Genomic DNA, 144,179 nt, shown 5'->3' with positions numbered 1-144,179 from the left:
TATGGCTATCCTGGAGTTTCCCGGCCTCTGTGTCATTCGATGACCGTAGTTCATATGCTCTTACCATTTGATGATTATTTGATAGTGATGTTAATAAGCCTATGTTGTTTGCGTAATAATTTTCTGCTTTAGTTAAGCAGAGTGGTTCCAGTGGACTATTGCGTCCCCCTTCAAGCTGGTTTGTGGACTGGACCATTATCCTGCCCACAACCCAGCCTACATGTGGGTTTACCCCCCACAGCTGGTTGTTATGTCAGAGCCAATCTTATTGTGTTCACATGTATATTACTTGTATACGAGATGGTTTTATGTCTTTTTTTTCTTTTCCTGGTCTCTCGTCTTGGGTATTTTTTGTTCTTACCAAATATTTTTCAGGGTTCACGGGGATCGTGATGGAGGCTATCTTCTTTTTCGGTTGCCATGTCACTGAATTGGTTATCCCTAAATGTACAGGGAATGAACTCCCCCCAAAAGAGGGTGAAGATATTCAAGTTCCTCCGGACTCGCCCTGTGGATATTGCTTGCCTGCAAGAAACTCATTTTTCTGCCACCTCCAGCCCGAAGTATTTCGATGCTCGCTATCCTCAGGTTTTTCAGGCTACTGGCCATACTAAACAAAGGGGAGTTCTAATTGCTTTCCATAAAAAAAATAAAAAATTTGTTTGTGTGAAGCGTATTGCTGATACAAATTGTAGGTATGTTTTATTACAGGGTACGATTCAGGATGTAGACGTTACACTTTTGACCTACTATACTCCCAATGTTAATCCTGGATCCTTCTTATTGCATTTCTGCTCCCTTCTGCCTACTCATCACCGGGGCACTCTTCTGGTGGCAGGGGATTTGAATCTAGTTCTGAATCCTACCCTTGATAAGTATCCCCCAGAGAATTGCAATCCTTCCGCTGCAGCCAAATCTTTCGCCCAAACTCTATGGACTCATGACTTGTGGCGTGAGCTCCACCCTGGGGCGAAAAACTACACTAATTATTCTTATCCCTCTCACTCCAGAATTGACCACGCTTGTGTGTTGCGTAAACATCTCCCCCTTGTGCGCTCCATTTCTATTTTCATTGTACCGTGGTCTGATCATGACCTCATTTTGGTGGTTTGCCGATCTCTCCTCTGTAAGCCCTCCTACTCCTTTGGATTATGAATGACTCCCTGCTCTTGCTGAAAGAGGTGCAGGTGGATCTTTTGCGTAAATCTCAAGAATATTTCCAGCCTAACTCAGGTTCTCTCTCTTCTGTGACATTGTGGGACGCTTACAAGGCTGTCCTCCAGGGCTATATTATTCAGGTCGCTTCAAGGCGTAGAAGGGAGAGGCAACATAAACAGCGTCAGGTTATATCACAGCTAGCTTCTGCGTCGTCTCAATTTAAGCAATCACAACTCCCTACAACCGTATGTTGTTGGATCAGGCCCGTCTGGAATTTGACCTCTTAACAGATGACAGAGTGCTTTTTGCGGTGGACGCGTTAGAAGTGGTACAGTAAAGCAAATAAACCAGACTCCATGTAAGCGCGTTGGATGCATTCCTATACACACAATCCTAAACCGATCTCCCTACGCACTCATCCTAATGATCCAACTAGTAATCCCACAGCGGTGTTGGAGGAGTTTTGGTATCGCCTTGCTAAACTTTACACACACCCCACTAAGGCTGAACCCCATGCAATCTCAGATTTTATTTTTTTTTTTTGTCCCGACTGCCTTTGCCTACTTTGACTCAGGCCCATAGAGACTTGATGGACCATGATATTAAAATATCAGAAGTTTTGCATTGTATTGCTTATTTGAAGATGAGCAAACGCCCAGATGGGTATACAGCTTTGTACAAGAAATTGGCTGATGTTCTTGCCCCTCACCTCACAACCATGTTCAATGCAGTGAAGGGAGGTTCAGCTTTTCACCCGACTTGCTGACCACTAATGTGGTTATGATCACTTCTTGGGCAAATTATAGGCCAATTTTCTCATATCAATATGAAAATTCTTACTAAAATTGTACCTACTCGTTTTAATTCTGATCAAAAAAAAAATTAGGTGGGCCAGGAGGAAAGTGGAGAGCAGGAGCTGTGAATACTGAGGTGGGGGGGGGGGGGGGGGGAGAGCACAGAGCAGCAACCATAAACTGAAACCATGGAATTGGGGAGCACAGAGCAGGAGACATGAATGCAGACCATGGAGGTGGTGAAATTCTGGCTGAATAGTAGCCATAATGCACACTGAAGAGGGGGAGAAGAGAAAAGGGGCACATGCCTGGAGCAGGAGGTGAGATCTTCTACACAAAATGAGTGGATGGAGGGGGTTTGATCATAATAGCTTTGTTATTCCATAACTGTACATAATGCTATTATAATCTCACCTGCTATATTCAACATAATCTAGCTGCACAATCCCACCAATCAGCGGTCTGCATTCAATTGCTACCATACACAGGATCTGGCCACATTCAGTCACGTACTCCTCTCTGTACTCCTAGCACCAGCCTTGGAGGTCACAGGAGCTGTGACTACAGAGGAGATACCAGGTATAAATACACACTCAGAGTACTTGCTATCAGTGCACATTGAATAAACATTGGCATATTGTGTATTTCTGCATAGGAAAAACGCAAATTGTTGTCTTTATGTCCTTGCAGAGACCTATGTTAGAAAATGCATGTCTCTACCTATGGTAGGAACAAGCCCAAAGTATACATTGCAGGTCAAGTCTGCACAGTTTTTTTTTCCCCATCAATTCTAATGCCTTTATTGGGAAGAAGGCCCAACTGTTGCCCCAGTCTGCTACCTTATTTGTGAAATTTGTTCAAATTCTGCAAGACATTGTTCACCACATAGGAGCATAAATATCGTTGAAAAATGTGCAGATTTGACCTGCATAGAATATTGCTTGTTCACATTCTGAGCCAGAGGCATGCATTTTTCTCATTAGTTCTCTACAAGGACTAAGAAAACTATTTTTATGTGAGTTTGTCACACCAAAATGTTGGTGTGGAGTTTTTTTCCTCTGGGCATTACAAAAAAAAACAAAAAAAACAAAAAAAAAAAAAACGCAAGTTCAATTTTCACTTTAAAGGAGATACTTTTTTTAAAATACTTATTTTATTATTTTAAAGGCTACTTCTACAATCATGGTTATATTTACAGCTTGCTGATCGGATCCAATGTTTTGCAAGATGTAGATCTGAACATTTTTTCAGAGATCTCAAACTTTTTGCCAGGGGTTCCTCCAAGGTATAAAAAGGTTGAGAAACACCAACTTTGTGCCCCTACTATATGGCAGACCAAAACAGAGGAATAACAAGTGGAACCACCGGTCACATAGCCTTCTGTATAAATTAATTCACAGCTGAAACTTTGTTGCTCTGGGTAACACTTCCTTCCGTTAATGTGGTACATAAAACAAAAAACGCCCATCTAATACTTAATGGCCCTTCAATCTGTTTTAAATGTTTGCTTAAAAAAATAAATGGTATGTGAAAACTAGATGTTTTTAAAACCTAGCGCTTAGTCACTTTAAGACCCAACATGATTCTCTCAACCCCCCCATTGTTCCATTGGAGTGACTTGTCTGCACAGTGAGCAGGCCTTCCATCTTAGATGTTTCTCACCAAGACGTGTGCCTAAGTAAGAGTTCCTTTGTCTCCTTTTTCTGTAACTAAAATTATGGATTACTTTACACATTTCTGTACTAGAGGCAATGTAACCAGGACAAAAGAGGGTGAATCCCCCCAGAAAAGAGAAAGAATTAAAAAACCATTTAGATTTTAACATTTGCACACTATCCAACACCAAAAATGTTTCGCTTGCCATACATTTTGAAGCGAATTCTTGCCCAAACATTTAGGTTTTAATTAGCATGGAGAATGGTTACAACCTCTGTCAGGTTCCTAAGGTGGTCTATTCTCAAACATAACACCTCCTGTGCATGAGTGTGATAGTACACATTGAACACAGTTTTTAGCCAACAAGATTTCTTGTCAGGATCATTTTTTTTGCACTTCTACCAAAACACTTTTAAAAATGGTACATTTAAAAACTGGCAGAAAAAAAAAAAAAAAAAAAAAAAAAAAAAAAAAACACACACCAGGACAAACAGAGGCTGCTATTGCTTACAATGGAAATTGCTGCTTGCCTGGAACATCTTGCTAAACCTCTAATATTTTGAAGTCAGCGACTCGGTAAAAGCATGCAGTTAAGAATTATGATTTGCAACTTTCCAGCTCCGCATAAGTGTTTAGAATCTGTTACTCAGTATTAATGCAATAGGGTCAGCATATTAAAAAAAAAAAAAAAAGTTAGGACAGCAAAACCAGTATTTTTCATTTACAAGTTTTCTGTAAAAGAGTCAAAATATTAACAGACCAGTTTGAGATCAAGTGAATGTAATGAGGTAAAAGCTTTGCTTTCTGAAACTCTTTATACACCCTTCTAGAAGTCCAGCTACCCCAGAAGAGTTTGAGGGTTAGCGACCACCCACATGAGCAAATCAAGAGGATAGTGTACATAGCAATAGCCTCACTCCTGCACAAGTCTCAGAACAAAAGTGTAATATAGCAATATCTACCACACGGATTAGACCTTTAACTACAAAATAATTTATTGAGTAGACATTACTTGTTTGACCTTTTATCTGTAACCAATATGTACAACACACAGCACTCCAACTTTCCAGTCTCAAGAGCTTTTTGCTCGTTTGCCTTTGGCCTTGCGGACCTCTTCTATTAGGTCTTTTAAATACTGGATTTCTTTTGCTAGAGAATCTGCTCTCTCTTTCAGTGAATCATTTTTCTGTTCCAGTTCTCGGCACTCAAGAGATATAATCTCTTGTTCTGCTCTCTTCTTCTGCCGGTAGCGAGTGGCTGCTGTTTTGTTCTGCTCCATTTTCTTCTGCTTCTTGTCTACTCTGGGCTGCCCTACAGTTTTCACCTTTGCCAAGACTTTATCCTGCGAGGGAAGATCATAAGGTTTGGGTCTCTCAGAAATGGGGGAGGCAGGAGAGGACTGGACACTACTAGGGTACTCTATAGTAGATGTAGGACTTTGCTGGGGAGACCACAGATATGATGGGCTCATATAAATCCCACTGTCATTATCTGAGGAATCCTTCTCAGACTTTATAAGTGGGCTCACACAGATACTGCTGTCATTATCTGAGGAGTCTTCCTTCTCATTTTTTTGAGTTTCAGGCATGTAGATTTTCTTATCTACCTCAGCAACATCTACCTCACTTCCTACATCCAAGATAAAGGAATAGTCAGAGCTACAGATATTGGACTCTGCTAAACTGGGACCCACTGGAGCCACTTGATCTGCCTCCAATGGACCTTCTAGGATAGGGGCAGGTGATGGCACATACTGGCCAAACACAGAGGGAACAGGTGGGTCCTCCAGATCACAAGAGTCATCCAACGTGGCTATGAGCTCATCTGGTGAGATAGTGGATTCTAGATCTTCCATCCCCAGCAGGGAATCAAAATCAAACTTCTTCAAGTCCATATTTTCCACCATCCAATCCATGCCAGAGAAGGCGTCCCCTGTTAAGAAATCATACATTTAGAATTACAAATTAAAACCTATATTTCAAAGTTCACTATTCAAAAGGCATCTTAAGTCAAAACACTGGTTTTTCAACAAGATGCTAATAAAAACATGAAAATGTACTCTCAGGTTGAAACTATTCGAAATTACAAATTCTTATGTGTTGGGGGGAGTGATTCGATGCTTGCTCTGTCTCTCCCACTTTGTGACAGTTTGCATCAATCCTGAAAGCACTTTATTCAGCCATCCCTTGGTAAAGATTTACCTGAATCTATAATTGTTTAATTATAAAAAAGGACAAGTTGAATAAAGCCAGTGTCATGGGAAACTGGAAAATTACCAGCTCCATGATATAGTTGTCAATGGACTTTTCTCCTTACCAGCACTTTCAAAAGAGCCAGATACCCTGATGTCAATATTTCTCAAACTTCTCAACTTATCCTATGCAATGCTATATACTCAATTTCAGAGTTGCAGTCAAAAGGAGAAACTTTAATTTCTTAAAGCAGCAGCATTTATCAATGGCACCTAAACGTGGTGCGATTTTGCCTCAATTGTCATGCGGCACACTGCAATGCAAAACTAGCCACCCCAAAAGAGCAGATTTGGATGACAAGTTTTGCGCATTGCGATTCAAAACCATGCTTCAAAATTAACGGCACCTGAACATGCATGGTGCGTTTTATTATTGCAGTGCAATTTGCGATTGTGAGCAGAAATGCAGCAATTCTGCCTGGGATCACAAAATGCTAGATGCGAATAGGGTCTTGTAAATATACCTTGGCATGCAAGGTGTTAGGGACCATGTTAAAGCATAACATTCCAGATGCTCTTCTTACAGGATCGGTCGGTCCACTGCCTGAAGAAACCTTGGGAGGCAGACCATGCTTGCCGACAGGACTTTTAGAGACGCTTATTTCAAAATTATACCTGCAAGCCCCTGCCATTGGGTAACAGGCAGTCAAGCCACATGGTGTTCTCCAGTGTTATCCTGCATTGACTAAACTGGGGAAAAAAAAAAACCCCTTGGTGCTTACAGACCTGCGATCATTGAAATCCACAGAAGAAAAAACTAAAAGGTAATGACATTATGGAAAACTCATGGGACATGTGTCCATATAAAATTAGTCTGACGTGGATGTTTTGGTCTAGCTCCAGGAAGGGGAGAGGAGATGACAGATGAGCAAATTGGATGAGGCAAGAAAAAACTGAGATGGTGAACTCTGCAGCTCCTCAGTGAAGGTAGATCAGGGAGAGTTCCAGAGTGACATGCAGGAGAAATAAAGTAACCAAGGGCACAGGAGGTATTAAGTAAATTTTATTGAAACAATTACCCACACTTGCATGTAAACAGAACTGCAGTTTGGACATGGAGGGAAAGATCAAACTGTGCAGATTAGATGTTAGAGCCACTTCGAGCATGGAAAGCCAGTCCTACCAGATGGCCCACCCACTGTAACCCTCACTGCTTGCACTGGATGTACAGGATGGCCATGAATGCCGCTGTTTGAGCCATCATCCGGCAGGAAAGGCTATCCATGCTCGCCCACGCACAGTGGTTTTATCATTTAACCTGTGCAGTGTGATCTTTCCTGCCATGTCCAAGCTGTACTTTTGTTTATATGCAATTGAGGATATTTGTTTTATTAAAATGTTACCATTTACCTAATAACCCCTGTGCCCTTAGCTACTTTGTTTCTCCGGCTTGTCCCCAAGTAATTTTCTCCTGCAACCACTCAAAATAGATCTTAATGACAGATGTGTTCCTACTTGGCACTCAATTTTTGTAGTATACAAATTAGCGAGATGGTATTCTAACCTAAACCCAGTGTAGTACCTAACCTAAATGCATCAAATAAGTGCAGTGCAAGTATTTATACATAGCCCAAGACCATCTGTAGAAGCACTCTTACCCTGAAAACTGCCAAAGGGTTCAGCCAAAGGCAGCAGGTTAAAGACGCCATTCTTAGCCTTTTCGCTGGAGAACCCATGCGATGGGAGGTACCCGGACACCTCGATGCAGTCATCCAAGAGACCCAAACCTTCCTCAGCCGTCAAAGACGAATTGTTGAAGGGGGAAAAAAAGTCCCCCAACAGCAGCTTGTCGCTCAACAGGTTCATCTTTTACAAATATTAGGGCTTTCACGTAGAAGCTGTTTTCGAAGCTTTCTTCCTCGTATACAGCAAAGCTGCTGCGGGATGCCTTGAGGAGCCTGGGAGAGAAAAAAAAAACATTCCCAATTATTTAAAGTGTAAGAATTAGTGGTCTAGTGTATTTAGGGCCAATTATTATTATACAGTGTATATATAGCACCAAAATGTTTGCTCAGCGCTGTACATTAGTGCACACTAGGTACGGTGACAGGTGTTTTAACTGCACGGCAGAATGCAAGTCCCCACTAGGACACACAGAAAACAATTCTATTCAGTGTCGTATTTACATTAGAACACAGCCTGCAGCTGCACTGCAGAGATATGCAATAAAATGCATACATCCTGCATTTTACTGAATTGCACTGTACAGCAGCACATCGTGCTGCTTTTCTGTACTTATAATAAAGTTTGGGGTTTTTGTTCAAAAAGGGGAAGCTGTGTGATGTGCTGAATTGCGCACCACACCATTCCTACCACAGCTGGCATGGACAACTGCAGGACAGGTAAACAGCTTTGATTTACTGTCCGTTAAATGTGAATGGGCCCTTAAAGAATTCTTTATTGGTTTTGTGAGTATTTGCAAGCCCTCCACCAGCTTACCTAGACAACCATTGTACTTTATACAGTTATTCACTAACATTTTCATTGCAGAGACAGACTCTAGGGGGAAATTCGATCAAAGAATCAGGAGCAGCTGTGCAATCAGCTGCTAGCCCCATCTTTTTCAATTAAGCATTGAAAACATTCGCTAGAAGCCAATTGGCTGCCAAGCACAACTCCTGTAGACTGACTGCTCCAATAATTCCTGTCTTTTCTACAGCAAAAACCTGCACCTTTTCACGTTTGTTTTCGAAAGGGTAAGGTTCCACTTTGGCTGAACAGCAGCCTTTAATCTCAGCATCCACTGAATTAGGCCTGGTACACACGGGCCGAATACCAGACAATTCAACAGAAACCAGTCGACATTCAGCTCACGCGTACAGCATACAAGGTGGTCACTGCCCCGGTCTATAACTGGCTTTTGCCGCAAGGAACATGGACAGGAATCACATCAAGCAGCCTAACTTCTACAGCTGTCAACAGCAGCCTGTCTAATTTCTGTCAAATGGGCATGCTGAAAAAACAGCATCTGCTCAGCACTTGCAGCCAATGGCTGCGAGTGCTGACTGCTGTGTTCTAGTGGGAGGGTTTAAGAGCATGTTTGTTGCCGCAACACAACCCTGCTGTAGCAGAGGGTGATATTTATGCATCAACCTGTGACCTTATCAGTCAGCATCACATTCGGGACATTTGAGGTGCACACCTAGGCTAAGAATACATGAGCGATTCTTTATCAACGTACTCTGGGCAGTGATTTGGAAATGGTTTAAAATGCATTCAGTGTCCGAGAGGTGTTCTAAATACATTATGCTCAGAAAAAGCCATTACATAAACGGCACTCAAATGCTTCTTTATCCACTTTCAAACGAGATGCTAATTAACTGCCTGGCAACAGATTCCATCGTTTACAGAGGCATTTGTTGTGATTGTTATATATTGTATAGCGAGCGCTACCTAGATGTACCGTATTCAAATAAAATGCAAAAGCCGCTAGAACACCAAAAAGGTAACCAACAGACCTTTCCAAAAGACTAGAGATAAAAAGGTGCAGCACTAAAGATTATGGTGCAAAAAACCACTGAATGGCCATTTTTGAATATAAATAGCCCCAAACAGATGTCCTGCTGTAAGCCTTACACCCTATAAAGACGTGCTTAGCACGAAACGCGTCAGGGGGCTACAGCATCTGGACATCTAGCCACCACTGATGGCCATCCTAAAATCTTTTTGGTCAGTATTGTTTGTTTTATATCACTTTGAATTAAAGTTCACCAAAGCAATATTACACTATGTGGCGTCCCTTATTGGGAGCGCCACCTTCCGCAGTGCCTGCTTTAAAGGGGGACCCCGGAAGTCTGTGATTGCTTGATGAATCTTGGAATCCCATCATTACGAGGAAGCAGAGGACGATGTGGAGACGATGTGGAGTGCGGCCTGACCAGAATACTGATGACCTAGGGGTCTGATAAGAAAGAAAACTTCTTTCATGCGTATTTAATACGCATTTCTGGTGAGTGTGCATTCTATTTATCTAACAGTCTTCACCTCTGGATCGTATACTATCACCACAGACAGGATTCTGCAAGATTCATACAACATATACCTTGTGACCTGGACGTTTCCTTTATTGTGATTATCAATTGATTTGCACTTTGTGCCTTTGATAACAGTTTGGGATATTGCTCATAACATTTCAGTGGTTTTTTGCACCATAATCTTTAGCGCTGCACCATTTTATCTCTCTATTTGTTGTGATTGGAAGCGGTGAAGTAGCCGACAGCCAAACACTTTAGCAAGCTTCCTCATGATTGCTTCTCATTTTCTTGCATGCATGCTGCCCCGTTGCATTTCTGAAAGGAGCATAACCATTGACTTCAGTAAGCACCGGTCAGGAGCATGTGTTCTATTGGTGTTTCTTTTCAGCGGCAGAGGAGAGATGAACGATCAGCTTGTGATCTTACACTGTCTTGTATGGCTTCAATGTTACAAAATTCAAGCCATGGGGTGGCCCAGATTGAAAAAATTATATTCGAAAAGATGCAGCTGCCATTGCTTCTTGAATACAATTGCTGCCAATGGAGATCCCTCCATTCACAATAGATAGCATGGTTGAAGGAATCTATTAGATTTTACTTTATCAGTCCACAGCCTGTCTTACAGATCTGACCAGCATGGAATACCAACAAGTGTGTTCTGCCGAATCTGCTTGAGCAATGCTGTGGATTCCAGCATCCTGTAGAGTCATGCACCTTCCTCATGACCACTTCCCCTCACTTCCACAGCACTTAGTCAAGAGCAGCTACAAAACATTTCACAATCTCACTGTCTGGTTTGCTCCCCGCCCTAAACATCTTCACCATTTTATCAGACCGGTTAACATTCTATCTCACAAATTATCAGTTTAAAACCCTCCATCCAATGTGTTAGCTACCCCAACATTTCGTACCAAAGAACTTAATGAATTGTTACTAGATTGGTTCGAATCCCAACCCTGGCACCACCTGCCTGGAGTTTGCATGTTCTTCCTGTGCCTGCGTGGGTTTCCTCTGGGTACTCCCGTTTCCTCCACACTCCAACAACATGCTGGTAGGTTAACTGGATCCTGTCAAAAATCGGCCCTAGTATGTGTATGTATGAATGGAAGTTAGGGACCTTAGATTGTATGCCCCTTGAGGATTAGGGACTGATGTGAATGTAAAATATAATATATATATATATATATATATGCACTGTGTAAATTGATGGCGCTATACAAGTACCTGAAATAAAATACTAACTTGAGACGCTCAGGAGCATTGAAAAGCCGACAGCTGTTACAGTAGAGCCAATAGACAGCTACAGCGTCCACAATGCTACGTCCAGGCATGCCAGACTGCTGTTTTAAGGGCCCCAGACAGCCACCTTCCTTCTCTCCAGCCTCTAGGCCCCATCCACAGGCCATACTGCCAACTTGTGATGCGGAGGATTGTTTCATCAGAAGTGCCTGACCTGCAGGTTAGCACATGATCAGGAAGGGATGTGTTGTCTCCAGTACACCTGGACGAAAGGCACTTCCTGCTTTACTGGGCCACAGCCACATCTATCAGATGTGATAGAAGCACAGCCCTACTCCCTTCTATGTGGCATCATCAGCCCTATGACATTTGCCACTTTGCTGCAACAATGTTTAAGGGGTCACCAGGCCGCCACTGCTGGCATTTTGAGAGGCAGCTGAGACATGTTACAAACGGCACTTCAATCTGGACTTGCTGCACAATGCCAATGTGAAAGAGGCCTTAGAGTCCACTCACCTTGTTACCCAGTCCCAATGTTACCCTATATATCGACAAGCCAACCTTTCCCAGAAACACAAGGACCATGTCCCTACTGTTTCACATGCTGTGTTTATTTGCACTTTGAGAAAAAAAAAAAAAAAAGGCCATTTTGCATTATTGCACAGCATGTCGTGCCACACTACATCACAACACAGCTTTACACACTTTGTGGCACATTAAATGGCTATGTTTGGGGTGCCATGAACCAGCTCCCGTCGGAGGTATGCGGCCTGTTAGCAGGTGGGCTTTAAGGCTGGGCGGTCCCTATGGACCATTTTCCTGCACTGAGAGAGTGCGCCCAGCATGGTTACTAGGTACCAGAATGCTCCCGATGCATACTTGTGATTGGGAGCTTTCTGATCATGTGAGTGCCAATCACAGCTGTCACATAATCAGAACACCTGCCTCCCGGAATTTGGAGCCTCTTAAATGGCTGCAGAAAGAAGTTGATACCTCAGACGCAACTTGTGTTCTCAAAACGCACAGATGTAAATGCAGCGTTAGGCTGGCCATACACTATACAAAATTCCTGCCCAAATTCCTTTAGATTTACCTTCAACTTTGTAGTGCAAGAGCCCGCCCTAACTGGATACAATTGAAAGTGTTAGGTTTGACCTCATCTGGTTTTTGGTAAATCTGAACCAAAAATCTCAAGAAAATTGTATAGTGTATGGCCAGCCTAAGGCTGCATCCACACCTTTGCCTTCTGGAAGCGTGCGCAGAAACATGCATTTCCACCCACATTCCCAGAAACACAAGGACCAAAATGCGCATCACGCTTGGGGTGGTATTAGAAAATAATGGCACCGCAGACCTGTGTTGTCACTCCAAAAACACACATTACCAAAAAGGCACGATGCTCACTGCTGAAGAGGTGCAGGAGCTACATTGGTACGTTTGTGGCACACAAGGCAGCCCATTCCAATGAATGTCCTATGATATACACGTTATTATAGGTACTTATATAGTGCTGTCAATTTACACAGCGCTTTATATATATTGTACATTCACATCAGTCCCTAACCCTCAAGGGGTGTACAATCTAAGGTCCCTAACTCACATTCATACACATACTAGGGACAATGTAGACAGGAGCCAATTCACCTACCAGCATGTCATTGGAGTGTGGGAGGAAACTGGAGTACCTGGAGAAAATCCACACAGGCACAGGGAGAACATGCAAACTCCAGGCAGGTGGTGCCGTGGTTGGGATTCGAATGACCCTAATACTACCAGGTGGAAGTGCTAACCATTTAGCCACTGTGCTGCCCCATATAGATGGAAAAAAAATACATACCACACACATCACTGCGATGCATCATATGGGTGCAAGTTGGGCCTAAGGCCACATTCACACCTACACAACATTTTTTGCGCATTTGTCAGACACCAGCATAAGGCTGCTCACTGACTAGAATGGCCTGCAACTTCTTTTGGCAGCGAGCCTCACATCTTGATACAAGACTGCTAGCCACATTTGGGGGTGCAATCAGGAAATACAGGCCGGTTCACACTAGTGCCGCGATCGGAGATCTAAAGCAGACCAAAAAAAAAAAAAAAGAAAAAAAAAAAATCGCAGATCAACGCAATGACACCTAAAAACCAATTGCTTGCTGGGCATCCTGTCCACATTATAGAGCTGCATCTCGTCTAAATCCATTTTAAACAGCACAGGTGTATTACATGGAAAACGGAGCACCGGATGGAAACGTCCATCTATCCTCCCTGCATCTTATCACAAGTCGGTGTGAATTCAGCCTTATGGGACACAAGCAGGAGACCGACACATTGTCCGGCATTTCTGCCCGCCTTCCCGGTAGATGTGACTGGGGCCTCAGCCCTTTTATGAGGCCCAGTGGGACACACCCCTATGGTCCCTCCAGCCAGAACCCTGACAGGAGAGCCCCCCACCATACTCACGCCATGTCTGTGCCGATGTCCGGGGCTGCCAGCATTGCTGGGCGTTGCTGCCTCGCACTGGGAAGAGGTCGCCGCCGCTGCTATACAGCCATGGTGGCCGCGTGGATGTTCGCTGTTGGATTCGATCACCCGGTACTCGGACCAATAACAACGAAACTGATAAACTTCTCTATAACGTGCCGCTACTGCTAGTCACTCCACGTTATCGCTCATTCCACCTGCAGACTGACGTGGCGGGAGGACGGGTCTTCGTGTATATATAGGGCGGAGTACTGAAGGTCGTATCCCTCCGCTCTTTTTATCCCTGCTGTATTCTTCCGCCTCACATTCTGTACATGTGTAGTGTGTCTGGGTCGGGGTTCCTGGTCAGAAATGTCAGTTACTAGATTGGTCATTGCAGATTCTTCTTTTATCATTGTTCAACCAGGAGGAGTTCGGGTTTGGGGGCTCTGAGGAGACCACATGGTTATCGTCGGCATGGGAGAGGGGAATGTTTGGAATATACCATGTGGTGCTTAGAAAAAAGGGGAGTTATGATAGACGGCTGACTTGTTATAATGTTCAGTTTATTCTTCCATGTTATGTATACAAAGTCACTGGGCGGCCTTACTGTGTACGGTTAACCCTTTCCTGGGCACATTAATGCTTTCATTACTAGTAATTCCATGATCAGTGGATCTGTTTAACGGGGAATCATTACATTATAATATACACACACAATGCTGCCAGAAGTATTGGTCGGCCTGCCTTTACACACACATGAATTTTAATGGCATCCCAGTCTTAGTCCGTAGGGTTCAATATTGAGTTGGCCCACCCTTTGCTATAACAGCTTCAACTCTTCTGGGAAGGCTGTCCACAAGGTTTAGGAGTGTCTGGGAATGTTTGACCATTCTTCCAGAGGAGCATTTGTGAGGTCAGGCACTGATGTCGGGGGAGGAGGCCTGGCTCATAGTCTCCACTCTAATTCATCCCAAAGGTGTTCCATCAGGTTGAGGTCAGGACTCTGTGCAGGACAGTCAAGTTCCTCCACCCCAAACTCGCTCATCCATGTCTTTATGGACCTTGCTTTGTGCACTGGTGCGCAGGCATGTTGGAACAGGAAGGGGCCATCCCCAAACTGTCCCCACAAAGTTGGGAGCATGAAATTGTCCAAAATATCTTGGTATGTTGACACCTAAAGTGTTCCCTTCACTGGAACTAAGGGGCCAAGCCCAACCCCTGAAAAACAACCCCACACTATAATCCCTCTCCACCAAACTTTACACTTGGCACAATGCAGTCAGACAAGTACCGTTCTCCTGGCAACCATCAAACCCAGACATGTCCATCGTATTGCCAGACAGAGAAGCATGATTCATCACTCCAGAAAACACATCTCCACTACTCTAGAGTCCAGTGGCAGCGTGCTTTACACCACTGCATCCGACGCTTTGCATTGCCCTTGGTGATGTAAGGCTTGGATGCAGCTGCTCAGCCATGGAGACCCATTCCATGAAGCTCTCTATACACTGTTGATGTGCTAATCTGAAGGCCACACCAAGCTTGGAGGTCTTTAGCTATTAACTCTGCAGACAGTTGTCATCTTCTGTGCACTGTGCGCTTCATCATGCACTGACCCCACTCTGTCATTTTACGTGGCCTACCACTTCGTGGCTGAGTTGCAGTTGTTCCCAGTTCCTACCACTTTGTTATAATACCACTAACAGTTGGCCGTGGAATATTTAGCAGCAATGGACTTATTGCACAGGTAGCAACCTATCACGGTACCACGCTTGAATTCTCTTGAGCTCCTGAGAGTGACCCATTCTTTCACAAATGTTTGTAGAAGCAGTCTGCATGCCTAGGTGGTTGATTTTATACACCTGTGGCCATGGAGGTGATTGGAACACCTAAATCCAATGATTTGGAGGGGTGTCCCTATATGTTTGGCAATATAGCATATATACAGTATCTCCCAGAAGTGAGTACACCCCTCACATTCTTGCAAATATTTTATTATATCTTTTCATGTGACAACACTGCAGAAATGACACTTTGCTACAATGTAAAGCAGTGAGTGTACAGCTTGTATAACAGTGTAAATTTGATGTCCCCTCAAAATAACAACACACAGCCATTAATGTCTAAACCGCTTCCAACTCGCTACTTTTACATTGTAGCAAAGTGTCATTTCTTCAGTGTTGTCACATGAAAAGATAGAATAAAATACGGGCGATTCACCCTCTCTATTTATCCTGTTTATCATTATCATTGAAAATCCCAAATTGTGGGTTGTTCCCAGAAAAGTAATAGAGTGAAAATCTTCCTAAGGAGACACTAGTTCTGGTGACCTGGGGGTCCCCAAGGAATTCCAATAATTTGCAGGAATTTTCTTTCATTTCCTGTTTGGCTATGGGACAGGAAGTGAAGGGAAATCTCCGCAATGGGACACAGATAGTGAAAAAAAAAAAATCTGACGGGGATTATAACTCTCCTTTGCTCTATCCAAAATGGAAAAAAAAAAAGGTTTTGCCTATAGTTCTACTTTAACCCCTAAAAGCCCACACCACAATGTGTATCACACACAGATGCAGGGCGGTTGAACCATTGCTCCTAGGCATCCATGTCAAACAGCTGTCTTTGGGAGCAGAAAAAATGCAGCTCAACCACATATTTTTACTGCCCCATAACAAAAACGTTAAACCAAGGCTGGCCATATACGGATCATTTTTTTTTCTTTTTTTGTGGCCAGTGGGCTGATCGAAAAAACTGAATGAGTTCCTCCATCCAAACAAGCGAGGTGGGCAAAGAAATTCCCCCATTGTGTTATTGTATTCTGGCAGCGAGGACTCTTTTGCTGAAAAACCGGCAAACCGGCATTTTTTTTAGCTGTCAAAACGCTCTAATGCTGAAAAACGCAGGAAACGACGCTAAACGGTAATGTAAAAACGCTAAAAAAAGCCAAACAAACCTCACGTTTTTAACGTGACTTTACACAGCTAACATTACCAGCATTATCAAAACGTCCTGTGTGCATGAGGGCTAACAGCTGTCAAACGGTCGCTTTTCCCTCATTTTGGAATGATCCTCCTCTTTATGTCTCCAGAACAGAAAGTGAGAGGAAAGCTTCCCAATAAAACCAAGAAAGCTGTAAAAACCAGAGGGAGGTTCTTAACCTTCCCTATGCTTTTTAACAAGTTAATGTAATTAAAAAAAAAGTTATTTTTAATATTTTTAAACCTGAAACTTTAATTAAAGAAATACTTGGGGGGACCCATATTTCTTTAATCTTGTTCATGTGTGTTGTCACCTTAACGTGATTCTATGTCTTACCATCTTGAACATCTGTGTGCTGAAATGTAAAAAATCTCATGAAAAGCTGTTCTTTTAATAAAGCACAAATTACTTATGGAAAGAAAAAACTGGTGATCTTGTCATGAAGGTCTGTGTTGTCACCCATCCTAGGTTGTCATCATCATGAAACCTGCCCTGGGAAACGCCATCCAGCCTTTGCCAGAGTGCATGATTATAGACATGAAGTGGCTGTAAAGAGACAGCAGGAGATCAGCAACACTCAGATACAACAAAGGGTGAAAAGGGGTGAGATTTAGTATTTTATTTGCAAGAGTGTGACAGTAGTATATGATACACAGCGCATTAACAAACTAAAAGTCATTTAATCATGGTTTACTTCAAGCTTCATTTGAGAATTGTCATGCTTCTTAAGATGGTTCTTGCTATCAGAATAGATTTAGAGCAGGCTCGGTAATCTCACCTTGACCACACTGTACTTTCCTTTAATGCTATGTGGCCACGCCATGTACCTTCTTCGTGATGTGCAGTCATGCCTCGCTTGTTCTTAGTGCTATGTGGCCACACCATACTTCCTTTTAGTGATATGCTGCTACTCAAATCCTGATCATGATGCTTGACAAGGAAATAAACTGGTGAGGGATACTTAAAGAGCGGTATTAAACCCAAAACCAAAAATGTAATTATATAAAACAGAAAATAATAAGTGAGCGCTTTAAATGTACAAGCAGCTAAGGCACACAGGATAACCAAAATAATCCTCACATAAAAATAAAAGTGCAGCGCTAAAAGAATATATAGATGTGACACAATAGATAAAAGTGATCAAAGAAAGTCCCAACAACGGTGACCTAGGGTAACAATGCACACTAACCAGAAGTGCACATTACAAGTGCAATGTAGAAAAGATGGAGTTCATAGAGTAGTCATCAGCATGGAAAGGATAGATGCATTCCCTTGGTCAGTGAGGATCCTCACGATGGTACAGAGCTGGGCAGAAGAAATCCACTAGATCAGGGGTGGCCAACCTGCGGCTCTCCAGCTTCTGCAGGACCATAAGTTCCATCATGCCTCTGCAAGTCAGTAACTTCCCATCTTTGCAATACCTCATGGGAAATGTAGTTCCACAACAGCTGGAGAGCCACAGGTTAGCCACCCCTGCACTAGATGGTGGAAAACGATCGCTGTTCCACCAAAAGAGCACTGCTCCTCCACTGTGCAAAAACGATATCTCTGCTTGGCTTGGGCTCCAAGACCACTGGCTATTCAGGCTCTCAGCCCAGGTGACAGCTCCTTGCTGTTCAGGTCCCACATGGCCTCTTGTACCTCAGCTTGCTTCCTCCAGAGACTTACAATCTCCCCTCATGCCCCTTGGACTCACTGGCCTCTGCAGCTTCCTCAGCCTCCCAGACTCTCGTAGCTGGCCAGACTTCCCCAGTCCTTGGGCCCAGAATCCCCCTCACAAGGGTTGTAGTCTCAACCAGGCACTTCCAGCTCTCGGTCTTCAAGCCTGCAGCAATAGAAACTACTATCTTTTCTACATTGCACTTGTAATGTGAACTTCTGGTTAGTGTGCATTGTTACCCTAGGTCACTGTTGTTGGGACTTTCTTTGATCACTTCTATCTATTGTGTCACATCTATATATTCTTTTAGCGCTGCACTTTTATTTTTATTTTATAAAAATGTAATTATGTATATTGCCATTTACAAATTCTTAGATGTGGTGGCTGCATCTGTTTTCTTTTCTTTGTCCTTTCCCCCTCTGTTTTCACCTGCTGATCTGACCATTAACACACCTCCTGTATGAGTGAGACACCGTTGTGGAGGAATGAGCACAGGACACAGCAGACAGCAGCATTGTCAGCCTGGTGGTGATGGGAGTGTTAAATATTTAACAGATTTGAATGCAATAACAAACTGAAGCCAAACTCACAGCCAGCTCATACTTTATAATCAGTTACAGCAAAAAATGTTTTCCTTTTGGAATAAAGGTTTTACAAAAAAAAAAAAGTGGAAGTGCCAGTGGTAAATGGTTTGTCTCATCCATGTCATCTGATACATTCTGCTGGAGAGCTTGAACTTCTGAAACACAGCAGACTTTCTGGCTGAATCACCAGATGAAAATAAAAGAAAGAAAGCTTAAAGGAAACTAATGTAGCCATCACATCTAAGAATTTGTAAGCTGCAATATAATAAGTGTTTGCTTTTGGGTTTAATACTGCTTTAAATCAGTACTACACCCTCCCCCGCAGGTTTTTTGTTTTGTTTTTTACCACGTACCTATAATGCTGTAGTACTCTTCAAACCACATACTCATCTGCATAGTGAATTCAGCATTGTCCCACTTCAGTCTGCTGTTTGGGTGCCACACAGCAGGTCCCACACCACCATCATGGTCCTCTTCAGCTAGCCTCTTCTGGATGTAGGCAGCCAACAATGACTAGCGAAAACCACTCTCCTGCTGCTCTATGTGCCAATCCTTCAGCCTCCTGGGAGATGGAATGTAAGTATCCCAGGAGTCTGCAGGACCAGGGGTCGGGTAGTGTTGAAACAGAAATAACTAAGTTTTGGGAGTTTAGTTCCCCTTTAACCTCTTCACATGGGAGCATACGCAAATATGCAGCCTCTGGGCGGCTGGGCCTTGACGCTGAGCAGCCGCATATTTATGTACCATTTGTAAACAAACGTGCTGAGAGCGCGCTCCCAGCATATGTGTCGGTGCCCCACAGCCAATCACAGTGGTCACATGACTAAAACCCCCGCTCCTGGCGTCAGAAACCCCTTAAAGGGCCGGGAGGCGCCGGCGTGAAGGGGATAATGACAGCTTGATATTTATTCCCACAGAAATTACAGTGATCACCGTGAACATTCAGGCTGCTTATACTTTGCTCTGTTGATGCATATGCATTTTTGTCACTTTTTTGCTGAGCTTTCTGCACTCCTGACTTCAAACATGCACCTGTGACTCAAAAATGCACCAAAATGTTTGATGTGTTTTTGGTGCATTTTCTATAGAATACCACGGGATATGATTTTTTGGTGTGCTTTTGAAAAGCGTACGAAAGATGCAACACACAGGACTTTTAAAAATGCATAAAAGTCCGCAGTGCACTGGTGTAAAGCTTTCCAAATGATTTAAAGGGATATATACACTGTGTGCACAATTATTAGGCAAGTGAGTATTTTGAACAAATCCTCGTTTTTATGCATATTGTCCAACTCCAAGCTGTATAAACCTGAATGCGTATTAGATTTAACCCCTTGGCGCCGGCACCTCCCGGCCCTTTAAGGGTTTCAGAAGCCGGGAGGCGGGGTGGGATTTTAGAGTCATGTGACCGCAGTAATTCGCTGTCATGGCGGTCACATGATTGGGAAAGGTCCCGAATGAAAGAGAACGGGACCTTTGCGTGAGTACCAGCCATGTGTGCTGGGAGCGCGGAGGGCGCGCGCTCTCAGCACATATGTTTTTTCTTAATTGCACGCAAATGTGCGGCCGCTCAGCGTCGAGGCCCAGACACCAGGAGGCCGCACATTTGCATGCGGCAGACTCGAAGAGGTTAAGAATATCAGGTGATGTGTATTTGTGTAATGAGGAAGGGTGTGGCCTAAGGAGATCAACACCCTATATCAAGGTGTGCATAATTATTAGGCAGCTTCTTTTCCTCAGGCAAAGTGGACCAAAAAAGAGATGCAACGGACTCTGAAAAGTCAAAAATTGTAAAAAGTCTCTCAGGGGGATGCAGCACTCTTGAAATTGCTAAGATATTGGGGTGTGATCATAGAATCATCAAACGTTTTGTTGCAAATAGTCAACAGGGTTGCAAGGAACTTGTTGAGAAAAAAAAGACGCAAATGAATTGCCAAAGATTTGCGAAGAATCAAACTTGAAGCTATCAGAAATGCATTATCCTCCATTGCTGTCATATTCCAGAACTGCAACCTACCTGGAGTGGCCAGAAGGACAAGGTGTTCAAAGACATGGCCAAGGTAAGGAAAGCTGAAACCCGACCATCACTGAACAAGACACATACATTGAAACAACAAGATTGGGCCAAGAAATATCTGAAGACAGATTTTTCAAAGGTTTTGTGGACTGATGAGATGAGAGTGACTCTTGATGGACCAGATGGATGGGCTGTTGGCTGGATCAGTAAAGGACACAGAGCTCCACTTCGACTCAGATACCAGCAAGGTGGATTTGGGGTTCTGCTATGGGCTGGTATTATTACAGTAATAATACACATCATCTGATGTGCTTAACTCCAATCAGCATTCAAGTTTATACAGCTTGGAGTTGGACAATATGCATAAAAACGAGGATTTGGGCACAGTGTATTTTGTTTGTATTTTTCTTCCACTTTTCCTACCCCAAAAATGGAGCAGCGTGAAAGGGTCCCCACTCAGCTTTCTTCATAGAGAGGTGCCCATCTGGATAGATAGAGAATTCTGCATCTCTCTCTTCATGGGTTCGGGCAGTTTAGTTATGCTACTGTTTCCGGTTCCAACGGCTCCCAGGTGGTCTGAATGGCCCCTTCAGTATATTCACAAGGCCCTGGACCCAGTGGTGTATTTGGGTTTTGTCCTGCCCTAGGCAACATGAAAATTGTGAACCCCCCCAATGAGAGAGTTAAATGAATGTGTGTGTATACAATATAGTAAATACCCCCCCCCCCAAATGCCCATTACACTTGTGGAGAGGAAAAAGCTAGGAGGAGGTGAGCTTTGTTGTGTTCTCCTGGCTCTCCCTCCTGTCGTCCATGGAGCACATGAGACAGGATCACTGATAGGATCGTATGGAACCACACACACACACTCTATGATTACCACCCCCTACCCACTTTTCCTGCTGCCCGGAGATGAGCAGCCTTTGCTGGAGGTAGGGGGTGGTAATCATACTGTGTGTGTGTGTGTACAGTCCCATAAATCTATCAGTGATCCTATCTCATGAGCTGCATGGACGACAGCAGGCAGAGCCCAGAGAACACAACACAGCTCACCTCCTCCTGGCTCTTTCCTCTCCAACACTTCTCTCCCTGGTCCATGCTTCCCCTGGTCCCAGCTCTGAGTGCGGGCAGGGAAGGAGCTCAGCAGCACCCCCTTGCTCCGGCCAGGTCTGTCTCTCCCTCCAACAGCAGGAAGCCGGCAGGAGGGAGAGGGGGAGAAACCGGCTTTCAGCTGCTGGAGGGAGAGATATACAGGGCATCATTCTGCAACTGCTCTCCCCCACCACACCGATCTTCCTGCTGTCTGAGCCACCTACAGGATTACCGGTGGTACCCCTCTGATGGAGGTCCTGCATGGGTCAGTCCGCCGCTGCTCACCAGGTCCTTTCTTCTGGGGGGGGGGCAAACGCCTTGTGTGCCTTGCGGTATATATACCGCTGCCTGGACTTGTAGCGCATGGAAGGACGTTTTTTTCTACATCAGCTTGCAGGCAGATTTACACACGCTTCTGGTGCTGCCTTTGATGATAGAATTCAAGTTCACGCTCACATTCCCTCCTGGTGGAGTGATATCACTCACAGCCACTTCTCTGCCTGCCTTTTCCAGTGATGTGTACTCTGATGCAAGAGGGAACACTGCGGACCCTGATGTAAAAGAGAATGCTGCAGACCGCGATGTAAGATTTGGTGACCAGAGACCACCTTACATCAGAGTTCCCTTTTACATCAAGGTGTGCATAGGTCCCCATGCACTGTAAGGGGGAACCCTGCCGATTCTGATGTAAACGAAAACTCTGGGGACTCTGATGTAAATGAGGCTCTGCTGACCAGACACCCCCTTACATCACGGTGTTTCCCTCTTCATCAAAGTCTGCTGCGTTCCCCGTTTCAGAATTCTCTGCCTATAGTCTCCTGATATGTAAATTCAGCCCTGCTTTCATGTGTTTTGCACATGAGAGGCTTCTGTCTAGCCAATCTGCAATAAAGGCAAGATCGGTAGAGAGCTGCAGTGATGGCTGTCCTTCTGGAACTTCGTCCAATCTCCACACAGGATCGCTGGAGCCCACTCAAAATGACCATTGGGTTCTTGGTCACCTCTCTTACTAAGGACTTTCTCCCCAATTGCTCAGTTTGGCCATGTGACCAGCTCTTAGAAAAGTCCGGGTTGTGCCAAACTTCTTCAATTTAAAAATTATGGAGGCCACTGTGCTCTTGGGAACCTTCCGTACAGCAGACATTTTTGTTGTAGCCTTCCCTAGATCTGTGCCTTGCAGTAATCCTGTCTCTGAGCTCTGCAGGCAGTTTCTTTGCCCTCATGGCTTTTGCTCTGATACAGTATGCATTGTCAGCTGTGAGGCCTTTTATAGAGAGATGTGCACCTTTCTAAATCATGTCGAATCAATTAAATTTACTACAGGAGGACACCAATTAAGGTGTAGATACATGTCAGCAATGATCAAGAGAAATGGGAGGCACCTGAGCTAAATTTCAAGTGCTGTTGCAAAGGGTCAGAATACTTAGTCCAATGTGATATTTCAAATACAAATTTCCAGTTTCATGTACACCAACTAACAACTTTGAGTTAGTTTTATTTTGTAAAAGCCTTAAGTACAAATGAGTCAGTTCACTCTTCCAGTTATTTTTCTATATCATAAGGAAACTCTGACTGCAGACTTTCTGGTTGGGTACACTGTTGTAGATGGTTGGAGGTGCAAAAGTGCATACACCTTCAAATGCTTTAAGCCTGCATTCACATCTGTACGTAGTGGGAGCTTGCTATCCTGCATGCTTTTTTTTTTTTTTTTTTTTTTTTTTTGCGGTTTTCTGCTCATCGTGCATAGGGCAGCCCATTCACTTGAATAGAATGCCCTTTGAGAGACAATTGTGCCAAAGAAGCTCAGCAACCTTTTTGTTGTGGCACTTTTTTTCATCGCAGATTTTAGCATGTTTGTAGCGCTCATGTCGTGTGACAAAATGCATGTTTGTTACTCATGCTTTGGTGCCATTAGCAATTAACAGCACAGCAGGTACAACATGCATTTTCACTCCCGGTTCACATATATGCGGCCGTGCGGGCCGCGTTTTGCACGGGCACAAGAGCCCATTCATTTGAATGGACTCGCATGCCCGTGACATGCAGGAAAGAAGTCCCTGCACTTCTTTTGAAAACGCAGCCCGCACGGGAACCTCAGTTCCCAGTATGTTTGCGTTTTCCAGTGTGGGTAGCATGCCATTAGAAGTAATGGCACCCACCCGCGAGTCCACATTTCTCTGTGCGGGTGGTGCAGCTGCACGGATTTTCGTGCAGTTCCGCAACGGCACCACCTTCACAGATGTGAACCTAGGGTAAGTGTGTTTCCATGAAGAGAGAATAGAGATTAAGGACCAGTTCACACTAGAATATATGCATTTGCATGTAACCGGTTTTGTGTGTTCCTGTGTGTTTCATTTTTTGACAGCCCATTCATTTTTAATAGGCTGCCAAACGCACAGGAACACGCAAAAAAGTATGGCTAGCAAGACAAAGGTAATAAATAACAGGAATTGTCACACTCAGGATTCAATAACATGAAAAGTAACTGTGGTGGGTCCCTTATCAGAGGGTGATAGAGCAGCAGCTGACAGACATTCAAGATATAGCTTCTCCTCCTGAATGCCTGTTTTGTTTTTTTTAACTTTGAATGGGCATACCACACCCCAACTGCCAGCCAAACACTTGGCTCATGGTTGCGGGGCAGCCCTGTTTACTCGAATAGGTCAGTTTTGGTGGTGGTCTTGCCTGCTGAGCATGCCCTGTTGCATGCATTCCATGGACGCCCTCCCAGAACCAGACAACCGCGCTGTTGCCGTCTTTCGGCTATAGCGCGGTTGGGAAGCGGTTAAGGTAGTAATGACACTCAGTGCTGTATCTGCGTTACATTAGCCTCAGAACCGGTGTAATTAACCACATGCCGCCCAGCCACTGTATAAATACGGCAGCAGGGCGGCACAGCTGGGCAAAAGCACGTTTTAAATCGTGTGTTTTGTAAACAGGTAGGGGGCGCGCGCGAGGCGCACCGCCGCCCTACCTGTCCCGCCGATCACGGCCGCGGATGTCAGTATCCGGGTCACAGCCGGTCGTTACTGGCTATGTCCCGGCGATCGGCGGCAATCGCTGACAGAGAGCACAGCTGCAGTTCCCTGACAGCTCCAGGACACACTGAACGGGACAGAAGAGTTTCTCTCTCCCGATCAGCGGTGTTCCCTGCAGTACACACCCCCGCCCCCTAGTAAAACACTCCCCTCACACAGTTAACCCTTTCCCTGAAAAATAAACTTAACCCCTTCCTCCCCAGTGCCATTAGTACAGTGTCAGTGTTTTTTTTTTGCACTGATCACTGTATGGGTGTCACTGGGGATGTCAGTGACCCCAAGTCAGTACCCCCCAATGTCAGAATGTCCGCCGCAGTCCCGCCATAAGTCACTGATCGCCGCCATAAGTCGCTGATCGCTGCCATTATTAGTATAAAAAAAACCTAAAAATCCCAGTATCTTTCCCGCCATTTGTAAACGCTATAACTTTCACGTAAACCAATTAATTTACACGTATTGGGTTTTTTTTTAGCAAAGACATGTCGCAGAATGCATTTATGACTAAATTTGATTTTTACATTTTTTTTTTACTGGACATGTTTTATAGCAAAAAGTCCAAAATATTGTTTTTTTTCCTCAAAATTGTCAGCTTTTTTTTTATAGCGCAAAAAATAAAAACCGCACAGGCGATCAAATACCACCGAAAGAAAGCTCAATTTGTGGGAAAAAAAGGATATAAATTTCATTTATGTACCGTATTGCATGACCGCGCAATTGTCCGTTAAACTAGCGCAGAGCTGTATAGCAAAAAAATGGCGTAAATTGCAGTATCTATACCATAGTTTGTAGACGCTATAACTTTCACACAAAGCAATCAATATACACTTATTGGGATTTTTTTACCAAAAACATGGAGCAGAATACATTTTGGCCTAAATTTATAACTAACTTTGAGTTTACTATATATTTTTTATAGCTGAAAGTAAAAAATATTGTTTTTCTTCAAAATTTTTGGCCTTTTTTTGTTTATAGCGTGAAAAATAAAAAGCGCACAGGTGATCAAATACCACCAAAAGAAAGCTCTATTTGTGTGAAAAAAAGGACATAAATTTTGTTTGGGTGCAGCATTGCATGACCGCACAATTATCAGTTGAATTAGTGCAGCGCCGAGTAGCAAAAAGAGGCCCGGTCATTAAGGGGGGTAAATCCTCAGGAGGGCAAGTGGTTAATACATGTTCAGGTTTACGGGGATGAGGTGGCAAACCTATATGTGTGCAGGTGTGAATGGGCACTGAAAATGGGTGCCCACACATATGCAGAGTGAACACAGAGGGTGTGGGGTAAATGAACACTGGATGTGTGTAAACGCGTGTACATCTACACACAGAGAACTAGATGCAATGTGTTTACACCTGACAGAGAACCCCTCCTGTGATTATCCAGTCAGGATAGGAGGTTGGTGTGAATGAGGCCTTACTGGTTATTTGCAGACATAACCTTAACCTTGGGACAGGCCCACATTAAGAAGGGGTTAACTATACAGAGACTGGGGGGAGGGCGTGGTCTGCTGCTTGTATCATGCTTTTGCAATGACACGGTAGACCGCATCACACACAACCAGTTCGTACAGAGGGCGGGGTCACAGGGATGACGCTTTGCAGGGATCAGCTGTAGTAAAACTCAGGCCACGCAGTCATGACACAAACACCTAGTCAGGGATTGGTTGGCACGAACGGTGCCCTCTGTGGCCACTCGGTGTGATTGGCTGGCAGTTGATGTGCCTCCAGGATCACGCAGTGTACACGCAGAGGTGACGCTTGTGAAGCTCGGGTTGAGTGGCGATGCTGGGAAATTCCTGGGTGAGGTCTGTTATTGGAAACCGGCTTCCTGCCTCAGGAGTACGAGTAGAAACACAAAGGCTGCTTAAAGCGACAGCGACGTGTATTTCCTGTTCCTGGCTTTGTGCATGTTAACAACACAGCTGTAACCATAGCAACAACGGTTTAGGTGTAATAACGGTTATGTTACAGATCAGTCCGGTTATTGTTTAGGTGACGGGCGAAACATGATTGGCTGCTGGTACAGCCATCTCCTGCTACATCTCTCTCCTGGATGCCCTGGACTCGCTGCATCTCAGTGTTTAGTCTTCATATATGAAGGATGGCAGGTTGAAATATTAACCCCTTCATGAGGAGCAGTAAGACCAATCCAAATGCCTGAACACGGTTTTGCAACTTTGGCATGTTAGGGTTGCCACCTCATCCCTTTCAGCCTGTCTTCACACCTCTGCGGTGCGGCATATCGCATGTGAATCGCACAGGAACCGCATCGCACTCCTGTGCAAATCACTTGCAAGTTCTGTGCGGTGCGATTTGAGCCATACATTTTGTATGGCTCAAATTGCACCGCATCTGCACATTACAGGACCCTTTTTTTTTTTTGTCCATACTAGAAACGGATCGCATGGGTATTCACACCCATGTAGAAAAGGTTCCCCTGTGCTCCACAGAATCTTTAACTTCCTTAGCGGTATTCCCAAGTGTAGCTCGGGGTAAAAGTTCTATACCAAAAGCGGTAACCCCGAGCTACACTCGGGCTTACCATGCAGCGCTGCTCTGGGGGTCCCTGCAGCACTTACCTTGTCCTTCGCTCCCACGATGTGTCCCCTGCAGTGTCCCCAGCCATCTCCTCCGGCCGATGCCGGCATCCGGCTTCTGTGTTCCGGTCCCTGTGACGTCGGGACGTACGGGCGCTGGCGGGAAATTTGAAATTTTAAAACAATTTCATTTTTGCTGTCATTGCTGTTTCAATGCATTTCACGTATATTTTGTCCCTACTGCTTTGTCCTGTGCCCTGCCTTCATTTTGAATGTTCTTTCTGCCTGGAAACTTAGAAAAGTCCATGGCGTCCAAAAAGCGTCCCTTTACGTCAAAAGCGGTTTTAGAACAGCGATAGTAAATCAGAACCACTTCCAGAATTGAGTGATAATGATTCGTGGGGAAATTCGTCATCAGACACTGAAAACGATTTTGCGACTTTGCTCAGCGATGTGCGAATTTGCCTCTGTATTTCAAATTTCAGTGTTTTTGGTTTGATTATATTATTGAATTAAAATTTATTATATTATTTTTTATGATTATTTATTAAATTATAATTTATGATTTTGTGTTTCAAATTTTATCATACCCGGAATGTTTAATAGACTCTTGTTCGGACAGATTTCAGTGAGTTATTCCTAAAAATTACAGCCTACAATAAAAAACTACATATTTCCATGCAAAAAAATGGTACCGCTTTCAGCACAAAAAATCGGAAAGAATCATTCCGCCGAGGAGGTTAATCAAAGCCAGCTGCTATCACCTTTTCCCTATACCATAGGATATGTGCAAATAACAAAAAATATATATTGTGATGAAGCGCTCAGCTGATACCGTGTATAAAAAACAATACATAAAATCCCTTCTAAAATAATAATAAATATCGTGACAACAATAATGGATAAGTGCTCACATACACATAAATTATACAAAAACCATTTATGAATAACTAGTGCCAATTCTCACTCCTATTAAGTGTTTTTTGATTTATTTTATTTAATTGGATACACATGCCACTTTGCACAGAACAAGTGTTACTACTTCATTATATATTTCACTTGGTTTTGTTGACCACTAGGTGGCTTAATAGGAGTGAGAATTGGCACTAGTTATTCATAAATGGTTTTTGTATAATTTATGTGTATGTGAACACTTATCCATTATTATCTAATAATGGATGAAGCGCTCAGCAGTGAGGGTATTAAATTAATCAACTAAATATATGCAAAAATGTGCAAAAAAACTATATTAGTAAACATAATGTGACTAGTGCTCCAAATAAATATGCAAAAAAACCAATATTAAAAATCAATACATAATTATAAGGTGAAAGTGACTAGTGCTTCAAATCAATCGATATGTGCAAACAAAGAAAACGACCAGTCTGCCAGCCAGTGGCTAAAACCGGTACTAAATGTAAACACACTAAAATATGTGAAAAGTGACAAGTGCCCGGAAACTAATTATATATATATATATACAAATCCACACATGATCACGTATATTGCATATATAAAACTGTGAATACATAAGTGTAAAAATAGGACAAAAGCCAGATTCAAAATATAAGTGCAACAATGGTGCTATCACTCTTGTAATATGAACTAGATATATGCTTTTCCACTTCAGAAACTTGTGCTCAAACAGAAAGAAGAGGATCCTGAAGAAGCCACGTGTTCGGGGCGTAACGCATAGAGCGCAGTGACGTCATTTCCGGGTGGAGCTCGGTGACGCAGTTCCGGTGACGGACTTCCGGTTTTTCGCCATCTTGAGTCCCCTAGTACACCCATAACATATGGGAAACCGTAGGCTGTATACTTGGACCATGTGAGTGAATTATCTGGCATTTTGCGATTAAATATATTGGATGTACCACACTATGGAAGTCTTTCTGTTTGTTTACTCCTCCATGACCCTGATACCATACTGCTGAGTCTTTCTATGCCCAATACATTTGGAGTGGATATCGGAGGGATAGATGAGTTATTGTGAAGTCATCAATATTATCGGAAGTCACACCAGGGTGGAAAACCTGATTATATGATTTGTGACTCTTAGGGGTCGAATAAAGGAGGTGAGGAGGCACTCTAGCCACAGGAGGATACATGCACGAGAGTGTCACCCCCTCTTCTTTCTGTTTGAGCACAAGTTTTTGAAGTGGAAAAGCATATATCTAGTTCACATTACAAGAGTGATAGCACGATTGTTGCACTTTTATTTTGGATCTGGCTTTTGTCCTATTTTTACACTTATGTATTCACAGTTTTATATATGCAATATAAGTGATCATGTGTGAATTTATATATATATATATATATATATATATATATATATAATTAGTTTCTGGGCACTTGTCACTTTTCACATATTTTAGTGTGTTTACATTTAGTACCGGTTTTAGCCACTGGGTGGCAGGCTGGTCGTTTTCTTTGTTTGCACATATTGATTGATTTGAAGCACTAGTCACTTTCACCATATAATTATGTATTGATTTTTAATATTGTTTTTTTTTGCATATTTAATTGGAGCACTAGTCACTTTATAATAGAAATAATGTATACGAGCGCACCTACAAAATGAAATAAGCAGCTGTACACCAGGTAACCATAAACCCAATAAAACAATAATATAAATCAATAGATGCAGCGCTGGGCAAAAGGTACTCTAGGTATATCAATAAATAGATAAAAAGATAAAATAATAGTTCATATGGTGATATCAAGGTGACTTCTGGTGCTCTCATCTATTCCTATTCTCCAGGTGACAGGATACTGTGCGATATAGTGCAGAAGGAATGCACACTCACCAGAACGCACAGTTTAATGAGCGTTTGTATATATATATATACACTGATCCCTTGAGGTCATCAGCTGATCAAGATGGAACTTGAAATCCAATGGTCTCCCTCCAAGTGATGAGGACCCTCCTTTCACCAGCAGTGGCCAGATGGCTGTAAATTAATACTCCCCGAGGGAGTCAAAGTAGAGACATCTCCATAGTGTAGTAGTTAGGTATTTATTGGTATAAACGAAGATAAACATCGATGTATGAATCAAAGTAAAAACAAGAGAAATCCTGGACTGACCGTCCAATGTTAAAGATGGCCGCCGGAGCTCCACGATGCTCCGGCGGCGTGACGTCACGGCGTTCCTGGCTCCTCCTACGCGTTTCGTGCACACGCACGTCGTCTGGGGGGATTTGCCAAGTCACTAGTCGCTAGTCACTTTATGTTTACTAATATAGTTTTTTTGCATATATTTAGTTTATTAAGTTAATACCCTCACGGCTGAGCGCTTCATCCATTATTAGATATCTATTTTCATCCCGAGGTATAGGGTATAGATGATAGCAGCTGGCTCTGTTTATTCACTCTGTGGAGCGCAGGAGGACATCTTTTATAGATTTTACTTATCTATTTTTGTTGTCACGATATTTATTATTATTTTAGAAGGGATTTTAAGTATTAATTGTTTTTTATACACGGTATAAGCTGAGCGCTTCATCACAATATATATTTTTTGTTATTCACACCCATGTGATCTGATTCTACACATCACACTGCATTTTGCAAACCAGTTTCGGGATGATAACATACACACCCGCAGCGGTTCGCATGAACTGGTTGCGATTATGATGCAGTGAGGAATTTGCACAGAAAACGCTGCAAATTCCGCACTGCATCAGTGTGAACCCAGGCAAAAAACGAACACATACAGTTAAGTCCATATATTTGGACACAGGCAAAAAAAATTTTTTTTTTCAGGTATTTACCAAAACATATTCAAGAAATAGCTATATAATGGATATGGGCTGAAAGTGCACACTCTCAGGTTTAATTTGAGGGTATGTGCATCCATATTGGAGGAAGGGTTTAGGAATTACAGCTCTTAAGAGTAGCCACCCCCCCTTTTTCAAGGGACCAAAAGTAATTGGACAGTTGAATCAAAAGCTGTTTCATGGCCAGGTGAGGGCTACTCTTTCGTTATTTCTTCATCAATTAAGCAGGTAAAAGGTCTGGAGTTGATTCTAAGTGTGGTATTTGCATTTGGAATCTATTGCTGTGAACCTACATCATGCATTCAAAGGAGCTATCCATGCAAGTGAAACAGGACATTGTAAGGCTTCAAAAATGAAATAAATCCATCAGAGAGCAGCAACATTAGGAGTGGCCAAATCAACAGTTTGATACATTCTGAGGAAAGAAGAATGCACAGGTGAGCTCAGCAACATAAAAAGGCATGGACATCCACGAAAGACAACAGTGGTGGATGATCGCAGGATCCTCTCTATGGAAAAGAAAAACCCATTCACAACATCCAGACAAGTGAAGGACACTTTCCAGGAGGTGGGCATTTCATTGTCAAAGTCTACAAATCAAGAGAAGACTTCACAAGAGCAAATACAGAGAGTTCACCATGAGGTGCAAACCATTCATAAGCCTGAAGAATAGAAAAGCCAGATTAGACTTTGACAAAAAACATCTAAAAAAGCCAGACTAGTTCTGGAAAAGCATTCTTTGGACGGATGCCAGACCAGTTCTGGAAAAGCATTCTTTGGACGGATGAAACTAAGATTAATCTGTACGAGAATGACGGGAAGAAAAAAGTGTGGAGAAGGCTTGGAATAGCTCATGATCTAAAGCACACAACTTCATCTGTAAAACATGGTGGAGGCAGTGTGATGGCATGGACATGCATGGTTTCCAGTTGCACTGGGTCATTGGTGTTTAGTGATGATGTGACAGAAGACAGAAGCAGCCGGATGAATTCTGCAGTGTTTAGAGATATACTGTCAGCCCAGATTTAGCCAAATGCAGCAAAGTTGATTGGACAGCACTTCACAGTACAGATGGATAATGATCCAAAACACACTGCAAAAGCAACCCAGGAGCTTTTGAAGGAAAAGAAGTGGAATATTCTGCAATGGTCAAGTCAATCACCCGATCACAACCCAACTGAGCATGCATTTCACTTGCTGAAGACAAAACTAAAGGCAGAAAGACCCACATACAAAGAACATCTGAAGACAGCTGCAGTTAGAGCCTGGCAAAGCATCAGAAAGGAGGAAACCCTTATCGATGGTATTACATGCCTGCACGTCTAGCTCGTTTTATCCCTACATATTCTCGGACTTGTTTTCGGGGCTGTCAACAGATGGGTACTTGCCCTAAGGTTTGTAGATTGTGGATCAGAGTTTATGCCCTTCTCCGCACTATGTTTCACACAGACATTAAGCGCAACCCGTATGAAGCGCTTTTATTTAAACCATTAGTGGGCCTACTCCGTCCCGAACGGCAGCTGGCATCACACCTATTTATGGCTACCAAGCTGACAATCACGAGGGCTTGGAAGACTCCCCTCCTCAGCTTCGAGGCTGTCAAAAACCGGATGAACTTCATAATGGTTAATGAAAAACTGATGACTATACTGTTGGATACCCACACAAAATTCCTGCAGACATGGCGTCCCTGGCTTGATATAGCCCAACCATCGAGATTCGACCAGTCCCTTTTGTCGATATAAAATTTATGTATTAGTTTCTTTTTCTTTTTTTTTTCTGTTGCGATCGCCCTGGAGCCTTTTTTGTTTTTGTCCTCGTCTCCTTACTCTTCGTCCCTCTCTTTTCTCTTGTCTAACCTGTTTTTATACTATTTGTACTGATTGTGATTATTGCTTTGAGTGCCGCACCCGCAATACTAAATCCTCATGCTGGACTCCATCGAAAGCCCTGCATGTGGAATACCTATCTACATTTGGAGAGGCTCCATTTCATATCTTCTCCGCTTTCTGTATGCTGATATAGTGACAATTTTTCCTCAGAGTTTATATTGTTAGTGGTCTCTAATTGTTTACTCATTTTGTTTTTTGGCACTTAAGTATACGGTTTATTTCTATGTCTCTCCACCAGTACCTATTCTGTAATATTCATCGAATACCTTGTATGTCTTATTCCTGTTGGTCAATGCATCTGTTTTTGACTGATTCTTTGCTCCTATCTATTCTATAATAAAATTCTTTGTAAAAGAAAGGAGGAAACCCAGTCTTTGGCAATGTCCATGGGTTCCATACTTCAGGCAGTCATTGCCAGTAAAGGATTCTCAACAAAATATTAAAAATGAACATTTTATTTATGTTTATATTAAATTGTCCAATTACTTTTGGTCCCTTGAAAAAGGGGGATGGCTACTCTTAAGAGCTGTAATTACTAAACCCTTCCTCCAATTTGGATGTCCATACCCTCAAATTAAACCTGAGAGTATGCACTTTCAGGCCATATCCATTATGTAACTATAGCTTGAATATGTTTTTGTAAATACCTGAAAAAATCTAAAATGGTGCCTGTGTCCAAATATATATGGACCTAACTATTAATTACACAGATTCTGAGGCTAACTTAATTATTATTATTATACAGTGTTTATATAGCGCCAAAGGGTTTGCTCAGCGCTGTACATTAGCGTGGGGGACAGAACATGAGACAAGACAGTACAATACAATACACGAGGGGTTGGAGGGCCCTGCTCTTTCGAACTTACAATCTAGGAGACAGATAAGGTACTAGGTGAGTTTAATTACCACCTTAATCGGCTCCAGAACCTGTGTAATTAATATGTATTCGGTTTTAAAGGGATGAGGTGACAACCCTAATGTTAGTAAACCTGCACATATCATCACAACTACTTAGTGTATCCAGGTTCCCCCTCCCTGGACAGATTGGGCTTTCATATGGTGGTAAATGTTAACCACTTGCCTATTGGGCACTTTTACCCCCTTCCTGTCCAGGCCAATTTTCACCTTTCAGCACTGTTGCACTTTAAACGAAAATTGCGCATTCATGCAATACTGTACCCATATGAATTTATTTTTCACACAAATAGAGATTTCTTTTGGTGGTATTTAATCGCCACTTTTTGTTTATTTTTTGCACTATAAACAAAAAGATATAAAGATATAAAAAAGACCAAAAATTAAAAACAAAAAAAGTTTTTCGTCATTTCTGTTATAACATTTTGCAAATAAATCATCTTTCTACACAAATGTAATCCAAAATGTATTCTGCTACATGTTTTTGGTGAAAACCCAAATCAGTGTTTATTATTTAGTTGGTAGGAAAGTTATAGAGTCCACAAACTATGATAAATACTGATGTACTGAAGGCTGATCTATTTTCTTGAGGTCCAAAAAGGCCAGAACAGTACAAATACACCCAAAATGACCACATTTCAGAAAGTAGTCTGAGATAAGAGGCATGGCAAATTTTTTGAAGTTTTTCATTTTTTTTCTCATCATTTTGTGTAAAATTAAAAAATGAAAACAAAATTTTCACTTTTTTTTATTTTTTACATACTGTCACCAATGCAGTACAGTGTCATCATATAAATGGTGTGGTGGTGATCAGGGGCACTGACTGGTGACAGTTTGTAAAAATAAAAAGAAAGCTAATGTTTTAAACATTTATAAAATTTTTTCTTTTACTACTTTCTTTTTCTACTCCTGTGACCAGAGCAATACTATGTTACCAAAGAAACATTGTACTACTCTGGGCAAGTGATCAGGATTTTTTTTTCTTACACATTATGATCACTTATACCAGGGGTCCTCAAACGTTTTAAACAAGAGGCCAGTTCACTGAGCTTCACACTCTTGGGGGGGGGCGGACTGTAGTTTGAAAAAAATATGAGCAAATTCCTATGCACACCGCACATATCTTATTTGTAGTGCAAAAAAAAACTGAAAAAAACAATACAATATTTAAAATGCACTGTACACTGTAATGCACTGGAAACTGCAATGCACTGTACTTTGTAACGCATTTGACACCACAATGCACTGTACACTGTAACACACTGGACACTGCTATGCACTGTACATTGTACTGCAGTATACACTGTAAAGCACTGTGCACTGCAACACACTGGACACCACAATGCACTGTACACTGTAACACACTGGACACCACAATGCACTGTACACTGTAATGCACTGGACAACGCAATGCACTGTACACTGTAACACTTGACACCAAAATGTACTGTACACTAACGCACTGTACTCTGTAATACACTGTGCCTGGTGTGCTTTCCTCCTCTCCTGTTGCTCCTCTGGCTGCAGAGAAATCAGCCTGAAGTCACGGGGTGATTCTTCACCAGGCTATCACTCCCTGGATCCTCACGGCTGAGGACCCAGCGAGCAGGCTAGCTATTTGCCGGCGCCATTTTTTTTTTCAGCCACCCCAGGTAAATAACTTTGGCAGGCCAGATGCGTCACGCGGGCCATAGTTTGAGGACCCCTGACTTATACCAACAAATTACATACTGTAGGTGTAAGCAAGCATTTTTACTGAATGAAACTGATTCATTCAGTAGTTTTTTTGTGATCAACTATGATTGGCAATTGCTGATTACATGCTACAGATGGGCTGTGATTGGCCCAGTCTGTACATGTGATCACTGTGACCAATCACAGCTCACAGCACAGTTGTAAGCAGTGAATGGCATGAAAGGAAGCCATTCATTGTTTACTACTGCATGTGATCTGCTGTGATTGGTCACAGTGATCACAGGCACTAGCAGCGGGCCGGTGTAGTGATCTGACAGATCGCGCAGGAGCATGGCCTGATCCTGGGAGGACATCATATGACATTCTCCCAAGATAATGGGGTTCCCACTGGGCTGTTATTCTATAATAGGCTGGGCAGGAAGAAGTTAAAGAATATGTTACCACAACATTTCATATTCCTGATATGTGCCTGCTGTACCATGTACTTGTATGAAAAAATATCCTGTTCTCTTTGTATTGCTTCCTTTGTGTGAAATCCCTGGTGTTCCTGCCAGTCCTTCTGCTTTCTTATTTGAAACTGAACACTTAAGCATGAGAGCACATGCATCTCAGTCCGTTTTCTTTTTTGCATTCTACTTATGAATACAGCCTGCCTGTTCTGCAGTGGTCAGACTTGTTCTGACATTCCACCCTGCACAGCTATTCATTGGGAAGGTCTGTGTTCTGCTGTTTCTCCTCCCCTAGCTCTCTAAGCCCCTTTGTGCAGTTGAGAACAGAGGACAGGTAATCACTTATATTTTTTTTAAAAGTATAATGTTATATATATATCATATACCAAACGTATATTCCTGTCTCTTTAAGATGTTTTTTTGTATACAGTGTTACCAACCACTATCTTTTTAACCCATTGGCAACAGTGCCTCCCTGCCCTTTAAAGGGTTTCAGGTGCTGGGAGGCAGGGTTTCTGATCATGTGACCACTGTAATTGGCTGTCGTAGTGGTCACATGATTGGAAAGCTCCTGATTGCAAGTAGAGATCATGAGATTTCTGTTAGCCTCTGGTAACTGTGCCGGGAGCATGCATGGTCTGCACTCTCACCACAGTTCTGTTTTTCTTTGGGTACGCATATATGCGACCTCTCGGCGTTAAGGCCCATCCACCGAGAGGCTGCATATATGCGTATGGTCTGAGAGAAGGAGTTAAAGAGTGCACAATCCAAAATCCAAAGTGTTGTCACCTTAAATAACAATATCCCTCATACAATGTAAAAAAACATAATAAGTCATAATAACTGAATCAAGTCCACTGTGCATTAAACCAGATATCTTTCTTTAACCACTTCAGTACTAGATACTTTCACACACTTCCTGCCCAGGCCAATTTTCAGCTTTCTATGCTTTCACATTTTGAATGCCAATTTATCACGTACCTGGTGACAGAGGCCAATGGAGAGAGGGCTTCCCTTGCGGCTAAGTGCCAGACTCCCCTGAAGGGGGAGGACAGCAGGAGTCAGGCCCAGAGTAGCACAGGTCACCTGTGAAAATGCTTGTTTGGTGGTCCACCCAGGAGCACGGCTGATGCGCTGAGATGGGGTCTGCAGGCAGGGAGCGCCTGTGCGAGGCATGCAGGTCTTCTAGAGTACAGAGGATCACAGGATAACCAGTTTGAGCCAAGGTCGGGTGCCAGGTGGGGATCGGAGCAGACATAGTCAAAAGGGATAGCTGAGGTCTTACACAGAGAGCAGGAGAGAAGATCCATTAGACAAGCCAGGGTTGGGTCAGGGTTAAACAGAGCAGACAGATCTAGGAGCAAGCCGAGTTGTTAACAGGAAATCACAAGTCAGGATAGCAAGGGAACGAAGGTACTAGGGAGCCAGAGATCAACCAGCACCTGAGAGTAGTGCAGGGCTTCCTTATAAAGGCTGTTTGGCGCCACATTTGAGCTGATGTGAACTTCTGTGACCAAGCAAGGTACTGGCAGGGGTGCCAGGTCTCCTAACACCTCTGCTGAGGACAGAGCCCTGACACAATTACTAAGTTATGTAACACATAGAGCTTTCTTTTAGTGATATTTAAAGCAGAACTCCGGTCTTGTTTTTATGTTTTTTTTACCCTGCAGTGGGGCTGTGCTCCCACTGCATGGATCAGCTGCTCTTTTTTTCTAGGGGTGAGGACTTACCTAACTCGCTACTTGTACGGAAAGCCACGCTCCCCCACGGTCCAGGAACAGTCCATTTGCAAGACTGCTGGACCTCGTGGGGGGCGGTGTCTTGTTGGGCCAGGATCCAAAAGGACCGGTCTTTTGTGGGGAGAATCAGCGGGTCAGGTTTTTATCATTTTTATGAGTGGCATCCATTTATAGCCATTATGTATTATTGAGATAGCAGAAGCCAATCGCAGCTATCACATGGTACAGTACCCTGTCTGTACCATGTGATCACTGTGACCAATCATAGAGATCATCACAATAGTACACAAGCCATTCATTTTGTACAACTGTCATGTGGTCGCTGTGATTGGTCACAGCAATCACTATACCAGGGCCAGCCCAGTACACCGATCTGTCATCTGCTGTGTCCAGTGGACAAAGAGGGTGATAAATCAAGCTGCAACATGGCTGCTAGAGCACGCAAGAAGCAAGCAACAAGGAGGATATCCTATGACATCCCCCCAGTACCAAGGAGCTCCGTGCCCTTGGAACACAACATGGAGAGATCCTTCCCTGCCACCAACATATACTGTAGATCCTCCTTACCATGTGTTTTGACCTCTTATCAGTGGAAGTCTTTTAGCATTCGAACCTGCACATATGACTCATAGGGCACTTGCTTCAAAGTGGTCTCACCAGCATCACTCTCCACATGCCTTCTTTATGCCTAATGGACATAGATCAGAAGTTTTTTACAGGAACCCAGCACACATGCACAAACCGTGATGAAATAATGTCTTCAGGGGAACCAGGAAGCACAGAGTCTGACCAGACTGGAGCGCATTATATAACAAACAGGCACCAATTGGGAAAGAAACCAGTTCTTCATGCCATCTGTCAATCAGTCTACATATTGGCAGCAATCTGCTTGCTTTATCCAAATCCCAAAATAAAATACATTTGCTAAAAATCTTTTATACTCCACATAAAAATGTAAGTTATAAAAATCTAACAAATTAAAAGTATATTTAAAAAAAAAAACTACTTAAAACATCACCATCTAGTGGTGAAAAAGAGAAACACATACTAGGTCAATCTGGACAGAAAGAAATCGCAAATATAAATTCTCAGACCATGTTCAATTCTCAAAACCCTAGCACTTAATTCATTGGCTGAATTTTCCATACAAACAATTCTAATAAAAATAGTGGAAAAAAAACTTCCCTCCAGATCACATTAACAAGTGGTTCCATTCTTTCTCAAAAATGTCAACCAATATTTATAAAACATTTCATGTCCCAGTCCATGTTTAATCTGAAAGGGCTATACGATTTCATGTTATAAATCCACATGGTTTCCATTCTGGAGATCTCTCTTCTACAGTTACTTCCCCTACAGTGGGGTGAAAATTTATTGATCCCCTAGAACTTTTAACCCATCTTTACCATGTATTAATGAAAAATGCACAGGGCAACACAGTGGCTAAATGGTTAGCACTTCCGCCTGGCAGTACTAGGGTCGTTGGTTCGAATCCCAGCTACGGCACCAGCTGCCTGGAGTTTGCATGTTCTCCCTGTGACTGCGTGAGTTTCCTCCGGGTACTCTGGTCTCCTCCTGGTACTTCGGTTTCATCCCACACTCCAAAGATATGCTGGTAGGTTAATTGGCTCCTGTCTAAAAAATTGGCCCTAGTATGTGTATGTATGAATGTGAGTTAGGGACTTTAGATTGTACGCCCCTTGAGGGTTAGGGATTGATGTGAATGTACAATATATATATGTAAAGAGCTGCGTAAATTGATGGCGCTATATAAGTACCTGAAATAAATAAATAAAATGCCTTGACACTAGAGATGTGCACAACGATAAAATGTGTTTCACTTGGTTTTAGATTCATTCAGTAAGTAAATCATTTCATTTTGTCATATTTGTTATGTTAAAATGGTTCATTTTCAGAATTCATTCTCTATTTTCGGATTAGTTTTGTATTTTCATTTTTCGGAATCAACTTGTATTGTTCGGAAGGTATTTTGGATTAATTGCTTATGTCATTATGTTATTTTGGCGTCTTGTTTGTGACTACTTATTTGCATAAAAACAGAATAAGCGAGCGCTAAAACCATAAGCAGCCAATGCACCGAAAAGGGAACCAAAACAACCTCCAAGGCAATCAAAATAAATAAAGGTGCAGCGCAGCACCTTTATTTATTTTGGCTACTTATCTGCGACTCTGATGCGACTTGCTTACACCTTTAGCTAATCATAGCAAGAATGTAAACAAATGGACATTAAAGGAAAAAAAAATTTTCTTAATGTTTATTTTGTTTACATTCTGGTGTTATGATCAGCCAAAGTTAACCATTCTGGTACCACACAAAACAAAAAGCAGGGGTGCCAGCCCCTACCAAAATAAATATGAACCAATAGGAGATAACAGCTCTTCAAAGTGTACAACACCTTAAATCGATATAAAAAAACAAAAAAAAGCGTCCATCTTCCATAAAAGTGTGCCCTCACAAAATCAATAGGAAGTGAATGAAAAAATGGTAATAATAAATATGTAATAAATTCACTTATGCAATTTTAGAAATTTTTTTATCTTCACTGAATTCGTTATCCTACTTTATTTGGTTCACTCTTGAGTTGATGTTTAGAATAATTATGCATGTGTTTTGCATCTAGAGATTACAGCACATATTAACCATCCTAATTTATTATATTTATTACATATCTAGTATTACCATTTTTTAATTCACATTCTTGTGCCACGGTAAATAAACAATGTGTGTGCCCCCTAAAATCCATACCAGGCTCTTAGGGCTAATATAGATTTTAAGGGGAACTCCACACCAAAAAAAATTGTACAGGTCCCCTCCAAAATCCGTACCAGCCCCCTATCCGAGCATGCAGCCCTGCAAGCTAGGAAGGGGGGGACAAGCAAGTGCCCTGCCTCTTGAACCATACCAAGGCACATGCCCGCAACATGGGTGGGTACTTTGGGGGTACGGAGCTCCCCCTTCAAAGCACCTTGCAAGGGCCTCTTTCCCACAGTCCTGACCTGGTGGTTGTGGGGTTTTGGAGGGGTGACTTATCAGAATCTGGAAGCCCCCTTATGTACATAGTACCCTTACTCATTCACCAAAAAAAAAATGTCAGAAGTAAAAAAAAACAAAAAACACAAAGAATTTTTTTGACAAGTTCTTTACTACAATAAAAAAAATGCTCCCCAATATAGCTTCAGCGTCAATCACAATTAACACCAAATCACATGAAATTCACTCACTCCCCCCCCCCTTTCCTGGCCTGCTTGGCTGCATGCTTGGAAAAGGGTCTAGTGAAGGATATTGGTGAGGACCCCATGTTATTTAAAAAAAAAAACTAATTGGCATGGCATTCCCATCAAAATCCATACCAGACCAAAGGGGCCTGGAATGTTTTGGGGAGGGACCTCCATGCTGTTTTTTTTTTAAAAATGTTCAATGCCGGCTCTTCTTTTATTTTGCTGTCAGTGGGGAGTCCAGCTGACAGCAGATGAGTCTTGGTTGTTAAGGACACAGCTATTCACAAATCAATTTGGATCATTCGTTATTTCAGATGCTTTAATCATCCGACTGAAAAAAAATGAATTTCGTTGTTTTGTTATATTTTATTTCAGATTTGTTGAAATTCATTACTATTGCCATTCGGAGATTCGTATGCATCATATAACGAAAATTTTGTCTGAATTTAGATTCATAACTAAACAAATGGCACATGTCTACTATACACGCTATAGGGTTTATTTACTAAAGCTGGAGAGTGAAAAATTAGGTGCACTTCTGCATAGAAACCAATCAGCTTTCAGGTTTTATTGCCAAAGCTTAATTGAACAAGCTGAGGTTAGAAGCTGATTCGCTACCATGCACAGGTGCACCAGATTCTCAGTGAACCAGTTTTAGTAAATCTACCACATATGACCCTTAAAGCCTTTTTTCACATTAATAATATGTAATATGCTCAATTATCCTAGGCTCCAGGCTGCGGGCGTTCCTACCAATATAGTGGAGCCCGCATGGATATTCCAATAAACAAACCACATTTTTTGTGGAACATGTAATGAAATCGTGAATTCCAGGTGTATGTCCAGTTGTATTTGAAATAAAAGTAAAGAAGCTGATTCAGGGGATCGAGACCCACAAAAATCGCTTCATTCCTTCAAACAATCTCAGTCTTTTGGGCGATACAACTATATTTGTCTCCTAAAGTGAACACTTTTTTTGGTAGGTGAAAATGATGGTAGGTTTATCAGACAACATGGGACTCAAGGTCCTATCATTCTTTAGTACTTGGCCAAAGTTTACTAATGAGACTCTTCACCTCAATACTGGGTGGAAAAGGTGATAACGAAAGCTGCTTGAAAATTTTTCTTTGTCCTCCACCACCTTTTTATCTTCAAGCAATACGTTCCTGTTGATACTGGACACCTGCCGTATCTGCACAACCATCTGCCCCTCCTCACAGCCTTCTGCCTGAAGGTGAAAGTCATCAACCGAAGTACAATTGTGCCTCAAATGGAAAAATTGGCTCTTGGAGTTCCCCTTTAACCATTAAAGGAGATGACAACTCCTAACAAGAATATAACCTTGCCTGTTGGTTTTTTAAAAGAATGTTTTAGTTTGAAACCCCCTCAGATGTTGCACCACAGTGTAGAAGTGGAGCAAATTAGAACTACCTGAATTTGAGACACTTTCGGAACCAAAACCGTTGCAGATGTTTTTTGAATTAGGCTCAACACACTAACGAGCAATTCATGCAGGAAAGTGGTGCCATAGCTTTATTGAATTCCCCCCATTGTATCTTTTCCTCTTCAATAGAATAGAAGTATGTTGATTCTCCTCCTCACAGAGGAGAAACAACACGGGGACGGACTCTAGAATGAATGATCACTCTGATAGCCAATCAGAGGCTATCACAGTGATCGTGTGATCGAAAGCTGTTTTTTTTCTCGTTCCCGATTGTTAGTAGAAGACCCAGAGCGGTCACCAAAAGCTTTCTCTCAGTGCTGGGAGCATAGGATTGACCGTGCTTCCAGCACACAGAAATACATAAAGTATTTGTGACACCCAGGATTAAAGCCACTTTCTGGATGTCGAATACAGTGAGGAACAGAAGTATTTGAACAACCTTCGATTGTGCAAGTTCTCCCACTTAGAAATCTTGGAGGGGTCTGAAATTCACATTGTAAGTGCATTCCCACTCTGAGAGACAGAATTAAAAAAAAAATTCAGGAAATCACATTGTATGATTTTTAAAGAATTTATTTGCCTTGCACTGCTGAACATAAGTATTTGAACACCTAAGAAACAGCAAGAATTCTGGCTCTCAAAGACCTGTTACTGTGCCTTTAAAAAGTCCACCTCTACTCCACTCATTAATCTAACTTAGTAGCACCTGTCTGAGCTCTTTAAAGACACCTGTCCACCCCACAGTCAGTCAGATGCCAACCATGGGCAAGACCAAAGAGCTGTCAAAAGATACCAGAGACAAAATTGTGGACTTCCACAAGGCTGGAAAGGGCTACAGGGCAATTGCCAAGCAGCTTGGTGAAAATAGATCAACTGTTGGAGCAATTGTTAGAAAATGGAAGAGGCTAAAGATGACTGTCAGTCTCCCTCGGACTGGGGCTCTATGCAAGATCTCACCTCGTGGGGTATCACTGATGATAAGAAAGGTGAGGAATCAGCCCAGAACTACAAGGGAGGAGCTGGTCAATGACATGAAGAGAGCTGGGACCACAGTTTCAAAGGTCACTGTCGGTAGAACACTACGCCGTCATGGTTTCAAATCATGCATTGCACGGAAGGTTCCCCTGCTCAAGTCATCACATGTCCAGGCCTGTCTGAAGTTTGCCAATGACCATCTGGATGATCCAGAGGAGGCATGGGAGAAAGTCATGTGGTCAGATGAGACCAAAGTAGAACTTTTTGGTCTAAACTTCACTCGTCGTGTTTGGAGGAAAAAGAAGGATGAGTTGAATCCCAAGAACACCATCCCTACTGTGAAGCATGGGGGTGGCAACATCATGCTTTGGGGGTGCTTTTCTGCGAGGGGGACAGGACGACTGCACTGTATTAAGGAGAGGATGAATGGGGCCATTTATTGTGAGATTTTGAGCAACAACCTCCTTCCCTCAGTCAGAGCATTGAAGATGGGTCGTGGCTGGGTCTTCCAACATGACAATGACCTGAAGCACACAGCCAGGATAACCAAGGAGTGGCTCCGTAAGAAGCATATCAAGGTTCTGGAGTGGCCTAGCCAGTCTCCAGACCTAAATCCAATGGAACATCTTTGGAGGGAGCTGAAACTCCATGTTGCTCAGCGACAGCCCCGAAACCTGACAGATCTAGAGGAGATCTGTGTGGAGGAGTGGGCCAAAATCCCTGTGTGCAAACCTGGTCAAGAACTACGGGAAACATTTGACCTCTGTAATTGCAAACAAAGGCTTCTGTACCAAATATTAACACTGATTTTCTCAGGTGTTCAAATACTTATGTTCAGTAGTGCAAGACAAATAAATTCTTTAAAAATCATACAATGTGATTTCCTGAATTTTGTTTTTAAATTCCATCTCTCAGAGTGGGAATGCACCTACAATGTGAATTTCAGACCCCTCCATGATTTCTAAGTGGGAGAACTTGCAAAATCGCAGGGTGTTCAAATACTTCTGTTCCTCACTGTATATGTAATGTGATCGTGGAGGTCAGCCAATGTAAGTCATATCTGCAGCAGCAAATAGGGTGTTCTTTAAGCCTCATTCATGTGGGCATTTACCTGTGTGTTTTGCCTGATTGGGATGCACAGGTGTTCTTTGCATCTACGTACAGGCAGTCCCATTCCTGTCTGTTGGAATGCAGTGGCTGCACAGACACAGCTGCTACTCCCAATTTGAAATCCATAAAGGAGTGTGTGGATTCCTGTTGCACACTGCTTGGGTACACACATGCACCCACACCCCAGTTGACATAAATGAGACTGCTTGCATATGGATGCAGGGAACGCCTGCAGGTAATACACGGCCCTCATGTGGGTGTACGCCTTTGTATACCTGTGTGAATGAGGCCTTAATGCCCACAAATCACATATATGCACCCATGAACAACAGAGGATTCTGTGTTGAGAGAGTGCTCATTTCTCATAGACATCTCTTGTCTCTTGTTATTATCAGGAGCTGGTGGGACAGGCTTCCCATCATGTGACATCATGTGGCAGCTAATCCCTGGACATATAGATCCTAGGCTGGGTGGGGATGGGTTAATAAACAGATCAATCAGATGACATGTGTAAAATCCATTAAATTAAATTTCATATAAGGCATGACATCCAACACCTTTGAACACACTATCTCACCCTGCTAACATTGATCCCCATTCATACTTGAGCAAATTGAAGCATGTTTCCAGAAGTGCTTTAACACTCGATGTTGAGATTGCAATGTTATCATGGTATTCTGTCATGCCTGTTCACATCTGACCAATGTGCCGTCACTCAATTCTCAAAAAAGTATAGAAATTTCTTTGGGGCTGCATAGATTTCAATGGAAGCACCTGAAGAGATGCATGTAACGCACGTTTGTTTGCACAATTTCACTCCTTACTTTTGTCTTCTTCTCCAAGCTTCTGATTGGTTACAACTAAAACGCTAAAACCTGAAAATGCTCAGAAAATGTATGCATAGACACACATAAAAATGCCAGAAGACACCAACACTCAAATGTATTGTGGCCTAAGGCTGCCCATACACGGACTGAATTTTGGACAATTCCTGTTGAGTCAGCGCAATAAACTTTTTTCGGAAGTGCTGGGTGGAAACGCTTTGGCCAAACAGCACCTGCATTTAAAGAGAAGTGCAGGAAGAAAGAAAAATAAAAAATCATACTCACCTAGCTGGCTGCAGCATCAATTCCAGCTGCAGCTGTCCCCCGCCTGCTCTACCCTGAGAACTGAGCAATCAAACACGGCTGATCATTCAGTTCTCCCCCTCCACTCTCAGTCACTGGCTCTCTGCTCTGCCCCTCCTGCGCTTATTGGAGTGCCAGACTATGGATGGGGCAGGAGGGGCTGGTTCCAGTGGCTCACTGAGAGGCTGAGCCAGCTGCTCATCCAGACATCTGGGTGGATCCTGACTCTAAAGTCGGGATATTTCCCAAGCCTGGACCAGCTGAGTGATGTCCGGGTCACAGGAGTGAAGAAGTGCACTCCTGTGATCCATAGAAGAAGTACTGTATAGCCTAAAGAGCTTTGGCTATTTGAATCATATGCAGGCACTGCTGGGGTATTCTAACAGCTTCAGATGCCACCTGTCAACTGTCGGAATACAATATCCAGCACTACAGATCCATACATTCACACTGTTACCATGGATGGGGGAATCAAGTGATTCTCTTGTTCAGCTGGAAAGCTATGAATGGCCAACTTAAAGTGATTGTAAAGCTTCCATTTTTTTTTTTTTTTTGCATTAAAAAAATGTCATACTTACCTCAACTGTGCAATGGTTTTGCACAGAGCAGCCCTAATCCTCTTCTCAGGTCCCCCACTGGCGCTCCTGGCTCCTCCCTTCCGCAGGGTGACCACCATAGAAAGCAGCTTCCTATGGCGTCACTCGTGCAGGCTTGCTGCTCTCAGCCAAACCTGTGAGAGAGGGGAGAGGAGCTGCTGCAGACATGCATAGCACTGGACCGAGATTGGGCTCAAGTGAGTATTTAGGGGGAGCTGCAGACAATGCATTAAAGGATAAGTTCACCTTTGGGAACATGTTACATGTCCCACCCATTTTTAGGGTGGAACATGTAACATGTTCCCATTGCCGCCTGCTGCTCCTCCCTCCCTCTGAAAGAAGTACAGTGAGACGTTCCCCGAAATGCTGTCAGATTTTAAAACAGCACGGCCGCATGGGGTTCCACCTACACAGCCACGTCATTCATTCACAGAGTTCTGTGAATGAATGCACTACAAGTCCCAACAGCCTCATCGGCTGTCATCTTGTAGTTTTCACTTCTGAGTGTGCATCCACAGCAAGCCGCTTGCTATGGGGGGCACGACTTTGGGGTTGCTCCTGAGTTGCGCTGCTTGCATCCATAGACAGCACAGCTCACCCCCCCCCTCCACTCCCTCATCACAGGATTTGACTGATAGCAGCAGGTGCCAATGGCTCCCACTGCCTCAGCAAAGCCTGTGAGACCAGGAAGTGAGAGGAGAGAGCTGCTACAGACAGGCACATCGCTGGATCACGTGAGGACTCGGGTATGTATACGGGGGGTTAATGGGCGATATTGTTACCCAAACATTTTTTTACCATAATGCAGAGAATGCATTAAAGCGGAATATAATACATCTGAGCAGCACAAACCAAAAACAATATTTAATTCATTTTTAATATTCAAAGCAAACTCCCTCATCCATCATATCTCCATGCTTTATTTTGCAGAGAAATCACTTTGAAAAACACCCCTCTAGCATTGGTCACAGCATTTTAAAGTGGTGCTAAAGTCTGTTTTTTTTACTCGTACCTACATGTAAGCCTATAATAAGGATTATCTGTAGGTACTGTAAATATCTCCTAAATGTGCACCGTTTAGGAGATATTTACTTGTGCAGTAGCACCGGCGCATGCGCTCTGAAGGAACAACGTGCTGGTGCCATTCCTCAGAGCCGTGTGCCTCAAAAAGCGAGTCCTGCACACATGCTTCATTGCAGTTCGGCCATTGAAACCGCCAGAGCCTGCAAACACGGAAGAAGGACCTGATGAAAAAACTGTAGCTACTGACTTTTAATAAAAGGACAATTACCTGTCCAGGCATCCAGTGTTGTCTTCACCTGACCTGGTTCTTTGCTGGTCTTTAGACACCCAGCTCTGGTATGTTAACTATGGCAATCCAGCTGTGACTTGCAACCTGGGCGGACTGATAACTCATGGGGCCCCCGGGCAATAGGGGTAACCTGGGGCCCCTGTGTCCTTGCCCAAACTCAAAAAAGCCTATGAAAAAGGTACCAGGGGCATCTCATGGGGCCCCCTACTGACCCTGGGCCCTCAGGCAGTGCCCGAGTTTCCAAATGGTCAGTCCGCCCCTGCTTGCGACCTAACAGTTTGGGTGTGCTGCACCCTGTGCATGGTCCCACAGCCTCCTGTGAAATGTGGCGTATCCCAAAAGGCTATGGGCAGGGAGGGGGGCCAAACTTCTACTCCAATCAGCTAGACGGTTAGAGCAGAAGGAGGAGCGGGTATCTCTCAGAACTAGGTATCCACTTTCCAAAATAAAAAAATACTCTAAATATGGCAGTGGAGGGGGAAGAGGAAGAAAAGCAGAACTTCCACTTTTGGGTGAAATTCCACTGTAATGTTATCTAGGCATCAACTGCATTATATACTCATTTAGCTGTAAGATTCAGGCATGTACAGTAGGTTGATCAGATAGTGCTGTGTTTGAGCACCCAAGCAAATTGCTAAGTTTAGTGCTCACTCCACAATTGGAAGAGCAATGCACCTAATAGGGGAGGTGTGGAGGATGCAGGAAGGTATAAACCAGTATTTTTCAAACTTAAATCCCCCCAGAATATAGATAAAATAATTCTTAGGTCTTGGGGAGCCCTTTCTAATACTCATTTAATCAGGGTCAGCGGCAAAAATGCCCACTACTTTGGTCATTAGGAAGAATGCACCCCTTACAGTTGTGGTCAGAATGCAATTCTTACATCCAGCATAAAAAAACAAATATTGGTGTCCTACTGTTGGCTTTGCTAAATGATGTCAGACCTGGAACTATCAAGGCATCATCAAATGGGAGGTCAATTACCACAGCTCAATTAACTCATGGCAACCTCTCATAGAACCCTGGTGGAGAATGGCTGGTCTAGACATTTGGTGGTAATAAGGGATTCAAATGTACCACACCTCACTAGCACCAAGGAATTTTTCACCTGTCTGTGCAAGCCCTGCATACATCAATCAGCCATAACATTATGACCACCCAACATAACCCATTGAGGCATCGACTCCACCAGACCTCTGAAGGTATGCTGTGGTATCTGACACCAAGCTGTTAGTAGTAGATCCTATAAGTTGTGTAGTGGGACCTCCATGGTTTGGACTTTCCAGCGCATTCGACAGATACTTGTTTGGATTGAGATCTGGAGAATTTGTAGGCCAAGTAAATGCCTCAAACTTCTTGTGTGCCTCAAAAAATTCTTAAATTCATCAGACTAGACATCCTTCTTCCATTGCTCTGTGGTCCAATTCTGATGCTCACATACCCATTGTTGCTGCAGACAAGGGTCAGCATGGGCACCCTGACTGGCCTGTGACTACACAGCCCCACAAGCAAACAAACTGTGGTTCATTGTGTGTTTTGACACCTTTCTATCAGAACCAGCATTAACTATTTCAACAATTTGAGCTACAATAGCTCTTCTATTGGACCTGACTACAGAGCTATCTTTCACTCTCCACATGCATTAGTGAGCCTTGGCCCCAATGACCCTGTCAATGGTTTGCTGGTTTTCATTTATTGGATCACTTTTATTAGGTCCTGACCACTGCTTACCAAGAACATCCCAAAAGAGCTGCCATTTTGTAGATGCTCTGACCCAGTTGTCTAGCAATTACAATTTGACCTTTGTCTTCAGGAACAACATGTTTGTGGGCATGGCCACCCAGCCTGCATGTGGAATCACCTTTCGCTATGTATGCACTAACCAATGCCCAGGACCAGGCATGTGAGAATTTAATGGTAGTTCCCCAACTTAGAGATGATTCATATCCAGCTCACCTCCACCACTTTCTCCCGCCATACACCCAGTGTGGACCCCACGCATACACTTTAATAGAAGATCTGCATGAGCAACTTTCAGAGCTAAAGAAGTCTGGCATCATGGAACCCCAATGCCTTGCACATCATGGTGATATAGAAGAAAAACAGGTCAAAAGACAGATGACTCCAGATCAGTATACTACACCCCAAATCAAGAATGCTCTGCAGAGCCTATTTGGGGCCAAGTGATTCAGTGTGCTGGACCTGAAGAGTGGGTATTTCTAGATACCCAATCATCCAGAGGGCTGGGAAAAGACCACTTTCATCACCCCAGTGGGGTTCTTTGAGTTTGATAGAATGCCGCAGGGCCTATCCAGTGAATAATGGAGCAGACGGTGGGAGACATTTACCTAGTTGAGGTATTGGTGTATCTCAATCACATCATCGTCTTTGGGACGAACATGAGGAGCGATTGGAGAAGTTTCTGCAGAGGCTCTACGAGGAGGGGCTGAAACTGTCTCTTGAAAAGTACCAGTTCTATCAAACTTCATTTACCTGCCTAGGGCATGTTGTCTCTGCCGAAGGTATAGCCATTGACCCAGAGAAGCAAGAGGCTGTCACTGCCTGGCTTCAGCTGACCAATGTCAGAGTTAAGATCCTTCCTGGGGTTCTGCTCCTATTACCAGAGGTTTGTTGAGGGCTTGCCAAGATCACCAGGCCCTTGACTGAACTACTAAAGGTAGTAGAAACACAGGAGACATAAAGGACTACAAAAGGGCCACAAAAAGTCCACGGATTCTGTGCAACATCAATGGACTGAGCAATGTGAACAGGCCTTTAGCCAGTTGAAGCATAGCCTGACCAACATCCCAGTGCTAGCTTATGCAGATGCCTATAAGCCTTACGAGAAAGGTCGGGTGGGGTGCTGTATCAGTTGAATGAAGGGTACCCGCACCCAGTTGCATAAACTGGAGTGTAGAGGAAGATGAAAGAAAGAGCGCACAAACCTTGCGCATTACCTCAATAAATAGTGACTAATTTTATTAATAAGGAAATATACTCACAAAATTATTGTATAACAAGCATAAGTAACCATAATCCAAACAGGGTTACAGGTAAATCAAAAAGGGGGGGGTGAAGGCTAACGCGTTTCGAAGGGTGCTCCCTTCTTCATCAGAGCTGGGTTTGGCAGATAGAAACTTCAGTATGGCAGAGTTCCCATCGCAAGGAGATATTCAGCCACTGAGTGTCAGTATTACAGCAGTTCAGCAGTTCCTGGCCCTTAAGTGGGCCGTGGTAGACAAGTTTAAAGATTATCACTACAGGGCTCACTTTGTGATCAAAGCAGATGATAATCCTCTCACCTACATCCCCTTCACTGCCCATCGATGGCTAGCTGCTCTTTCCGGGTTCCTGTTCAGCCTGAAATACTGCCTCGGGGTGGGCAATTGGGTAGCTGATGCTCTCTTGAAGACCCATGGAAAAGACAATATCTCAGGTGACTGGATGCACGTGACACAGTCTTTGTGCCGAGAATCGGGATATCGAGCTAATGGAGCTATGGGGGCCAAGGCCCCTGGGGTAACCACTGATGACATGCCCGAACTTTATTGTAACCTCACACAAATCAAGGGTGAGGGCTTACTTCAGCTGACAAAGCAAAATCTACAGCGAGATTAACAAGAAGATTGTCGAATGGTGTTGAAGGCATAACAAAACAGAAAAGCAGACCTTCTATTAGTGGATGCTCCAAAAGAAGCCAGGATAGTCCAAAGGGAGTGGGAACATTTTCAGCTAAGAGACAGGGAGGTCTACTGAAGGGGCCTCTCAAGCAACCCAGAGGACAGCTGCAGCTACCAGAAAAACACAAGAGAAGAGTACTCAAGGAGTCTCATGATGAACATGGTCACCTATTGGCCCTGCATATGGTCCCAAGTGGAGAGATACTGTCATTTATGTCTAAAGTGCATCCAATGGAAGACACTCCCAATCAAGGCTACCCCAATGAGGCATCTGCAGAACCAGAGGACCATGGAAATGGTGTGCATTGACTTCTTGGATGCCTGACTCAAGTGGGCAAAACAATGTCTTGATAGTGACTGACCATTTCACTTTGTTTGCCTGGGCATTTCCAACAGCACCAATAGGCCCCTCGGCTGTGGCTAAAGGTTTAGAAAAAAAATTATTTGGCCACTATGGCTTGCCCCAATATGTCCTTTCAGATCAGGTGGGAGACTTCGAAAGTAAGCTCATAAAGAGACTGTTAGATATGCTAGGCATGCAAAAGTCAAGAACAACCCCTTCTCATCTCCAGGGGGACCCGCAGCCTGAGCAATTTAACTAAACTCTGTTAGATATGCCCAGGACACTGTCTATTGAGAAGAAGCAACACTGGAGTAGACACAGTTCATGCCTATAATAGCACAGAGAATGATGCCACAGTGTTCCCCCAGTATCTGTTAATGTTTGGGAGGGAGTCATGGCTTCGACACCTCATCAGACCAGACATTCATAATGTCCCACAACGGATATGTGGAGCAGGCTAAAAGCCACCTAGGAGAAGGCCTTAGGTGAGTCAGACTCTGCATGGCAACATTATAGGAAATACTATGATCTCAGAGTAAACATTCAAGACTTGCAGCCAGGGGAAAGAGAGCTATTGAGAAATCTGTAATAAACAATAAGTAAAATTTAGGTATCATAATTAACAAGTACAATCCTCTTGAGTAACATGCATGTAACAATAAAGTGCAAGCATGCAAACCTATCCCTGTGGTTTAAAGTAGAACTTCACTCTCTCAATCTACATTGACTATTTTTAATCCTTATGCTGCTAGCATTTGTAAATACTGTAGATAGGAAAGTATATCATATTTACTTTTGTCATAAACTTTTTTTTTTTACATTTATTCAGTTACATCCTGGTTTCTAGGCATAGGCAAATGATTTCATAAGTCCCAGGAGTCTTAAGGAGGGGAGGAGGGTCTGTCTGAGTTAAGGGCAGATGGATTCAAGGAAGTAAATGCTACATTAATGATTTCCCCTTACTCCTGTGTAGAAGTTTACGTTCTTTTTTTGGGGTACAAAATAGAGAGCGCTGATACCATTTTCCTCGCAACTAGAGGCAGTTCCACCTACAAGTACACACTATCAACAGGCTGTTTGCTGACTGTACCTTCTGTTACTCATGGCAACCACATGTATAACTTGCATTAAGGTGACTCTTAGCATGTTAACTCTTTGTATCCCATGTGCCAGTGACCCAAAATGTAGACTAAGTGTGCTATAGTGCCGGTTACTTGCAGTGCACCCTTCTTAAAGGACTTCAAACCAGGCAGCAGGCAAAGTTCAACACAAGTATGCTCAGTACAAAAGAAAATCCTAAACATACAAAACAGTCCAACAAGAAATCCAAGAGAACAGTCATTATCTCTAAGTCCCTAGTCCTTACTTCCAACTAAGCTATGTGCTGCCCTGGTGTACCTGCTAAGGTAAGAGTCCATGTGTATCAGCAGAGTTCATGATCTTGGCAGAGTCCAGCAGCTGATGTCTTCAGGGTGGAATACAGGTTCCAGCGGTCCCCCTACATTGCAGAGGTGGTGCTTCTCTAGTCCTCGGAAGAATCCTTCAGGTGGAAGCTCTGTGTAGCAGCTGGGGATTACACCTTGTTGGTTTGCTGTGGCCTCTCTCCCATCCAGCAGGCAGCGACTCGGCTCCAGACCATTGTCCCTTTTTATATAGACAGGACCAGTGGGCCAGACCCAAAAATCCCGCCAAAACCCGAGTTAACCTTAACCCTTCTGTCCGGGCAGCACCTAACTACCTAAATTGCAGCCCGGTTACACACAATTTTTGTAGGTTATTTTAAAACAATGTTAACAGTTGGATTTGCTTTTTTTTATTATATGAAGTACTTGTTAGAGGACCAATCAGCTCCGATTAGAGCAGGGAGAAAACACACAGGAGTGACCTGAGAATAAGGCCGCACATGTACATAATGTGTTTGATCCACATATTTCTCATTGATTACAGATACATAAGATAAAGAACCAATGACTGACAAATACTGCTCTGTATAATCTACAGTTGCAAGAAAAAGTATGTGAACCCCTTGGGATTACGTGGAGTTTTGCATGAATTGGGCATAAAATGTGCTCTGAACGTCATCTAAGTCACAACAATAGAAGAACACAGTCTGCTGAACATAATACTACACAAACATTTGATGTTGCCATGGTTTAATTGCACATAACATGTAAACATTCACAGTGCAGGGAGGAAAAAGTATGTGAATCTTTGGACTTACTAACTGGTTGACCCTCCTTTGGCAGCAATAACCTCAACCAAATGTTTCCTGTAGTTGCAGATTAGACCTGCACAACGATCTGGAGTAGTTTTGGACCACTCCTCTTCACAAAACTGTTTCAGTGTAGCAATATTCTTGGGATGTCTGGTGTGAATCGCTCTCTTAAGGTCATGCCACAGTATTTCAATCGGGTTGAGGTCAGGACTCTGACTGGGCCACTCCAGAAGGCGTATTCTGTGCTGTTGCAGCCATTGTTTTGTTGAATTACTTATATGCTTTGGGTCATTGTCCTGTTGCATCACCCATCCTCTGCGGAGCTTCAGTTGGCGGACAGATGGTCGTACGTTTTCCTGCAAAATGTCTTGATAAACTCTGGAATTCATTTTCCCATCAATGACAACAATCCGTCCAGGCAGCAAAGCAGCCCCAAACCATGATGCTCCCTCCGCCATATTTTTTAGTGGGGATGAGGTTTTGATGTTGGTGTGCTGTGCCTTTTTTTCTCCACACATAGTGTTGTGTGTTCTTTTCCACTTTGTGTTTGTCTATCGCATAAAATCCCAATAAAATACATTTACGTTTTTGGTTGTAACATGACAAAATGTAACAAATTTCAAGGGTATACATACTTTTTCAAGGCACTGTACTGATTTTATTTAGGTCAAAAAAGAGTTTTGCATTAAAAAGTATAATAGTGTCAAATTTATGCAGATGAGCAGTGCTTGGAAAAATTATATGACACTTTCTCTTGCAGCTTCTGAAGGATTTTGACATTGATGCAGCTCTTCAGAAGTTTCCAGTGAGATATGAAAAGAGCATGAACACTGTGCTGGAGATTTACAGGTGAAACTCAAAAAAATAGAATATCGTGCAAAAGTTCATTTATTTCAGTAATGCAACTTAAAAAGGTGAAACTAATATATGAGATAGACTCATTACATGCAAAACAAGATAGTTCAAGCCATGATTTGTCATAGATGTGATGATTATGGCTTACAGCTCATGAAAACCCCAAATCAACAATCTCAGAAAATTAGAATATTGTGAAAAGGTGCAATGTTCTAGGCTCAAAGTGTCCCACTCTAATCAGCTAATTAAGCCATAACACCTGCAAAGGGTTCCTGAGCCTTTAAATGGTCTCTCAGTCTGGTTCAATAGGAATCACAATCATGGGAAAGACTGCTGACCTGACAGTTGTGCAGAAAACCATCATTGCAAAAGACGTTGGATGTTCCCAAAGTGCTGTATCAAAGCACATTAATAGAAAGTTATGTGGAAGGGAAAAGTGTGGAAGAAAAAGGTGCACAAGCAGCAGGGATGACCGCAGCCTGGAGAGGATTGTTAGGAAAAGGCCATTCAAAAGTGTTGGGGATTTTCACAAGGAGTGGACTGAGCTGGAGTCAGTGCATTAAGAGCCAACACACAGATGGATGCTGGACATGGGCTTCAAATGTCGTATTCCTCTTGTCAAGCCGCTCCTGAACAACAAACAATGTCAGAAGCATCTTACCTGGGCTAAAGAAAAACAGACCTGGTCTGTTGCTCAGTGGTTCAAAGTCCTCTTTTCTGAGGAGAGAAACTTTTGCATCTCATTTGGAAACCAAGGACCCAGAGTATGGAGGAAGAATGGAGAGGCACACACTGCAAGATGCTTGAAGTTCAGTGTGAGGTTTCCACAGTCTATGTGGATTTGGGGAGCCATGTCATCTGCTGGTGTTGGTCCACTGTGCTTCATTAAGTCCGGGGTCAACGCAGACGTCTACCAGGAGATTTTGGAGCACTTCATGCTTCCTTCCGCAGACGAGCTTTATGGGGATGCCAACTTCATTTTCCAGCAGGACTTGTCACCTGCCCACACTGCCAAAAGCACCAAAACCTGGTTCAATGACCGTGGGATTACTGTGCTTGATTAGCCAGCAAACTCGCCTGACCTGAACCCCATAGATAATCTATGGGGCATTGCCAAGAGAAAGATCAGAGACATGAGACCGAACAATGCAGAAGAGCTGAAGGTCGCTATTGAAGCATCCTGGTCTTCCATAACACCTCAGCAGTGCCACAGGCTGATAGCTTCCATGCCACGCCGCATTGAGGCAGTAATTGCTGCAAAGGGGGCCCAAACCAAGTACTTAGTAACTATGTATGATTATACTTTTCAGAAGTCCGATATTGTTCTATGTACATTCCTTGTTTTATTGATTGCATGTAATATTCTAATTTTCTGAGATTGCGGATTTGGGGTTTTCATGAGCTGCAAGCCATAATCAACATAATTATGACAAATCACAGCTTGAACTATCTTGCTTTGCATGTAATGAGTCTATCTCATATATTAGTTTCACCTTTTAAGTTGCATTACTGAAATAAATGAACGTTTGCACGATATTCTAATTTTTCGAGTTTCACCTGTAAAACGTGAGAACATTTTATTATCAAATGTATTATCTAGGGCTGTTATTTTATTGATTACAAAATCAGTCCACTAGGTGGAGCACGTGTCTGTGTCATGGGTCAGTTTGGTAAGCTTTGTAGGGTTTTATTTAAAGGAAAGCTGACACTGGAGAAGGGATATGCTAGTTGTCTGTTTATAATACTAGCCCTTTTAATACTTTCAGTCACTTACTTGGAACAAGCATGAAGATAAGGACTCTGACTTGCCCTGATATGCATCCTTGAGTTAGTGACTCAATATTGAAGTCAGTTAGGTAAAATACCAGGGAGACAGCTAGCATTTCTAGAAGGAAGTCAGTAATTGCAGCCGTCATAAGAGTAGGCAGACTTTAACCACTTGCAGTACATTTACTGCTGATGGGCGGCTTTTCCAGGCACCATGATATACCTGTACTTTGCATGCTCATGCGCCCTGTTACGCCATGATCCTGCGACCGAACACACAGGATCACAATGTTCAGTACCCGAGTATCATGTGATCGCTATGACCAATCATAGTGATCACATGATCACATGTTAGACTGTTATGAATGGCTTCTATTCATGGCAGCTTGCTTATTATTGTGATGCTGTTATTGGCCCATAACTATCATATGGTACCTGGGCCAATCACAGCACCCTGTACCATGTGATAGCTGTGGGTCAATCGCTATGTGGTTTGATCAAAAGAGCCACGTCTTTCAATTTAAAAAAAAAATCATAGGAGCCAGGTGCACAATAGTCGGTCGAAGAGATTGACAGCTGGTGGGAGATTTGAGGTGGGATATTCATCCGCCTGTGCTGTTTCACAAGGATGGAGGAATGTGTTTGATTTTTTTTTTTAAATATGTGTATAGCCAGGAAAGCTCAGAGGACTCCTGAATAAAGGGATTCCTGACTGTAACTGTCAGTCCACTAATTGATTTTACTTATTATATGTTACTGTTGTTTTTTATATTTTCATAAGTCATGCATTTCATTAGTCATACATCAGGAGATATGGTATTATAAAATATATATAATAATTTATCCAACTTGGTGTTATAATGATGTGATTTACTGTGATTTCTGGCTTTAACTTAACATGATCTGGAATTCTAATAGTAAGTAATCATGTGATATGTCAGTTTATTCTAGAACTGGTGTGAGTCCGACAAGCCACAGGTGTTCTGGCTGTCTGGGTTCTTCTTCACACAAGCGGTTTTAACTAGAGCTATGCAGAATTACGCCAGAAAATACCAAATTCCTATTGATCTTCTGGGGTATGTATTTTAGGTGGGTTCAGAGATGTATGCTGATAGCTAATTTCTATTGTATCCATGTCATATCTTGAGTCTTTTAACTGACAAAATTAGCAAACAGACATCAGGTTATATTAAACATATTTATTAATATTTTTTACATAAGAAATAAAAAATCAATACATAATAAAGCAAATAAAAGATACATAACTGTAATTTTTTAAATGATTAATTATTACAGGCATTATATAGCATTGACAATTTACAAAGTACTTTAAGCTGGCCATAGATGGTTCGAATCTCGGCCGATTCAGCAGGGACCAGCCGAAATTGCAACCATCTATGGGCAGGCTGATTGTACCCAAGTCAATTGTTGTATGACTTCGGTACAACCAGCATGATTTTACATGTGCTTGTAATCAGTAGGTTCTCCTGATGGGGATGGCTTCCCCCTGACATCCCCCCCCCCTCTTCCTGCCAGGAGAACACAGTGATGATTGGAAAATTGAGGGCCGGTTCACACTATAGAAATGCAGTCCAGATGCGTTCTGGATGTGTTTTTCCATGCTTTTACTCATTTTTGGCACGTCTGGTGCGTTTGTGACACGTTCCAGTGCGTTTTCATGCATTCCAGTTAATTTTTTCCCCTATCTTTTTCTTCAATTTAAATAGGGACATGTGTGTTCCAGTGTGTTTGTTGTGCGTTCCACTGCATTTTTAATGCGGTTTACTGCGTTCCAGTACAGTTCTCTGCAGAAAAAATGCAGCATGTTCTACTTTTTTTTTTCTGTAACTGGAATGCACTGGAACTGCAAGCACTGATGTGAACTATGACATTGACAACCATATAACCTACTTTCTGTGCGTTTTGGATGCAGAAAAAAGCAACTGAAATGCATGTAGTATGGACTGGCCCTGAGCGATTTTCTTTCCAGGAAAGAAAATCGCATCATCTGTGGCCTGCCTTACATACTGCACATTCACATCAGTACCTGCCCTCAAGGAGTTCACAGTCTAAGGTCCTTTTTCTTCAGACATGCATATAAATTATGGCCAATTTAGACAGAAGTCAATTATCCTATCATATTGTCTTTCATAGTTTCCAACATTTCCAAAAAGTTTTTAGAGGCACCTTTTTTTCTGTGTCCAGAAAGCCCCTGTAGGCAGAGCATTTAAAATCACTTATAACCTGTGCTCAGATACTCCTTGTATGTGATATAACCTACCAAATAATAACTGCACCAATAAATGTGCTAATGGCTGCTGCTTCTGTGAAAGTTGCTGACCTTTAGATCTAATATAGCAAAGAAGCACTGTCCAATTAAACATGTAAATACCTCATTATATAGACATATCAATAAAATTCATGCAATGTGCTCTATATCACAATATTCATTGGGGCATGTCACAATAAATATTAAATAAATAAATATTAAATTAATTTAAAATTAAGTGGTATATAGTCTTTGTGTGCGAACATGCTATATTTCTTCATAAAGTGCAAAAATCCTTGGTGCTCCCCTTTCAGTGGTCCCGCTTACTCGCCAACTTGTGTGGACTCTTAATATATTATAAGAGTCTATTGCGCTTTTGTGCTTAATAGGTTCAGCTAGGATTTGTAGTCTTCCTTGGGGTCCAGTCCTTTACCCGATCCCTGGTTCCCGACCATTCACAGTTATAAACTCCTCATGCGGTTGTATAATAGAGAGAAAAGAGGTCCCACATAGTGAAATACTGTTTATTGTAATTAAAAAACAAATTTAGTTCCACTCACATGTAATGACAGATTTCCAAGCATGAACATACAAATGCCGGACCAGAAGTAGCGCACCAATTTGCGTTCCGCCAACCAGAAACAATGTCACCGCTATATACCACTTAATTTAAAATGTATTTAATATTTATTTATTTAATATTTATTGTAATGGTACACTTGTATGAATTTTGTGATACAGAGCACATTGCATGAATTTTATTGATATGTGTATATAATGAGGTATTTACACATTTAATTGGGCAGCGTTTCTTTTCTATAATATTAGATCTAATGGAGGAGCATTAGTTACATTAGGAATGGGGCATTCATTTATTATGGGCTTGGTTCTACAAGAAGTAGGGGGAGAAAGTAGGTGTGGTTTAAATGATGCCACATATTAGGAGTGGCTTAAAGGGTGTGGGTTAAATACAGTAGAGACTGAGATGACTTGATCCTCCCATTGTCAAGGCTGTTTGGTGGGGCAGCCCCAGTTGAACTGCTGATGCAAGTTGTTCAGGCCCAAGACAGGATGCAACAGGCTCTACTACCGGTGATGGAGACTCAGGCTACACTGCAAGCAACTAAGCCTGACCTGAAAAGATGCTTCCCTTGTAGAGAACCAGGACATCTCCAAGCTCAGTGTCCATAGAGAGGATGGTCCAGATCCTGTAACTGAAGTATTTAAAGCGTTACAAAAATTCATGCTTGCCCAGAAGGCAGGAAACTTCAAGGGGGTTTCAGTGAAGGAGCCAACTGAGAACCCCAACAAAGTCTGGGGCTCCAAGAGAGGAAAGAAGAGGAAGCCCAGATCAAGGTATAAGAGGAAGCCTTCAGCTCATACAGCTGCCCCTTTACCCCAGCCGGAGGTCCAGCCACCAAAGGCAGGACTAAGGGCACAGGAAGTCAATGCATCACCGCCCTCCAGAGCCACTGCTAGGTCCTTTCAGCAGTCAGCAAGGAGGGAAGGGAATTTAGCCCATTCCACAAAGAGAACCAACCTGCCAGATTAATTTATAGTCCCTTCTCCTATAATGTCCGTACAGGTGGAAGGGATTTACACCAAAGCTCTACTGAATATTGGTGCACAAGTGACACTGTTATACAGGGATTTGTATGATAGATATCTGAAACATATTGCCATATGTAAGCTGTAAGAGCTAGAGATCAGAGTAATTGGATCCAAGAAATTCCCCTACGATGGCTACATCCCAATCAAGATTACCTTTGAGCCATCTATAGCGGGGAAGACAGAAACCTTTGACACACTGGCTATTGTGTGCCCTCGGATCAAAACTCGATGCTGATAGAGACCAATACTGACCTGGTGAGAAGACTATTAGTTCCACTGGCTGGGAAGAAAGATTCTGTGCTTAGAGGAATACATCCTCTATCACGTACCTGGCGATGGAGACCAATGGAGAGAGGGCTTCCCTTGTGGCTAAGTTCCAGACTCCCCTGAGAGTGGGACAGCAGGAGTCAGGCCAAAAGTGGCACAGTTCGCCTGTAGGAGTGCTGGTTGGTGGTCCACTCAGAAGCACAGCTGATGTACGGAGATACTGGCAGAAATGCCAGATTTTCCAGAACTTCTGCTGTGGACAGGACCCTGACAGTGCCCCCCCCCCCTAAAGGGCAGTCTCCGGATGCCCACCTGGGCCATCTTTTCAGGATACTTGAAACAAAATTCTTGGAGATGCCTGGGGGCATGTACATTGCCCTTTGGTTCCTAGGAACTTTCTTCAGGTGGGTACCCCTTCCATCTGACCAGGTACTAGATTTGTCTTCCCTGCCTTCTGCAGTCCAGAATTGCTTCAACCTCGTATTCCGTCTCCTCCCCAACTGTTATCGGTGGAGGAGGTGGTTCTACACTCCCTGGAAAAGGATCAGGAACTGGCTTGAGTAGGGAGACGTGGAAAACTGGATTATTGTATGATTCTGGAAGAAACAGCTCAAACACCACTGGCTTTATTTCCCTCTTGATCCGGAAAGGGCCAGTGTACCTTGGTCCCAATTTACGTGACGGGCAAGGGAGTTTTAGGTTGGCAGTTGATAGCTAAACTTTGTCTCCGATCTTCAGAGGAGGATTTCCTCTCCGTTTCCTGTTGTAGTGCTTCTTATAATCAGCCTGGGATTTTTGTATAGATTCTCAGAGAACTTTACAGTTGTTCTGTATGCTGTGTATGCTGGCGAGTGAGTTGAGTAATAGGGGCAATGATGGTGGAAAAACCCTTAATAAATTTCCGATAGAAATTGGTGAAGCCCACAAATCTTTGGACCCCTTTCCTGTCTAAAGGTGCAGGCCATTCCAGGATAGCAGATACATTCTGAGGGTCCATGGAGATTCCCTCAGTGGAAATTATGAGCCCCAGGAACTGGATGGACTGCTTTCCAAAATCGCACTTCTCCGCCTTTGCGTACAAGCCATGCATCCTTAGAGTGTTTAGCACTTTCCTAACATGATCTCGATGGAGTTCCAGTGAGGTAGAGAAAATTAGGATATCGTCCAGGTAGACAATTATGAAAAGGTCAAGGTACTCTCTAAAGATATTGTTTACAAAGTGCTGAAACGTAGCAGGGGCATTATACAGCCCAAACGGCATCACCAGGTACTCAAAATGTCCAAAGCATATTCTAAAGGCGGTCTTCCACTCATCGCCCTCCCTTATACGGACTAAATTGTAGGCCCCCCGTAAGTCCAATTAAGCGAACACTCGGGCTGTTCGAAATCTCTGAAACAACTCGGGCACAAGAGGAAGAAGATCCCGATTTTTAATGGTAATTTTGTTAAGCTCTCTGTAGTCAATGCAGGGTCTGAGAGACCGATCTTTTTTTTCAACAAAGAAAACACCAGCCCTGGCAGGGGAGGAAGAGGGGCGGATGAACCCTTTAGCAAGGTTCTCGTCTAAGTAATGCCGGAGGGCTTCCAGTTCAAGCTCGGAAAATGGGAAAATTCGCCCAAATGGTATTTCTCCCCCTGGAAGTAACTCAATTGGGCAATCGTAAGACCGATTAAAAAGCAGTGCGTAGGCCTTCTTTTTATCAAACACATCAAGAAAGTCGTGGTAGGTAGAGGAAACTGATTGACTGGCCTCTGGTGAAGGTTGGACTGAGAGACACACGAAAGAGTTGGTGAAAGCAGGGGCACCATAGTGTTGCAGACAATATTCTGATGAAAAGATGATTTCCTTCTTGGTCCAATTGATCAGTGGATTGTGGGCTTGCAACAAGGGTATTCCTAGGATGGCTGGAAACATGGGGGATCTGATGACATCGAAACGAATGAACTCCTGATGGCTGGAGTCAGTGGTTGCTAGAATAGGAATGGTTTTCTGGGTAACAGATCCAGAGCCCGGAGAAGTGCCATCCGCTAGTAATACATCAAGTCTCTGTTTCTTAGGCAGAAGAGGGATGTGTAAGTCCTTGGCCAATTTGATGTCCAAGAAACAGCTACAGGCTCCTGAGTCAATGTAATTTGACGTCCCTTCCAGCCACCTGACCATTTCCAGTGAAAAGGTTCTGGGTTGTAGAGCAAAATACAGTTCACAAGCATTTTTGAAAGCTCTGAACTTGCGTCGATCCCCAAGGAAACGTTCAGGAGTAGGGACTCTGGGTTCCGGAGGTGGTAACACCACAGCAGGAGTGGTGGCAGGAGACAGACTGGCAGGTGCAGCTACTGGGTTAGAACTGGTGGAAGGATCCTGGTCCACAGAAGTAGAGAGGGAGTGAAGACGACCTTCCAACTGGAAGTATCCTTGCTGTAGATCTTTCACTGCTTGAGTAAGTGCCATCATTTGTTGGCACAGGGCCTCTAGTGTGGAAGCGCCTCTCTCGGCCTCGGACATACTGGCTGGATGATACTGTCATGTACCTGGTGATGGAGGCCAATGGAGAGAGGGTTTCCCTTGCGGTTAAGTTCCAGACTCCCCTGAGAGTGGGACAGCAGGAATAAGGCCCAAAGTGGCACAGGTCACCTGTAGGAGTGCTGGTTGGTGGTCCAGCTGATGTAAGGAGATAGGTCTGCAGACAGATGGCGCCTGTGCGAGGTATGCAAGCCCTTCCAGGATTTAGAGATTTACTGGATAGCTGGTTCAAGCCAAGGTCAGGTACCAGGTGGGAATCAGAGCAGACGTAGTCAGATGGGATAGCCGAGGTCATACACAGAGGAGCGAGGGAGAGAGTATCCTTTAGCGAAGCCGAGGTCATACACAGAGGAGTGAGAGAGAGAGAGAGTATCCTTTAGCCAAGCCAAGGTCAGATCAGGTGTTAAGTAGTGTAGACAGGTCCAAGAGCAAGTCGAGTCGGTATCAGGAAGTCACAGGTCACAGGAAATAGGAAACAGGAACAAGGCAACAAGGTAGAGATCATCCAGCAACTTGAGGAAGTGATGAACCTCCTTATAAAGGCCGTCTGGCACCAAACTGAGGCTGATATGTGCTTCTGCGGCAATGCAGGGTACTGGCAGAAATGCCAGATCTTCCAGAACTTCTGCCGTGGACAAGACCCTGACATCCTCAATTACACCAAGCCTTTAAATGGGTGGTCTGAGAGCAGAACGCCCCAGTGGAAGGGGTAGCAAGACTATGGAGGCTAGAAGCAGGAGAGAAAGTGCTGCAGCCGGGTGATATAGTCTGCATGGGGGCCACTGTCAAGTTGACTTGGGATCAGCCAGACCCCTTTGTTGTCTTGGAAACTGACCCACAGCCAGGTGGAGCAGGAGTGGAACTGGTGCCTGAGATAGTGCCCACCAAAGTTCCAACCCAGAGCAGAGGGAAAGTGCCAGTCAGTCTCTGGATTGTCACGGATCAGCCAGTCACATTGAAGGCTCAAATGCTGATTGGACGAGTGAGTCCAGCCACTCTGGTGTCTCCTGCAGGGATGGCTGAGAAAGAGGTCTGTGAAAAGCTGGAAGAAGAGTTCCTGTCTTTGACTGAGTCATTGCCTTCTGAATGTGGTGGTGGAATGGGACACTGCAAATGTGCATTGACTACAGAACCTTAAATAGAAGTACCATCCTTGACCAGTACACCACCCCTTGATTTGAGGATGCCCTTCAATGCCTGTCAGGGGCAAAGTTGTTCAGTGTGTTGGACCTGAAGAGTGGACAATATCAGATCCCTATGCATCCATATGATAGGGAGAAGTCCTGACCAAGGACTGTGACGGAATTGAGATCTTTTCTAGGATTCTGTTCCTACTGTTGGAGATTTTTGGTGAACTTCCCAAAAATTGCCCATCCCCTTAATAAGTTACTCAAGAATGAGGGGGATGATGAAGACTGCCAGCTATGACAAGTGAGGTCAGGGGCCCGGAAGTCAAGAGGATCTATCCAGGGACAGTGGACCCCTCAGTGTGAGGAGGCTTTCAATCACCTCAAGAGAGGCCTCACATATCACCCGTGTTGGCTTACGGAGCCCCAGCTAAGCCTTATGAGCTTCATGTGGATGCCATTCGAAAGGGGTTTAGAGGAGTCCAATATCAGGAATAGGATGGTGCCCTTCGCCCCATAGCCTATGTGAGTCAAAGCTTGACTTTGTCCGAGAAGAGAAGAATTACCCTGTGCACAAGCTGGAGTTTCTGGCCTTAAAGTGGGCAGTAGTAGACAAGTTGAAAAACTATTTGTATGGGGCCTCTTTCGTGGGGAAGACTGACAATAATCCTTTGACATATCTACTGACCTCACCCAAGCTGAATGCTACCGGCCATTGATGGTTAGCAGCCTTGTCTGGATTCCAGTTCAGTCTGAAATATCGACCTGCAACAGTGAATAGAGACGTAAATGCTTTGTCTCGAAGGCCTTATGAACTGGCCGGAGAGCAAGATGACTGGACTCAAGTGACATCTGAAGGAGTGCAAGCTTTGTGTCAGGGATTTGTCCCGAGGTTCAAGGGGGTTACCAGAGTCCATTGGAGCTACCTCCTCCGGAGTACCAAAGTGTTATTGTGATCTGACCCAACTGAGGAACAAGACACTGCCTCAGTTCTCAAGGAGAGATTTGAAGAAGGATCAGGAGAAAGATTCACTACGCCACTTGACTGTAGAGGCGATAGCTAAGCAAAACCCTAGCTTACTGCTAAAAAGCCCTATTCCGGACTCCAAAATAGTGCATTGAGAATGGAATCGACTGCAAATACATGATGGACTCTTATACAGGAGGGGTCCCTCAAAGGACTCCGAAGATAAATGGCAGCTATTCCTTCTAGAGAAACACTGACAAACTGTGTTGACGGCCCTCCATGATAAGCATAGACATTTAGGCCCAGATAGAACTTTTAGATTAGTCAGAGATGCAGCCCCTTGTTTGAATGTATCAGGCCCTGGGAAAATGTAGGGGTTTTTATCATCTTTTGTTATAACTTTTTTTGTATTGTTTTCATTTATTTTTAAAAAGTTTTTTTTATGTTTTATTGTTTTTTTATTTTTTTTCATTTATTTTTAGGAATATTTTATATTTTTGTGTTTTTTTTTCATTTTAGTTTGAAATTTTTTTTAATTCTCTTTTTGCTTTCTTTTTTCTCTTTTTTTTTTTTTTTTTTCTTTTATCCCTCATTTTTCTTTTTTTTTCTCTTTCCTTTTCCTCTTTTTTTCCTTTCTTTTTTCAGTTTTTTTTCCTTTTTTTTCTCTTTCTTTTTTTTATTTCTTTTCTCTTTTTTTTCTATTTTTCGTTCCTTTCTTTTCTTTTTTTGTATTTTTTGTTTTTATTTTAGAATTTTTTAAAATTAATGTTAGTTTTCTATTTAATGTTTTCTATAAGCAGCATGATTATTTTTCATAATAAAGAAATTAAACATATAATAATTTTAACTAGCAGTAGCCCCCTGTGCTGTCACCTAACTCTGGGCTTGGTATGACTCTCTCAAAAGTGACTTATGCAGATTGCAGAGGACAAGACCTATGCATATTGCAGAGGATATTTCAAAACTGGTTGAACACCTTAAAAAGAAAATACTCAGAAATTATTTCAACAGAGCATTCCTTATTTATAATCCAAATCTATTAACCAAAGTATCAGAAATAAATCAATTACGTTGCACAGAATATCGCTTTTATTTTCTGAACATTATGCAATAGTATCAAGTTGTCATGGCAGCTGCCCTGTTGGCGACATAAAGTAATCAGTGAATGCTTCCCAGATAGTGGCACCATTCCTGCTGTCCTGAGTTGCTGTTAATTGTGCCCTTGTCATGTTCTGACCAAGTGTGTCCTCAAACTGAAATCCATCATGTTCACGGATAAAGTTATATAGGGCACTGAAAGTAAAGAAAATGATTACTTTTATATCTTTCAGTAAAACAGTTGCAGACCAGGTGGTGTGAAGGACAGCTACAATAAACACAGAAGGATGAGAAAATGGGGAAGAGTGGTACTGCAGCTAAACACTTAACACCATATGGCTGTGCCAGGGATCTGAAGTTCCTTAAGCCAGTTTTGGAGATGAGAAGGTAAGCTATGACCATTATTGTATATTTGTAATCTAAGTAATAATATTAATAATAGGACTAATTATTTTTGGTTGTGATTTACAGCAATGAAAGCTGCTCCTGCTGTGGAGGGAACTGCAGATGGCCCTGAGGAAGGACATTCTCAAAAACCTACTACCATGTCTCCTCTGGCTGCAGAGGAGATGGTTGAGGAGATGGAAGAGGAGCAGAGGGAGCTGCAGGGCTGTCTCGCCATTCAGCAACATCTAGGAGGTGAGGTGGTTCAAAAAAATCAGTCGAAAGCAGAATGTTAGGCTTTTTGTTCTGTTTACTGAAATAAACGAAAACTCACCTACCCCAGAACACCCAGCAATTTGCTAATAGTTTGGTACCAATAATGGACCAAATGCCCATAGAACTATTTTCTGACATGCAGATAGCAATGCTATTGTTTGCAAAGTCCTTTTTCCCCACTGTACAACCCCCCACTGGCACAACAGATGGAACCTTATGCTCTCCCTAGTCAACTAGCCCCAATCCCCCCACTGATACCACCAAAGGGACATTATGCCCCTTACACATATCATCACGATGTGCCTCTTTATAAAGCCCCAGCCAGGCTTATATAATCTCAGCAGGTTCAGTAGTACTCATACCCAACCCAAATGGAACCAGTACCACCTGCCATGCCTTCATCTTATGGTCAGCCTATGTCCCACTATGGCATGGCAGAGGGACAAGGTAGGCATGCAACGTATGCACCACATACTCCACGTGAGGATGTTCAATATGCAGAAAACGGAGCTTTTAAGGGTGGTAATGTGCAACCTCACTTAAAACTTTTAAGTTCATATAGATCTTTTTTTAATTTTAATGTAAATTCCAAAAGTTATTGAATTTAGTGTCCTAAAATATTGTGTTAATGTTGGTTGTTTTGTTTAATATTTTGTTGATTTTAAGTTTATTGACCAAAAATTTCCAGGTTGGAAACAAACTATGTATATCCTTCATTATTTCCAATTTCCAATGTGTTTGAGGGTACCCTAATTGCTAACCATAACCGCAGCCGGTAACCCCAGCTGCTAACACTAACCCAAAATACGAACCCCCTTACCCCAAATACTAGCACCTAAACCCAAATACTAAACCCTAGCCCCAAATACTAACCCTGACCCCAAATACTACTCCTAACCTTAAATACTAATCCTAACCCCAAATAGTTACCCCTAACCCCAAATGCTACCCCGAACCTTAAATACTAACCATAACCCCAGCTACTAACCCCTAACCCTAACACAAACCCCAGACACTAACCACATAACCCCAAATACTAACCCTGTGAAATGCTTATCAAAATAACTGTTACACACTTACTCAACGTAATTATTAGTCTTTCATTTGGCGAAATAACTTGTCAAAACTGTGTGGAAAAAAACAAGGTTTGTTAGGTAGTGACTGCATTCAATACACAATGTGACCTATGCAAGTAGCTAAACAGCATTTTTTATGTTTTTAATGGAATTGGGCAGTTTTCATGTTCCCACCTTTACACAGACATCCAGGTGTACTTGAAAAACTTTTCATCATGTGCTCTGAGATCGTCATATATGAGCCATAATTGTCCTTTCTTTTCCCTATCAGCAATCACTGGGTGCACCCAATATCTGCACTTTCTCTCCTGTTCCTCTTCCTCTGCTTCTTATTCCAGCAAGACTGCAGTCGTAACTGTGGCTGCAGCAAGAAATCTTTATATCCTGTGACATAAAAAATGTCATACTTTCCTATTGGCCAACCCCCCTCCAGCAAAATGTGTAAAAAATGCTTAAAAAATGCAAAACACACTGTGAAATCTCACAATCCGCAATCTGCATAGTTGTTAACCTAGCTTTAGGCTTTATTCACGCATCTGTTTTACCGTAGGTAGTAGGTACTCCTTCACTTTGCCAATGCATGAGCGAAGACATGTGAAAAGTACACAAACATGCATGCAGTGACACTGGTCAGTAAGACCCATGACATAAATGGTGCATACTCCAAACATTAAAGCGGAACTGTACCCTACCCTTGTACCCTACCCTCCTAACATTTTTTTCCTCTTGCCTACCTGATGCGGAGTTCTACACAGGAAGGATACTCACTCACCCAGTGGATCCAGTGTTGTCCCACTGAGATCCCTTTCTCTGTAGCCAGCCCTGGGTCCCGAGCCGCCATCTTCTTCTGGGATGTCATTGGGAGGCACAGGAACACCTCATAATGATGAGCTGCTAGGCCCAACGCCTCCTGCTTTGGTGATTGGATGCTCCCAGCGCCTTCTGGGATATCCACATCATATATCCCGAGAGGCACCAGGGTCGGGAAAAACTGGATGCTGAGAAAAGATGGAGAGGAGGAAACTAGTCAGGAAAGGTAATGTTTTCCTTTAAGGCAGGCCATACGTTATACAATTTTCTTACAGTACAGTAGAGCAAGGGCCTGCCTGATTGCATACAAATTGAAAGTGTTTAGGTTTAACCTCATATTATATGGTTTTGGTAAGTCTAAAGGAAAATTGTACAATGTATGGCCAGCCTAAGAAACACTGGTCCTGCTTCTCAGAGGCTGAAGATCAACCTAGGGAATTGCTCCTAAGATGTATCTAGATCCAAAAACTAAAATATATTGCAGCTTAATGATCCTTTAGATGAGGTGCCTGCAATGTATTTCTTTGTTTCAGATTTTGTCCTTTATTTTCACCTGGTAATCTTGTAAAAAAACGCACTTCCTGTTTAGGGTGACAACATTCACTCACTATTCTGTATCTATGTGGGGATAGTCTGGACTTCAAATATCACTAGTTACTAAATAGTCCTTGCCACGTACACCTGCACACACTAGTACAGCTTCAGTCCTTGAAACCTAATAAAGTACCATATATAATAAAAACTGTGACCACACTAAATTTATATTAAATTACACCAACATGCATAATCAACTATAGAAATTCATAAATAATGGTGTAAAAATTCATAAATGTGAATGATACATATGTGCTATAAATATAGTGTAAAAGTTCATCAAATCAAATCCTTTCTATAAAAATAAATGCAAAGTATCTTCAATCCACCAATAAAGTGCTCTAGTGCTCTGTGCAAAATAATGTACAGTATATATTCTTCCCAGTGCTCCATCCACACCTTTTGTTCACCACAAATAATTCCAAATAAAATAGATACTGTAAATATTAACATTCAATCTGCAGCTGAACTACTTCAGTGAAGCCATGTCCCGGCTATACCATTATGCCATTCTGAGACTTTTACATATGTGATATTGGTTAATCCTCCCCCCTCCCCCCCTCAATGCTAGGACTGCTACATCACAGCACAGTGGCTAAATGGTTAGCACTTCTGCCTGGGTCGTTGGTTCCTATCCACGGCACCACCTGCCTGGAGTTTGCATGTTCTCCCTGTGCCGGTGTGGGTTTCCTCTGGGTACTTCAGTTTCCTCCCACACTCCAAAGACATGCTGGTAGGTGAATTGGCTCCTGTCTAAATTGGCCTTAGTATGTGTATGTATGAATGTGAGTTAGGGACCTTAGATTGTACACCCCTTGAGGGTTAGGGACTGATGTGAATGTACAATATATATGTAAAGCGCTGTGTAAATTGACAGTGCTATATAAGTACCTGAAATAAATAAATCACTTCCTGTTAACAAAATGGATTCAGTTTTTCTGACAGCAGAGGATCTTTTCTTCCCGCTGTCGCTGCTGGAGTTGCAATTAAATGGTTGAAGCTTACTACGCATAACTGTATAATCTCTTAAACATTGCTAATTGATTATTTCTATTTTACCAGTGTTCTGCTTTTATGTATTAACTGGAGTTGGATATCTTAAACCCATTATTTCTGTGGCCTACTCTTTTGAACAAGTCTAATATATATGTGTTACTAAAGAATTGTGTATCTTGCATTAATATTCTATAATGTTGAATTGTGTATGAACCCAGAGTGTCAGAGGTGTTGGGAGGCTTGCAAGGTCAGGGCAACCACTGGGGACAAGCATTATTAAGTGACCCTTGGAGGCGTAGTGCTACATTAGTATGTACACTCCCCAATGTTCCACAAAGATCACTGTGGAAAAACTCCTTCAGTGCATAAAGAGTTAAACATCTCCATCATATCAGGAGTCACACCATCACACTCTTATCTCCATAAATGGCCATAAATGAGGAACAGAGAAAGAGCCAAATAGTGTAAAATCCTTAAGGTTCAAATACCCTTACACTTGTAACACACATTTAATTGTGTCTAGCCAACACTCATGATCCCAGTGCATTCATCAAAGCTCATCAGCTCCAGCTGCAATCCCAGGCTGCAAATGGACAGGCTGTGTGGGATGACATCATGCCAAAGAAGCCCTGGCCTACGCATTTCGACTATCCTGATGATGATAGCATCGAAACAAACTCTGTTATCTTTCTTTGCTTTATGAATGAGCCTTCAAAGTGAAATCATGGCAGAACAACACCCCAAAATCTTTTTTTACATAGTGCCAATAATCTGGATAAAGTGAAGTGTGTGATTGACTATTATTCTGTATTCTATCTAATATTGATGTGGGGTACATTTTTATGATAACTCTATAGCTGGGATGTTGATAAATTATACTCTAGTCAAACATGTTAATTGTATATTTAAATTGGGTTGGGTCAACGGATGTGACGTCACCATGCACGCTGACATAGGAAGTGGTATTGTATATTGAGACAGCAGCTGATCCAGTGGTATTTTTATGTGCTTAGATGGCTTTCTTGCCATTTTAACTATATGAGTGCACATCTATTTGTTATCTTAATAAATGTAAATATCTATTTTTACTACACTATGAGGGTTCACTATGAGGCGCCTGAGGTGATCACGTGGTGATTGGAGTATTCCTCTTAGTCATTTTGGTGGAACCACTTGTTGGAGAACCTCTTCGGATTTTTTTTTTTACACTGACATTGGGAATTATATGAACTTTCTGTTTTGTATTTTTGGTTAATTTCATAGATACTCAGTATTTGATTGATAACTATACTTATTTTGTTTTTCATTTATGTTACAACTTTATGTTTTCTTAGCACTGCACTGTTGTACAATAATATACTAAAATTCACCTAGTGACAGATACTGTCTATCTGTTGAGTGACTCCATTTTCATTCAGGGTTAATTTTGGGCAGCTGGGAGTTACATTCAAATTCATGTCCCTAGGCCTGAGCTTCAAAAACATAGAGACTTTCAATGACAGTGATCACATGATTGAGACTGGTTTCTGGTTGTTAGTGTAGACCAGCAGCTATCAGTGACAGTGCAATCTTAGAAATTAGAGTATGCACAGCTGTGTGCTCCTAGTAATAAGATAGCAGAAGCAAACCTTGCACAATCTGAAATGGAAAATATGCATTTTTAAAACTAAATTGTGGAAATGAGCTCTTTTGGCCTGGTTTAAAACTCATGTCAATTTAGAGTGGTGTAACAAGTTTGCAGCGTAGCTCGAAATCGGACAATATGTGTTTGCCCCCCCAGTACTGAGAACATAGGAGCGGGCATCAATGCACAAATCCAGGAGAATAGATGCCGCTCAAACCGACCCAATGAAATCAGTGACAGTGTCAGTGTTGGCCTCAGCCACCACTCCAGACATGCACTCTGACGTGTTTCGCCCCACCCACCGGGGCTTGGTCACAGAGGTAGATGTCATGTCAGATTTACACCCTCCCGCTCATTCACCATCTGAAAAAAAACCTTCTAAAGTGGAATTTAACTCACCTAATTCCACCATCCAATTCTTTCACTGGTGCTGTTTCTATAAGTGATGACTGGTGTTTCAGTGCTGCAGTCTATGCCTGTGCCCACTGGCTGCCTCTTCATGATGTCATTACATTGCAGTTTTCTGGAGCCTGAGAGTATCCCATTGCTGGTCATCCAATTGAAAATGTCCAAATCACCTAGGCAGTGATGTGGACATCCAACAAATTACCCTTCTTCTCTGCAGTAAAAAATTAGAAGACTTAGTGGGGTTAAATTAGTAAAACTGGAGAGTGAAAAATCTGGTGCAGCTGTGCATGGTAGTCAATCAGTTTATAACTTCAACTTGTTCAATTAAGCGTTCTATGTATAGCTGCAGCAAATTTTGCACTCTCCAGTTTTAATAAAAATAAACCCCAGTGTGTCACATGACTACAGATTTCAGTAAGTCAAAGGGACTTTTAGTATCAGATTTTTCTTGTAACAGAGTTTAGCTTTAAAATTAGAATAGGTTACTTTTTATTTAGCCTTTGCTCTAATAGTTTTAGAGCTATCTTAGTTAGAAAGGGTCTTCTGTTTTTTTAACTCACCGAGGTGGTGAGCTATTGACTACCATCCTTATATAGAAGATCTACACCCTCATACTTCTAAAGGCCAGGAGCATCACAACGTTTGGGAATTTATCCATTTTAATAGGCAATAGGTTTACATCACTAGTACGAATGAATGTTGTCTTGAATTCCTTCCTGTCTGCAACCTTTGGGGAGTGAATTTTTGCTCAGCTGTTTTTGAAGCTTTAGGGAGATTTACTAGGAGACTAGAACTAGCAGGAATTCTAGACAACCACATTTTTCTAGTGATCTAAACCTCTTCTAATTTATTATTGCCTGTTAAATGGATAAAGTTTCAAACTTTGTGAGAATGCATATTACAAATGGCCTTTTCTTTCTAAGGGTCCACGTACACTAGGAGCAGAAATGATGCCAGAACCTGTGGCAGGAAAAAAATGCTCATAGTGGCTTGTACTGCACAAGAGTTTAGGATAATGTACGGTCATTGGCTTTTATAAGCTTTTTTTCCAAAACATTCCAATCTACTCATGTTTCACTATAATAAATGTATACTTGAAAACGACAAACGTTCCTAAATGCTGCATTTATGCTCGTTTAGGGGGGTTTATGAATGTTTAATTTTTTTTTGTGCCTGGAAACACCTCTGAAAAATGCACTTGTGGGGTTTTTTTCTGCCTCTAAACTCACCTCTTCCTCATGCTTAGACACAAAGGATAACGTTGTGCTGCTTCTACAGGTAAAACTCCTGTAGAAGCAGCATTTTTGTAAGCCCAGTGTGCATGGACCATGAATTAACATGTTTAGAAATAGTATCTTTTTCTTCTTTAGTGTTCCCATTAAAGCCCAACTGATCCTTCATATACTTCATCCTCAGCCAGGCTGCATACAGTATACAGTAATAAATCTGTTTTTCTGTTTACTTAACTGGTAAGTGCTGCAGCAAGGGTTAAAATTCCCTGTGCTTTATCAACCAGTTCCACACAGACCTCCAAACAGTTCACCTATCAATAGCGCCCTTGCTACCTGAGCAGGGCTGTTTATTGGTGAATTATTTGGGGGACATGGGACAATGCTTTGTATGAGAGTTGTGGTCTGACTCTGCAGTTTGCTGCAGCAGAGGATATTTTAAACCTTACTGCAGCACTTACCAGGTAAAGAAGATCAAATGTGGTTACTGTATAAATGGCCTGGCTGCAATGCCAGTAATAATTCGAAAAAGGTTCAAGCAGGCTTTAAATAATTAAAAACACAAGATTTACATTGCACAAAAGGCTTCTGTGGTACAATATGTGACAAGCATTTGTAGATGAATCTTTATTTGAACTGGAACTTGGAAGACCTCCACAATGAAAATGTTACTGTACCCATTAGATCCAGCTGGCCTGTCCTCAGGGTTAGATATAGAACTTTGTCTTAGTATGGAACTTTTCAATCTCAGTGCACCTGTTGACATTAACTCATCTTGTGGCACTATAAGATTTAGTGCATTTTCATAATTTGGCTGCAGGATTTGTTATTTATTTGTTTTAGAAGCAATCGGTTTTGTTTTATCCTATTTCATGTCCTTGATATTTTTATATATGTGTCATATATATTTTCACTATGCTGTCCAGTGTAGAGTACGTTCTGAACAATCTGGATTCTTAATGGTACGCTCCAGCCTTGTACAGCAGGCTGTGTTATACTACTGTATTCCATCTGCTACAGTGACAGATACCAATAGTCAGCTGTACATGAAATGGGAATTACACGTATAAAAAATCTACAGGAACAGCTGTGTACATGTTATGTGGAAAATGACCAGGATGCACTGCTGCAGATAGCAAGGTGTGTTTTATCAGAGTATGAGATGGAAAGATTATTTAGAAGGGTAAAGAAATAGTAGAAAGGTAGGGTGTAGACAATAAGATGGAGAAAGGAAGACAGTACAATAGATTTAATTGTGGAGGAACATAGAAAAGTGATGGCAGAAAAGAGACCAAGTGGTCCATTGAGTCTGCCCTTTTTTTTTTTTTATTTAGTAAGCAGTGAAAGTAAAACATAGTAGGGCTTAATAGTGCATTAAGGAGACAAAAGATAAAGTGTGTTAGAATTTATTCCAAGAGTTGATCTTGCAGATAGCAGAACTCATTAGAAACTAGTACAGTAGGGAAGTAGAAAATAGTAAAGATAATGAAAAGTTAGTACATTTAGAAGTAGAAGATATTAAAGACTGTTAGAAAATTGTACATTGGGCAAATAAATGTTGGTAGTTAGACCAGCCTTTTTCAACCAGGGTTCTCCAGATGTTGCTTGGGGTTCCTTGAGCAATGCACAATTTTTTTTATCTATCTGTAAGGGGGGATTATTCCCAATGATCATGAATGTTAAAAAGGTTGAGAAGAGCTGAGACAATAATACAGAGAGGAAGTAGAGGATTGTGTAGGTGGTTAGAAGGCAGTACAGTGATGAAATAGAGGATAACGGTTATGCAATATTTCAATAAAGAAGTAGAGAATAGTACATGTGTTTACAAAGGAATACAGAAGGAAAATTGTAGATAGTAGAACTGGAAGATATTACAGTGAGGAAGTAGAAGATAATAAAGGTTGTACAGTGTGGGAGAAGAACATAGTACAGATGATTAGACTTGAGTACAGTGGGGAAGCAGAAAATAGTATGGATTATTAGACGAGAGTATATTTTAGGACATAGAAGATAGTAATTAGAAGATATTACATAGAAAAATTGAGGATAGTACAGGTAGTTAGCAGGCAGAACAGCGGGAAAGTAGAACATAGTACAGATGGTTAGAAATAAGTACAGTGAGAAATTAGAAGATAGTATAGAATGGTTAGAAGGAAGTACAGTAAGGAAGTAGAAGATTGTACTTATAAGATAACAGAAACAATTGAGTACTGTCCCTGATACTTTTTTTTATTTGCACTAACATACAATTGTTCAGGACATGTCCCCTTCATCAAGGTCCAAGCAGTACATTATTATTATTATTATTATACAGTATTTATAAAGCGCCAATAGTTCGCTCAGCGCTGTACATTACAAAGGGGGACAGAACATGTGACAGAACAACACCAATACAATGCAAAACATGAGGGGATTGAGGGCCCTGCTCTTTGGAGCTTACAATCTAGGAGCATACCCTGAAAGCTTGTCCTGAAAAATTGTATGTTAGAGCAAATAAAAAAAGTATATGGACAGTACTCCATTGTTTCTGTTGCAATACGGCGACGATCACTTCTTACTCCAGTGAGAAAGCAGAGCATAGTAAAAGTAATTAGAAAAACAGTGAGGGAGTAAAGTTCTGGTGCTTAAAAAATAAATAAAGTGGGGAAGCAGAAAATATTTTAAATGGTTGGAATGGAGTACAGTGGGGATGTAGATGATAGTACAGACGGAAGGGAGTAGAGTGATAGATTAGAATATAATAGAGTTGGTCAGAAGATAACATCGTTGGCTATAATTGAACCCTCTGTAGATAGTAGAATGGTAACAGAGGAAGACAACAGATGCAGAAGACCGAGACAATGTTGGGAGGAATGGAAGGTAGATCACTGGAAAGCAGAGCACAGTACAGCAGCATTAAGTAAATCAGGAAGAATTAAAATGCTAAAGAAACTAAAAGAAATATGGTTCAGTCAGACAGTACCTTGAAAACTAATACTGAAATTATGCCCATATTTTCAGATGATATGATATAAAATGTTTTATATTTTGTGTCCGTTAAGATAAAATATAATATAAAGAAGACCAAGTCATACATATGTCCTCTTTACAAAATCAGTGAATGAAAGGGCACCTTGTCTACCACAGACCATTCCAACAACTTTGTCATTGCCATTTTGCTGCCAACATATAAACCAGTCCAGCACTTGATAAATAGTGGGGTTGTCCTCTGCTAGCTTGATAACTAAGAACATGCTCACCTTCATATTTCATAGGTGAAGAGGAGATCTTGATCCATAGCTATCTACCAGATCTCATCTATCATTTTTGTACTGCTGCTTTGAGAAAACAAAAGTGCAGTTATAAATTGAATTGGCTTTTTTAGCGGTGCAGTCATTCCCAGTCTTTTTCCTAGCATACCCAAATTGTATTTATTTGCTTTTATATATGAAAGTTATTACTGGCATCATATATTGACTTTTTTGTGTAATGTATTATCCACTTTCATATTCTATGTAATTATTTAATCACATATGTGATACTTATTATAATTTAACTTAGAATTCAGTTTTATTGCAGATTTACAGATAGTTAGCACCAAGAAATCTGCTGCATGTCAGACAATCAGAATTATTTAGCTAGGCATCTTATATAGCAATTGTTAATGTACAGTAACCCATAACAACCTATGTAGTTTTTGTTTGCTATGTTCAGATCAGTTAAGTGGATATTTTTGATTGGCTGCTATGGATTACTGCACTTTGAATATTTTTATTTTTTATCTTGCTTTAATAAATGAGACCAAACAGTGCAATAAGATTGGTATTTACCTGTGTTTAGACTATGGACATTAAAGTATTTACATCATCTTATAAAGCAATTAAGGAGCTTTAAAACAATTAATCGCTGACTTCTATAGCTGACTGTATTGTGAAGTTATTCATTTTCAAAGATCTTCAAAGATCGCAAGATGCCCAACACTCCCGAAGATGGTGACAGAGAGTGTGAGAGCACAGAGTGGCATGAGTGCCGAAATCTACAGACCAAACTGTCTCTATGTTACAGCCAGATGTGTAGAACTGGGAACTGAGAATCACGGAGCAGAAACCAGGCACATGATCAATCTTGTACTGGATCAGGAAAAAAAGAGAGTCCAGGAAACAGGCCAAGGTCAATAACAGCCAGGCAGCATATTACTGAGTCAGTAGGCAAAGACCAAGTCCAGGAAACCAGTGGTAATTTCGTTGACGAAAAGATTTTCATCGAGTAAATTCAAAAGACTTTGACTAAAACTAAATTCAACATCAAAATTAACACTGCAAGAAACAAGCTGAGGTCAGTTACAGCCAGGTAACAGGATACAATGCAGTAGCAGAGTCTGGAAGGCAGGCCAAAGTCACAACAGAGAGGCAAATGTCCAGAGGAAGGTCAGTAGGCAAGTTGAGTCTTACACAGTAAGGCAGAAAACTGTAGGTCAGGTCTCAGGTAAACAAGGACAAAATGAAGACCACTCAGCAACCTCCTTCTGCAAATCCTCAGTTTATATAGGTTACTGGGCACCAAGTCCAGTGCTGTGTGGTCACAGTAATTTTTGCATATGCTAATGTGCATTGGCCTATTCACTAATGCATGTCCAACATTAACCTTGTGCACAGTAAAATGGGCAGCGTAATGAGCACACACATACACTTGCACTGATTTCCTTCTAATGGTACAAATCCAACCTTCCTTACAAGAAGGCTGGCAGTTTGCAAAGACCCTTCTCTTCATAGAATCTAGCTAAGATTTCAGTGCATTTGTAATAAACTTTGAAGATTCATTTCTCCACAATGCAAATCGCTACAGAGCTTGGTTTAAAGTACTTTTACTGCTTGTTCAGAATATTTAAATATCTTTGGTGTGAATAGTGTGAGCCGAGTTTGACTTTTGGGCCACCATATGAAGACAATCAGTCTATAGATAATGAGCAGTTGTGAGCATTTTATTGATTTTCCAGCCTGATAAAGAACTCTATGATCATTCTCTGTTCTTTAGGGAAAAAAAAGTGCAGTTCGTTCTGCATTCCTCTGACCAGTTTTCTGAAGCCTGCTGCCGGCTGACGTCACCCAACCGGTCCAGGCTGGGGAAAGATCCCGATTGCAAAGTTGGGATTCACCGCAGAGTCTGGAGCGGCACCTGGCTCAGCCTCTCAGCAAGCCAGTGAGCGCTGGGAGGGGGGCAGAGCAGACAGCGGTGACTGACGGTTACCACTCTATGCTCAGAGCAGCTGTGAGAATTCAGCGATCAGCGGTCATGTGTTAGACCCGGCGGGGGACAGATGCAGTATCGGTCCGATGCTGAATCCACCTAGATAAATATAAATGGGGAAAAAAAAGTCCACACTTCTCTTTTAGAAACCACCAATGCAGCTGTGCCTTATTCTCCAGTTTCCTTAATGTATATTTTATACATAATTTGGTAAAATGATTATTCTGACTATTTCTCATGATCTGGCAAACATCGTTCATTTTCCAAACAAGATCTTATTTATAAGTGCTGTGGTAGCAGTCCTTATTTTTATAACTTATTAATGTGGTTACTGCTGTGGTGACAACTTTCTGTTTAGTCTCTGTCATTTCTGGTCATACAATATATGCATATTATATTTTTATGCTTAGTGGTCAGTTAAAATAAAATTAAAAAGAGAGAAACCAGCGCAAAGGCTAATAGTGTAGTATGTTTAAAAATGGAATATTTATTGTAAAAAGCAAATATGCACTCACAAATACAGTCGAGGGGAAAGGTACATAACCACTATGGCAGAGTGGACCACACAAGCATCTCAGATACTGGAGATAGGGAAACTTTGCAAGGATGGAGCACAATGGACACTCTTCAAGAACTGAGGCAGCTGAGCTGCACGAGGAGCAAGAAGCTGCAAGAGTGCACAGGTAAGGTGAGGATATGGAGGTTAGGTGATTCCATTTCCATTAACACCATCACCTTTCCTTGCATAACCAATTAGACAGAATATGATGTTTCAGTACTCTGTGTAGAACTGTAGATTAAGATTATCGTTGTGTCTGTGTTGCCTTTTTAAAGCAGAACTAAAGTACATCTTTTAATCCAAACACTGAAATTGCAAGTTAAACATTATGCTGGCATGTGCACTTGCTAATGTGTTATTTTTTGCTTGATCCATGCTTTATGTTATCCATATGCTATCTTGCAGATAGAGGGAGGCGTGGAAAGCCTATGACCACTGAGCTATGCAGCTTGCAGAGCTCAAACCAAGAGGTCATAGAGAATCCTAGAACTTGCGGCTGTGCCTACCCAGTGGTTAAGAAGGCCACAAGGAAAACAGATTTGCATGCATGCAATATTTTTAATATGCAGTTTCAGTGTGTTTTTATTGAAAAAATAAACTTGTTCTGCTTGTATAAAAAGGTAACTGTAGAGGGTTGCAGTTGTTGTGTAAATCCTTCTGATATTGCATCTTTTGCCTGAGTAATGGTTGTGTGATTCCAGCACAGCATGAGTTTCTGAGTCCAGGATCTGCAGCCTCTTTTAATTCCTCTGCTGTAATCCACCTGATTGTGTTACCAAACATAGCTCACCCATGTGAGAGGGGGCCGACTATCTCATGATCTGGTATTTATAGGTCACCAGTGAAGATTCTGGAGATGTCTGCTTCAAAATAAACATGATGTTATGCTGAGGAGTGAGCTGATGGTCAAGTCTTGACTTCCACTTTAACAGTGCAGTTTTCAGTGTTAAGCCTAAGAAATTGTGACCTGATCAGCTTATGGTTAGACAAGAAGATGAGAGCCAACAAATACTGACAGAACAGGTAAGAGTCTTACATTTTTTGGGTTTTATCAATATACAATTGGGCTTATTCTGCAAAGCACAAAGGAAAATGATTTACAAAGTGTGTTATACCGTAGCAACCATGTATGTTTACTGTAAATGCAGGCAATTCAAACTAAGCATATGATGAAAACATGGATCAGCAAAGGCTACCTGCACTGAAGACCACATGTCAAAACAATCAGCAAAAAAAGAGAGAGGCAGGCAACTGAAAATATAAGCGGATCCCCACAGTTTCTATAAATGTTGAGTTTATCCCACCTCTTGGGTTTCCTTATAGGTCATTGGAGCAGATTACATCATTAAAATACCAATTAGAAGATTTCAGAGCTAGGAGGGGTGGAGCCAATCTTAACTTTTACAGGAAAAGTCATAATTTGCATATAAATTTAGCTACCTGTTTCTGTGGATTAAGGGTCCATGTACACTGGCTTAAAAAAACGCTGCTCCTAGAGGAGTTTTGCCTGTAGAAGCAACTAATGTTATCACATGCGCCCATGCACATGTGGTCATTTAGAGGCATATTTTGGTTCAGCATTTAGAGGCAGAAAATAATACCCTTCTTTTTTGCTTTTTTGAAAGCGTTTTTTTTCTGCCAGAAAAAAAGCCAAACACTCCTAAATGCTACAAAATGCTCCTAAATGGTCCTACAAAAATGCCTACAATTTGTGGGTTTTTTTCTGACAAGAGTACTGGTGTTTTTTGTGCATGGGCCCTTACTGAACATTTTGGCATGCAGGATTTACTGAACCTCTCCTCTGCTTATGTATTTTTACATCATAGATGAAATCAGATTGGCTCACTCATGTTTGAAACAAGTTAACTTTAAATTTATTAACATGATCTCTTCATTGGTGGTTAATACACTTCACACATAATCACTGAACTTTTCAGTTAATGAAATATATCCAAATCTCATTTGCATTTGCCATCGAGAAATGGTAAATCATCAGATAGTACTAATGGACATAGGGCTCGAGGTCAGGCAGTCTGCATGAGTTCCATATTGAACTGTCAGGTTCTCCCTTTCATTCTCCTACACTGCTAATGGGGAATCTTGACTGGTTCTTTTGGGGATGCAAAGACAGTTTTAGTTGTTTCACAAGCACTTAGGTTCAAAGTTCCTCAGCAGCTTTTAGGGAGGTTATACTTTTCTCATTCTTAAATAACATGCTCATCAGCTATGACTCACTGGAGCAATTCTAAAGGCAAATAGACTGCTCGCTTTGCAAAGGAAGTTACAATTTGCAAGGGAACATTCCCCAGAGCTTAATGAATGAGGTGAAGCTGTGCTGACTTCCATCATCCAATTATGTGCAGGCAAACAGACATTTATTTCATTTTCCTTGCATATGATTTGGATAATTTTGACAACATTTACGAAGCTCTGAGGAAATATATTTTGACAGGTGAACAGCCTATTTGCCTTTAGTAAATCGACCCCCATCTCAGGTTAGACCAGCAATGGGCAAACTACGGCCCGCGGGCCGTATACGGCCCGGCGGACCTTTTAATCCGGCCCGCGGAGCGTGATCCAAAAAAAAAACAGCCAGGGCAGGCAAACATTGGCTGTCAGGATGTGTGTAGGCGGGGCAGCGTGACGAATGTGAGGGGAGCTAGGCTCCTCTCACAGTCCGCCCTGAAGACCGGAACGGCGCGGGAACACGGCGAGAGGAACGCGCGGAGCAAAGGTAAGTAAATTGACACAGGGGGGACTTGGCTTACTACTTGGGGGGGGAATAGTACTATGAGGGATGAATTAATATGGGGGATGAATTAATATGGGGAATGAATTACTATAGGGGGGATGAATTACTATAGGGGAGATGAATTACTATATGGGGGATAAATTACTATGGGGGATGAATTACTATATGGGGGATTAATTACTATGCTTACTATGGGGGAATATTACTATACTTACTATGGATGGCATGGTAGTGGCTGGGCCGGCCAGCAGCTAGTGGGGGGCGGGGCTGTGGGGGAGTACGGATTGAAGGCACTATTTTATGAAAGAAATACATTGCATAAAAGTTTTGTAAAATAACTCTTTTTATGCTTTTCTACCTTAAATTAATCTAAACATTTAATGTTACAAATTTTAATTTAATTTATATTAATTCACACATACACATCATTCATCTACTCTTGGTCCGGCCCCCGGGTCCAATATATGAACCCATTGCAGCCCTTAAGTCAAAAAGTTTGCCCACCCCTGGGTTAGACTGTTGAAATTCTGCAACTGTAAGGCCAACTACTCTTTAGTTCTGTATCATCAATGCTTGTGTAGAGAACTTGGATATACCATTGTTTCCCAAACTGGTTGCACAGGTTTATTAGCCAGGAACAAAAAGCAGCACTAAAATAATTTCACATGCGATAACCGCTGTCAAAGATGAGCTTTTAGAAATCTTTGAGAACCATAGCTTGGTAACTAGAGATGAGCGAATCGAAGTAGGCGAAGTGGAATTCGTTTCGAATATTGGAAAATCCGAAAAATAGCCTACTTCGGACGCGCGAATCGAAATTTTTCCTAAAATGGCGGCGGACATGTGCGGCGACGGAGCGGGGATGTCTGGGAAGGCGCGCAGACAAGGCGCGCTGACCCATAATGCATTCCTTAATGACATGTGATTGCATTAGCCAATCAGCAGCCAGCCAGCCAGCACTGTGTAATGGTCGAGCTATAAATGGCGGCCATTTTAGAATTCTTCATTTGCCTCCAGTCATTCAAGAGAGGCAGACCGCTCTGTATTAGGGACAGAGTTAGGGCCACAGAAACGTTACTTGGGGACAGAGAAACGTTACTTAGGGACAGAGAAACGTTACTTAGGGACAGAGAAACATTACTCAGGGACACAGAATTGTTAGTGAGGGCCACAGAATCGTTACTTAGGGCCACAGAAACGCTAGTTAGGGCCACAGAATTGTTACTCAGGGACAGACAGAATTGTTACTGAGGGCCACAGAATTGTTACTTAGGGCCACAGAAACGTTACTCAGGGCCACAGAATTGTTACTGAGGGCCACAGAACTGTTACTTAGGGCCACAGAAATGTTAGTTAGGGCCACAGAATTGTTACTCAGGGACAGACACAGAATTGTTACTGAGGGCCACAGAATTGTTACTTAGGGCCACAGAAACGTTACTCAGGGACACAGAATTGTTACTGAGGGCCACAGAACTGTTACTTAGGGCCACAGAAACGTTAGTTAGGGCCACAGAATTGTTACTCAGGGACAGACACAGAATTGTTACTGAGGGACACAGAATTGTTACTGAGGGCCACAGAACTGTTACTTAGGGCCACAGAATTGTTACTCAGGGACACAGAATTGTTACTGAGGGCCACAGAACCGTTACTTAGGGCCACAGAATTGTTACTCAGGGACAGACACAGAATTGTTACTCAGGGACACAGAATTGTTACTGAGGGCCACAGAACCGTTACTTAGGGCCACAGAATTGTTACTCAGGGACACAGAATTGTTACTGAGGGCCACAGAACCGTTACTTAGGGCCACAGAATTGTTACTCAGGGACAGACACAGAATTGTTACTCAGGGACACAGAATTGTTACTGAGGGCCACAGAACCGTTACTTAGGGCCACAGAATTGTTACTCAGGGACAGACACAGAATTGTTACTGAGGGCCACAGAATTGTTACTTAGGGCCACAGAAACGTTACTCAGGGACACAGAATTGTTACTGAGGGCCACAGAACTGTTACTTAGGGTCACAGAAACGTTAGTTAGGGCCACAGAATTGTTACTCAGGGACAGACACAGAATTGTTACTGAGGGACACAGAATTGTTACTGAGGGCCACAGAACTGTTACTTAGGGCCACAGAATTGTTACTCAGGGACACAGAATTGTTACTGAGGGCCACAGAACCGTTACTTAGGGCCACAGAATTGTAACTGAGGGACACAGAATTGTTACTGAGGGCCACAGAACCGTTACTTAGGGCCACAGAATTGTTACTCAGGGACAGACACAGAATTGTTACTGAGGGCCACAGAATTGTTACTTAGGGCCACAGAAACGTTACTCAGGGACACAGAATTGTTACTGAGGGCCACAGAACCGTTACTTAGGGCCACAGAATTGTTACTCAGGGACAGACACAGAATTGTTACTGAGGGACACAGAATTGTTACTGAGGGCCACAGAACCGTTACTTAGGGCCACAGAATTGTTACTCAGGGACAGACACAGAATTGTTACTCAGGGACACAGAATTGTTACTGAGGGCTACAGAACCGTTACTTAGGGCCACAGAAACGTTACTCAGGGACACAGAATTGTTACTGAGGGCCACAGAACCGTTACTTAGGGCCACAGAATTGTTACTCAGGGACAGACACAGAATTGTTACTCAGGGACACAGAATTGTTACTGAGGGCCACAGAACCGTTACTTAGGGCCACAGAATTGTTACTCAGGGACACAGAATTGTTACTGAGGGCCACAGAACCGTTACTTAGGGCCACAGAATTGTTACTCAGGGACAGACACAGAATTGTTACTCAGGGACACAGAATTGTTACTGAGGGCCACAGAACCGTTACTTAGGGCCACAGAATTGTTACTCAGGGACACAGAATTGTTACTGAGGGCCACAGAACCGTTACTTAGGGCCACAGAATTGTTACTCAGGGACAGACACAGAATTGTTACTCAGGGACACAGAATTGTTACTGAGGTCCACATAACCGTTACTTAGGGCCACAGAATTGTTACTGAGGGACACAGAATTGTTACTGAGGGCCACAGAACCGTTACTTAGGGCCACAGAATTGTTACTCAGGGACAGACACAGAATTGTTACTCAGGGACACAGAATTGTTACTTACGGCCACAGAAACGTTACTCAGGGACACAGAATTGTTACTGAGGGCCACAGAACCGTTACTTAGGGCCACAGAATTGTTACTCAGGGACAGACACAGAATTGTTACTGAGGGCCACAGAATTGTTACTTAGGGCCACAGAAACGTTACTCAGGGACACAGAATTGTTACTGAGGGCCACAGAACCGTTACTTAGGGCCACAGAATTGTTCCTCAGGGACAGACACAGAATTGTTACTCAGGCACAGACACAGAATTGTTACTGAGGGCCACAGAATTGTTACTCAGGGACACAGAATTGTTACTGAGGGCCACAGAACCGTTACTTAGGGCCACAGAATTGTTACTCAGGGACAGACACAGAATTGTTACTGAGGGACACAGAATTGTTACTGAGGGCCACAGAACCGTTACTTAGGGCCACAGAATTGTTACTCAGGGACAGACACAGAATTGTTACTCAGGGACACAGAATTGTTACTGAGGGCCACACAACTGTTACTTAGGGCCACAGAAACGTTACTCAGGGACACAGAATTGTTACTGAGGGCCACAGAACCGTTACTTAGGGCCACAGAATTGTTACTCAGGGACACAGAATTGTTACTGAGGGCCACAGAACCGTTACTTAGGGCCACAGAATTGTTACTCAGGGACACAGAATTGTTACTGAGGGCCACAGAACCATTACTTAGGGCCACAGAATTGTTACTCAGGGACAGACACAGAATAGTTACTCAGGGACACAGAATTGTTACTGAGGGCCACAGAACCGTTACTTAGGGCCACAGAAACGTTACTCAGGGACACAGAATTGTTACTGAGGGCCACAGAACCGTTACTTAGGGCCACAGAATTGTTACTCAGGGACAGACACAGAATTGTTACTCAGGGACACAGAATTGTTACTGAGGGCCACAGAACCGTTACTTAGGGCCACAGAATTGTTACTCAGGGACACAGAATTGTTACTGAGGGCCACAGAACCGTTACTTAGGGCCACAGAATTGTTACTCAGGGACAGACACAGAATTGTTACTCAGGGACACAGAATTGTTACTGAGGGCCACATAACCGTTACTTAGGGCCACAGAATTGTTACTGGGGGACACAGAATTGTTACTGAGGGCCACAGAACCGTTACTTAGGGCCACAGAATTGTTACTCAGGGACAGACACAGAATTGTTACTCAGGGACACAGAATTGTTACTTAGGGCCACAGAAACGTTACTCAGGGACACAGAATTGTTACTGAGGGCCACAGAACCGTTACTTAGGGCCACAGAATTGTTACTCAGGGACAGACACAGAATTGTTACTGAGGGCCACAGAATTGTTACTTAGGGCCACAGAAACGTTACTCAGGGACACAGAATTGTTACTGAGGGCCACAGAACCGTTACTTAGGGCCACAGAATTGTTACTCAGGGACAGACACAGAATTGTTACTGAGGGACACAGAATTGTTACTGAGGGCCACAGAACCGTTACTTAGGGCCACAGAATTGTTACTCAGGGACAGACACAGAATTGTTACTCAGGGACACAGAATTGTTACTGAGGGCCACAGAACCGTTACTTAGGGCCACAGAAACGTTACTCAGGGACACAGAATTGTTACTGAGGGCCACAGAACCGTTACTTAGGGCCACAGAATTGTTACTCAGGGACAGACACAGAATTGTTACTCAGGGACAGACACAGAATTGTTACTGAGGGCCACAGAACCGTTACTTAGGGCCACAGAATTGTTACTCAGGGACACAGAATTGTTACTGAGGGCCACAGAACCGTTACTTAGGGCCACAGAATTGTTACTCAGGGACAGACACAGAATTGTTACTGAGGGACACAGAATTGTTACTGAGGGCCACAGAACCGTTACTTAGGGCCACAGAATTGTTACTCAGGGACAGACACAGAATTGTTACTCAGGGACACAGAATTGTTACTGAGGGCCACACAACTGTTACTTAGGGCCACAGAAACGTTACTCAGGGACACAGAATTGTTACTGAGGGCCACAGAACCGTTACTTAGGGCCACAGAATTGTTACTCAGGGACACAGAATTGTTACTGAGGGCCACAGAACCGTTACTTAGGGCCACAGAATTGTTACTCAGGGACACAGAATTGTTACTGAGGGCCACAGAACCGTTACTTAGGGCCACAGAATTGTTACTCAGGGACAGACACAGAATTGTTACTCAGGGACACAGAATTGTTACTGAGGGCCACAGAACCGTTACTTAGGGCCACAGAAACGTTACTCAGGGACACAGAATTGTTACTGAGGGCCACAGAACCGTTACTTAGGGCCACAGAATTGTTACTCAGGGACAGACACAGAATTCTTACTCAGGGACAGACACAGAATTATTACTCAGGGACACAGAATTGTTACTGAGGGACACAGAATTGTTACTGAGGGACACAGAATTGTTACTCAGGGACACAGAATTGTTACTGAGGGACACAGAATTGTTACTGAGGGACACAGAATTTTTACTGAGGGACACAGAATTGTTACTGAGGGACACAGAATTGTTACTCAGGGACAGACACAGAATTGTTACTCAGGGACAGACAGAATTGTTACTGAGGGTCACAGAATTGTTACTTAGGGCCACAGAAACGTTACTCAGGGACACAGAATTGTTACTCAGGGACAGACACAGAATTGTTACTCAGGGACAGACACAGAATTGTTACTGAGGGACACAGAATTGTTACTGAGGGACACAGAATTGTTACTGAGGGACACAGAATTGTTACTGAGGGCCACAGAACTGTTACTTAGGGCCACAGAAACGTTACTCAGGGACACAGAATTGTTACTCAGGGACACAGAATCGTTTAATTAAAGAGTATGTCAGACAACATGCAGAGGAGTGGCAGAGGAGGCAATGTTTTAGGAGCGAGCAGACGTGGCAGCAGAGGAAGGGGTCGAGGCAGCACTATTCGCAGCCAGAGGCTAGTGCTCCCGGTGTCATCCAGTACAGTGAGGAAGAGCTAACAGAGGGCGGTCAGGAACGGGGGGAGACATCCGCCTCTTCAGCAGCCAGGCGAAGAAGTAGTGGCGAGGAGAGTGGCTCGGTAGCCGGTCTAGAGACAGGTCTGTCTCCTGACCCACACGCAGCCGAGGGGGCTAGTAGTGAGGCGGAGACCCTAATTGATGATGATGAGGCTGATTGCACTTGGCAGCCTCGTCGTCATCAGGCTATTGCTTCCGCATCATCAGGAGAAGAGGGTGGCAGCTTGGCAGCGAGCAAAACAGTCGGTGGGTTGTCTCCATCGCCACACTCTGCCATGTGCCACTTTCAGGTCTCCTCACACACTGCTGGTGTGTTCCATTTTTTGTCATAGGGTGCTGGCAGATTACGGGCCTCCAATAGCTGCTGCCAGGCCCCTAATCTGCCATAGGCCCCTATACCGCCTCCTCATGCTGCTGCCAAGTCCAGAGTCTGTCATGGGTCCCTGTACGGCCTCCCATTGCTGCTGTCTCCATCGCCACACTCTGCCATGTGCCACTTTCAGGTCTCCTCACACACTGCTGGTGTGTTGAATTTTTGGACATAGGGTGCTGGCAGATTACGGGCCTCCCATAGCTGCTGCCAGGCCCCTAATCTGCCATGGGCCCCTATATACCGCCTCCTCATGCTGCTGCCAGGTCCAGAGTCTCTCATGGGTCCCTGTACGGCCTCCCATTGCTGCTGTCTCCATCGCCACACTCTGCCATGTGCCACTTTCAGGTCTCCTCACACACTGCTGGTGTGTTGAATTTTTTGACATAGGGTGCTGGCAGATTACGGGCCTCCCATAGCTGCTGCCAGGCCCCTAATCTGCCATGGGCCCCTATACCGCCTCCTCATGCTGCTGCCGAGTCCAGAGTCTGTCATGGGTCCCTGTACGGCCTCCCATTGCTGCTGTCTCCATCGCCACACTCTGCCATGTGCCACTTTCAGGTCTCCTCACACACTGCTGGTGTGTTGAATTTTTTGACATAGGGTGCTGGCAGATTACGGGCCTCCCATAGCTGCTGCCAGGCCCTTAATCTGTCATGGGCCCCTATACCGCCTCCTCATGCTGCTGCCAAGTCCAGAGTCTGTCATGGGTCCCTGTACGGCCTCCCATTGCTGCTGTCTCCATCGCCACACTCTGCCATGTGCCACTTTCAGGTCTCTTCACACTGCTGGTGTGTTGAAATTTTTGACATAGGGTGCTGGCAGATTACGGGCCTCCCATAGCTGCTGCCAGGCCCCTAATCTGCCATGGGCCCCTGTACCGCCTCCTCATGCTGCTGCTAGGTCCACAGTGTCTCATGCCATGTGCCACTTTCAGGTCTCCTCACACTGCTGGTGTGTTGAATTTTTTGACATAGGGTGCTGGCAGATTACGGGCCTCCTATAGCTGCTGCCAGGCCCCTAATCTGCCATGGGCCCCTATACCGCCTCCTCATGCTGCTGCCAGGTCCAGAGTCTCTCATGGGTCCCTGTACGGCCTCCTATTGCTGCTGTCTCCATCGCCACACTCTGCCATGTGCCACTTTCAGGTCTCCTCACACACTGCTGGTGTGTTGAATTTTTGGACATAGGGTGCTGGCAGATTACGGGCCTCCTATAGCTGCTGCCAGGCCCCTAATCTGCCATGGGCCCCTATACCGCCTCCTCATGCTGCTGCCAGGTCCAGAGTCTGTCATGGGTCCCTGTACGGCCTCCCATTGCTGCTGTCTCCATCGCCACACTCTGCCATGTGCCACTTTCAGGTCTCCTCACACACTGCTGGTGTGTTGAATTTTTTGACATAGGGTGCTGGCAGATTACGGGCCTCCCATAGCTGCTGCCAGGCCCCTAATCTGCCATGGGCCTCTATACCACCTCCTCATGCTGCTGCCAGGTCCAGAGTCTCTCATGCCATGTGCCACTTTCAGGTCTCCTCACACTGCTGGTGTGTTGAATTTTTTGACATAGGGTGCTGGCAGATTACGGGCCTCCCATAGCTGCTGCCAGGCCCCTAATCTGCCATGGGCCCCTATATACCGCCTCCTCATGCTGCTGCCAGGTCCAGAGTCTCTCATGGGTCCCTCTACGGCCTCCCATTGCTGCTGTCTCCATCGCCACACTCTGCCATGTGCCACTTTCAGGTCTCCTCACACACTGCTGGTGTGTTGAATTTTTTGACATAGGGTGCTGGCAGATTACGGGCCTCCCATAGCTGCTGCCAGGCCCCTAATCTGCCATGGGCCCCTATACCACCTCCTCATGCTGCTGCCAAGTCCAGAGTCTGTCATGGGTCCCTGTACGGCCTCCCATTGCTGCTGTCTCCATCGCCACACTCTGCCATGTGCCACTTTCAGGTCTCCTCACACACTGCTGGTGTGTTGAATTTTTTGACATAGGGTGCTGGCAGATTACGGGCTTCCCATAGCTGCTGCCAGGCCCCTAATCTGCCATGGGCCCCTATATACCGCCTCCTCATGCTGCTGCCAGGTCCAGAGTCTCTCATGGGTCCCTGTACGGCCTCCCATTGCTGCTGTCTCCATCGCCACACTCTGCCATGTGCCACTTTCAGGTCTCCTCACACACTGCTGGTGTGTTGAATTTTTGGACATAGGGTACTGGCAGATTACGGGCCTCCCATAGCTGCTGCCAGGCCCCTAATCTGCCATGGGCCCCTATATACCGCCTCCTCATGCTGCTGCCAGGTCCAGAGTCTCTCATGGGTCCCTGTACGGCCTCCCATTGCTGCTGTCTCCATCGCCACACTCTGCCATGTGCCACTTTCAGGTCTCCTCACACACTGCTGGTGTGTTGAATTTTTTGACATAGGGTGCTGGCAGATTACGGGCCTCCCATAGCTGCTGCCAGGCCCCTAATCTGCCATGGGCCCCTATACCGCCTCCTCATGCTGCTGCCAAGTCCAGAGTCTGTCATGGGTCCCTGTACGGCCTCCCATTGCTGCTGTCTCCATCGCCACACTCTGCCATGTGCCACTTTCAGGTCTCCTCACACACTGCTGGTGTGTTGAATTTTTTGACATAGGGTGCTGGCAGATTACGGGCCTCCCATAGCTGCTGCCAGGCCCCTAATCTTCCATGGGCCCCTATACCGCCTCCTCATGCTGCTGCCAAGTCCAGAGTCTGTCATGGGTCCCTGTACGGCCTCCCATTGCTGCTGTCTCCATCGCCACACTCTGCCATGTGCCACTTTCAGGTCTCTTCACACTGCTGGTGTGTTGAATTTTTTGACATAGGGTGCTGGCAGATTACGGGCCTCCCATAGCTGCTGCCAGGCCCCTAATCTGCCATGGGCCCCTGTACCGCCTCCTCATGCTGCTGCCAGGTCCACAGTGTCTCATGCCATGTGCCACTTTCAGGTCTCCTCACACTGCTGGTGTGTTGAATTTTTTGACATAGGGTGCTGGCAGATTACGGGCCTCCCATAGCTGCTGCCAGGCCCCTAATCTGCCATGGGCCCCTATACCACCTCCTCATGCTGCTGCCAAGTCCAGAGTCTGTCATGGGTCCCTGTACGGCCTCCCATTGCTGCTGTCTCCATCGCCACACTCTGCCATGTGCCACTTTCAGGTCTCCTCACACACTGCTGGTGTGTTGAATTTTTTGACATAGGGTGCTGGCAGATTACGGGCCTCCCATAGCTGCTGCCAGGCCCCTAATCTGCCATGGGCCCCTATATACCGCCTCCTCATGCTGCTGCCAGGTCCAGAGTCTCTCATGGGTCCCTGTACGGCCTCCCATTGCTGCTGTCTCCATCGCCACACTCTGCCATGTGCCACTTTCAGGTCTCCTCACACACTGCTGGTGTGTTGAATTTTTGGACATAGGGTACTGGCAGATTACGGGCCTCCCATAGCTGCTGCCAGGCCCCTAATCTGCCATGGGCCCCTATATACCGCCTCCTCATGCTGCTGCCAGGTCCAGAGTCTCTCATGGGTCCCTGTACGGCCTCCCATTGCTGCTGTCTCCATCGCCACAGTCTGCCATGTGCCACTTTCAGGTCTCCTCACACACTGCTGGTGTGTTGAATTTTTTGACATAGGGTGCTGGCAGATTACGGGCCTCCCATAGCTGCTGCCAGGCCCCTAATCTGCCATGGGCCCCTATACCGCCTCCTCATGCTGCTGCCAAGTCCAGAGTCTGTCATGGGTCCCTGTACGGCCTCCCATTGCTGCTGTCTCCATCGCCACACTCTGCCATGTGCCACTTTCAGGTCTCCTCACACACTGCTGGTGTGTTGAATTTTTTGACATAGGGTGCTGGCAGATTACGGGCCTCCCATAGCTGCTGCCAGGCCCCTAATCTTCCATGGGCCCCTATACCGCCTCCTCATGCTGCTGCCAAGTCCAGAGTCTGTCATGGGTCCCTGTACGGCCTCCCATTGCTGCTGTCTCCATCGCCACACTCTGCCATGTGCCACTTTCAGGTCTCTTCACACTGCTGGTGTGTTGAATTTTTTGACATAGGGTGCTGGCAGATTACGGGCCTCCCATAGCTGCTGCCAGGCCCCTAATCTGCCATGGGCCCCTGTACCGCCTCCTCATGCTGCTGCCAGGTCCACAGTGTCTCATGCCATGTGCCACTTTCAGGTCTCCTCACACTGCTGGTGTGTTGAATTTTTTGACATAGGGTGCTGGCAGATTACGGGCCTCCTATAGCTGCTGCCAGGCCCCTAATCTGCCATGGGCCCCTATACCGCCTCCTCATGCTGCTGCCAGGTCCAGAGTCTCTCATGGGTCCCTGTACGGCCTCCCATTGCTGCTGTCTCCATCGCCACACTCTGCCATGTGCCACTTTCAGGTCTCCTCACACACTGCTGGTGTGTTGAATTTTTTGACATAGGGTGCTGGCAGATTACGGGCCTCCCATTGCTGCTGCCAGGCCCGTAATCTGCCATGGGCCCCCGTACCGACTCCTCATGCTGTGACGTTGCAACAAGGTGGAATTCAACCCTACATATGTTAGACCGCCTTTACGAACAGCAAAAGGCCATCACAGATTTCCTGATGTTAAAAGCGGATAAAGGTACTCCCTGTGTAACTTAGATGTCAGCCATTGGCAGCTCATGCGTGACACCTGCACTTGCTCAGGCCCTTTGAGGAGGCCACGCTATTCGTGAGTCGGCAGGACTATGGGATGAACCACGTCATTCCTCTGTTGCACGTCCTGGAACAAATGCTGTTAATAATGGCTGGTCAGTGGTGCGGTAGACGTGGCGCACAGATCTCAACGCCACATGACCCCTGTGGGGGCAGGACAGGAAGAAGAGGAGGAGGTAGAGGAGGACATTGGTGCTCAGGAATTATTGAGTGAAATGGGTGGTTTTTCCACTCAGCGGACAGGAGTGGAGGAGCAGGAGCATCTGGTAGAGGAGGAGGAAGAGGAGACAGAGGACCCAGACGCACCGTGGCAGTATGCTGTGGAGATGGAGGCAGGGAGTCCCTCGCATTCCTTGGCACAAATGGCCCATAGCATGCTCGCTTGCTTGCGTACCGACAGCCGAATAATAACCATCAGACAGAGGGATGACTTTTGGCTGTCCACCTTGTTGGACCCTCGCTACCGTTCCAAAATGGTGGCCTTTTTCACACCTGCTGAGAGGGAGGCCAAAATAACGTACTATAAAAACCACCTATGTAGTCAGCTGGTCTCTGCCTGTCTGCGCCAACATCCATCCTCAGACACTGTGGGCCCTGTGCGCTCGCGTTACGCTGCCATGGCAGCAGGGGAGGGGTGGGGTGGTAGGAGCAGTGGCAGCTCCACCAGCAGCAGCTGCCTCAGTCTGCAGTCGATGATGAGTAGCTTTCTTCACCAGCGCAGTGAGGAAACTAATAACCAGCCGCAGCAGCAGCAGCATCAGGTGGACCTGGAGCAGGACCTCAAACAACAGGCTTAGGCCTACTTGGACAGCACCCTGCCAACCGAGGTAGACAATCCCCTTGACTACTGGGCAACGAAACTTGACCTTTGGCCCCAACTAGCTGAATTTGCCCTTGAAAGGCTGTCATCCCGGCCAGTAGCGTGGCATCGGAGCGCGTGTTTAGTGCGGCAGGAGGTATTGCAACTCCGCGGAGGACACGACTGTCCACCCAAAGTGTGGAGAGACTCACGTTTGTGAAAATGAATCAGGTGTGGATTAGTCTGGATTTCAAACCACCAGTTCCTGACACAACTGACTAAATCCGCCATGAATCATGCCCCAAACATGTGCCACTTTCAGGTCTCCTCACACTGCTGGTGTGTTCCATTTTTTGTCATAGGGTGCTGGCAGATTACGGGCCTCCCATAGCTGCTGCCAGGCCCCTAATCTGCCATGGGCCCCTATACCGCCTCCTCATGCTGCTGCCAAGTCCAGAGTCTCTCATGGGTCCCTGTACGGCCTCCCATTGCTGCTGTCTCCATCGCCACACTCTGCCATGTGCCACTTTCAGGTCTCCTCACACTGCTGGTGTGTTCAATTTTTTGACATAGGGTGCTGGCAGATTACGGGCCTCCCATAGCTGCTGCCAGGCCCCTAATCTGCCATGGGCCCCTATACCGCCTCCTCATGCTGCTGCCAAGTCCAGAGTCTGTCATGGGTCCCTGTACGGCCTCCCATTGCTGCTGTCTCCATCGCCACACTCTGCCATGTGCCACTTTCAGGTCTCCTCACACTGCTGGTGTGTTGAATTTTTTGACATAGGGTGCTGGCAGATTACGGGCCTCCCATAGCTGCTGCCAGGCCCCTAATCTGCCATGGGCCCCTATACCGCCTCCTCATGCTGCTGCCAAGTCCAGAGTCTGTCATGGGTCCCTGTACGGCCTCCCATTGCTGCTGTCTCCATCGCCACACTCTGCCATGTGCCACTTTCAGGTCTCCTCACACTGCTGGTGTGTTGAATTTTTTGACATAGGGTGCTGGCAGATTACGGGCCTCCTATAGCTGCTGCCAGGCCCCTAATCTGCCATGGGCCCCTATACCGCCTCCTCATGCTGCTGCCAGGTCCAGAGTCTCTCATGGGTCCCTGTACGGCCTCCCATTGCTGCTGTCTCCATCGCCACACTCTGCCATGTGCCACTTTCAGGTCTCCTCACACACTGCTGGTGTGTTCAATTTTTTGTCATAGGGTGCTGGCAGATTACGGGCCTCCTATAGCTGCTGCCAGGCCCCTAATCTGCCATGGGCCCCTATACCGCCTCCTCATGCTGCTGCCAGGTCCAGAGTCTCTCATGGGTCCCTGTACGGCCTCCCATTGCTGCTGTCTCCATCGCCACACTCTGCCATGTGCCACTTTCAGGTCTCCTCACACACTGCTGGTGTGTTCCATTTTTTGTCATAGGGTGCTGGCAGATTACGGGCCTCCCATTGCTGCTGCCAGGCCTGTAATCTGCCATGGGCCCCCGTACCGCCTGGTCACGCTGCTGCTGGGTCCACAGTGTGACATGGGTCCCTGTACCGCCTCCCATTGCTCCCACTCTGCCATGTGCCACTTTCAGGTCTCCTCACACTCCTGCTGGTTTCCATTTTGTCATAGGTTGCTGGCAGATTACAGGCCTCCCATAGGTGCTGCCAGGCCCCAAATCTGCCATGGGCCCCCGTACCGCCTCGTCACGCTGCTGCTGGGTCCACAGTGTGACATGGGTCCCTGTACCGCCTCCCATTGCTCCCACTCTGCCATGTGCCACTTTGAGGTCTCCTCACACTCCTGCTGGTTTCCATTTTGTCATAGGTTGCTGTATGGCCTCCCATTGCTGCTGCCTCCACCGCCACACTGTGGCTCCAAACACTGGTTTTGGCCCCGTGACTGGCCAAATGAGTGAAGTGTGCGGTGATTCTAAGATCGACGGCACTCATCTGCATGTCATACTGACTGACAGTATTATTTCTCTTCCCCAGCAGACTCCAAGGGCATTTAAATTAAAGGTACAGTGTTCTGCACTAATATTAAGTCTCTCTGAAGCCTAGAAACACCCTTTTTTAAGTTAAATTCACAGCGAATATATTCGACTCGAATCGAATATTGTCCACGAATTCGCCGAATCAGTCGAATCGAATTTTTGAATACTTCGCTCATCTCTATTGGTAACGCTACAGTATGGTACACATCCTGCCCCTAATAAATAGTACAAAACAATAGCTGACAAATTACAGCATGCAAAACAATCCAGACTTTATTGGGCAGCTGGTCACTATGAAAACAGAGGGGCTTTTCTAGGGACTGTCCCTGAAATAAGTGACAGCTGGCAACTGTAGCAATATTATATAATTATAGCATGAATTAACAAGCATGCAGACAATGTGAGTGTCCAGTGGGTACTGATAACCTTAAAACTAAAGCTGGACATACGTTAATAGATTTTCGAACGTAGATGGTAACATGTCCAGCTTTAGAAAATGGAAAATAATATCTCCTGTGTCATTGCCAGTGCTGTGATGGCATTATAATACATTTCAATGTTTTATTTGCGGCACAACTAGATTTAAATGTCAGCTGTCCCCTTCAGTGTTCTCCAAACACAATGGACTTATCTACATTTGGTGATGATCTGGATGATGATGTTGCAGCCCAGTATGTTATACATCAAAGTCTTCAAGAAGCCTTCAAAAAGGATTCTGTTGTGGAGACCATAGAGAACAGCAGGTAACATTTTGTTTGCATCATTATGAATGAATTAATGAATGATGAATTAATACATTTCAACTGATTATCAGAGGCTCAAAGGAAAATTTTAAAATGTAGCATATGGTAGTTTTTCTTTTTCAATATGGCAGTGCAAACAGCACTAAAAGAGTGTACAGGTAAAGGACACACAGTGAGCGCTCTCAAAGAAACAGCAGCTGAACATCCAGGAAAAACGCATGTAAAAATCCTCAGTAAAACATATACATATAAAAATGCAGCGCTGTAAAATGATCAAATCATGCAAATCAACACAATAATAGTCCTGAAAAGGTGCTCATTAATTCCCAGTGCCAATGGAAAGAATGCAAACTAACCAGAAGCGCATTTAAATTACGCATGTGTGAAAGAAATCCTGGAGATTCCCCTCTCTCCCTCTGGTCAGAAAATGGACCCTTGCTCTACCTCAGAAGAAGTGCGTGCGCACGAAACGCGTCAGAAAGAGCCTGTGGACGTCTTTGACACTACGCCGCCGGTGCCATGTGGAGGCCCGGCGGCCACCTATAATTTTAAGAGGGTCAGTGGGTCACTTTCACTTGCCACCTGATTATATGTTTTACTTGTTTTTTTTTAATAAATTGAAGTAATATACTACACTATGAGTATCTCTCTGTGTTCTCTGTGAGGGGTCTTTCTCCCAATTTCACAGCCACAGAGTGATTTCAATCCCAGCCCTGGTTCCATTGAAGAGGAATGTCCTATCCTGGGAGCTTCCTGACCTGCAGGATTTCGTTTTCCCACTAGAGGGCGTTATCGTCATCCATTTCAGCACATATCCATTTTCTGACCAGAGGGAGAGAGAGGAATCTCCAGGATTTCTTACACACATGCGTATTTTAAATGAGCTTCTGGTTAGTTTGCATTCTTTCCATTGGCACTGGGAATTAATGATCACCTTTTCAGGATTATTATTGTGTTGATTTGCATGATTTGATCATTTTACAGCGCTGCATTTTTATATGTATAAGCACTAAAAGAGTACAAAATCCATTGGCAACCAATCAGATTTAACGTCATGTTACGGCCCTTTTCAAACTGATCAGTTCTGATCAGTTCTTCTTCTGCTTTTGCCATAAAAAGAAAGAAGGAAAATGTATGACCATTAAATCCCGTGAGACTCTTTACACTAGTCAGTTGCATTTTTAAATATCCTGCATGCTACATTTTTGGTGTGGTTAAAACAAAATGCAGCAAAAACGCACCTCCCCACTAAAATGAATGGAAAATGCACCAAAAACACAGCAAAAATGCATGTAGTTGCATCTTTGGTATGTTTTTTGAGTCACGAGTCACAGATACAAGATACACTGGATATGAGGCAAAAACACATATGCGTATTTACCGCATTTTACAACAGAGCTTAATTTGGAAACATCAGAATAAAAATAGACTTCTAACAGATAGCTGTGGCAGTTTTAATCCCATGGCCACAATGTGTATGCAAGATGTATGGATTTTCATGGGGTTTGAAAAAATTCATATTGTATTAGATTTCTGAGTATATTGGGGATGTCAGTACTAAACACACTCTCATACAAATATTTGCATACATGATGAAAAACTATATTGGATTTCTATCAATATCATTTTATTTTTTACAAGTTTATATTACTGATGTTTCTATTTTTTTATTGTTTGTATAAAAGAAGATGAATGAAAGTACTTCAATAGAGCACTTTGCATGTGATCGAAAACAAAATGTATAAATCCCTGTGATACTTGTACAAAGCTTATAAAATTAACTTGTATGTAATCATTTGTCTGTTTCAGCACCTTTTCCATGAGTTCAGAACATAACAAGATTGTGGCTGCCATACAAGTCGGTTTGTGACTTTAGCTTTACTGTACATGTTTTTGTCTTATTGTTTCACTGTGTATTATAATATCTAGTAGACATAGGTGTGCACAGCCTACTGCATTAGGGTTTCCACCCCAATGCACAAGTACACATGTATGCACGTGTGTGTGTGTGTATATATATACATACAGTGGATATAAAAAGTCTGCACACCCCTGTTAAAATGTCATGTTTCTGTGATGTAAAAAAAATTAGACAAAGATAAATAATTTCAGAACTTTTTCCACCTTTAAGGTAACCTATAAACGGTACAACTCAATTGATCAACAAACTGAAATCTTTTAGATGGAGGGAAGTAAAAATAAAAAACTAAAATAATATGGTTGCATAAGTGTGCGCACCCTTAAACTAATACTTTGTTGAAGCACCTTTTGATTTTATTACAGCACTCAGTCTTTTTGGGTATGAGTCTATCAGCATGGCACATCTTGACTTGGCAATATTTGCCCACTCTTCCTTCCAAATCACTCCAAATCTGTCAGTCCTGTGCACCTACCTCTTCAGATCAACCCACAGATTTTCAATCGGATTCAGGTCTGGGCTCTGGCTGGGCCATTCCAAAACTTTAATCTTCTTCTGGTGAAGCCATTCCTTTGTTGATTTGGATGTATGCTTTGGGTCGTTGCCATGCTGAAAGATTAAGTTCCTCTTCATGTTCAGCTTTCTAGCAGAAGCCTAAAGGTTTTGTGCCAATATTGACTGATATTTGGGACTGTTCATAATCCCCTCTACCATGACTAAGGCCTCAGTTCCAGGTGAAGAAAAACAGCCCTAACGCATGATGCTGCCACCACCATGCTTCACTGTGGGTATGATGTTGTTTTGGTGATGTGCAGTGTTGTTTTTGCACCAAACCTATCTTTTGGAATTATGGCCAAAAAGTCCAACCTTGGTTTCATCAGACCATAACACATTCTCCCACATGCTTTTGGGAGACTTCAGATGTGTTTTTGCAAAATTTAGCTGGGCTTGGATGTTTTTCTTTGTAAGAAAAGGCTTCCGTCTTGCCACTCTACTCCATAGCCCAGATATATGAAGAATACGGGAGATTGTTGTCATATGTACCACACAGCCAGTACATGCCAGATATTCCTGCAGCTCCTTTGATGTTGCTGTAGGCCTCTTGGCAGCCTCCCAAACCAATTTTCTTCTTGTCTTTTCATCAATTTTGGAGGGACGTCCAGTTCTTGGTAATGTAACTGTTGCACCATATTTTCTCCACTTGATGATGACTGTCTTCACTGTGTTCCATGGTATATCTAATGCCTTGGAAATTCTTTTGTACCCTTCTCCTGACTGATACCTTTTAAAACTGAGAACCCTCTGATGCTTTGGAAGCTCTCTGTGGACCATGGCTTTTGCTGTAGAATGCGACTAAGAAAATGTCAGGAAAGACCTACTAGAACAGCTGGACTTTATTTGGGGTTAATCAGAGGCATTTTAAATGATGGCAGGTGTGTACTGACTCCTATTTAACATGATTTTGAATGTGAATGCTTCATTCTGAACACAGCTACATTCTCAGTTATAAGAGGGTGTGCACACTTATACAACCACATTATTTTAGTTTTTTATGTTTACTTCCCCCCCCCTAAAAGATTTCAGTTTGTTTTTCAATTGAGTTGTATGGTTTATAGGTCACATTAGGTGGAAAAAGTTCTGAAATTATTTATCTTTGCCTAATTTTTTTTACATCACAGAAACCTGACATTTTAACAGGAGTGTATAGACTTTTTATATCCACTGTATATATACACTGCTCAAAAAGGAACACTTTGAAAACACATCAGATCTCAATGGGGAAAAATATCATGCTGGATATCTATACTGATATGGACTGGGTAATGTGTTAGGAACGTAAAGATGCCCCATTGTTTGATGGAAATGAAAATGATCAACCTACAGAGGACTGAATTCAATGACACCCCGAAAATCAAAATGAAAAAATGATACAGCATGCTAGTCCATTTTGCTGAAATTTAATTGCAGCAACTCAAAATGGTACTCAGTAGTTTGTTTGGCCCCCACATGTTTGTATGCATGCCTGACAATGTCGGGGCATGCTCCTAATGAGCCGAAGGATGGTGTCCTGGGATATTTCCTCCCAGATTTGGACCAGGGCATCACTGAGCTCCTGGACAGTCTGAGGTGCAACCTGGCGGCATTGGATGGACTGAAACATGATATCCCAGAGGTGTTCTGTAGGATTTAGGTCAGGCAAGCGTGGGGGCCATTCAATGGTATCAATTCATTCATCTTCCAAGAACTACCTGTATACTCTTTCCACATGAGGCCGGGCATTGTCGTGCACCAGGAGGAACCCAGGACCCACTGTACCAGCGTAGGGTCTGACAATGGTCCAAGGATTTCATCCCAATACCTAATGGCAGTCAGGGTACCTGGTCTGTGTGTCTCTCCATGGGTATGCCTCCCCAGACCATCACTGACCCACCGCCAAAACAGTCATGCTGAACGAAGTTACAGGCGGCATAATGTTCTCCAGACCCTTTCACGTCTATCATATGTTTTCTGGGTGAACCTGCTCTCATCTGTGAAAAGCACGAGGCGCCAGTGGTGGACCTGCCAGTTCTGGTGTTCAATGACAAATGCCAATGGAGCTCTATGGTGCCAGGCAGTGAGCACAGGGCCCACTAGAGGACGTCTGGCCACCCTCATGAAGTCTGTTTCTGATTGTTTGGTCAGACATATTCACACCAGTGGCCTGTTGGAGGTCATTTTGTAGGGCTCTGGCAGTGCTCATTCTGTTCCTCCTTGCACAATGGAGCAGATACTGGTCCTGCTGATGGGTTAAGGACCTTGTACAGCCCTGTCCAGCTCTCCTAGAGTAACTGCCTGTCTCCTGGAATCTCCTCCATGCTCTCGAGACTGTGTGCTGGGAGACACAGCAAACCTTCTAGCAATGGCGCGTATTGATGTGCCATCCTGTAGGAGTTGGACTGCCTGTGCAGCATCTGTAGGGTCCTGGTATCGCCTTATGCTACCAGTAGTGACACTGATCCTAGCCAAATGCAAAACTAGTGAAAGACAGTCAGAAAAGATGAGCAGGGAAAAAAATGTCCGCTGACTCCACCTGTAAAACCATTCTTGTTTTGGGGGTCGTCTCATTGTTGCCCATCTAGTGCACCTGTTGTTAATTTAATTAACACCAAAGCAGCTGAAATTGACTAACAACCCCCTTAGCTACTGTGTTCCCTTAATTTTTTTGCGAACTGTGTATATGTGTATATATATATATATATATATATATATATATAAAGTTGTGTTCAAAATAATAGCAGTCAGACATCACTAACCTGATCAATCACTGTTTTTGGTAGAAATTATATTTCTACATGGCAAATAACAGTCATGACATGCATGCTGCATGCTGCATGCTGCTGATTCTGTGTAATTGAATCACTAATTGAAAAGGGCATGTTCAAAATAATAGCATAATAGTGTGGAGTTCTATTAGTGAGGTCATTCATTCTTTGAAAAACAGGTGGCAATTATTGCCCTTATTTAACGAAGGAAGGCAGCAAATGTTGTACATGCTGGTTACAGTGCATTTCTCTCTGAAATTCTGAGGAAAATGGGTCGTTCCAGACATTGTTCAGAAGAACAGCGTACCTTGATTAAAAAGTTGATTGGAGAGGGGAAAACATATAAAGAAGTGCAGAAAATGATAGGCTGCTCAGCTAAAATGATCGCAAATGCTTTAAAATGGCAACCAAAACCTGAAAGACGTGGAAGAAAGCGAAAAACTACCATTTGAATGGATAGAAGAATAGCCAAAATGGCAAGGACTCAGCCAACAATCAGCTCCAGGAAGATCAAAGAAGGTCTAAAGTTACTTATGAGTACTCTTACAATTAGAAGACGCCTATGTGAAGCCAAGCTATCTGCATGAAGCCCCCACAAAGTCCTACTGTTGAAAAAAAGACATGTGCTGAAGAGGTTACAATTTGCCAAAGAGCACATTGACTGACCTAAAGAGAAATGGCCCAACATTTTGTGGACTTATGAAAGTAAGATTGTTCTTTTTGGGTCTAGTGGCCGGAGACAGTTTGTCAGGCGACCCCCCAAACACTGAATTCAAGCCACAGTACACTGTGAAGACAGTGAAGCATGGTTGCGTAAGCATCATGATATGGGGATGTTTCTGATACTAAGGTGTTGGGCCTATTTATCGCATACCAGGGATCATGGATCAGTTTGAATACATCCGAATACTTGAAGAGGTCATGCTGCCTTCTGCTGAAGAGGAAATGCCCTTGAAATGGGTGTTCCAACAAGACAAAGACCCCAAACACACCAGTAAACGTGCTACATCTTGGTTCCAGACCAACAAGATTGACGTTATGGAGTGGCCAGCCCAATCCCCGGATCTTAATCCAATAGAAAACTTGTGGGGTGACATCAAAAATGCAGTTTATGAGGCAAAACCAAGAAATAGAGAAGAACTGTGGAATGTAGTCCAATCATCCTGGGCTGGAATACCTGTTCACAGGTGCCAGAAGTTGGTTGACTCCATGCAACACAGATGTACAGCAGTTCTCAGAAACAGTGCTTATACAACTAAATATTAATTACTGTATTTTTCGCTCCATAAGACGCACCTGACCATAAGATGCACCTAGGTTTTAGAGGCAGAAAACAGGAAAAAAAAATTCTGAACTAATGGACTGCAGACATAGTATAGGGGATGACCAGAGACTGCGGACACAGTACAGGAGATGACCAGAGACTGCGGACATAGTACAGATGACCAGAGACTGCGGACACAGTACAGGAGATGACCAGAGACTGCGGACACAGTACAGGAGATGACCAGAGACTGCGGACACAGTACATGAGATGGACCAGAGACTGCTGACACAGTACAGGAGATGACCAGAGACTGCGGACACAGTACAGGGATGACCAGAGACTGCGGACAGCACAGGGATGACCAGAGACTGTGGACATAGTACAGGAGATGACCAGAGACTGTGGACACAGTACAGGGATGACCAGAGACTGCGGACATAGTACAGGAGATGACCAGAGACTGCGGACAGCACAGGGATGACCAGAGACTGCGGACAGCACAGGGATGACCAGAGACTGCGGACAGCACAGGGATGACCAGAGACTGCGGACAGTACAGGGATGACCAGAGACTGCGGATAGTACAGGGGATGACTGCTGACCTTTGGGGAGGGGGGGGAGCGGGTACCTGAATTTGACAGATACCCGCTCCCACTTCCGCGGAGTTGTTCTTTCATCTTACCTGTTCCTCGATCCAGCCGCGCGCTGTCTTCCCGGCTTCTGTAATGACAGCCGGGTGCCCAGTGCGCATGAGCGAGAAGCACTTGCGCTTTGTGATTGGTCCGGTGGCTTCTGGGATCTGTCATGTGTCCCAGGTGCCGCCTTATCATTCACAAAAAGCACCGCTTCTTGCGCATGCTCACTTGACACCCGGCTGTCATGCCCACACTACAGAAGCCGGGAAGACCGCGCCGCTGGATAGAGGAACGGGTAAGATGAAAGAACAACTCCACGGAAGTGGGAGCGGGTACCTGTCAAATTCAGGTACCCGCTCCCCCTCCCTCCCCAAAGGTCAGCAGTCATCTCTAAGGTCCCGCTGTAGAGCTGAGCGGCCGGCCCGGTATTCTGACACGGCGGCAGTGGAAATACCGGACCGGACGCTCCATATTCGCTCCATAAGACGCACTGACATTTTCCCCCTTTTTTTGGGGAGAAAAAAGTGCGTCTTATGGAGCGAAAAATACGGTAAGTGATTCAAAGGAAAGCAAAATCTTCCAACATTTTTCAGTTTATATAGTGAATGTTTGCGTTTGTAAAGAAGAATACAAACACTGCTATTTTTTTGAGCAGTCTAATATTCACTTTTCTTCAAATTTTTAGAGGAACAACACAAATTTGATATATTTGTCTTCATGTTTTGATTTAGAATAGAATGTGTAGTGTTCCCAATGCATTTGTGTGTATGGAAATAATAGCTAATAGAAGGATTTTGAGCTTTATTCACTTTTTGCAACACACTGCTATTATTTTGAACACAACTGTATGTGTATATATATACAGTGGGGATCGAAAGTTTGGGCACCCCAGCAAAAAATTTGTATTAATGTGCATAAAGAAGCCAAGGAAAGATGGAAAAATCTCCAAAAGGCATCAAATTACAGATTCGACATTCTTATAATATGTCAACAAAAGTTAGATTTTATTTCCATCATTTACACTTTCAAAATAACAGAAAACACAAAAAAGGCGTCTGCAAAAGTTTGGGCACCCTGCAGAGTTAATATCTTGTACTGCCCCCTTTGGCAAGTATCACAGCTTGTAAACGCTTTCTGTAGCCAGCCAAGAGTCTTTCAATTCTTGTTTGAGGTATCTTAGCCCATTCTTCCTTACAAAAGTCTTCCAGTTCTTTGAGATTTTTGAGCTGTCTGTCACGCACTGCTCTTTTAAGGTCTATCCATAGATTTTCAATTATGTTGAGGTCAGGAGATTGTGAAGGCCATGGCAAAACCTTCAGTTTACGCCTCTTGATGTAATCCCCCATGGATTTCGAGGTGTGTTTAGGATCATTATCTATTTGTAGAAGCCATCCTCTCTTTAACTTCAGCTTTTTCACAGATGGCATCAAGTTACCATCCAAAATTTGCTGAAATTTTATTGAATCCATTTTTCCTTCTACTCGTGAGATGTTCCCTGTGCCACTGGCTGCAACACAACCCAAAAGCATGATTGATCCAACCCCATGCTTAACAGTTGGACAGAGGTTCTTTTCATTAAATTCTGTGGCCCTTCTTCTCCAAACGTACCTTTGCTCATTCCGGCCAAAAAGTTCAATTTTAACCTCATCGGTCCACAGAACTTGTTTCCAAAATGCATCAGGCTTGTCTATATGTTCATTTGCAAAGTTCAAACGATGATTTTTGTGGTGAGGACGTAGAAGAGGTTTTCTTCTGATGACTCTTCCATGAAGACCATATTTGTACAAGTATCTCTTTATAGTGGAATAGTGTACCACAACTCCAGTGTCTGCCAGATCTTTCTGGAGGGATCGTGCAGTCAAATGTGGGTTTTGAATTGTTTTTCTCACAATCCTGCGAGCTGTTCTGTCTGATATTTTTCTTGGTCTTCCAGATCTTGCTTTAACTTCCACTGTTCCTGATGACTGCCATTTCTTAATTACATTCCGAACAGAGGATATTGACATCTGAAAACGCTTTGCTATCTCCTTATAACCTTCTCCAGCTTTGTGAGCGTCAACTATTTTCAGTTTCAGTTTTCTAGACAACTGCTTAGAAGAACCCATGGTGCTGATTGTTGGGGCAAGGTCAGATGAGTCTGGGCATTTAAAACCTTTGAGATTGACATCACCTGGTCTTCCCAGACGATGATTGAGAACAATCCATGACACTGGCAGGTCTCAGCTTGGCAAAGGGGGCAGTGCATGCTATAAATTCTGCAGGGTGCCCAAACTTTTGCAGACGCCATTTTTTTGTTTTCTGTTATTTTGAAAGTGTAAATGATGGAAATAAAATCTAACTTTTGTTGACATATTATAAGAATGTCGAATCTGTAATTTGATGCCTTTTGGAGATTTTTCCATCTTTCCTTGGCTTCTTTATGCACATTAATACAAATTTTTAGCTGGGGTGCCCAAACTTTCGATCCCCACTGTATATATATATATATATATATATATATATATATATGGGTTTGTTTTTCTCAGAGAATAGGTGCAGGAACTCCCTCCTTCCGAGTCACCTGCAAGCACCATCCTTTAGTTCCACTGCCTACCCACCTACCAGTACAACCCCCTATTAGTGAATACAGAACCAAGTATTATTTTGTGGTGTGAAGTAATTTGTATGGAATTTACTAAAGAAAACATAAAAAGCAGTAAAAAGGATTCCTTGCTGCCAACAACAATAGACCCCCTCTAGCAGCAATAGATCTTTCAGTATCCAGCAACAACGGACCCCTCTCTCAAAAGTAGATCCCTCCCAGCAACAATTGACCCTTCAGCAACAATAGACCCTTCCCTCATTAAGAGATCCTCCCCCAGGAACAATAGATTCCCCAGCAGACAGCATAAATAGACTCTGCAGCACACCCCAGCACTCCTTGTATTCAGTGCTGGAGGTGCCTGGAACTGCGTTCTCCTGCGTTCCTGCTGAAAAAAAGCCATATATATGTGTATATATATATAAATAAATATATATATATATATATATATATATATATATATATATATAAATATATATGTATATACAGGTGAAACTCGAAAAATTAGAATATCATGCAAAAGTTCATTTATTTCAGTAATGCAACTTAAAAGGTGAAACTAATATATGAGATAGACTCATTACATGCAAAGCAAGATAGTTCAAGCCGTGATTTGTCATAATTGTGATGATTATGGCTTACAGCTCATGAAAACCCCAAATCCACAATCTCAGAAAATTAGAATATTGTGAAAAGGTGCAATATTCTCGGCTCAAAGTGTCCCACTCTAATCAGCTAATTAAGCCATAACACCTGCAAAGGGTTCCTGAGCCTTTAAATGGTCTCTCAGTCTGGTTCAGTAGGAATCACAATCATGGGAAAGACTGCTGACCTGACAGTTGTGCAGAAAACCATCATTGCCACCCTCCATAAGGAGGGAAAGCCTCAAAAGGTAGTTGCAAAAGAAGTTGGATGTTCCCCAAGTGCTGTATCAAAGCACATTAATAGAAAGTTATGTGGAAGGGAAAATTGCGGAAGAAAAAGTGCACAAGCAGCAGGGATGACCGCAGCCTGGAGAGGATTGTCAGGAAAAGGCCATTCAAAAGTGTTGGGGACTTTCACAAGGAGTGGACTGAGGCTGGAGTCAGTGCATCAAGAGCCACCATACACAAACGGATCCTGGACATGGGCTTCAAATGTCGTATTCCTCTTCTTAAGCCGCTCCTGAACAATAAACAACATCAGAAGCGTCTTACCTGGGCTAAAGAAAAACAGACCTGGTCTGTTGCTCAGTGGTCCAAAGTCCTCTTTTCTAATGAGAGCAACTTTTGCATCTCATTTGGAAACCAAGTACCCAGAGTATGGAGGAAGAATGGAGAGGCACACACTGCAAGATGCTTGAAGTCCAGTGTAAAGTTTCCACAGTCTGTGTTGATTTGGGGAGCCATGTCATCTGCTGGTGTTGGTCCACTGTGCTTCATTAAGTCCAGGGTCAACGCAGCCGTCTACCAGGAGATTTTGGAGCATTTCATGCTTCCTTCCACAGACAAGCTTTATGGGGATGCTGATTTCATTTTCCAGCAGGACTTGGCACCTGCCCACACTGCCAAAAGCACCAAAACCTGGTTCAATGACCGTGGAATTACTGTGCTTGATTGGCCAGCAAACTCGCCTGACCTGAACCCCATAGAGAATCTATGGGGCATTGCCAAGAGAAAGATCAGAGATATGAGACCGAACAATGCAGAAGAGCTGAAGGCCGCTATTGAAGCATCCTGGTCTTCCATAACACCTCAGCAGTGCCACAGGCTGATAGCTTCCATGCCACACCGCATTGAGGCAGTAATTGCTGCAAAAGCGGCCCAAACCAAGTACTGAGTACATATGCATGCTTATACTTTTCAGAGGTCCGATATTGTTCTATGTACAATCCTTGTTTTATTGATTGCATGTAATATTCTAATTTTCTGAGATTGTGGATTTGGGGTTTTCAATAGCTGTAAGCCATAATCATCACAATTATGACAAATCACGGCTTGAACTATCTTGCTTTGCATGTAATGAGTCTATCTCATATATTAGTTTCAACTTTTAAGTTGCATTACTGAAATAAATTAACTTTTGCACGATATCATAATTTTTCGAGTTTCACCTGTATATATATTTATATTTATATATACATACACACACAGGCACACACACTCTTATACATACATATAGCCAAACATTTTATATATTTTTAAATGTACTCAATTTTTTTTTTATTACATACACACTTATCAAGTGTTTATCTTTTTTTTAAAGCGGTAGTAAACTTAAGCTCACAAATCATCTGCAACTAAAAGCCACAAATGTTTACCTTTTTAAAACACATCACAATTTAATTTATCCCCCTACCGTGTTTATTCTTTCTTGTGTATTTTCTTGTGTATTTTGTTTTATCTGTGTCCCAGCTGAAGCCGGAAACATCTTATCTGCTGTCCGCTGCTTCCTCCCCAAAGCATACACCCATTCCTCTGTGTCATCTTGCGCATGCGCAGTGGACCCGCTTGCTCTATTGATGCTGACGTAGCAAGTAATATATGGTGTATCAGGAAAGTCTCAATAGATATGCAATCTCGCAAGATAGCCTGCTGATGATGCAGAAATGACATTAAGATGAATAGACTGACGAAACGTGGATCAGGGTGTAAATAGGGGCCAAAATGCGCATACGCTGTTGACAAAACTGGAGAAATCAAGCGTTTTTTGCCACAGGGTGCAAGTTGAAACAGTAAGAAAGACACTAATATGTCAATGTTAATCCAGACTGTGTTACATGAGAACAAGTGAATAAGAGTTCACTACCACTTTACCTTAACATTTAATTAACCCCTTAGTAACTGAAGGTAAAACAAATGTTAATGCCTGAACATGCAGTAGTTTTGCAATTTTGACATGTTAATAAAACTGTACATATCATCGCAATTACTTTGTATATCCAGGTGGATTATACCTTGGTTATTTTCAGGACAAATTGGGCTTTCATTTGGTGGTAAATAGAAATGGATATCTCCTGATTTTTTTTGTATTATCGTAGGAAAACTGTCCCAAAATAGAAAGAGAAACAGCTAAATTTAAATTCTTCTACTCCTGACGATCGCAGCAAAGCGACATATAGTATGTACAATGTATATTATTTGTTGTTTGTAGCCATAGTAGAGCCCTAAAACAATAGTATGCATTTTGCTTCTTTTTAACCTGCCTAGAACACACTGACACTAACTGAAACTGATAATAATTTAAACATGCTTGTTTCAAAAATCCTACCGAAAATGTGCAGACCCTAACCTTTGACTCTTGCCTTAACCCTAACACTAACCCTGGCAGTGACCTATATCAAACCTTGATCTAGTTATTCTTTGCTTTCTTTCTTTTTTTTTTTCAATTTTCTTTTTTTTACACAATTTTTGTTTGTTTACATCTTTCTCTCCTGCAAGGAGAGAAAGATACAGTGGATCTCCATTCAGAGGAGAAAGAAAACACAGGGGTGGGCTGCACAGTGACTGTGATAGCCAATCAGTGATGGTAAGGTGATTGGGAACTGAGAATCTCAATAAGAGCCAGACCTCTGTGCTGAGAGAGTGCTGCACAGCATGCTCCCAGCACAAACAAAGGAGTGATAATGCTAATGCACACTGGGTGATTAGGGTGTGTCCAGGCACACCTTGTGTGCACACCTATTCTTTTTCCTATTCTCTAAAGACAAAACATAGTTGTCAACTGCTGTGAAAGCTGACAACCACTGTAGTAGCTGGCTCTACTACAGTGATTTGTACAAACTTCAGGATCTCTATAGCTCACTAATCACTGCCATCATTTACTGAATGCTTCGTATTTGTTTTCAGTGAAAACAAGGCAGAGAGGAAGGGTGGTGCCAATAGTACCTTTCAGAGCTTGAATGTTAGCTGATGCAGCAGGAATTGTCTGAAATTTGAGTTATATATTACCAGCTAATGCCACGTACCCAGTCACACTCACTATATCTCTGTATAACTAAAGTGTTTGTCTAGTCAAAACTGTTTTTTTTTTTCAGTTTTAGATAGAGTGGCTGTGGAAGAAAATCCCTGTCTTGTTTTTACTGCCTGAAGTGGTAGACTGATGGCGCTGAAACCTTAGGTGGATGTACTTGGGTATTGATTGATGTATTTGGCCAAAGTGTACTTGTGGTATCCCAATGGGATATCTAAGTGATGCTGCTCTCCAAAACTGGATTGAGAATTGGAACAGTTGCCTCGTATTCTAGAAATTAGGTTTGAGTGTGAAGTCCAAAATGAGGTTTTATGCCAGACATATTGCAGCCAGGGGCGTGGATAAGGGGTACCACTGATCCTCCTGTACAGGGCCCAGGCCAGCAGGGGGACCCAGGCAGCTGGATGAATTAGACGTGGGTGGGGAGGGTGAGCGCCATAGCAGGGGGGAGGACAATTACTGGAAGCAATCCCCTGTATGGCTCTCTCTGCAGCAGCTGAAAGCTGGCTTGTTCTCCTCTCCCTCCCGCTGGCTTTTAGCTGCTGCAGAGAGCCATACAGGGTACCTGTTCCAATAATCTCCACCGCACCTATCACCCTTCTTGTGCACCATACGTTTCCCCCTGCCCCCCTGTGTACCCCCTAACCCCGCAGTGCTGCTGACATCCCTCCACTTCTCCCCACGGGCAGGTGCAAGCACACAATAGGATTGTTCAGGATGGAGAGTGGGGGGAAGGGTCCCATAAATATGTCACATTTACCAGCCTCTTTCTTTCCTGAATGTACTCAATGAGTGATTGGTACCAATTACTTACTGTGTTCATTCATAACTGAAGCATAGTACACTGTGTTTTTTGGGGGCCTATTGAGGTTGGCTGTATGAGACTGTGGTTTCTAATAGCAGCCCTGATTGCAGCAGCTGTATTGAACACTTTTCAGGGAATGTACATTGTCCCCTTCAACAGGGTTTCTGCAAGTAAGAACTTGAATTGAAAGTTTAAACTCTGTGTTTTAAACACTCAGCACTACTTCAGCAGCTGATGGGTTCAAAATATAGAGTTTACACTCTGTGTATATTCCCTGAAATGTGTTGACTGCAGCACCTGCCATATGTTTGGAATAATAAAACCTCATTTCAGACAGTAAAATCTTGGTGTGGCGCTTTGATTTTCACACGCACACATTTTTACTGCTATCCAGGGCTCTGTTAGATAGATTTCCGTCATTTACTGTTGCCAATGTGTTTGCCAAATAGGAAATGAATGGCTATGAATAAGGGTTTTTTTTAACCAAAACTTATAAGCTGCTGTAAATTGCATACTCTACCCTTTATCAATCAAATACTTTTTCAGGAGAACGAGTTGCCAGCTCTTCACCTTATACTCTCAGGAAAGGTGGAAAATCTGCAACTAGGGCACAGACTGCAATAACAAGTGTAAAAGGAGTTCTAGCAATCCCCTTTTACACAAAACACATTTTTATTGCTGTTGGTATTAGAGATCTTACTTTACTTCCTGAATGATGAAACTATTGTGACAGGACAGTAAATGAGGTGATATGTTTCTAACGAAGCCCCGGACATAATTGTAACAAGGGTTCTAATTCCTACCCACTCCATCCAAAACTAAAATGAAAGTGTGGGCTTGACATACACATCAATGTAGAACAGACTTTCTCAGATAGGGTTCCTCAAGAGGTTTCTAGGGGTTCCTTGAGCCTTGAGGTTCTTTGAGTTCCTTGAGGTTAATTATCTGCCCATTTGATTGTTCCAACATAGTACTGGGGCCAATTCCACCTGTCAGAGTCATTGCCATGACATCAAAGATCTTTTTAGCTGTCTGTAAGGGTGATATTCTGACCACTACTGTAAAGGGGGACATTCTTTCTACTGGCCACTAACATAAGGGGCATTTTTTTTCCACTGGCTCCCAATGAATTAGTTTTAGTAGGAGGTCCCCAAGGCCTCAAAATTATTTCAAGGGTTCCTCAGGGGTAAAAATTAGAGATGAGCGAATTGAACCAGGCGAACCGGAATTCGATACGAATTTCAGGAAAAATTCGATTCGCGTCGAATCCGAATATTTGCCTACTTCGGGTGCGCGAATCGGATTTTTCCCGATCAGCCGGCAAAAGTGTCCCTGCAGAGAGCTCCGCTATTTCTGACAGTTCTCTGACAGAAGGAACACATGTACAGCGGTTGAAACATTGTATCTATTAGTTTCCATTTAGGATACAGATGTTTCAACCGCTGTACATGTGAAGAAGCTGTCAGAGAACTGTCAGAAATAGAGGAACTCTGCACATACACTTTTTGCCGGTTTGGAATTCTTATTTTCATCCTACTTCTTCTTCTTCTACTTCTTCATCCTCATCCTCAGAAGAAGAAGAAGAGGATGAGGATGAGGATGAAGAAGAAGAAGAAGAAGAAGAAGTAGGATGAAAATAAGAATAATTCCAAGCCGGCAAAAAGTGTATGTGCAGAGTTCCTCTATTCTGCAGATACACTTAGAGGAGCTCTGCAGATACACTTAGAGGAGCTCTGCACATACACTTTTTGCCGGCTTGGAATTAATCTTATTTTCATCCTACTTCTTCTTCTTCTTCTTCATCCTCATCCTCAGAAGAAGAGGATGAGGATGAAGAAGAAGAAGAAGAAGAAGTAGGATGAAAATAAGAATAATTCCAAGCCGGCAAAAAGTGTATGTGCAGAGTTCCTCTATTCTGCAGATACACTTAGAGGAGCTCTGCAGATACACTTAGAGGAGCTCTGCACATACACTTTTTGCCGGCTTGGAATTAATCTTATTTTCATCCTACTTCTTCTTCTTCTTCTTCATCCTCATCCTCATCCTCAGAAGAAGAAGAAGAGGATGAGGATGAGGATGAAGAAGAAGAAGAAGAAGTAGGATGAAAATAAGAATAATTCCAAGCCGGCAAAAAGTGTATCTGCAGAGCTCCTCTAAGTGTATCTGCAGAATGTCATTTATGGAAACAAATAGATACAATGTTTCAACCGCTGTATGGAGGGAATGTCCCAGAACTGTCATAAATAGTCTATTTCTGACAGTTCTGGGACATTCACTCCATACAGCGGTTGAAACATTGTATCTATTTGTTTCCATAAATGGATCCATTTATGGAAACAAATAGATACAATGTTTCAACCGCTGTATGGAGGGAATGTCCCAGAACTGTCAGAAATAGTCTATTTCTGACAGTTCTGGGACATTCACTCCATACAGCGGTTGAAACATTGTATCTATTTGTTTCCATAAATGGATCCATTTATGGAAACAAATAGATACAATGTTTCAACCGCTGTATGGAGTGAATGTCCCACAACTGTCAGAAATAGACTATTTCTGACAGTTCTGGGACATTCCCTCCATACAGCGGTTGAAACTGCTGTATGGAGTGAATGTCCCACAACTGTCAGAAATAGACTATTTCTGACAGTTCTGGGACATTCCCTCCATACAGCGGTTGAAACCGCTGTATGGAGGGAATGTCCCACAACTGTCAGAAATAGACTATTTCTGACAGTTCTGGGACATTCACTCGATACATGTCCCAGAACTGTCAGAAATAGACTATTTCTGACAGTTCTGGGACATTCCCTCAATACAGCGGTTGAAACCGCTGTATGGAGTGAATGTCACAGAACTGTCAGAAATAGACAGAAACTGTCACAGAACTGTCCTTCTTCTCATCCTTCTCCTTCTTCTCATCCTTCTTCTCATCCTTCTCCTTCTTCTCATCCTTCTCCTTCTTCTCATCCTTCTCCTTCTTCTCATCCTTCTCCTTCTTCTCATCCTTCTTCTCATCCTTCTCCTTCTTCTCATCCTTCTTCTCATCCTTCTCCTTCTTCTCATCCTTCTCCTTCTTCTCATCCTTCTCCTTCTTCTCATCCTTCTCCTTCTTCTCATCCTTCTCCTTCTCCTTCTTCTCATCCTTCTCCTTCTCCTCCTTCTCCTTCTCCTTCTTCTCATCCTTCTCCTTCTTCTCATCCTTCTCCTTCTTCTCATCCTTCTCCTTCTTCTCATCCTTCTCCTTCTCCTTCTCCTTCTCCTTCCTCATCTCCAAGGGCATTTAAATTAAAGGTACAGTGTTCTGCACTAATTTAAAGGCTCTCTGAAGCCTAGAAACCCTTTTTATAAGTTAACTTCGTAGCGAATTAATTCGCATCAAATCGAATTTCTTCCTGGAATTCGCCGAATCAGCCGAATCGAATTTTTGAAAAATTCGCTCATCTCTAGTAAAAATATTGAGAAATGCTGATGTAGAAGATCTAAATGGTGATATATGTTTCAACCAATTAGAAAGGCGACAGAAAGGATGGGTAGGGAAGTGAAAGTCTCCCTGTACCCCCCCATGTGTTGTTTTAAGCAGATCTCATGGAACGTGGTTTTCTGCCTTGTGACTTGAATCCACAATGGCAGAATCTTAAGCCAAAGTGATTGAAGTCATGTGACCTGCGGCTAGCATCTGCATATGATAGCTGATAAGCAAGAATTTGGAGCCATTCAGACTGCCACCCTGCCTAATTTCTAATTAGCTTTAAAGTATATCTAACCCCCCACCTAAAGAAAATTTTAATAAATAGCAGCTTATCAGTCCTTGGACGTGGTAGCTGCATTTGTTTTCATTTTTCAGGCAGTTATTTCCTTTATTTTTACCTGGTAATCCGGTGAATATTGCAATTCCCTTTTTAGGGTGGCTATGCTCACTCACTCCACGTAATCTATGGAGGGTGCCATGATTGTCAGACAAACTGTGTTACAAACATGGCTTTCTCTTTTCATCTTCATTAAATGGAGATGGGGGATTAGTAGTGTACAGAAGGTCCACTTAATGTACAATATAATTTGTTTGTGATGGGTTCACTTTGATAAACAGTGTTCTTACTAAATTTCATTCTAACTGTTAACCCTATGTATGCCTTACAGGTGATGAGAAGACTTTAACAAAACTGAGTGACAACCACTCTGCCTTCCAGGAGACAGATGAACGAGGATGGACTCCACTTCATGAGGCTTCAGCTCAGAAAGATAAGACTATTTTAGAAATAACATTAAAATGTGAGTTTTCCTATTTTTTAATTGTGAATACACAATATGGAGATACACAGATATGTTAAGTCTATCTAGCTGAAATTTCATTGACCACTGACTCACCACCTGCATGTTTATATCTCTTGGAGACACCAGTGGCCAAATCTTCCCAACAGCTGTCTGTGCACTGGAACCTTGCTTTCCCTCCTGCAGAAGGAGCCTCACTTTTCTTGCTGCATTCTTTTGCAGAATAAACGATGGGTGAGATTAAGTGCCATGGCTGCAACAGAAAGGCAGAGCTTGGAATTCAGGTACAAAGGTTTACTGTTGCAGCCCCAAAAACATAAAGTTTGTAAGTGATTTTATCCACTTTGTCTCCCAAAAACTGAAGAACTTTTTATGGGTGGATTGACCTTGACTAGTGCACTCGTGATAGGTTCATCCAGACCCCCACTACACCACCGTTACCCTTTACCCTTCCATACCAATCCCCTTTACTTACTATACTTACAGAAAACACAACACCAATTTTGGAGTAAAATGGCCAGCACGGCCTTTTATTAACAAATCAAGTTTAAACACATCAACCATTCCTTATAACAGAAAACATAAAAAGTTGTCGTTGGTCTTTGAAGGCACTCCCAAAACGATCCAAAATGCACCTGCGGACAACCATATTCCACTAGGCCTCCAGCCGCAACCAACCAGCTCGGAGACAACCATACCGTCCGCAGTGCAGCACCACCACCTTCCAGTTAAACCTCGGTTAACTGGGAATGTTCCCGGGCACACCATACCAACGATGGGTCCCACACCATTTTGTACCTCCAAGATAAGAACCGCCTCCAAAGACCAACCACCACCCAGGAACCAAAATAACCCCCCCCCCCGAGGAGGAACACAACATTCACCAAACAGGGCGGGTGGGAGGGAAGCTCTCTCTCCCACGTCCAGCTCCCAACTGACGCCCCTCCCCAGAACACCCCACCCTAAAGTGCAGGAGACCCCACCTACACTCTCCTCTACCAACCAGATCCCCCAGCTATCCTTTACCAACTCTAAACAATCATTAACCCTCACACGTCTTCCTTCACACTCTGGGCCTAGTCATGCCTGCCCTTCGCTAATTCTTTTCTTCTTTCATCGCTGCGGGCATTTCTTGACTAGTGCACCCGAGATAGATTCAACCAGACCCCCACTACACCACCGTTACCCTTTACCCTTCCATATCAATCCCCTTTACTTACTATACTTACAGAAAACACAACACCAATTTTGGAGTAAAATGGCCAGCACGGCCTTTTATTAACAAATCAAGTTTAAACACATCAACCATTCCTTATAACAGAAAACATAAAGAGTTGTCTTTGGTCTTTGAAGGCACCCCCAAAACGATCCGAAATGCACCTGCGGACAACCATATTCCACTAGGCCTCCAGCCGCAACCAACCAGCTCGGAGACAACCATACCGTCCACAGTGCAGCACCACCACCTTCCAGTTAAACCTCGGTTAACTGGGAATGTTCCCGGGCACACCATACCAACCATGGGTCCCACACCATTTTGTACCTCCAAGATAAGAACCGCCTCCAAAGACCAACCACCGCCACAGCACGCTGGGTGAGCCCTTACCCATGTGTGCCACACCACAAACAAACCCCTCCGAACTCCATCCTGTAGACCCAGAGACCATAAATCCGATCCATCCGCATTCAGATGTACCCCAGCACTCCAAAGATACCTCCAAGTATCCACCTCCAGCTCCAGATGCCGGACCACCAGCCCCCCATTACGGATAAAGAAGCGCCCCACCTCCTTGTCGACCTTCAGATCATTGCCACCCGCAGGAAGCACCAGGACATCCAGTGGGCCATCCCATCGATTCAAACGCTGCCCCTCCTGCAGCACACGACCCCACAACATACCCGGCACACCCATCCAGCCCCCAGGACAATACATCACCCAGACAGGACCGACACTCCCCCCAGGCCATGACAACAGAACATGAGACCCCACCAGTCCCCCAACAGATGCGGACGAACGCACAGTCGAAATCTCCGTGAATCCCACCTACCAATACGTGTGAACCATATCCAACAAACCCCGTAGCAGCCCCCATCCAAAGCGAATGCGAAGCACACAAGGACGCATCCAACCAGCCGCCTTTAAACACCGTCCAAAAACTGACACAAAGGGAAAGTGAAATAAGAGGACCCCTCAGCGCGCTGGAAAAAAGGACCCCTGCCCCACCGGACGATAGGATAGAAAATCTGGCACCGCACCCACCGGGCACACATGAGATGCTGGAAGAGCAAAAAACCGCACCCATGCACCACGCCCCAATCGGTCCGTCCCAGACCGATGGACGAGCACCTCCACCTCAGTAAACCCAGCACATGACCTCATCCCCCAATAACCCCCCCAATAACTGATTGAGACGGACTACCAATCTCACCAAAACGCAATGCCCCAAAAAGGCCACTGCAAAGGCCGTCCGAAACAAACACCTCGAAGCCCGAAAGACACACAGACCGCAGGTGCACAAACCAAGACCCTAACAACTCAACGGACACCGGACGCCGTGAATCCCTTCAGCGATGAGCCCTACGGGAACCACGAAGGGCCTGTCGAACCCAAAAAGACTTTCGTGAAAACCCCGACACCCCCGCAACTTAAGAAGAAGGCCAAACCAGCCAACCGGCAATCCAACGCAGCAGCCGACACCCCCCGCTCTAATTTCCATGCCAAAATTACAACACAGCGAAACCCAACTCAGGCCCCCATGGATCAATATTGACCCTCTGCAGCAGGTCCACCACTCCCACCAGTCAAAATGCACCTGCGGACAACCATATTCCACTAGGCCTCCAGCCACAACCAACCAGCTCGGAGACAACCATACTGTCCGCAGTGCAGCACCACCACCTTCCAGTTAAACCTCGGTTAACTGGAATGTTCCCGGGCACACCATACCAACGATGGGTCCCACACCATTTAAGTCGAGTATGCAGACCATGTTGCCTCACTCACCGACTACCGGATCCAGCCTGCAACGACCCCAAGGCAAAATCCCACAGCCAGTCGGGACAAGGAACCCCGCGGTGCTCCTCCCCCAGCGCCAACCCTCAGAATGTGTCCCACTGAAAATGAGACAAAGCGACAGCCAGAGTGTGCTCAACCCCAGGGAGCCGCACAGCACGAAGAAAAATGGTCAGCTGCGGGCAACGCCACACGAAATGGCGAAGCAGGCCAACCACCGGCTGCGAAGAAGCTGAGACCCGATTGACGACCTGAACCACCCCCAAAATGTTACACCGAAAATGAACCCTTACTTCCGAAAATCCTCCCCCCACACTGCAACCGCCAGCACCACCGGAAAAAATACCAACAGCACCAAGATACGAAGAAAAAACCCCCCGCCTCCCGCCAGGAAGCAGGCCACGGAGCCGCACTCCACCGACCCCGGCAAAAGGCCCCATATCCCACGGAAGCCGCCGCATCCGGGAACAAATCCAGGTCAAAATGGCTCCCAGGGCCAGACATCCACAGAGCTCGCCTGTGGAAGGAATCAAAAAAGGTGAGCCAAATATGCAAGTCCGCCCGATGCTCCCAAGTCAAGCAAATAAAATGTAAAAGGGGAGGTACCCCCACCGTCGCCAATCGGTGGCAGAACACCCAACCCATTGGCAGTATACGGTAAGCGAAGGTAAGCTTTGCCCAACAACGACTGCCAGGCCCGCAGCTAAAACTTACGCTTGCCCAGCACCCCACGAATATCAACTTGTAAGGCCAACAGCTTGTCCTCAGGCAGCCGGCACTCCAAAGCTCCTGAATCCAAACAATGCCCAGGAAAGTAATCACCGAAGCCGGGCCCTCCGTCTTGTCCAACGCCAGCGGAATAACGAAACGTTGTGCAATGTGTTGCAAAGTGGCCAGCAAAAACTGCACATACCCCAGAAGCTGGCAGACCCACACAAAGAAAATCATCTAAAAAACGGATGACCGCATTCACCCCCGAGACATCCCGCACCATCCACTCTATGCACGAACTGAACTGCTCGAACAAAGCACAGGATATAAAATACCCCATGGGAAGGCACTTCACAACGGAAAACGAGCCCTCCCAACGACAACCCAAGACACGAAGACCGTCCGGATGTACCCACCACAGCCGAAACGCTGACTCAACATCCCATTACGCCAGGAGCGCACCGCGCCCATACCGACGAACCCAGAAAACTGCCGCCTCGAACGACGTATAATACACCGCACCCGACTCTGCATCGATGGCGTCGGTCACCGACCCCACTGTCAGGAAGGACAGGTGAGGAATTAACCGAAACGCATGAGGCTCCTTTTTGGGCACAACCCCCCATGGGAGAAAAGAAAACGGGCCGCCCATGCGGTCTAACCCTTATTCCTTACGCAACTTAGCCGAAACCACCTCTGCATACTGCAAGGCCAACCGTGAGTTCCGCGCTAAGAGGAGGAATCGAAGTCAAAGTACACGGGATGCGGAAACCCTCCGAACAAACCTTGCCACCAGCAGCACGACGGGTGCCTGATCAGGGTATCTATTTAGGAACGGCCGCATCCTTTTCACCCTCCCTGGCATCGTCCTTTATACCCGCACGCTCTTCGGAAAGGTCTCTACCCCGCTTGAAACAGCGCCAGAAAGAATGGGTGTCACCGCACCCGGAACATTCGTGCTTAAAACGGCCGGACCCTCCGAAACGACAAGCACCCCAATGGAACCGCCAGCAGAACCGCTACGCTTTGAGGCCGATTGTCCCGGGGAGAACGAACCACCGGCCCACCGGCCCACCCCGAAAACAGACCAGAGGGCCTCGCGGAGTCATAAGCCGCATCCTAAGGCCACGGACCTTACGGTCCCAGCACCACGACGGGTGAACCGCCCTACGCTGCCGAAACTGTGCATCGCACCGTAGCCCTGCGATCCCCCCTAAACCCAGTGAGCCTTGCTAATAGCGTCAAGGAAACAGAAAAGCGCCGAGCAATGCTCAGGGGCCATTTCCCCAATGACACTGGCCACAATCGCGAAAGCCTGCAACCAATTAGCAAAAGCACGCGGGATAAAACGAAAAGAACGCCACTTCTCCGCGTCCTCCCGCCTGCCCTCGTCAACCCTCGACCCATCGACAGGCAGCCGCTCCAAGATCAAGAGCGTGAAGATCTCGACATACACACCTCACCCAATCTACTCTCGTACATCCGAATGTCAATGCGCACCAACGGGCCCTCGAACCACATGCACACTGCGAAACCGCCCGGCCCTGGCACCCCCCGCACCCTCACCCAAAACCGTGGATGGGGCCGCCAAGCCCAGAGCACTGGACACCGCCGTAACCACCCCTGACCCTAACCCGGGGAAGCAGAAACACCAGGCCCCGTGCGTCCCCATTATCCTACCCTAGGCCCCCGCAAACATCCCCACCTGCAGGCGGGAATCACCCAGAAGCAGGCCCAGTGCCCCCACTACCGCCCAGTGCAAAGCTCCGCAACAAGTCCCCAGCCGGACCACAAATCGCAGACCCCCGCACCAATTTTTTTTTTTGTTAATGGAGCCGCTGCTCCATGCTGCCAAGGGGCCCGCCGGCCGCAGCACCAGACAGCCCGGCAGCCGCAGCAGGACATCTCCCCCCGCCGGGCACCCTCCCTGACAGGTGCCTTGTCAGCGGAGGAGCCGCTGTCATCCCGTCCTCACTGCCGTGCAGGCGGGGGGGGGGGCTTCATCCATGAGTGACCCCGCCCCCAAACTCAGCCAAAGACAAGGATTCCTCCCGGCCTCCCCGGGAGCAGAGGCAGGAGAGCGCCCTGCCAGCGGGGGCCGGAGGGTCTGGAGTGGGGCTCCCATCGTGGAGCCGAGCCCTGGGGCTTGTGGGGAGACCGGGGGAAGGCTCTCCGGAGGCGCAGACCTCCCATCAAATGGGCGCTCCCGCCCAACTAACTCTGATGAGCCCGGGTCCTGCAGAAAAGCAGAGACCCGGCTCTGCGGCCAGGCCCTCCCCCTGGAGGCAGCAGGCCCACCCGTCCCTCGCATGGCCCTGCCATGCAAAGCCATGCATAGCAGTGTGCAGGAGGCAGGGGCAGACCGACAACCCATGGGGCCCCCGGGCAATAAGGGATCATGGGTCCCCTGTGTCCCTGCCCAAAATTAAAAAGCCTACAAAAAAGGGTACCCGGGGGATCCCATGGGGCCCCCTACTGACCTCGGGCAGTGCCTGACTCTCCTAAGCTCTCTCTCCCACGTCCAGCTCCCAACTGACGCCCCTCCCCAGAACACCCCACCCTAAAGTGCAGGAGACCCCACCTACACTCTCCTCTACCAACCAGATCCCCCAGCTATCCTTTACCAACTCTAAACAATCATTAACCCTCACACGTCTTCCTTCCCACTCTGGGCCTAGTCATGCCTGCCCTTCGCTAATTCTTTTCTTCTTTTATCGCTGCGGGCATTTCTTTTAAAGTATACAGTAAGCCTAGATGTCTCTTATTTGGTACCTCTGATCTTGACAGGATTGGGCAGCAATCAGGCAGTGTATCAGTTATCAGAGATGGCCTAGGACTTTCCCCAGGATTCTGCACTAAAATAACAGACCATTGGCTATGTTGAAATTGTTTATACATTCCTCGGTTGTTCTCCGCACCATTGTATTGCAGCACAAATAGAAGCAACAATATATAAGGTGGAATTCCTTGTTAAGAATGTAATTTAAAATGTTAGACCTTGCATTTAGGTAAACTGATTTAGGACTTAATCAGGACAACAAATGGCATTTTATATCTTATTTCAGCTTCTAGTTACGATATTTGGGAGCAGGAAACCTTAAAAGGTGAAACCCCACTGTTTCTGGCTGTGGACAACTGTAGACTAGACAACATCACCTTCCTGCTATCCAATGGCTGTGACCCTGATGCTAAAAATGTTACAGAGGATTCACCCCTTGTTATAGGTAATGAACATCTTTAAAATTATATATCTAGTGGTATACAGTAAATATATAATTATTTCTAAAACTGCTTGTTGTTTGTTTTTCAGCGATACGTCATGGGTCTTATGATATTGCATCTTTGTTGTTGCGTCACAATGCGAGTGTAAACTTACCATGTGCTGATAACAGAACTGCTCTCCATGAGGCGGCAAAACTGGGCCGCAAGGACATCACGCGGCTTTTGCTCCAGTCTGGAGCTGACCCAGACTGGGCCAGTAACTTTGGGCTTACACCACTGGCCTTGGCTGCACAGCATGGACATACAGATGTCATGGAACTCCTCATTCAGAAAGGTAACAAGGCTTCTCCAGCACACTATTTACAAACATGTATTGATCGGATATTTAAGCAAATACCCAAAACCATGGGTGCGGGTTACTAAGGAGATGTTCAAGGTGTAATCACTATCACAGTAGGAATGTTCTGGAAGCATGCCCAGTTCATTACACAATCTACAGTATATTCAAAGGCTTCTGGTTTCATCTACTGTAGCAGAAGGTGGACTGGAGTATGTGGGAGTGATGAATTCTATTTGGAATCAGTACAAAAAAGTGGTTCATGTATGAAATGTGGGGCCACTGCTTTTGGGCTTAAAAGCCTTATCTGGGTGTCTGCATACCATTCACAATGGACTTCTGTAGCTTATTGCCCAAGGCTTCATTGTCTTCTATGCCCCAACGTGTTCACGTTTGACAGGTAGATCACAAGTGACCTGTTGCCTGTTGACCCCATTCTAAACTTTCCCTATTTTGTGCAGGTGCACCCCTCAGTAACTTATCAAATGATTCTTTAATGTTTCCTTAAAAACAAACAGTAAAATCTGATCAGATGTAATGTCAAAATCGGATGTAATGTCCCAGGAAACAGACATTTTACTGCCCCCCCCAAACATGAGCAAAGTCATAAGGCTCCCTCCAGCCACAATTGGCTTCTGCTTTGTACTACGGTACATAGAGCCTGGTGTTCGTCACTGCTGGGACTGTCACACACTCAGGGTAGCCAGAATCCCCTTATCTCTATCACCACTCCAGGAGCAAGTGGGAATGCAAGACAGTGCACCCCTGAAGAGCCCTCATCTGTTCCAGCAGCTAAAGTCTAGCTGTTAGACCCAACAGGAAGCCGGGGACCGGCAGCCCAATACTGTGACTCCGGGAACCACTGATCTAGACCCTTAAGCTAGCCATACACCAGTAGACATTTGTTTGAACTTTAATACAGAAATTCTGAAAATATCTTTAATCAGAGTATTCGATCTTGCCATCACTGGGTCAACTAATTTCATTTGAAATCCCTTAAAATTTCATCCAGACCTGCTACACACAAATGAAAGCCACATTTACAGTTTATAGCTAGAATTTCTTCATTCGAGAAACATTTTGCATCCTGTTCCTTCGAATTTTCTCACCCTAGTATTAGAAAGTGATCATTGATTTAGCTATACTAACCATTAGAAAATTCACAAACCTAAAAACGAACATTTCAAATGAAATTTTACTATTGTATGGCCAACTTTAGTCCAGACTTTGACACAGCAATGTACTGTAGTGTTGAAAAATCAATCGTCAAGGCTTCCAGATGGTTCTAATTTTGCAGCCATGACCTACAACAAGACTAAAAGAGGGAGAACAGAGCCATTACAATGCTCTGCCTATTTAACAGCTGCTGATATAAAACAGACACAGGAATTGATTTTAATAAATCAGAACATATTTGTGGTTTACTGTGCTTGAAGTGGAATTCCAGCTTAGTCCTATCTAGTCTTAAAAACCATCTCCTCCCCCCTCCTTACACCTATGCTAACTAACCTGTGTAAGATGTACAGTATATACCTAGCTATTTTCAGGCGCTCTGGTCTGGTCATGTAATCTTCCTTGTATCAGCCAGCGCAACTGCAGGGGAGAGGAGAGAGCGCTCCAACAACAGCTAGTACAGCCTGGAATGGTAATGTTACCCATAGGATTCAATGGCCCTCTCTCTTCTTTCCCCTGCAGCTGCGCTGGCTGACAAAGGGAAACCGAATCACATGATCTGCTGCTGCCGGAATACCCAAGCAGCGCGAGTGACTGCATCTGATTGGATGCATCTGCTGTTTACCTGACAATTTTCCACCCAACTCCTTTGACAAGTCAACTGAAAAATCTACTTTTTTTGAACCAAGCATTGCAGACAGGGCCACCCATGAAGGGAAATTAGATACAGTTACATCCATATATATTTGGACACAGGCACAATTTTCATACTTTTGGCTCTGTATGCCACCAGAATAAATTAAAACAAAACAATCCAAATGAATTTTAAGTGCAGACTTTCAGCTTTAATTTTCAGCTTTAATCCAGTTAAAGTGTTACTAAAGGTTAATTTGTGTTTTTTATATTAACATAAGAAACCTGTTATACTCACCTGCTCTGTGCAATTGTATTGCACATAGCAGCCTCAATCCTCCTTTCCTTGGGTCCCCTGCCAGCGATCTTGGCTCTTGGCTTAGCAAGCTTTTTCCTATGGAGGCACACAATGCATGCTCACTCCTGAGCTGTGTGTGTCTATGGACTCCCACACTTCCACCTTACTGCTTTTGATTGACAGCAGCAGGAGCCAATAGCTGTTAGAGTGCCCATGTGAAGAGGAAGAGAGTGGAGAAGAGATCCAGCAATGCACAGTGCTGGATCTCTTCTCTACTCTCTCCCCCTTCACACAGGGAAGGGTGAGGACAGAAAAATATAAAAAGTTTTCTTACCTTAATGCAAGGAATGCATCTAGGTAAAACATGTTTTGGCTTTAGAACCACTTTACAGGAAAATTTAGATTTTACCTGGGACATACACGCACAGATTTTTAATTTCAAGTGACTGGCATTCTTACCTAATATATGCAACAAAACACTTTTTTTGCCCCCAATAGGAGCCAGTGTCATGGCCCAGGCTTCTGATTCTGCATCGATCCTCTTTGAAGCTGCTGCTGCTGGTAATCCAGATGCTGTGTCACTACTCTTGGAATTCGGAGCCAACGCCAATGTACCAAAGCACTCCGGACACTTACCTATACACAGGGCAGCATACAGAGGACATCTCTTGTGAGTACCAGGACAGGGGTTTACCAAAGGTTCATAGCCTGACCACCAGTGCCACCAGGTCCCAACAATCTATCTTAGTATCCCAGATAGAGTTTTTAAAGGAAGTGGCTGAGGATGTTTTTTGGTATCATCACCCCAACAGATAAGGCTGCTCGGGGCTTACCAAAGCATTCTGTACAATTTTATATAATTTGTTGGACTTTTTTTGGAGTCTGGCGCAGATTTCCATTGACTTCAACAGCTTTGGAAATTTTTAATTTTGGAGGTTCACATATTTTTTTAAAAAGTTAATGGAATTACAACAGATTAAGTTCAGAAGTTTAGTTATCTTCTAGCGACCAAACAGATGTCATCATGTACCTCATGTGACTAAAATAAAAAGACAGAACTAATGTGCAGTGTCTCCTAACAACCAATTAAAATTCACTTATTTGAAGTCAGACCAGTACAATTCTGATTGGTAGCCATGGGTACTTTCCTCCTTACACCATTTTATTGAATATAAATAGTATTAATACGTCAACATTAGTATTAGTATTCAGTATTAATACTTTCAATTAATACTGAAAATAGCAAAGAGATTACAGATCAGAAAGTTAGAATGTAGACAATATTTTAAAATAATATTGCTTTTATTTATACATATTAAAAGCTATTAAAAAAAATTACAAAAGCAATACATTTTTGAATTATTGCTTTTGAAGTGTCTACAAGCTTTAAATTGGAATTGACTGCTTTAAAACATTGCACTGTACATACTGTATATCTTACAAGAGGTGTACAGTGCTTGTATAAATAACCAAGATATACTATTAAGTCATTGACTACATTCAACACACAACTTACTAATCTCTTTTCTATGACATATATCTGTGTAATATAATGTGAACCCTCTGTTTTTTTTTGTTTGTATAGTTTATGAAGATATATCTAATAAGAGGATTATTATTTGACTCTTCCACTATTAAAAAAGATTTGCCTGGAGTTGGGATTTAAAGCAAAACTCGGGAAAAAGTAAAAATTGCAGCGGGTCTGCCACTTGCACTGCAAAGACTAAATGCTTATCTATGTCTAGAGGACCGGTTAAAGCAGTTTTCTTGGCAGCAACATGGCAGCATACTACCACATGTATATTGCCATAGATTGACACCAGGAAAGGTAAACTATGGCAAGTATTTGATATAATTTTCAATGTGCCAATATGGCAGCATACATATGGTAGCATGCTGCCATGGATTGATGCCAGGAGAGGAAAATTAAGGTAAGTATTTGATGCAATGTTCTATTTTACTTACCTGATCCTCCACTCCCACAGGCTCCCCTGTGCTACAAGAAAAGTCCCTTCAACCTCTTCTCTCCTGCACTTTGGAGGTTGGATGGCCTCTGACGTCTTCAAGACTGAGGTAGGGCCTATACCCCTGCACTGGACATGAGGAAACCGAGGAACAGCCAAATCTTAGGGGAGTGGAGGAGAGGGAAGTAAACCTGCTTTTCCCATCCCCTAGACATCGGTGAGCATTTAAGCCTTGAAGGGTGAGTGGCAGCACCACTGGAAAAGAGGATATTTACTTTTCTTGGAGTTGGGCTTTAAATATAAATAGGTAATTGCTTTTGGTTTGTTGAAATGTTTTTTAAAGGAAAAACACTACAAAAGAAAATTGGTCTCAAAACTGAATGGTGATATCTGTTCTGTCCTTTATTTACAGAGCTCTGCGGTTGCTGATCCCAGTTACAGACATGACTGCAATAAAAAGAAGTGGCATAAGCCCCGTTCATTCAGCAGCAGCCGGAGGACACCCTGAGTGCCTAAAGCTTCTCCTCAGATCTGGATTTGATGTAAATTTCATGCTGGCCCAGAGAGTCCGCAAGGGCTATGACGATGAGAGAAAGTCTGCTCTGTACTTTGCTGTTTCAAACAGTGATATTTCCTCAGCTATGCTTCTCCTTGATGCTGGGGCTCTTCCAAACCAAGACCCTGTTAACTGCCTTCAAGTGGCATTGCGAATGGGGAACTACGAGCTGGTTAACCTGCTGCTCCGCCATGGAGCTAATGTGAACTATGTGTGCAGAGTCAATCCCCTCCACTTTCCTTCAGCCCTACAGTATGCTCTCAAGGATGAGGTCATTCTAAGGATGTTGTTGAACTATGGATATGACGTACTCAAATGTTTTGAGTGCCCTTACGGGAATAAAGTGCACTATATATATGGGTATGAAGGATGGACTCCTGCTGTCATCAAGGATACAATGGTACAGTCATATAAGACAAAACTTGTGCATTTTATTTTGTTTCCTGGTGACAAAATAGATTGACCAAATGAAGGCAAAAAAACTGCTCACAGGTAGGCTAGATATAGAGGAGCTGATGTATTAAAACTCAGTAGAAGGAAAAGTAGGCTTGGGGTCTAGGGAAAACATCACTGTCAGAGTCTGATGACTGCTGGAGACTATGCACCAAGCTTACAACCTGTGATAGGCTAAAATGTTCAAGGATTCAGCTGCCAGTTGGAGTAGAACATCTTATGTGGACAAATGGTACCATGATAACTGGGTGCAGTCAGGGCTGGTGCTACCACTAGGCAAACTAGGCAGCCTCTTAGGGCACAGTGCCACCTAGAATGCAGCCATGGCTGCTGGTTTGCCTACTCCCCACCATGATCAAATATATAGGAGGGTGATGGGGTGAGTACTCATGGCTGTGGCAAGGGGAGGGCAGTCTGGTGCAGTGAAGCCTGCAAAGTAGAAATGACAGGAAAGAGCCTGGAGGTGTGGGCTGTGCTCTCCTCTCCCATCAGTGGAGCAATTCTCCAAAAAGCAGATGATACAAGATCGCTCTTACAGTGGCATGTTCAGTGTTTGATTCATTCACTGGCACCCTGCTGCCGAGAGATGAGCGGTCATTGGACGAGATAAGGGGTGGGGTAATCAAACTGTGTACAGCCAGATCCAAGAGCAATCCTGTGTCATCTGCTGTATGGAGGATCATTCCACTGACAAGAGTGAGAGAACAGCACAACCCGCACCTCAACCTGGTTTCCTGCTTGTAAGTTTGGAGGGGGGGGGGACAGGTTACATACATGGGGGATCTGTACACAATGAAAGGAAGGGTGGGAGGAAGGGAGGGATAACAATTATTTGTGCTGAGATGAGAGCTTTGTGCAGGAGGGGAGATAGGGGCTGTTTGTGCTGGGAAGGGCAATGGGGAGGATGGAGTTTGTCCTAATAGAAGGAGTAGGGGGATATGTGCTAGGAGTAGGAGGGAGGCTGGGGGGGGGGAGAATTTGTTCAAAAAGGGGGGAGGAGATTTGGGTAAAGTGGGATGATTTTATGCTGGGAAGGGTAATTTGGAGAAGTTTTAGCTAGAGGAGAAATTTGTCCTAGGTGGGGAGATTGAAGGAAGAGGATTGGTGCGGGGAGGGGGGATTTGGGGGGGCATTTGTGCTAGGAGAGGGAATTGGGAGAAAATTGTGCTAGGAGGGGGAATTGGGAGAGGTTGTGCTAGGAGGAGGGTTTTGGGTGGGGAGGAAGGATTTGTGCTGGGAAGGGTAATTTGGAGGGGGTTGTGCTAGGAGGAGGGATTGGGGAGTTTATGTTAGGAGGGGGGATTTGGGGGATACGATTTGTGCCAGGGTGGAACATTTGAGTGTGCAAGAGGATGTGTGCTAGGAGGGGTGAAGTAGAACTACAGGTGAAGTTTTATTTTTTTGGGGGGGTAAGGGTGCAAGTAGCTGGTCTTGCCTAAGGCAAAAATAGTCTAGCACCAACCCTGGGTGCAGTGGTAAGAACTTCTCATATGTTCAGTACAAAAGCCCCAGCAATGACTCCAAGACAGAAAGTGGATGCAAATAGTAGAAAACAATAAAAAAAATGCCTAAAGTATTCCCACAAAGAAAATCATTTAGGACTCATTAACACAGGATGTAAAAAAACGCCACTTTTACAGGTGTTTTGTATTTTTTTTTTTCAGCCTGCAAATGCACCTCTATGTTAGCCTATGTGGCCATGCCCACACAGACGTTTACAGGCATATTAGAAAAGGAGCTTTTACATGCTAAATAAAAAACATCACTTCTGAGCTCTGGAGAGAAGTGGTTGAGCAGAAAAAATGCTGAACACGTGTAAACGTGTGAAAATGCATGTAGATGAGCTTAACTGCTAGCTGCATTTAGTGCTTGAGCGTTTATTCATTCCAGTGGCCAGAATAAATTAATATTCTGATCACTGGAATGAATTTACACCAAAACACTTGTGCCTAAATGAGTCTAAACGCACCTAAATGCATTTGCAAAGAGCGGCTTTAGTCATGTTTTTATAAGCTGCTTTTTGCTCCCCTGGATCAAAGGCATCCAGGGGAGGAAAAAAAAGTCCAGTGTACATTATGTCTCAATGTATAACCATCATGTAGTGGTTTAGAATCTTTTAATTCGAAGTTAGAATTTTACTATATTGGTGCCCTAAGGAGCACTCCTCTTCATTTATACAAAACATTTTCCTGTGTTTTTTGGTCCTACCCTTAAGGTTAAGCCATATTTACATGCAGGCCATATCACAGATGTTATTGTAAGCGTTTATGTCATGACAGAAATACGTGACTGCCATTGCTGACCTCCTGAAAGTTCTACCTACTTAAAGGAGAACTATAGGCAATTTTTTTTTCATGAAAAAAAGCAAATTAAAACAGCGCAAATAATACCTAAACCAATTAAATATTCCAAACTGGATACATAAATGTGCAAAAAAATGTGTATGTAAGTGTGACACACTCAAATCAGAAAAATAAATAACTAAATAATAAATGAATAAATGTGCCCAAAACAACTCAATTCATTGAAAAAAATAAAATATATAAATAAAATAAAAAAATAAGTCCAAAATCCTTTTTCCCAGCCTTCAAAGTGCTTAGACAAAAGAAATGATCTTCTGTAAATGTGTGCTTCCACTTTCCACCAATGCAAACCAACATAAACCGCACTCACCAGATACTAGTGAATAATAGGCCTTTTAGGATTTTCAGGGATCCTACACCCCCTCTATAGCCTCCAGACCTCCATTCCACCATACAGGGCTAGCGTAGTCCTTCCACTCCCTCCTAGATCAGGACCTCAAACCAGCTCCACCGTTTTTGTTTTTTTATCTTGGATAGAGTAAAGCCAGCCATAGATGGTTTGAATCCTGGCCAGTTCAGCAGAGACAGACCAATATTTGAACGATCTATGGGCAGGCTGATTTTACCCAATTCGATTGTTCGACTTGGGTACAACCAAAATGTTAGATTCTTGATGCGATGATTGCCAGCGGCTATAGCTGTTTGCAATAAGCACTGTATTCTCCTGGCAGGGATGATGCCCCCCCCCCACTGGGAGAACACAATAGCTCCGTGGGAGGGATTCCCCTATCAACATTGATGGTGTTGATGGTGAAATTGCATCATCTATGGCCGGCTTATGGATGAGTTATAACTCCTGTCAGTTTTTTTTTTTTGCCACCTGTGTCCCATTGAGGAGATTTCCCCCTCGTTTCCTTTACCAAACTACAACAGCTGTGGTATGATACCAGATACACACAACTGAATGTTCAATTTTCCTCTTTGCATCGTTTTGTTTGAAACATTTTCTTTGGGTTTCTTTTTTTTTTGCAGTTTAACATCTTTGATTCCCTTAAGTTTCTTTATACCTTGACGTGATCTTTTTTTTACCTTTTTTTGTAAAAGCAAATATTCCCAAATACTCTACAATTTCCTAGAGTTTGCCTCATTTGTGTCATTACCAAAAAAATTATGAATGGACATACAATCAGTCCTTTCATGTCTGTGACTCTTGGTGGTATAGATCCAGGCAGCATATAGAAGGGGATGTAAACTGTTACTTACGCCTGTCATTTTCCTTTGTCTAGTTCTGCGAGGTCATAACCCTTACTTGGCTCCGGCACCTCTCTGGTAATGTGGTCCGAGTCATGTTAGACTATGTTGACCATGTGGAGTTTTGCTGTAAATTGAAAGATACTCTTATGAAGCAGAAGCTCTGGCCTGAGATCCACCACATAACAAGTGAGTAATATTTAGAATATATTGTTGAAACTTGAAAGTAACAAGTAAAAGAGAGACACCACAGTTATTCCATTCTTAATATGTCTCCTGAGTGGGTTGAAATCTTTTACTTGTGCTCAGCTGTTTGATGTCCTCCATGCAGTATATGTTTCAAGGCGTTAATAATTGTATTTTTCAATTTTACTGTAATATGGCCTGGACCAGAATACATTGTTCTGATATCTTTAAAGCTGATGGATGATGGGTGAGGTCTGGTATACATGCACAAATCCCCTCTTCAGTCTGAGCTGTATTAACCAATGGGGCTCAGCCAATGTACACTGCAGGGTTCAAAACCTGACAAAGAAAACTTATGGCAACAGTTTGTGGAAGGCCATTTTCTCTTACGGCATGACTGTACCACTGTGGAACAAAGCTGAGTTCTTAAAAGAAGTGGTTTGTTGAGTTTGGTGCACCTTCTCAGAACGCTGACCTCAACTCTATTGAACACCTATAAGATAAACTGAAATGTAGATTGAAAACCAGGTCATCTTGTTCATCATCAATACCTGACCTCTCAAATGCTCTTTTGGTTGAAAGGGCATAAATTCCCACAGACACACTCCAAAACCTTGTGGAAAGCCTTTTCAGAGAAATGGATGGTGATGCCAGTGTCAGTTAGTGTCAGATTGCCTGCCGTGCTATCACAGTCCCAGTATAAGTTGCTGATCACTGCCATTACTAGTACAAAAAATAAAACAAAATACCAGTATATATTCCCTAGTTAGATTGGTTTGTGTGAAAGTTAAAGCATCTACAATGTACACTTATTGAGATATTTTTTTTTATCAAAGACATGTAGCAGAATGCATTTTGGCCTAAATGTATGAAGAAGTTAGATCTTTTAAAACATTTTTATTGAATATGTTTTATAACAGAAAGTAAAAAATATGTTTTTTTTCAAAATTTAAATTTTTTTTTGTTTATATAATAAAAAATAAAAAATGCAGTGGTGATCAAATCCCACCAAAAGAAAGCTCTATATGTGTGAAAAAAAGATATAAATTACATTTGGGTGCAGCGTTGCCTGACCATGCAATTACCAGTAGCACAGTGCTGAATAGCAAAAAATGCCTTGTTTGTGAAGGGGGTAAAACCTTCTGGAGCTAATATGGTAAATGCCAATGGTTTTTTTGGAATGGGAAGTCCAAAAACCTTTAGGTGTCAAATGTTTGCAACTTGTTGGCATTAAAGTATGTTTCTTCATGTCCACAAGATCATTGGTGGAATTGTACATGATGAGGAAACATTTACACATGTGTTGCTGACAAAATACTGACATCATTGTATGACACAGAAAATTATTAGTCTTATATATTGTATATAAAATGATCACATATCCTATTTGGAGATCTCTCAGACATTATGTGGTGTTTTTTACAGCGAATCCACGCTCACTGAAACATCTGTGCCGCGTGAAGATTAGAAAATGTATGGGTCGACTTCACCTGCGCTGTCCTGTTTTTATGTCATTCCTTCCTCTACCAAATCCCTTGAAGGACTACATCTTGTGCAAAGAATATGACCTGTTTGGACAAGGGAATCTTGCACGGAACTGGTGAAGAGCCATTCACCATGATTGAAAAAAAATGGTGGAATTCTCTTACTTTGCCAGAAAGCCTTTGTAAGAGTAAAACACAGAAAATGTGAAGATGGAGGACAACTCCTTTTGGGAGTATGTCAGCTTGCACAAGGACATACAGTGTTTGTTATGTGTGACTAATGGTTATTGCTTGGCATGATTAAGCAGCCATTTGGAGCATTCAGTTTATAGCAGTCCGAATGGGTTTTATTGTTTCCTCTCCTGCCATAGAAACAGGCTATTCTTAAATGCACTTCTAACAATGCAAATTTCTTTACAGATGATTCCTCTTCACTGGCTAGTACTAATGACAGTGTCAGTGTATATAAGGTAACATAAAATGTCACTGTGGTTTTGGTTGGTGCTCCAGATTTTGGGAACTGCTGAAAAAATTATGTGGTATGGGCGATTAACAGTAAGAGGGTTTAATGCATGTACTTGGAGCCCACGTATAGGGATTGATACTCATCCACCTCTTACCCACTTGCCTCTAGCTCAAGGGTTTGTTCACAAGATGCCTCCAAAGAGTGCTTCAGAATATGTTTCCATCAAACAGAAGCACAGTTCCTCATCTTTCTTTTATGCGAAAAAAGAATTATGGATACATTTATAGTTGGGATGTCTCTGGCATCCAGGGTAAACTTAATTTTGGTGGTGGATTAAACACAGAGGTCTCCATTAATTATGTCAGTGGGTAATAGAATGGGGAATCTTAATTGGCCCCAGCTCCCTCCATGCCAGGCGGGGACCAATGCAATCAATAACAATGAAGATGGGTATAGGAAGGCTAATCTTCAACAAATTAGGTAGAACTTGCAGATACATGATCTGTAATGGATCTGAATACAGAACAGGCCACCAAGGAATATCTGGTTAGCATTAATGACCTCTTCATATGTAGTCATTGTACAGCTGCTTTTCATGTGTCATATGCAGTTTTGGAAGTTTGGCTCAGTGTGATCATTTGTATCAGCCATTCTCAAACTTTTCAACACAGAGGAACCCTTGAAATAACTTTTTGATCTCAGGGAAGCCTTGCTAATAATTATTGTATCTACAGTTCATGATACATTAACTTGATAATCTCTAGGAAGAAGGCTTTTCACATTTGTGGCAAGTAGAAGAATGCCTTCTCCTATAGCTAATAGATCATTGGTTTCAGGATTACCTGTCTTAGAGGCAGAAATTGTCCTTTGCTTAAGGAATCCCTATCAATCTCTGGCCAGGAATCGTGGCTGGGAAAGGATGTTTTGGAGTCCTACACTTTTTAAAAAATCCATCTACAGTATCTAACTGACTCTCAGCTAATATCTGACACTCGGACATCTTGTTTGAAGCAGATAAGTGGGTGTGGCGTGTATGTGATTGGGTATGAATTTAAATGGAGGTGTGTCTAGAAACAAAGGTAAACTGATTATTCATTTCTGTATGAGATTTGTGTTTCTACTATAGTGATTTCGGTTAGACATGGATGGATGATGTTTGTTGTCACAAAGCATTGCTGGTGTGTTACTATGGCAAAGTTCCATGTTACCAAGCAAGAAGGAATGTAGAATAACGATCTCCTCCCTCTTTAGAGAGGCAAAGCTCACACTCAATATGAATACACAAACTGTAAGAAGAATCACCTTTCTCCTTCATCATGTAAAATATTTTAATGAAAATCTAATGATAACCTGACACAATTCAGGGATCAGTGTCTCATTTCTCAGGGCTGATTGCTCTGTGATAACATTTCTAACAAAACAGCTTTTAGCAGAGATCCAGCATGAACCAATGTAATAGCTGATTAGTCAACTTGTACTGACCAGAGTGCAGTCATTGTGATTTTTTTTTTTCTATACACAACAGTCAGTCTTAGGAGAAGAGATGCAGATCTCAGAAATTTGACTGGTTACTATTAAACTTCATGGTTTAAGAGACCATTGCATCTTACAATCTCTTAATTTGCCTTGGCCATGGGCTGTTTCCCTTTAAATAGACTAAAGCACCTTGATTCTATATTCCTTCTCATCAATATAAGGGGTACCCTAGACCTCTAACCAGTATACTGAGCAGCCATTGTACCTTGATCTTAGAGCATCCTGCACCTCCCCATTTTGTCCTCCATGTTACCAGGCAATAAGGGCATGTTACATACAGTGGGTAGATCCTGTGCTCCACTTTTAAACCCAAGTTGCCTGACCATTTTTGCTATTTTTCCATTGCTTTTTTTTCCCTTACAGCTTTCAGAGTTTGTAAAAGACCCCTTAAACCATACATTTTTGAAAGAACATGACCAGTAGAATTAAAAAAAAAAGGTGCTACTGATTTTTAGGGCCCCATGATAATTGTGGAAACGTTTATGAAAGCAATATTTGCTAAAGATACACTAAAACCCATATTTCGCAGATATAAACCCAGTAAATTTGACAAATTCCTACTAAATATAATGCAATATATATGTATTGAGTTAATACATAACATATACTTGTAAACTTAAAATTGCGCCTTTTGCAAAATGGTGAAAATTGAACGTATGCAAAACTGTAAATAAGTAAATTTCTCTAAAAATCTGATTTTCATTTTTCACTTACAGCTTTCAGAGTTTATAAAAGACCCCCCCCCCCCCCCAAACCATATATTTTCTGAAAACACATGACCAGTAGCATAAAAAGAAGGTGCTTCTGATTTTCAAGGGCCTGAAAATGTTTATCAAAACAATATTTTCCCTAAAAATATACGAAAATCATTATTAGCAAATACAAACAGCACATTTTACACAATTCCTGCTAAATCCCTACTAAATATAAAAGCTTAACCTCTAGAGATTTTCATTTTTCATTTGCAGCTTTCATAGTTCATAAAAGACCTCCAAACCATGCATTTTCTGAAAGCATAGGACCAGTGGAATACATAGAAGGTGCTACTGATTTGTAAGGCACTGAGATATTTGTGCAAATGTTTATCAAATACCTATATTCACTAACAAAAAAACACTAAAATCTTTATTTGCACACATAAACAACACAGTATACCTTACACAACACCTGCTAAATTCCGACTAAGGCCTTGTTCACTTGGGGTGTACTAAAGAGTATGGAGGGTCGTGTTTACACGCAGGAAATCCTATTCAAATCAGTTGAGACGCAATGGCTGCAAGGTTAGATCTGACATCTGTACGGCTGTAGGAGCATGGTCCCAAAGCAGGCAGTTGATCTGCATTTTTTGCCACCCACCAACCACCCACCTTAACCACTAAGGGACCACCCACAGTACATATACTGCTACAAGGCAGCCCCTGTGCGCAGGATCATGTATATAAACGTGATCCTGCATTCCGGGGTAGAGGGCACACGCCTGCCCTGCCTGCAGCACCGATTGCGGCTGCGGGTGTCAATCACTGGGTCCCGGCCGGTAATCACCCGCCGGAGCCCAGCAATTGCCGGCTAACACTGACGGGGAGGAAGGCTGCATTGTTTTCAATGGAGCTGTCCTCCCTATCAGTTTTCAGCACACTGTTCCGGATTGCTGAGCACAGCTTTCTGGATCAGTGTGTAACAGTGAAGAACACACACCCCCGCCCACAAGTAAAACACTCCCCTCACACAGTTAACCCTTTGATTGCCTCAAAATGTTAACCCCTTCCTCCCCAATGCCATTAGTACAGTGTCAGTTTGTTTTTTTTTTGCACTGATCACTGTATTGGTGTCACTGGGGATGTCAGTGACCCCAAGTCAGTTCCCCCCCCCCCCCCCCCAGTGTCAGAATGTCCGCCGCAGTCCCGCCATAAGTCATAATAAAAAAATTAAAAATCCAGTATCTATACCGCCATTTGTAAACTCTATAACTTTCATGTAAACCAATTAATTTATACGTATTGGGATTTTTTTTTTAGCAAAGACATGTCACAGAATACATTTTGGCCTAAATTTATGACAAAATTAGATTTTTATATTTTTTTACTGGACATGTTTTATAGCAAAAAGTCCAAAATATTGTTTTTTTCTCAAAATTGTCTGTCTTTTTTTATAGTGCAAAAAATAAAAAATGCACAGGCGATCAAATACCACCAAAAGAAAGCGCAATTCGTGGGGAAAAAAGGACATACATTTCATTTTGGTTCAGCGTTGCATGACCGCGCAATTGTCAGTTAAAGTAACGCAGCGCCATAACACAAACCGCTTATGTAAGCTGCAATAAGTAGTGGACAGAAGTGTTTACATTTGCCCCCGCTGCAAAGTTGACCCGACTTGTAGTGATGCAGTCTTCTGAATGCTACATATTCAAGTCAATAGGAATGTGCTGCAACTGTGTGCAATGCATGTGCTTGCAGTGCATTTGTCTGTAAAAAATGGGATAAAATAGTTGGTGAGGGGGCGTCAGCTCGCTTCCTGACCACCAGTCAGTAGTCACCGAAGCGTGATTTGAATGTGGATCGAGCTTCAGAGGCAAGGGAGATTTAGACGAATGTCTATATCTACCTTTACTAGGTTTTTTTTTTTAAATTTGTTTTACAATTTTATTTATTGTTATATACATTTTTTTTTTTGGGGGGGGGCACCTCAAACGCCCTGCAACTGCGTGCAATCCATGCAGTTGCAGCACATTTGCAACAAAAATAACATATAAAACAGGTGGTAAGGAGGAGGCACAGACTTTCTTTCTCACTCTGTCAGTGGTCTCTGGAGCACAATCTGAATTCGGATCGAGCTTCAGAGGTAAGAGAGATTTAGACTACCCTTATCTCTAAATCTACCCTTACTAGGTTCTTTTTACAATGTTATTTTTTCTTTTTACAAGTAGATTTTTATTTTTAATTTTTTTTTTATTTTTTCTTTGGGGGGGGGGGCTTTGGAGAGACATCAAGTGTAAGGTCTATTTTTTGAGACAAAGGGACAGAAGACAGTCCCTTTCTTTGCAGCCTGCGCTGTACTGTACATGAACAAATAGAAGTCTGTATAGACTCTTATTCATTCACAAAATTACATAGTAACCACGGTTTACTATGTTTTTACTATATTTCTTTCATACATTGAAACAGGGTAAACACATTGCTTTGTTCATTCAGGAAAGAAAAGGGTCTGGTAAACACATTTACCAGCTCCCCCGCTCTCAATCCTGACAGTTACGATCTTGGCAGAAGCTGCAGCCAGCAGGAGGGGGCTGGAAGGAATGGCGGCCAGCAGCACTGTATAGGAGGGGATTGCGAGGGAGCTTACGGGGAGGCACCGCGGGGGGGGGGGGGGTCACAGCTGCAGGAACCCTTTAGACTGTGCAATTGCTGGCGGGAAAGGGAGAGGAGGGAATCCAGTAATTGCACAGCCAAGGCAATTGGTGCTTATGGGGGCACAAATGGCCAGGGCTGGGGGGGATGATCAGTGTTGTGGCAGGCCCAGGAAGAGTGGGGGATCACAGTGACAGGGAACTCTTTAGGCTCTGTAGTTACTGGCAGGAGAGGCAGAGGAGGGAAGTCGGTAATTGCAGAGCCACAGGGGATCCGTGGTGGCAGGGGTAATCAGCCCATACTGTGGAGGATCAGTGGTGAGGAAGCAGCCTGAAATGGATATATGTACAGTTTTTTGTTATATCCAGCTGTATTCACTCAGTGCAGCTTATACCATCCAAGTGAAAGATATAACACCAACATGTAAAAAAAAAATTAAAAATCACCCCACTCCAGAAAAATAAACTCAATCAGGTGTAGCTAATCACCTTCTCAATGGCACACACAGCCATTTGACTTTCAGCTGCGGTCATTTTGATTAGCCCAGCTTGAAAATAGCTTTCCTGGAGCATTTCAGTCCCTGGCAGTGCAACGTAAGCAAACAATCAACTCTGGGTAGTAAGGCACTTTCAAAAGATACCTAGGATAAAGTTGTGGACAGTCAGGAGGATGGATACAAAAAAATTAAAAACTGCGAAGTCTATTATTAAAGTGTTACTAAACCCACAACAATGAAATCAGTCTGTATATGCAGTAAAGCATGTTTTTTAACTCACTGTGGGGATCTGTGTGGTTAACCCTTTGCATTGTGTAAAAAGGCTGTTTGATTCTGTCTTCTCTGACTCTGCCCTTGTTCTACTGTTGCCCATCCATTCGCTGATAGTACAGAGCTCTAGAAGTCACACAGCACATGCTCAGTTTAGTGAGTATTGCTAGAGAGGTTTTTTTTTTCTTTGGCAGGGTGTAGGTGATCAGCACAAGGCCAATCAGCACTATCCAGACAGAGGATCAGGGGTCATGCAGCCTCATAGGACAGTCAGAGCAGAATGCATACTCCTCCTCCAAGATTAAACAGTGCTCTGATGGACACTGATAGAATTCACAAGACTGTATATATTACTAATGAGGAAAAGTATTTAGCAGTTTATATTTACTAAAATAATTGCATTTCCATGTTCTGTGTACTGTGGGAGACCAGATATAGTGAATGAAGGGTCCTGGGTTTAATAACACTTTAAGAAGTAGGAGATATTTGGTACAACACAGACCCTCCCCAGATCCAGACGTTGCACCAAACTGAATGAAAGAGCCAGGGGGAAACTGGTCAGAGAGGCTACCAAAAGGCCTACAGCAGGAGTGTCCAAACTCTTTTTGGAAGAGTGCCAGATTTGATGAAGTGAACATGTGCGAGGGCCGACCATTTTGCCCGACATTCTGATGAACCATTAACATTAAATGTAAATGAACTATTTTATGCAAAAGTTTATTGAAAACGGCATACTTTTCATTTTGTGACTTGGATGACAAATCTAAACAGGTGTTAAATCACTCTGCCAGCACAGGGAGAAGGAAAGCCCAAATCTCGCGAGATCTCGGAGGTCACGAGATTTGGGCTTTGTTTCTCCTTGCACTGTCTGATGACGTCAAGCGATCCTGAGCACCAATCCATTATAGCCCAAATTGATACCGTATTTTTCGCTCCATAAGACGTGCCTGACCATAAGACGCACCTAGGTTTTAGAGGCGAAAAACAGGGAAAAAAATTCTGAACCAATGGACTGCAGACATGGTACAGGAGATGACCAGAGACTGCGGACACGGTACAGGGGATGACCAGAGACTGCGGACACGGTACAGGGGATGGCCAGAGACTGAGGACACGGTACAGGGGATGGCCAGAGACTGCGGACACGGTACAGGGGATGGCCAGAGACTGCGGACACGGTACAGGAGATGGCCAGAGACTGCGGACACGGTACAGGGGATGGCCAGAGACTGCGGACACGGTACAGGGGATGGCCAGAGACTGCGGACACGGTACAGGGGATGGCCAGAGCTACATTTGTGGAGAATTTGTAATATTGTTGTTACATGCACACAATGACCACTCTGTCATAAAGTCCTGCAACTGTTTCAGAGTTGCTGTAGGCCAGGCATGTCCAAAGTCCGGCCCGCGGGCCAATTGCGGCCCGCGTTCCGGACTGAAACGGCCCAACAGGTGAGCTACCCAACTATATAACTTACGGCCCCCGGTAGTGATTCCCTGAAAGCTACTGAGGACTCCAGCGATCTCTTGACATCATCAGCTGGCGCAGGAAGGAGAGCCCAAATCTCGCGACGTCCGAGATCTCGTGAGATTTGGGCTTTCCTTCTCTGTGTGCCGGCTGATGACGTCAATTCCCGCTCGACAGATCCCTGGAGTCCTCAGTGGCGTTCGCAGAATCACTAGTGGAGGGCCGTAAGTTATATATTGGGCAGCTCATCTGTGGGGTCCGGAACGTGGGCCGAGGGATCCCAGGTGGTGCGCAGGGAATTACTACTGGGGCTACCATTTACCATTATTTACTATGTCTGCAGTCTCTGGTCATCTCCTGTACCGTGTCCGCAGTCTCTGGTCATCTCCTGTACCGTGTCCGCAGTCTCTGGTCATCTCCTGTACCGTGTCCGCAGTCTCTGGTCATCCCCTGTACCGTGTCCGCAGACTCTGGTCATCCCCTGTACCATGCGGACACGGTACAGGGGATGGCCAGAGACTGCGGACACGGTACAGGGGATGGCCAGAGACTGCGGACACGGTACAGGGGATGACCAGAGACTGCGGACACGGTACAAGGGATGACCAGAGACTGCGGACACGGTACAGGGGATGACCAGAGACTGCGGACACGGTACAGGGGATGACCAGAGACTGCGGACACGGTACAGGGGATGACCAGAGTCTGCGGACACGGTACAGGGGATGACCAGAGACTGCGGACACGGTACAGGGGATGACCAGAGTCTGCGGACACGGTACAGGAGATGACCAGAGACTGCGGACACGGTACAGGAGATGACCAGAGACTGCGGACACGGTACAGTAGATGACCAGAGACTGCGGACACGGTACAGGAGATGACCAGAGACTGCAGACATAGTAAATAATGGTAAATGGTAGCCCCAGTAGTAATTCCCTGTGCACCACCTGGGATCCCTCGGCCCACGTTCCGGACCCCACAGATGAGCTGCCCAATATATAACTTACGGCCCTCCACTAGTGATTCTGCGAACGCCACTGAGGACTCCAGGGATCTGTCGAGCGGGAATTGACGTCATCAGCCGGCACACAGAGAAGGAAAGCCCAAATCTCACGAGATCTCGGACGTCGCGAGATTTGGGCTCTCCTTCCTGCGCCAGCTGATGATGTCAAGAGATCGCTGGAGTCCTCAGTAGCTTTCAGGGAATCACTACCGGGGGCCGTAAGTTATATATTTGGGTAGCTCACCTGTGGGGCCGTTTCAGTCCGGAACGCGGGCCGCAATTGGCCCGCGGGCCGGACTTTGGACATGCCTGGCCTACAGCAACTCTGAAACAGTTGCAGGAATTTATGACAGAGTGGTCATTGTGTGCATGTAACAACAATATTACAAATTCTCCACAAATGTAGCTTGTATAGGAGGGTTGCAAGAAAAAAGCCGCTCCTCAGGAAAGGTCACATGCAGTCAGGACTGAGCTTTACCAAAATGCACCTTGAAGATTGTGAGGCCACATGGAAAAAAAGGTATCATGGTCTGATGAAACTAAAAATGAATTATTTGGCCTAAACACTAAATGATATGTCTGGCAGAAATCCAATACAGCTCACCATCCAAATAACACCACTCCTTCAGTAAAGAAAGCATGGAGGTGGTAATATCCTGTTATTGGGGGGGGGTCTCTGCAGCAGGGACTGGAGCACTTTTCAGGATAGAAGGAAAGTGGATGGGGCAAAAATACTATCAACTTTCTGGCAGAGGGCAGAAGATTTTCTTCAAGAATTTGTCAATGGGAAGAAGGTTTACCTTCCAACATGACAAAGACCCAAAGCACACAACAAAAATTACCATAGAGTTCTGGCATTGTTTTTTTTTCCTCCCCACAGAATGTGCATGTTGATTCAGTCCGATGGCAGAACACTTTTATAAACAATGGCAATCTCCTGCAGGTGGGTGCCTTGCCATCTTAGGCTATGGGGCTGTGTGCTACCATTGATGCACACAGTGTAAGGAGACACAACTCTAGTCCTTGTTTTCCAGGGTGACTCCATAGGACGCGGGGAGAGAAAGGAGTCATATTAGAAAACCTGGGACAGAGGCTATGGTAGCAGTTTACACTGGAACATAGGCAAGGATTAAACGATAAAGAAGCTGCATACTCAGGAACTGATCAATGCTTAATGTAAAAACAAGTGAGGTTGTAATGTCACTTTAAAGCTGATGGTACAGAAAAAGAAGCTTCACATTAGTGATGTTTGGAGCTGCTCTTTGTTTATTTTCAAGCTAAAAGCATGAAGTTGCTTGTAGCTTGAAAAGGAGCCCAGACCATCTTGAAACGTTACATTTTCTGTAATACCAATTGTAATGACAATTTATTAAAAGAGTTTTTTTGGAGAAAAGTCCTGAGTGAAGATGGAAAATGCTCCGATGGCCAACCGAATACCTGCTATAGAGAAATGACTGCTATGCACCTACACTGGGGACTAAAGGGAACAAGTGTCCCTTTTAGTAAATAGGTGAATTCTGGAACGAAGGATATATGCAGATTCTTCATAGGGGTCCTGCATTGTCTTGTTCTTCCACAGAGTTACTAATTGTCAGCTTAAAGTGACACTAAACTCCGATTTAAAAATATTCTATTCTATTGAACTATATATTCCTAACTCAAGAAAGTACCTTCTCTCTTGTTCTCAGCCTCCTCCAAATTGCATTTTCTTGTTTGTGGTGATCTGATTTCCTGTCGAAGGGTGGCTATGTTCGTTCTCCATGGTCCTACTGTATGTAGGAACATAGCCACCACCTCTTGCTCATTGAGATGGACTATGGACTAAGAAATCATGAAAACTAGATTACAGAGACATTATGTAGTGGATGTGTATGAATTATATTTTGAGACTAAGGATATCATTTAGTGTCACTTTAAGGGAAAGTTTTGGAGAGGGAAAAAAGCTCATTTTATGCGATAGTTGATTTTCAATGTCTAATAGGGGAGAAAAAAATGGAGTGCCTCCTGGTATATGCTGTATACACATTACATCATGTTTATTCTGATTCTATTAATTAATGAGTCTCTGTGTCAGGGATCTCCCCGATCCCTGCCGCGATGGTCCCGGCGCAGGCGCAGTGCACCGC

General features: G+C 43.6%; 2 protein-coding genes across 2 annotated transcripts; one reads left to right on the top strand and one right to left on the bottom strand.

Annotated features, from left to right (window-relative positions):
- Nucleotides 1-4,578: 4,578 nt before the first annotated feature.
- LOC149458636 (cyclic AMP-dependent transcription factor ATF-4-like) lies at nucleotides 4,579-13,780 on the bottom strand. Its single transcript, XM_089681903.1, has 3 exons — nucleotides 13,533-13,780; nucleotides 7,458-7,757; nucleotides 4,579-5,540 (listed from the first exon to the last, which is right to left on the bottom strand). Exons 2-3 carry the CDS (start codon nucleotides 7,663-7,665, stop codon nucleotides 4,681-4,683), a joined length of 1,068 nt encoding a protein of 355 aa, XP_089538029.1. The 5' UTR covers nucleotides 7,666-7,757; nucleotides 13,533-13,780; the 3' UTR covers nucleotides 4,579-4,680.
- Nucleotides 13,781-80,469: 66,689 nt separating this feature from the next.
- ASB14 (ankyrin repeat and SOCS box containing 14) lies at nucleotides 80,470-140,282 on the top strand. Its single transcript, XM_089681902.1, has 10 exons — nucleotides 80,470-80,635; nucleotides 96,990-97,152; nucleotides 98,962-99,014; nucleotides 115,752-115,883; nucleotides 122,673-122,831; nucleotides 122,918-123,163; nucleotides 125,769-125,940; nucleotides 127,647-128,190; nucleotides 131,833-131,986; nucleotides 133,409-140,282. Exons 2-10 carry the CDS (start codon nucleotides 97,031-97,033, stop codon nucleotides 133,585-133,587), a joined length of 1,761 nt encoding a protein of 586 aa, XP_089538028.1. The 5' UTR covers nucleotides 80,470-80,635; nucleotides 96,990-97,030; the 3' UTR covers nucleotides 133,588-140,282.
- The last annotated feature ends 3,897 nt before the right edge of the window (nucleotides 140,283-144,179 follow it).

The sequence above is a fragment of the Staurois parvus genome, unplaced genomic scaffold (assembly GCF_062004578.1).
Source record: "Staurois parvus isolate SC_StPar_1 unplaced genomic scaffold, SC_StPar_1.0 ptg000282l, whole genome shotgun sequence".
Classification (NCBI taxonomy): domain Eukaryota; kingdom Metazoa; phylum Chordata; class Amphibia; order Anura; family Ranidae; genus Staurois; species Staurois parvus.
This window is presented reverse-complemented; position numbering and strand designations above follow the sequence as displayed.

Bases quoted from the DNA above. Each gene is read 5' to 3' on its own strand.
- LOC149458636 (XM_089681903.1), bottom strand. From the start codon at position 7,665: ATGAACCTGTTGAGCGACAAGCTGCTGTTGGGGGACTTTTTTTCCCCC. The intron at 5,541-7,457 runs GTAAGAGTGCTT...ATTTCTTAACAG, and splicing joins ACCCTTTGGCAGTTTTCAGG to GGGACGCCTTCTCTGGCATG.
- ASB14 (XM_089681902.1), top strand. From the start codon at position 97,031: ATGGACTTATCTACATTTGGTGATGATCTGGATGATGATGTTGCAGCC. The intron at 115,884-122,672 runs GTGAGTTTTCCT...ATCTTATTTCAG, and splicing joins TTTAGAAATAACATTAAAAT to CTTCTAGTTACGATATTTGG. The intron at 125,941-127,646 runs GTGAGTACCAGG...CTTTATTTACAG, and splicing joins GCATACAGAGGACATCTCTT to AGCTCTGCGGTTGCTGATCC.